The sequence below is a fragment of the Taudactylus pleione genome, unplaced genomic scaffold (genome assembly GCF_031769625.1).
Source record: "Taudactylus pleione unplaced genomic scaffold, aTauple2 ptg000454l, whole genome shotgun sequence".
In the NCBI taxonomy this organism is placed as follows: Eukaryota; Metazoa; Chordata; class Amphibia; order Anura; family Myobatrachidae; genus Taudactylus; species Taudactylus pleione.
Genome location: NW_028284856.1, coordinates 1,729,241 through 1,873,419, shown reverse-complemented (window position 1 = coordinate 1,873,419; position 144,179 = coordinate 1,729,241). Strand labels below are relative to the sequence as shown.

At 44.3% G+C, this 144,179-nt stretch overlaps 2 protein-coding genes and 2 pseudogenes across 2 annotated transcripts; all 4 read right to left on the bottom strand.

Annotated features, from left to right (window-relative positions):
• Nucleotides 1-4,624: 4,624 nt before the first annotated feature.
• Nucleotides 4,625-5,631, bottom strand: LOC148504801 (sperm acrosome membrane-associated protein 6-like; annotated as a pseudogene).
• A 14,807-nt stretch (nt 5,632-20,438) lies between these two features.
• Nucleotides 20,439-26,814, bottom strand: LOC148504800 (sperm acrosome membrane-associated protein 6-like; annotated as a pseudogene).
• Nucleotides 26,815-39,741: 12,927 nt separating this feature from the next.
• LOC148504799 (sperm acrosome membrane-associated protein 6-like) lies at nt 39,742-41,367 on the bottom strand. The gene is given in 3 exon segments (XM_088448226.1): nt 39,742-40,030; nt 40,032-40,516; nt 41,314-41,367. Coding segments are annotated over 2 exon segments (774 nt in total). The 5' UTR covers nt 41,314-41,367.
• Nucleotides 41,368-64,371: 23,004 nt separating this feature from the next.
• Nucleotides 64,372-141,978, bottom strand: LOC148504798 (uncharacterized). Its single transcript, XM_088448225.1, has 7 exons — nt 141,841-141,978; nt 105,099-105,183; nt 93,938-94,029; nt 93,407-93,521; nt 82,772-83,391; nt 68,744-68,882; nt 64,372-64,754 (listed from the first exon to the last, which is right to left on the bottom strand). Exons 1-7 carry the CDS (start codon nt 141,955-141,957, stop codon nt 64,372-64,374), a joined length of 1,551 nt encoding a protein of 516 aa, XP_088304351.1. The 5' UTR covers nt 141,958-141,978.
• Between the last annotated feature and the right edge of the window lie 2,201 nt (nt 141,979-144,179).

The following is a 144,179-nucleotide window of genomic DNA, read 5'->3' as shown; positions in this document are numbered from 1 at the left end:
CCTCTCTGGGATGATGAACAACTCCCAGCAGCAGCAACAGCACTAGGAGGAAGTGGTTCTTGATCTTTCCCTATTTTATTTTTATCGGAGAAAGTTTGGTCCTCCATTTATGTTATATTGATATATACGTGCGGCTAAGGCGCACACAAACACAGAAAATATTTTTTTTATTTTTGCTGGAGAGTAGTGCACTTTGTGGGTTACACCACCCTTTAAGAAATGAGCCAGCTGGCTCTTTACTTATGGGACACAGGCGCACGCTTGGCGCTGCTCCTTTGTTGATGCACGTGTAGCCACAGTGCACACAATTCACAAACACAGAAAATATTTTTTTATTTGGTTTGGAGTGTACTTTGGGGGTTACAGCACCCTTTAACGGTCAAGCCAGCCGGCCCTTTACTTATGACACAGGCGCACGCTTGGCACTACTTTGTTGATGCACGTGCGGCTACTGCGCACACAATTCACAAACACAGAAAATAATTTTTTATTTGGTTTGGAGTGTACTTTGGGGGTTACAGCACCCTTTAACAGTCAAGCCAGCCGGCCCTTTACTTATGACACAGGCGCACGCTTGGCACTACTTTGTTGATGCACGTGCGGCTACTGCGCACACAATTCACAAACACTGCACAGGACTTTGGAGTGGACACAGCCCCTATGGACAACTAACTGCACAACACAGTCCAGCCAGCCCCTATGGACTTTGAAGTAGTGGACACAGCCCCTATTAACAACAGCAGCACAGCGCAGCACAGCACAACACTACTCTGCACTACACTACACTACACAGCCCAGCCAGCCCTAACTCCCACCCTCCCTCTTCACTGTCCACAGCCGAGTGAGAAAATGGCGCCGACGCGGGTACCTTATATATAATCCAAAACCCGCGAGACCCAGAAGGCGGGATGATGACGTTTTGCCTCGATTTCAGATCCGAGTCAGGCGGGAAAAGTCGAGCCTGACACGGATCGGCCTCGGATCGGGGGGGTTCGGATTTCAGAAATCCGAACCCGCTCACCCCTAGTTTTAACAAGGTAAAGGAAAGATACATTCTTCAAAGAAAGAGAAGTATTAGAACAAGAGAACATGTTCTGAAACTGGAGGGTGGTAGATTCAGGGGAAATTTGAGGAAAAATTACTTCGCAGAAAGAGTATTGGACATGTGGAATAGCCTCCCATCAGAGGTGGAAGAGGCTAAGACAGTAGAGCAATTTAAACATGCATGGGATCGGATCAATAAGAGTTGAGGTAACAATATGTTTAAAAATGGGGCAGACTAGATGGGCCAAGTGGCTCTTATCTGCAGTCAAATTCTATGTTTCTATGCTACTTATGGAGAAGAGAAACTTTTCTCTTCTACAAACTGTTCTCCAAAAGCTGACACCATTTTTACATGGTGCTAAGGTTAGATAAAACAGATAAACACACAATTACTTATGCAGGTACATAAAAAAATTCCACTTAAGAAAAAAAAAAATATATATATAATATTTATATATATATGTACCCGGCACTCCTTCAAATGATGTGAATGCTCCGGTGCCCTCCAAGGGAAAAAAACCCATCCACATGATACCAATAATGGCCGCACTCTGGAGTCTGTATTACGATACTAATAAAAGTCCTTTATTATGCCGACATATCGGGAGTCACCCCGTCATCAGGGACAAAATACAAACAATGAAGCAACAGAATATATATATATATATATATATATATATACCAACACAAATCAACTACATTGATGCATAATATCACTGACCTGGAGAACGCCGCCCTCCGGAGCTCGCTGGGAACATGCAACGCATCCGTGTGACGTCACCACTCAGCGCCTGCAGTCTGAGTGATCATGTAACAGCTGTTTATGGTTGCCTAGCAACCCGCCGTATCATACAGTAGTGTGTTACAAACAATTAAAATAAACCACAAATAACAAGCATAAAATTAAAACATAAGCATAAAAATCACTGCAAATGGCACATAATAGGGACATAATAGGCACCTAATTACATATTATTCTATATTATATAAAGAAAATGTATCAAGAGGACCATAATAAGTCCAAATTACTATCTCATTAGAAACAATGACAATGATAGAATCATATGTCAATCCCAGGGAACTATGCTCTCACAGCAGCGTTCTCCAGGTGAGTGATATTAGGTACCAATGTAGTTGATTTGTGTTGGTATACATGTATGTCTGTTACTTCATTGTTTGTGTTTTGTCCCTGATGACGGGGTGGCTCCCGAAACGTTGGCATAATAAAGGACTTTTATTAGTATCATAATACAGACTCCAGAGTGCCGCCAATATTGGTATCATTTATATATATATATATATATATATATATATGTAACCCTGGTTAGGGTTACGGAGGTATATTACATATAAATATAATTCATATATATAATTGAAACAGGTATATATTTTCATTCATCTATTTACAGCAAAATGCCATTTATGAGGTAAATGTTAAATATACTGTAGGGATAGATGTGATGTGATGTAGATATAAGTAAATATGTGGAAATGTATGTACCCTGTGCATGTTAGATATCTATGTCGTCAGTGGACTTTAGTGCTTCATGCTGCAAAAATACATTCCACAGACAGTGGTGATAGTTGCAGAAGGGGGCGGAGTAATATAGATGGGAGTGAATTGGTTCCTGTCAGGAAAAAAGGATCCGGTGAGAGGGAGGATATATAAGAGCTGTTAGCAGCAGTTGATAGTCTCCTGATCCCTCCCTCCAGTGCCTGCCCTCCTGTAACCTGGGCAGCCAGTGAGCACCTATATGCTGCCGTGCACAGGGGGGCAGAAAGAAAGCATAAATTCCTGTTGAAGGGAAAGGAAGACTAGGGCACAGAGAATAAGGGTGTACACCCAAGTTACAGCAGTCACTTGCCTCATCTGGGGTCATATTTATCCTTTGGAAGGCATTAGTTTGACTGTCATCTGTATAAACTAAACTTGGATGATATAATGCAAATGTGAATTCAGGAGGTAACTATGTGGTATCTAGTGTTATGCTTTCTTCTCACTGGAAACCATATTCTAAGTAACCACTTATTGCTACTACTGCTAGTCACTAACTGACTTTAAAAGAAAGACAATAATAGTTGGCTGCAGTGGACACAGACTTCTAATTTGTGCATACCAAAGAGGGTAAAAGACAAGCCTAGTGTTCTCGCAGAGAGAACTGCTTACCAGCCAATTTAAATATATATATATATATATATATATATACACACCAACTGAGGGTTAAATAAATATTATTTATGTATAACAAATCTTATAAGCTGTAGAAAATATATGTGAAGCTCGGTGGCTCACACCGGTAGTTATATTGTTGTTCATGAGAAGGAATCACACATTATAGTTTTAAGTGCAAAAGGAGAAAAAGAGGTTGATGTAATCCAAATGAATAGTATGTTATTGGTGCAAACTCATTCGAATGTATTCATTGTAAATTATAGCAATGTAAAGGTTATAACTTAAATACTGATCTTAAAATCATTAAGAATAAGAAATGTGTTTACAAATGAATAAATTGGAGTGTTTATTTGCATGAGAACATTTCCAGTTTCAACTATCATCACATTACAATATATTTTGGTGGGTTTTCGCAAGTAGACCCACATAGACCATAATTACTTGGTGGAGGCACTGAAAATGGAAGTTACACCACTTAGAGAGGTTATGGGTGGGTACATTAGGAGTAACAAAGGAGTTAGTAACCTGGTGACCCTTTAGTGATAAAATGGGGGTTACATATATATATATATACACACTCTGTGGCATGTGGCAAACCTTGCTGAACGAGGAAGAGTAGGCCTGTATTTGTACTTAATTCAACAATATTAATAACGTAGGGGGTTCCACCAGTGCTCGCTGTAAATGGTGGCTGCAGATCTAGATGAGGAGGTCCCATGTGCTCCCTTTGGTAAAAACAATTATAAAAAACCTGATGACCTGCACCTGTCAACTTAGTTGTACATGCTGCAATTAATATGTGCCCCTTAATATTCAATTCCAAGGTACTGTGTGACTATTTGACCAATAAATATATGCTATTAAAGATAATGTAACGAAATAAACAATAACAGAAAATGGTATAAAGAAAATCCCTTTTATTACAGTCACAGTGCTTTAAGGATGATGGGGAGTAGCCTGGAAAGGGGTACCATATGAATATACCAGGCTTAGAGGTGGGTGTCCCTCACCTCCAGTAAATGTGGGTTGTAGTCGATGGTGCTGACTATACAGCCACTTACTCAACTTCCGTAGTGCCCTCCAGGGTGAAAACTGCCTCCAGTGCAGAAGGCGGGAGCGTGTCTCTTGTGGGCTCGACTCTGCCAATTGCAGAGGAGACTAGATGGGCAGCCCATGCTATATGAGCCGCTAGTAGAAAACGTGGCTCCTCGCCAGGTGGTCGCAGTGTCTTCCGGGATTGATGCAACTCCTGGTGCTGCGGTCTAGCGAGATAATGTGGCCTGGACTGAGTCAGGTCCCGGGATCTTGTACTGAGAAAATCTATGCCAGGATGTTAAAAGCAAACAGTCTTTGTGGGATAAACCTTGTAATAACAGGTGTTGCTGAATGAACTCCTACGCATGTCGCTCAAACAAAGCCTTCGTCAGGTTCTTTTTCAACATTAGTTGCATAGCGAAATGCAAATATTACCATTACAGTCAGCATAAAGGAGATCAGTGCGATCACTGCAGTGATGGCGATGCAGGTTGGGATTCTCGTTGATATTTTATTTTTAATCAGATCTTCTATGCTGACATGTTCCCGTGTCAGCTGCTCTGGTTCAGCACTGATGTCTGAGCGCAGGACGTCATCGGAGATATTCTCTAGCTCTGCATTTTCCATTCCTACTCTCCAGGTCACTTTTAGGTAATAAAAGAACTCCGCTATTACATCGTTATCCTCATCCTTTATTTCACAAGCATATGTCCCCTGTTGGAATGATCGCGTAGGCTCAGTTAGAATGTGCAGGTCTGGTCCTGTATAAATACTGGTGAAGTAGCTCATATCAGTCACCCGGATGTTTCTAGCAAACCTCCATGTTACGGTTATGTACTCAGGAAGGGGAAAGGGCACGCTGCAATAAATGTTTGCCTTTGTCAGCTCTAATACGTCAATGTCTTCAAGTGGACACTCCACAGGTATCTGGCAGTCCTCCACTGTGCATTCATCACACTTAAAGACACGTGCCGCTTTTGAAGACAGCAGGTGGATATACAGTTTGCAGCTGGATTCTGCGAGATAATTTGTTTCACACCGTTTATCATAGATCTTATCTTGTGTTCAAAAGCCGCTGTCCAATCTTTTGAAGAATGTGATGGCTGGATCTCCTGGACAGTTTCATTAAAGCTTAACCGATACTCTCTAACTCTGCTGATCTGTAAATACGGTAGAAGAAGCTCATCCATAGGTTGAAATCCTTTTCTTATTATATTCAGGCATTCAACTGCCTCCATCTTATCCAGATTATTGGCATATTGGCAAATTCTTGCCTTATCCTCGGGTGTCATAAGACAGTTATAGCAACAATCATATATATCTGGTCCACAGAAAATATATAAGACACAAAGAAGCAGGCAATGCTTCTGTACTCCCATGATTTCCAGCAGCAGCGTTGTGGCTTCCTGTCCGCCAACAATCATAGAAATTGTCACGCTATAAAATGAAGAATAGCCTTAAGTATGCATCTCCTTCGGTTATAAATACCTTTAGGTTATGCCTACCAATAGGTTATGAGTCTCTGTAGACTATGTATCACCTTAAGTAGGAGAGCATGAGTGCAACAATAGGCCTTTGTGAGGTAACAGTACTGGTTTGTCACATGTCATGTGGTTACCAGCAGACTGTTATATGTGATGTATGACAATCAGATATCTTACATCTTATTTGAAGATAATTTCAATTAGTGTTATGTTTATTTTATTCTATCTTGTCTTGTAGAACATCCCCATTAACATGGTTGTATAGTTACAAACTGTCTGTAATCACTATTCTTATTTTCATGTCTTTATAAGTGAATATATATTGCACAGGAAAATATTAAAAGGTCAGCAAAAATGTCTTGATGGGGGATTCAGGTTAAATACGGGTGAAAAATGGTCAGAATTTGCGCATTAGAATCCTACTGTGTATTTGTCATATATGTAAATGACCATGAAATCCTGTGTTACCTTGCCACTGCAGACAGTCCATACTTATTTCTCCTGCTTTTTCATCAATATATACAGTGACGGGCTTTCTTTTGTTCTTTTTATATGCACCTGTCGACCTACGCTCTGTAGTTAAAACAATGAATAAGGAATAATACAACTGTATATGTGTTCATTAGAAAATGTTCTTACAGGATTGGAAAAGCTGCATTTTAAAAAATAAAATTGGATTTCTACACCTGTAAGAAGCAGAAAATAACAGATATGATATATATATATATATATATATATATTAGGGGTGTGCACCGGCCACTTTTCGTGTTTTGTGTTTTGGTTTTGGATCTGGATCTTTCTTCGTGTTTTGGATCTGGATTGGTTTTGCCAAAACCACCCTTGCGTGTTTTGGGTTCTGGGTTTTGTGTTTTGGATCTGTATTTTTTTTTAAAAAAAGCATAAAAACAGCTAAAATCACAGAATTTGTAGGTTTTTCTGCTCCTATGCTATTATTAACCTCAATAACCTTAATTTCCACTCATTTCCAGTCTATTCTGAATACCTCACACCTCACAATAGTGTTTTTATGTCCAAAAGGTTGCACCGAGGTAGCTGGATGACTATGCTAAGCGACACAAGTGGGCGGCACAAACACGTGACCCATCTAGGCGTGAAACTGCAGTGGCAGACAGGATGGCATTGAAAAACTAGGCCCCAAACTGTACATAATGCAAAGAAAAAAAAGAGGTGCAAGATGGAATTGTCCTTGGGCCCTCCCACCCACCCTTATGTTGTATAAACAGGACATGCACACTTTAACAAACCAATCATTTCAGCGCCAGGGTCTGCCACACAACTGTGGCTGAAATGATTGGTTCGTTTGGGCCCCCACAAAACAAGCTGGCAATTTATCTGTCCCTGCACAAACTGGCTCTACGGAGGCAAGATGTCATCCTCATCCTCCTCATCCACCGATTCCTCACCCTCTTCAGTGTGTACATCCTCATCCTCACAGAGTATTAATTCGTCCCTGCTGGAACCACAGGTCCCTCTGTACGTTCTGGAGGCTGGTCTCCCTGGAAGAGTTGATAATTCATTTTATGAACATCATCTTCTCCACATTTTGTGGAAGCAACCTCCTACGCCTTTCGCTGACAAGGTTCCCGGCTGCACTAAACACTCTTTCGGAGTACACACTGGAGGGGGGGCAACTCAGGTAAAATAGAGCCAGTTTGTACAGGGACCTCCAAATTGCTTCTTTTTCCTGCCAGTACAGGTACGGACTGTCTGACATGCCTACTTGGATGCTGTCACCGATGTAATCCTTTAACAGACAGACGCACGCTTGTCGCTGCTGCTTTGAGGATTCAAGTGCGGCTACAGCCCACACAATTCACAAAGACAGAAAAAAAAAAGAATATTTTTATTGTTTGTGGAGCACACTTTGAGGGTTACACCACCCTTTAACAGACAGACGCACGCTTGTCGCTGCTGCTTTGAGGATGCAAGTGCGGCTACAGCCCACACAATTCACAAAGACAGAAAAAAGAAGAAGAATATTTTAATTGTTTGTGTAGAACACTTTGAGGTGTCACCACCCTTTAACAGACAGACGCACGCTTGTCGCTGCTGCTTTAAGGATGCAGGTGCGGCTACAGCCCACACAATTCACATAGACAGAAAAAAGAAGAATATTTTAATTGTTTGTGTAGCACACTTTGAGGGTGTCACCACCCTTTAACAGACAGACGCACGCTTGTCGCTGCTGCTTTAAGGATGCAGGTGCGGCTACATCGCACACAAGTCACAAACACATTAAAAAAATAGTTTTTTATTTTTTGGAGCACTTTGAGAGTTACACCACCCTTTAACAGACAGACGCACGCTTGTCGCTGCTGCTTTAAGGATGCAGGTGCGGCTACAGCCCACACAATTCACAAAGACAGAAAAAAAAAGAACAATATTTTAATTGTTTGTGTAGCACACTTTGAGGGTGTCACCACCCTTTAACAGACAGACGCACGCTTGTCGCTGCTGCTTTAAGGATGCAGGTGCGGCTACAGCCCACACATTTCACAAAGACCAAAAAAAAAAGAACAATATTTTAATTGTTTGTGTAGCACACTTTGAGGGTGTCACCACCCTTTAACAGACAGACGCACGCTTGTCGCTGCTGCTTTAAGGATGCAGGTGCGGCTACAGCCCACACAATTCACAAAGACAGAAAAAAAAAGAACAATATTTTAATTGTTTGTGTAGCACACTTTGAGGGTGTCACCACCCTTTAACAGACAGACGCACGCTTGTCGCTGCTGCTTTAAGGATGCAGGTGCGGCTACAGCCCACACAATTCACAAAGACAGAAAAAAAAAGAACAATATTTTAATTGTTTGTGTAGCACACTTTGAGGGTGTCACCACCCTTTAACAGACAGACGCACGCTTGTCGCTGCTGCTTTGAGGATGCAGGTGGAATCTAGACGGGATTTGGAACCGAGGACACACTACCTCCATCAATTGTCTAAATCCCACTGCACTAATGTCGGATACCGGACGCACGTCTAACACCAACATAGCAGTCAAGGCCTCAGTTATACGTTTTGCTTCAGGATGACTGCTGTCGTACTTCATCCTCATCGCTAGGGACTGTTGGAGGGTCAATTGTTTAGTAAAAGTAGTGATGTTCCTACTTCCTCTCTGGGATGATGAACAACTCCCAGCAGCAGCAACAGCACTAGGAGGAAGTGGTTCTTGATCTTTCCCTATTTTATTTTTATCGGAGAAAGTTTGGTCCTCCATTTATGTTATATTGATATATATACGTGCGGCTAAAGCGCACACAAACACAGAAAATATTATTTTATTTTTGCTGGAGAGTAGTGCACTTTGTGGGTTACACCACCCTTTAAGAAATGAGCCAGCCGGCTCTTTACTTATGGGACACAGGCGCACGCTTGGCGCTGCTCCTTTGTTGATGCACGTGCAGCCACAGTGCACACAATTCACAAACACAGAAAATAATTTTTTTTTTGGTTTGGACTGGAGTGTACTTTCGGGGGTTACAGCACCCTTAACGGTCAAGCCAGCCGGCCCTTTACTTATGACACAGGCGCACGCTTGGCACTACTTTGTTGATGCACGTGCGGCTACTGCGCACACAATTCACAAACACAGAAAATAATTTTTTTTTTGGTTTGGACTGGAGTGTACTTTCGGGGGTTACAGCACCCTTAACGGTCAAGCCAGCCGGCCCTTTACTTATGACACAGGCGCACGCTTGGCACTACTTTGTTGATGCACGTGCGGCTACTGCGCACACAATTCACAAACACAGAAAATAATTTTTTTTTTGGTTTGGACTGGAGTGTACTTTCGGGGGTTACAGCACCCTTAACGGTCAAGCCAGCCGGCCCTTTACTTATGACACAGGCGCACGCTTGGCACTACTTTGTTGATGCACGTGCGGCTACTGCGCACACAATTCACAAACACAGAAAATAATTTTTTTTTTGGTTTGGACTGGAGTGTACTTTCGGGGGTTACAGCACCCTTAACGGTCAAGCCAGCCGGCCCTTTACTTATGACACAGGCGCACGCTTGGCACTACTTTGTTGATGCACGTGCGGCTACTGCGCACACAATTCACAAACACAGAAAATAATTTTTTTTTTGGTTTGGACTGGAGTGTACTTTCGGGGGTTACAGCACCCTTAACGGTCAAGCCAGCCGGCCCTTTACTTATGACACAGGCGCACGCTTGGCACTACTTTGTTGATGCACGTGCGGCTACTGCGCACACAATTCACAAACACAGAAAATAATTTTTTTTTTGGTTTGGACTGGAGTGTACTTTCGGGGGTTACAGCACCCTTAACGGTCAAGCCAGCCGGCCCTTTACTTATGACACAGGCGCACGCTTGGCACTACTTTGTTGATGCACGTGCGGCTACTGCGCACACAATTCACAAACACAGAAAATAATTTTTTTTTTGGTTTGGACTGGAGTGTACTTTCGGGGGTTACAGCACCCTTAACGGTCAAGCCAGCCGGCCCTTTACTTATGACACAGGCGCACGCTTGGCACTACTTTGTTGATGCACGTGCGGCTACTGCGCACACAATTCACAAACACAGAAAATAATTTTTTTTTTGGTTTGGACTGGAGTGTACTTTCGGGGGTTACAGCACCCTTAACGGTCAAGCCAGCCGGCCCTTTACTTATGACACAGGCGCACGCTTGGCACTACTTTGTTGATGCACGTGCGGCTACTGCGCACACAATTCACAAACACAGAAAATAATTTTTTTTTTGGTTTGGACTGGAGTGTACTTTCGGGGGTTACAGCACCCTTAACGGTCAAGCCAGCCGGCCCTTTACTTATGACACAGGCGCACGCTTGGCACTACTTTGTTGATGCACGTGCGGCTACTGCGCACACAATTCACAAACACAGAAAATAATTTTTTTTTTGGTTTGGACTGGAGTGTACTTTCGGGGGTTACAGCACCCTTAACGGTCAAGCCAGCCGGCCCTTTACTTATGACACAGGCGCACGCTTGGCACTACTTTGTTGATGCACGTGCGGCTACTGCGCACACAATTCACAAACACAGAAAATAATTTTTTTTTTGGTTTGGACTGGAGTGTACTTTCGGGGGTTACAGCACCCTTAACGGTCAAGCCAGCCGGCCCTTTACTTATGACACAGGCGCACGCTTGGCACTACTTTGTTGATGCACGTGCGGCTACTGCGCACACAATTCACAAACACAGAAAATAATTTTTTTTTTGGTTTGGACTGGAGTGTACTTTCGGGGGTTACAGCACCCTTAACGGTCAAGCCAGCCGGCCCTTTACTTATGACACAGGCGCACGCTTGGCACTACTTTGTTGATGCACGTGCGGCTACTGCGCACACAATTCACAAACACAGAAAATAATTTTTTTTTTGGTTTGGACTGGAGTGTACTTTCGGGGGTTACAGCACCCTTAACGGTCAAGCCAGCCGGCCCTTTACTTATGACACAGGCGCACGCTTGGCACTACTTTGTTGATGCACGTGCGGCTACTGCGCACACAATTCACAAACACAGAAAATAATTTTTTTTTTGGTTTGGACTGGAGTGTACTTTCGGGGGTTACAGCACCCTTAACGGTCAAGCCAGCCGGCCCTTTACTTATGACACAGGCGCACGCTTGGCACTACTTTGTTGATGCACGTGCGGCTACTGCGCACACAATTCACAAACACAGAAAATAATTTTTTTTTTGGTTTGGACTGGAGTGTACTTTCGGGGGTTACAGCACCCTTAACGGTCAAGCCAGCCGGCCCTTTACTTATGACACAGGCGCACGCTTGGCACTACTTTGTTGATGCACGTGCGGCTACTGCGCACACAATTCACAAACACAGAAAATAATTTTTTTTTTGGTTTGGACTGGAGTGTACTTTCGGGGGTTACAGCACCCTTAACGGTCAAGCCAGCCGGCCCTTTACTTATGACACAGGCGCACGCTTGGCACTACTTTGTTGATGCACGTGCGGCTACTGCGCACACAATTCACAAACACAGAAAATAATTTTTTTTTTGGTTTGGACTGGAGTGTACTTTCGGGGGTTACAGCACCCTTAACGGTCAAGCCAGCCGGCCCTTTACTTATGACACAGGCGCACGCTTGGCACTACTTTGTTGATGCACGTGCGGCTACTGCGCACACAATTCACAAACACAGAAAATAATTTTTTTTTTGGTTTGGACTGGAGTGTACTTTCGGGGGTTACAGCACCCTTAACGGTCAAGCCAGCCGGCCCTTTACTTATGACACAGGCGCACGCTTGGCACTACTTTGTTGATGCACGTGCGGCTACTGCGCACACAATTCACAAACACAGAAAATAATTTTTTTTTTGGTTTGGACTGGAGTGTACTTTCGGGGGTTACAGCACCCTTAACGGTCAAGCCAGCCGGCCCTTTACTTATGACACAGGCGCACGCTTGGCACTACTTTGTTGATGCACGTGCGGCTACTGCGCACACAATTCACAAACACAGAAAATAATTTTTTTTTTGGTTTGGACTGGAGTGTACTTTCGGGGGTTACAGCACCCTTAACGGTCAAGCCAGCCGGCCCTTTACTTATGACACAGGCGCACGCTTGGCACTACTTTGTTGATGCACGTGCGGCTACTGCGCACACAATTCACAAACACAGAAAATAATTTTTTTTTTGGTTTGGACTGGAGTGTACTTTCGGGGGTTACAGCACCCTTAACGGTCAAGCCAGCCGGCCCTTTACTTATGACACAGGCGCACGCTTGGCACTACTTTGTTGATGCACGTGCGGCTACTGCGCACACAATTCACAAACACAGAAAATATATTATTTTTTTAGCACTTGGGGGGAGCACCCCTGATGGACAGAGCACCCCCTGGACAACACTACAGCACCTCTTTAGGACTGGGACACTGCACAGGACTTTGGAGTGGACACAGCCCCTATGGAGAACTGACTGCACAACACAGTCCAGCCAGCCCCTATGGACTTTGAAGTAGTGGACACAGCCCCTATTAACAACAGCAGCACAGCACAACACAGCCAGCCCCTATGGACTTTGAAGTAGTGGACAACAGCAGCACTACACTACACTACACTACACAGCCCTAACTCCCACCCTCCCTCTTCACTGTCCACAGCCGAGTGAGAAAATGGCGCCGACGTGGGTACCTTATATAGGATCCAAAACCCGCGAGACTCGGAAGGCGGGATGATGACGTTTTGCCTCGATTTCAGATCCGAGTCAGGCGGGAAAAGTCGAGCCTGATTCGGATCGGACTCGGATCGGGGGGGCTCGGGGGGGTTCGGATTTCAAAAATCCGAACCCGCTCACCCCTAATATATATATATATATATATATATATATAAAGCACTCATCCATTCCTAGATTTGGTGTGCAACATGGTATGTGACCACATTGTTTAAATAGAAATCCCCTGTCACGTTTAAAAGCAAAGTTGCTGTGAGCTTTAAACCTTGATAGCATACCCTAAGTTTAACACTAATGGCTATGATGGCTATGTCCGTGTTATAATTCTGAGCAATAGAGTAGAGACTTGCAGTAAAGTGGGGTCCCGTGTCCCGTGACACGGACTGCAAGTTTAAATGCATTGATCAATTCATGAACCAAAACCCCACTGTTTATTTTGTCTATTATTATTTCAGTTAGTTATTAGCCCCTGTGATTTCTCTCTCTCTCTCTCTCTATATATATTAATATACACACGGTTGGGTATGGGATCCCTGCTATCAGAATACCGACACTAAAAGGCAAGTTCCCTATCGCTAACCCTTACCCCTTTCCCCGGGACCTAACCCTAACCTCCCCGCACACTAAACCTAACTCTCCCCCCTTACTGCCTAATCCTAACCCTCCCACTAGTGCTTAACCATAATCCCTAACCTAGCCCCCGATACTTACCTTTGGGGTGCCGGTGGTCAGTATACTGGAGCTACGATCCTGACTGCTGTCCAATGCAGGTAATTAGACCGTCAGCTTCCCGTATGCCAGGATGCTGACTACATCCTCATACATACACTTTTTATAAATACAGATGTGCCCTGATAAATCTAGCCTCCTAAACAGCCCTTCTAGTCGCGCAATGCCGAGGTGTGACTTGGTAGCACCGAGCATTTTTTTGTGCGATGCGTCTTATTCGCACAGTGATGTGAATAGTTAGCATAAGCAGCTTCTGCTGATTTAAATTATATGCAGCATGCCTATGTTCTGTGAGCGACTGAGGGTGAAATAAAGTTGGAGGAATTCTTTATACGCACAACTGTCTGTACGTGTGTCCCTGCAGGTTCATCTGATCTGGGATGCGAGGTAAGATCCCATTCAGATGGAGGAGGGGGGAGCCAACATATCGTGTGGTCAGCGGGGACCGCACGATTGCCGGCGGTGACGGCACGATCCGTCTACCGACGGATCGGCAGTCACCCTACAAGGTGCATTACACTGTGTATGGGCACCTTTACTCTTCTAACGTGCTTAGCAAACACAATGTATCATTAGAACACTGGAGTGATGGTTGCTGGAAATGAGCCTCTATACACCTATGTAGCTTCTCATAGGGTGTATAGACATTATTGGCCCTGTAATTGCAAAAATAGTTCAATGCTCTTTGCAATCAGCCATTTTTCCAGAACCACTAAAGGAAGCAATGGTTAGACCACTTCTTAAAAAAACTAATTTAGACACCGACTGCATGACCAACTATAGACCAGTATCAAACCTTCCTTTTCTAGGAAAGGTCATTGAGAAAGTGGTGGCAATGCAACTGGAAACCCACCTGTCTACCCATGATATTTATGATCCATTCCAGTCAGGATTCAGGAGAAGACATAGCACTGAAACAGCCCTGGTATGTGTGCTTAATGATCTTCTGATGGCAAGAGACAGAGGTGATTGTTCAATCTTAATCCTTATGGATCTCTCAGCAGCATTTGATACTGTGGACCATGGGATTCTGATTGAGCGCCTGAAAAATTTCTGTGGACTGGATGGCACAGTCCTTAGATGGTTCAAATCATTTCTCACTGGCAGGTCACAGAGAGTTTCTTCTGGAGTAAACTCTTCATTACCAGTATCACTTCCATGCGGTGTCCCACAGGGTTCTATACTATCTCCCATGCTTTTTGCAGTATACATGCTGCCACTGGGTGAAATAATCAGACGTCATGGCCTGGTTTACCACTGCTATGCAGATGATACACAACTGTACCTGTCCTTTGCTCCAGGTACAAATGACCCAATAACAACCCTAAATGGCTGCCTAGCTGAGCTTCAGGAGTGGATGAGTGTCAGTTGGCTGCGACTGAACCCTGATAAAACAGAGGTTCTTATGATAGGTCACAGGACAGGGCTACAGCATAGAAAACCAACAGGACTTACGCTTGGGGGTTCAGAATTACAAAACACTAAACATGTGCGGAATCTTGGTGTTGTCCTGGATAGTGGCTTGACACTTAAACATCAGGTATCAGCCACAATCAAATCCTCATTCTTTCATCTGAGGAACATAGCCAGAATCAAGCACTTAATTCCCTCAGAAGATCTGCCTAAAGTCATACATGCATTTATATCATCACGCCTAGACTACTGCAATGCCCTCTACCTCGGTCTCCCAGCAAAAGAATTACACCGCTTGCAGATGGTACAAAACGCAGCTGCCAGGCTATTAACCAACCAGCCCCGTTCCAGCCACATAACACCCATTCTCTACTCCCTTCACTGGCTGCCTGTCAGATGGTGAATTGCTTTCAAGATTGGATTAATAACTTACAAAGCCCTTCATGACCATGCCCCAGGGTACCTGAAGCAGCTTCTGATTCCCTACTGGCCCACTCGATTACTGCGATCCGTTGATGAAGGACTATTAACAGTACCTAGAATCTCACGGAATTCGTCTGGGGGTCGAGCTTTCAGTTTTGTGGCTCCAACCTTATGGAACTCACTTCCCCACACAGTTCGAGAGGCCTCCACTCTAGAATCCTTCAAATAAAGACTCAAGACTCACCTATTCACCCAAGCATTTCACTAATGTCCCTTGTAAAAGCTTGTTTTATATTTTATACTGTAAATGTAAAGCACTTTGAGTCCTTTAGGAGAAAAGCGCTATATAAATAAAATTATTATTATTTATTATTATGTAAATATTCCTTTCAAAAACAGACGTTTGCAGCTGGTATAGTCATTTACCATATTAAAAATGTATTGAGTGTATTTCTGATTCATTTAATGTTATCTTCTTAGAAAAAAACAGTGCTTTTCTTTAAAAAATAAGGAACATTTATAAGTGACCCCAAACTTTAGAACCGTAGTGTATATACCATATATTCGTATAAGACCTTTAGTGTGCGGCCTATAAGCCAGCCATTCTGTATGCCAGCCTCCATGAATGAGGGGAGTGTAATTAATTTAAACTGCATTTCATTACGGTGGTACAAGTTATGTTAGTGTACAACTTACATAAACCAGAAGACCCATGATTTGGGCTGCAAGCTTAAAGGCTCTATTTAGTACACATAAAAACCTTCTCTTAGTGATATAGCCCCAATAGGTTTCAACGGGGAGTGATCAGTTATGCTATGATAGAAATGTTCAAATATATAAAGGGTTTTAACAAGGTAAAGGAAAGATACATTCTTCAAAGAAAGAGAAGTATTAGAACAAGAGAACATGTTCTGAAACTGGAGGGTGGTAGGTTCAGGGGAAATTTGAGGAAAAATTACTTCGCAGAAAGGGTATTGGACATGTGGAATAGCCTCCCATCAGAGGTGGAAGAGGCTAAGACAGTAGAGCAATGTAAACATGCATGGGATCGGATCAATAAGAGTTGAGGTAACAATATGTTTAAAAATGGGGCAGACTAGATGGGCCAAGTGGCTCTTATCTGCCGTCAAATTCTATGTTTCTATGCTACTTATGGAGAAGAGAAACTTTTCTCTTCCACAAACTGTTCTCCAAAAGCTGACACCATTTTTACATGGTGCTAAGGTTAGATAAAACAGATAAACACACAATTACTTATGCAGGTACATAAAAATATTCCACTTAAGAAAAAATATATATATAATATCTATATATATATGTACCAAGCACTCCTTCAAATGATGTGAATGCTCCGGTGCCCTCCAAGGGAAAAAAAACCCATCCACATGATACCAATAATGGCCGCACTCTGGAGTCTGTATTACGATACTAATAAAAGTCCTTTATTATGCCGATGTATCGGGAGTCACCCCGTCATCAGGGACAAAATACAAACAATGAAGCAACAGATTATATATATATATATATATATATATATATATATATATATACACACAGGTTGAGTCTCCCATATCCAAAATGCTTGGGACCAGGGGTATTTTGGATATCGGAATATTCCGTATTTTGGAATATTTGCATACTATAATGAAATATCTTGGGTATGGGACCCAAATCTAAACACAGAATGTATTTATGTTCTATATACACACAGACTGCAGGTCTTTTTATACAATATTTTTAATAATTTTGAGCATCAAAAAAAGTTTGTGTACATACATGAAACTTATTTATGTTTCATATACACCTTATACATACAGCCTAAAGGTTATTGTATACTGTATTTTAATGATTATGTGCTTTAAAAAAAGTTTGTGTACAATGAACCATCAAAAAGCGAAGCTTTCACTTTCTCAGTCATACTAAAAATATTCCGTAATTCGGAATATTCCGTATTTCGGAATATTTGGATATGGGAGACTCAACCTGTATATATATATATACCAACACAAATCAACTACATTGATGCATAATATCACTGACCTGGAGAACGCCGGTGCCTGCCGCCCTCCGGAGCTCGCTGGGAACATGCAATGCATCCGTGTGACGTCACCACTCAGCGCCTGCAGTCTGAGTGATCATGTAACAGCTGTTTATGGTTGCCTAGCAACCCGCCGTATCATACAGTAGTGTGTTACAAACAATTAAAATACAAGAAACCACAAATAACAAGCATAAAATTAAAACATAAGCATAAAAATCACTGCAAATGTCACATAATAGGCACCTAATTACATATTATTCTATATTATATAAAGAAAATGTATCAAGAGGACCATAATAAGTCCAAATTACTATCTCATTAGAAACAATGACAATGATAGAATCATATGTCAATCCCAGGGAACTATGCTCTCACAGCAGCGTTCTCCAGGTGAGTGATATTAGGTACCAATGTAGTTGATTTGTGTTGGTATTCATGTATGTCTGTTACTTCATTGTTTGTGTTTTGTCCCTGATGACGGGGTGGCTCCCGAAACGTTGGCATAATAAAGGACTTTTATTAGTATCATAATACAGACTCCAGAGTGCCGCCAATATTGGTATGATTTATATATATATATATATATATATATATATATATATATATATGTAACCCTGGTTAGGGTTACGGAGGTATATTACATATAAATATAATTCATATATATAATTGAAACAGGTATATATTTTCATTCATCTATTTACAGCAAAATGCCATTTATGAGGTAAATGTTAAATATACTGTAGGGATAGATGTGATGTGATGTAGATATAAGTAAATATGTGGAAATGTATGTACCCTGTGCATGTTAGATATCTATGTCGTCAGTGGACTTTAGTGCTTCATGCTGCAAAAATACATTCCACAGACAGTGGTGATAGTTGCAGAAGGGGGCGGAGTAATATAGATGGGAGTGAATTGGTTCCTGTCAGGAAAAAAGGATCCGGTGAGAGGGAGGATATATAAGAGCTGTTAGCAGCAGTTGATAGTTAGTCTCCTGATCCCTCCCTCCAGTGCCTGCCCTCCTGTAACCTGGGCAGCCAGTGAGCACCTATATGCTGCCGTGCACAGGGGGGCAGAAAGAAAGCATAAATTCCTGTTGAAGGGAAAGGAAGACAAGGGCAAAGAGAATAAGGGTGTACACCCAAGTTACAGCAGTCACTTGCCTCATCTGGGGTCATATTTATCCTTTGGAAGGCATTAGTTTGACTGTCATCTGTATAAACTAAACTTGGATGATATAATGCAAATGTGAATTCAGGAGGTGACTATGTGGTATCTAATGTTATGCTTTCTTCTCACTGGAAACCATATTCTAAGTAACCACTTATTGCTACTACTGCTAGTCACTAACTGACTTTAAAAGAAAGACAATAATAGTTGGCTGCAGTGGACACAGACTTCTAATTTGTGCATACCAAAGAGGGTAAAAGACAAGCCTAGTGTTCTCGCAGAGAGAACTGCTTACCAGCCAATTTAAATATATATATATATATATATATATATATATATACACACCAACTGAGGGTTAAATATATATTATTTATGTATAACAAATCTTATAAGCTGTAGAAAATATATGTGAAGCTCGGTGGCTCACACCGGTAGTTATATTGTTGTTCATGAGAAGGAATCACACATTATAGTTTTAAGTGCAAAAGGAGAAAAAGAGGTTGATGTAATCCAAATGAATAGTATGTTATTGGTGCAAACTCATTCGAATGTATTCATTGTAAATTATAGCAATGTAAAGGTTATAACTTAAATACTGATCTTAAAATAATTAAGAATAAGAAATGTGTTTACAAATGAATAAATTGGAGTGTTTATTTGCATGAGAACATTTCCGGTTTCAACTATCATCACATTACAATATATTTTGGTGGGTTTTCGCAAGTAGACCCACATAGACCATAATTACTTGGTGGAGGCACTGAAAATGGAAGTTACACCACTTAGAGAGGTTATGGGTGGGTACATTAGGAGTAACAAAGGAGTTAGTAACCTGGTGACCCTTTAGTGATAAAATGGGGGTTACACATATATATATATATATATACACACTCTGTGGCATGTGGCAAACCTTGCTGAACGAGGAAGAGTAGGCCTGTATTTGTACTTAATTCAACAATATTAATAACGTAGGGGGTTCCACCAGCGCTCACTGTAAATGGTGGCTGCAGATCTAGATGGGGAGGTCCCATGTGCTCCCTTTGGTAAAAACAATTATAAAAAACCTGATGACCTGCACCTGTCAACTTAGTTGTAAATGCTGCAATTAATATGTGCCCCTTAATATTCAATTCCAAGGTACTGTGTGACTATTTGACCAATAAATATATGCTATTAAAGATAATGTAATGAAATAAACAATAACAGAAAATGGTATAAAGAAAATCCCTTTTATTAGAGTCACAGTGCTTTAAGGATGATGGGGAGTAGCCTGGAAAGGGGTACCATATGAATATACCAGGCTTAGAGGTGGGTGTCCCTCACCTCCAGTAAATGTGGGTTGCAGTCGATGGTGCTGACTATACAGCCACTTACTCAACTTCCGTAGTGCCCTCCAGGGTGAATACTGCCTCCAGTGCAGAAGGCAGGAGCGTGTCTCTTGTGGGCTCGACTCTGCCAATTGCAGAGGAGACTAGATGGGCAGCCCATGCTATATGAGCCGCTAGTAGAAAACGTGGCTCCTCACCAGGTGGTCACAGTGTCTTCCAGGATTGATGCAACTCCTGGTGCTGAGGTCTAGCGAGACAATGTGGCCTGGACTGAGTCAGGTCCCGGGATCTTGTACTGAGAAAATCTATGCCAGGATGTTAAAAACAACTGTCTTTGTAGGATAAACCTTGTAATAACAGGTGTTGCTTAATGAACTCCTACGCATGTCGCTCAAACAAAGCCTTCGTCAGGTTCTTTTTCAACATTAGTTGCATAGCGAAATACAAATATTACCATTACAGTCAGCATAAAGGAGATCAGTGCGATCACTGCTGTGATGGCGATGCAGGTTGGGATACTCGTTGATATTTTATTTTTAATCAGATCTTCTATGCTGACATGTTCCCGTGTCAGCTGCTCTGGTTCAGCACTGATGTCTGTGTGCAGGACGTCATCGGAGATATTCTATAGCTCTGCATTTTCCGTTCCTACTCTCCAGGTCACTTTTAGGTAATAAAAGGACTCCGCTATTACATCGTTATCCTCATCCTTTATTTCACAAGCATATGTCCCCTGGTGGAATGATCGCGTAGGCTCAGTTAGAATGTGCAGGTCTGGTCCTGTATAAATTTTTTTTTTTTTTTTAAATTCAGTAATTTTTATTTGCTTTCAAGAAAAAAACATAATCACAAACAATTGTACAAACAATAAAGAAAATAAAATATAAGTGGTCACATCACGTCTTTTACATAGAATGCATCCAATACTATAGGTCCAGAAGGGTATACTGCAACGAAATTACACATTTACATTTAGATCACATAACTCGGGCACATTTTGTATAACAAAATTGAGGCAAACGCACAGCTTCTGTACAAAGATATACATCACAGATCATGTACATGTCATAATTCTTGCGACTAAGTTGGTACGGGGAAATTAAGTAATACACACAATTATATCACATGGGTTAGCTACATCTGATCAAGTCTAGTCTCCACGAGTCTCCGTGCATATGTCGAGTCCAGCCATCTGCCCCAAACAAGCCGGAATTTCTTCTCAGCCTTCCTAGCTAAATACACAAATTTCTCATGCGCCAAGGTCTCATTTACCAGTGCTATCCACTGTCCTATCGTTGGGCCTTCAGAAGCCAACCATGTTCTGGCTATACAAACCTTAGCTAATGTACACAGGTTAATAACATATTGTGCAGAGTATTTATCTAATGTGTCTTTTTCAATACTAGCTAGAGTGCACACCATTGGGGTTAGCACATCCCGGGGAACACCAGTGGACACCAGTAAAGCATTGACCTCCTCCCAAAAGGAACTAACAGCAGAACATGACCATAATAAGTGCCAGAAGTTGCCACCGGCGGAATCACACTTTGGACATTTAGAATCAGATCTACCTCCGAATACAAACAAACGATCTGGTGTTAAATATATTCTATGCAGAAGGAACAATTGAATTTGTTGAAAGCGAATTGTTGTAGTATCCATCTTTGGACTACCCAGGGCCCCTTTCCACACGTCATCCGACAATATTCCAAGGTCAACTTCCCAATTTTGTCTAATAGATGGTAAATCTGTAACATGATGTTCACGCATTAAATCTGCATACATAACGGACACCAAATGCCTTGGTCCAGCAGCTTGTAATAGAATTTTGACCGGGGAATCTCGGAACATTGGAGGAGCATCCACAAACTGTGCGTCTATGGCGTGTCGAAGCTGAAGATATCTATAAAAGTAATGTTTTGGGATATTAAACTCACGCTGCAGCTGTTCGAATGATTTAAACACCCCAGACATATATAATTGTCCTAACGCATTCACCCCCCATTTACCCCAGGCCTTATTAATTTGCAGTAAAGCCAATTCATCAAGCCCCCTAGTATTATGCAGGGGAGTATCAGGATCCCATCCCTGGCCCTGAAAAATCCATGTGACCTGCCACCAAATCAAAACCGCTTGTCTAACCAATGGAGCTCTAACAGCCCTCAAGTTACTGCTGAGTAGTATTTGAAGTGTAGTATGTCCCGGGGATTCCTGTCTCACCAGAAAAGTAGATAATTCATCTACCTCCAAAACCTGTGTCCATATCTTCAACTGCGCCAATTGTGATGCATAATAATAAAATTTAAAATGAGGTAACGCCAATCCCCCAGCCTCCCTTGACCTAGTAAGTGTATTCAGCTGAATGCGGGCTCTACGTTTAACCCAGATCAAAGAGGATAATAATCCATCTATTTGTCTGAACACACTCTGAGGAAGATAAATTGGAGAGTGTTGCAACACATAAAGAAGTTTGGGTTGCAAAACCATTTTTACAAGGTTTACTCTGCCAGTAAGCGTTAAGGGCAATTTCCCCCAAGTGTCCACCCGGGATCTTAAATATTCTATTTGCGGCTTAATATTTAAGGACACATAATCACGAGGGTCATTAGATATCCATACACCTAAGTATTTGAAGGAGTCTACCCATTTTAGTGGGAGTGGTATAAGCGGAAGAACTGGACAAGCTCCTCTAATGGGAAGTATACATGATTTGTCCCAGTTTATTTTCAGACCCGAATATTTCCCAAAATAATTAATAATTGCCAGGGCATTTGGCATGTAAGTATCATATTCTGAGACAAAGAGCAGGATATCGTCAGCATATAGTACTATTTTATCCGATCTAGTTCCCGTGGAAAATCCCTGAACATCAGGGTTAGCCCTAATCAAGCAAGCCAATGGCTCAATGGCCATGGCAAATAGGTGACAAGGGGCAGCCCTGTCGCGTACCCCGTGAGAGAGGGAAGGAGGATGAGGTAAATCCATTAATTGATACCCTAGCCATAGGCGCCGAGTACAATTTAATCCATTTAATGAACCCAGAGCCTATCCCAAAGCCACTCATTGTTTCCCATAAAAATGGCCACTCTACGGAGTCGAACGCCTTAGCGGCATCCAGTGACACAATTATTTTAGAAGAGGGGTCATTGTGTGAGATCTGCAATTGGGTAAAAAGGCGTCGAAGATTAAGCGAAGTTGATTTTCCTGGCATAAATCCAGTCTGATCCGGATGTATCAGCTGGGCAATCACTTGGTTTAACCTGATGGCTAAGACTTTAGCCAGGATTTTGATGTCTGTGGGGAGGAGAGAAATAGGGCGATATGACTCAGTCTGCTTAGGGTCTTTTCCCGGCTTTGGTAACACTACTATAAGGGCTTCCGACATGGATTGAGGGAGAGAATTACACTCATACAATTTATTGAATAGATCAAGCAAGCGAGGCACATAAAACTGGCTATGTTTTTTATACAATTCCAAGGGAATTCCGTCTAACCCTGGGGCCTTTCCATCTGGGAAGGATCTTATAGCAACGCCAATTTCCTCTATAGTCAAAGGGGAATCTAGGAAATCCTTGGCCTCAGAGGACAACTCAGAAGAGCTATATTCCTAAGATAGTGATGCAATTCTACAATGTTATATGACATACCAGAACTATATAGTTGCTGGTAGTATCTAACGAACTCCTGTGTGATATCCGGTGTTTGATTATAAATTATACCACCTGAACCAACAATCTCTACTATAGTTGTTTGAGGGCATTCCAATCTTGCCAAATTGGCCAAGTAACTACCAGGTCTATCACCTGTTGCATATCTAGAGTGCGAGTTGAATAAAAGTTTATAACGAGCCTTATCTGTCAAACTGTCGTTCCATGCCCTCTGCGCAGACAGCCAAGCAACCCTGGATGACTAATCCATTAGTGAGGTAGGTGAGCTCTAGTGATTGGCAAGAGACCTCCAACTCTAATTCCTTTTTCTTGTAGAAAGACCTTAAACCAGCAACTCGTTTCATCAAAGTCCCCCTAAGAAAAGATTTAAATGAGTCCCATAGTATCTGAACTGGAGCCGTATCATAATTAAGTTAAAAATATTCCTTCCACAATTCTTCCAGATCAGAACCCGCCCCCATACGAGTCAACCAGAATGAATTAAGTTTCCAAAATGATTGACCTCTTTGACATTCCAGATCTAAGCTAAGTGTCAGTAGGGAATGGTCCGAGATTCCTCTGGTCTCGTAACGCACAGACTTAATTCTTGGCAGCATATCCCGTGTGAGCAGCGAAAGGTCAATCCGGGAGAACGTGAGATGAGAATACGAAAAACAGGAAAACTGCCTTGTAGTAGGGTTTTTCGTCCTCCACGCATCGACCAAGCCCAACCCAGACACATAATCCGAAAACCTGTTGCCGTGTGGTGAAGGACCTTTAGAAACAGTACCCCTCCTATCCAGATCCTGATCTAGAACATTATTGAAATCCCCAACACAGACTGTAGACGTTCCCGGGGACAAGGCCATAAACTCTGCTACTTTCTTTAAAACTACTGAGGGATAAGGAGGCGGTATATATAGTGCTAACAGTAAAAGTGATATATTATTAATCCTACATTTCAAAAAAACATAACGACCCCCTGAGTCGATCTGCACCGATTCCAGTATAAAAGGGTCCGATTTGCGAATCAGAATGGAGACCCCCCTAGAAGCGGACGTATGTGATGGATGGTAGGCCCAGCCCACCCACGGTTGCCTTATGGAGGTGTGTCTCCATAAGGCAAACTATATCCGCTCCATCATTTTTAAGTTGTCTCAGCACTAAGGAACGTTTTATTTTGTCATTAAGACCTCGTACATTCCAAGTGAGAACGTTGATATTAGCTTGCATCATAATATTCCAGTTAGTATGGCATCTCTACCCAAAATGTGCATCCAAGGAGCAATCCCGTATAGACCCACAGTATACGCATATCTTGGACCGTATATACAACAGTACAGTATATAATAATTTGAGACCACGTAAAAAAAAATTAAAGAGAAAAAAAAGAGGAAAAATAGTAAAACAATAAAACTGCAACCCCCATCCCTTCTTCCCCCCTCCCTGTATACCCAACCCCAAATGTGGCATACCTATTCCCACTCCCTTCCCTCAACCAGTAAACAACAGAAAATTAAGTTCACCAAGTGAGCATATAAGGGAAAAAAAATATTTTATCCCGTATGCAGGAGGCAAAGTATATAATGACCCCTAAACACAGGGAACCCTCCAGTATTTCACACCCCGGGAATAAAAAATGAGAACAGGATACTGTCCTAACCTAAAATAAAATATTGTCAGGCTAAGGAGCTTGGATACTGAGCAAATATGTAAGGAAATGATCATTATATCAATCAAGCTATACCATCGCACAGCAATTAAAACAACAATATGCATAAACGCAAAGGAAAAACATTAGATTATGATGGCAGTCACTTATATGACATAGTTACGTGTTATGCAAAATAAGAGCATCAAACCATGTTCAGTTATTTACTAGCGGCCTCCTGGCCGGGGCGCGACGATCCAACCACAAGGCAGCCCTCTCTCGGGGTGAAGAAGAATTTTGTTTCGCCATCTGCAACCACTCGTAATTTAGAAGGGAACAGCATGGCGTATGGAAGATTGAGATCTCGCAGACGACGTTTAACTGAAGAAAACTGTGCCCTTTCTCTTTGAACCTCAACTGAGAAATCAGGGAACACCGAAATCCGTGAGCCATTACGTTCCATAGGACCTTTAGTGCAAGCCAATCTTATCACAGCGTCCCGATCCTGATAGTGTAGGAATTTGGCAATAAAAGTACGCGGGGGTGCTCCAGGAGGAAGCGCTCTGGTCGGCACACGGTGAGCCCGCTCAACTGCAAAGTGTGAGGTAAAGGCCTCCTGGCCATATGTTTCCAGCAGCCATTTCTCCAAAAATTCCTCCGGATTCGAGCCCTCCTCTTTTGCCCGTAGCCACACAAATCTGACGTTATTACGCCAAAGGCGCCCCTCCATATCCGACATCTTCTTATGCACCGTAGCCATCTGAGAATCCAGAGCAGCCACCTTTTCTTTTAGTAGAGATACCGTATCCTCAAGCATAGAAGTACGTGTTTCCACCTCTCCCACTCTCTCACGAACTCTCTGTAAATCATGGTGGATTATAGATAGGTCAGACTGCACCTCTCCAATTTTGTCAGCAAGCCTCTTCTCACTTGCCGCTACCGCATCCAGTACTCTCTGCAAAGTAGCCGAAGAGGAGTCCTCTGGTATGGTCCTGTATAAATACTGGTGAAGTAGCTCATATCAGTCACCCGGATGTTTATAGCAAACTTCCATGTTACGGTTATGTACTCAGGAAGGGGAAAGGGCACGCTGCAATAAATGTTTGCCTTTGTCAGCTCTAATAAGTCAATGTCTTCAAGTGGACACTCCACAGGTATCTGGCAGTCCTCCACTGTGCATTCATCACACTTAAAGACACGTGCCGCTTTTGAAGACAGCAGGTGGATATACAGTTTGCAGCTGGATTCTGCGAGATAATTTGTTTCACACCGTTTATCATAGATCTTATCTTGTGTTCAAAAGCCGCTGTCCAATCTTTTGACGAAAGTGATGGCTGGATCTCCTGGACAGTTTCATTAAAGCTTAACCGATACTCTCTAACTCTGCTCATCTGTAAATACGGTAGAAGAAGCTCATCCATAGGTTGAAATCCTTTTCTTATTATATTCAGGCATTCAACTGCCTCCATCTTATCCAGATTATTGGCATATTGGCAAATTCTTGCCTTATCCTCGGGTGTCATAAGACAGTTATAGCAACAATCATATATATCTGGTCCACAGAAAATATATAAGACACAAAGAAGCAGGCAACGCTTCTGTACTCCCATGGTTTCCAGCAGCAGCGTTGTGTCTTCCTGTCCGCCAACAATCGTAGAAATTGTCACGCTATAAAATGAAGAATAGCCTTAAGTATGCATCTCCTTCGGTTATAAATACCTTTAGGTTATGCCTACCAATAGGTTATGAGTCTCTGTAGACTGTGTATCACCTTAAGTAGGCGAGCATGAGTGCAACAATAGGCCTTTGTGAGGTAACAGTACTGGTTTGTCACATGTCATGTGGTTACCAGCAGACTGTTATATGTGATGTATGACAATCAGATATCTTACATCTTATTTGAAGATAATTTCAATTAGTGTTATGTTTATTTTATTCTATCTTGTCTTGTAGAACATCCCCATTAATATGGTTGTATAGTTACAAACTGTCTGTAATCACTATTCTTATTTTCATGTCTTTATAAGTGAATATATATTGCACAGGAAAATATTAAAAGGTCAGCAAAAATGTCTTGATGGGGGATTCAGGTTAAATACGGGAGAAAAATGGTCAGAATTTGCGCATTAGAATCCTACTGTGTATTTGTCATATATGTAAATGACCATGAAATCCTGTGTTACCTTGCCACTGCAGACAGTCCATACTTATTTCTCCTGCCTTATCATCAATATATACAGTGACGGGCTTTCTTTTGTTCTTTTTATATGCACCTGTCGACCTACGCTATGTAGTTAAAACAATGAATAAGGAATAATACAACTGTACATGTGTCCATTAGAAAATGTTCTTACAGGATTGGAAGAGCTAAATTATAAAAAATAAAATTGGATTTCTACACCTGTAAGAAGCAAAAAATAACAGATATATATATATATATATATATATATATATAAATCCTATGTCAGGCAGTCAGAGATCGGGGTAGCGTGTATGGTTCCTATGACAACCGCCGGGGAACATGAGGATGACATCATGTAGGCGCGACAGTTTCCCCGGTCGCGTGCACCCGCTCCGGCTGCTGAAGTTTTTTTGTCACTCTCTCGGTGGGGATATAAGGTAAGTTTTTGTTATTATTCTGTATTGTACATCTTCCTGAGGACGAGGCATCAGTGCCTCGAAACGTCGAAGTAAATCACTAACGAGTATACTGCAGTGCCGTCTGTTGTTTTGCCATACCAGGCATTTCAAAGATCTCCTGTACATGATTATCTAAGGGCACGCAGGCTATTATATTTTTCTATTGGAGAGTGCCGAACCTGTTGTCTATATATTGTTGGAATCCCATTTGGGACTATCCTAGGGTTACGGCACCCTGTATATGAGAACATCTTAAACTTTTCTTTTTCCCTCACTGGAGTGAGTATAAGTATTAATCAATGTAACTTCACCATGGATTCTAATACACAAGCGTCTTCATCCAGAATCAACACAGACTTTACCTCTTTAAATTTACCAAAGGGTGAAACTTTGACATTTACAGAAGATCAGGCAAATGAGATCCTGTTTGCAGAGGAACCCGCTTTTGAACAGCAAATTACCAATGACGATCTATATCATTCCTTATTTAAATTACAGAAACGTGAAATCGATTATCTTCTTCATGGCACATCCCTTTCAGATTACTTTAGACAAAAAATCATTCCTAGAGGTTTCAAGGTGCGCAACTCACCTACAATAGGCAGAATGAATTCTGCCGTAGGTGGGTTGCAGTTCTTAATAAATGTAGCCTAGACCTTATGCTATTAGTCATAGAAGAAGCTGGCAGGGAAGGGTCAATTACAAGATCCAAAATTGAAGCAATTAAAACTGAACAGGCAGTCACCTTAAACGATCCCAGCTATGACAAATGGCTCAATAAATTAAAAACACAATGTGATTTGTATAAAAGAGACCTCATGCGCTTTAAAAAAAACAAGTTGCAAGTGGTCCAGCAGGACTACGAGGATAACAGAATGTATCAGTGGCTTTCAGGCACAGAACCAGCACGACGATCCGGACGTTTTTCAAATAGAACAAGTTGGAAAGACAGATCAAAATATCAACATTACTCCTCTCAGAGTGACAGCGATTTTGCTGTAAACGAATCGGATGATACTCTTACCACACAGAGACCCCCTTTAGGAACCGTCACCCGCAGTACGATGGATGGAAAAACAAAAGAACAAGGCGCGGTGGCCAAAACGAAAGGGAATTTAAAAGCCACAGGACAGAAGAAAAATTAATATTTAATTTATCCTCTAGGATATTAAGCAAAAACGAAGAGCGGGTACTGAACAAGGGACTTTCTTTTATACCGACAAATCCACATGATGAATTTCAGTGGCAAATTGACCTTCATAAAATGAATAGAAAACTTAGACTCAAAGAATTTTTTCAACATACACTTCCTACAGCTAACAGTGATCCTTTCTCAGAATTTCATAAAACAAGAATGAAATCAAAATTCGATCCACCATCTACCAATGCCTCTATAAAAACCTTTACCAGGCTTTTTGATGAATCCATGTCCAAATATACAAAAGCTTCCACTAAATGTCATTTCAATTTATCACGTGCGGAACATCAAGCTTTAAAACAATTAAGCAATGATCACAGCATTATTATACGACCTGCGGACAAGGGAGGGGGTATAGTGATTCAGGATCTGCAGGACTACAGCAATGAAATTATGCGACAACTAAGGGATACACATGTGTATGAGAAACTTCAATCTAATCCTATAGGTGAATTCCAGGCTGAGCTGTTTCAAATTCTTAAAGCAGTTTTTGAGAACACTATGCTGGATCAAAAAACATATGATGCCTTACAACAATTACACCAATCCTTTATACGGTGCCTAAAGTCCACAAAAATATGACAAATCCCCCGGGGCGGCCAATAATTTCCGCCCGGGGATCATTATATCAACCAATTTCCATATTCTTGGATGGTCTTATTCAACCATTTGTCACCAGCATGCCCACGTATTTAAAAGACACTACTTCTTTTCTGACACTAATAGGAAATATGACCAACATTACGGATAATACCACACTTTTTGCACTGGACGTTAAGGATCTCTATACCTGTATACCTCATAATTTGGGGCTGCTTGCTATGAGAGATTTTTTGGATCGTCTAGGAGATCAATTTACGTTCAATCAGGATCTCTTCATCCTATTGTTAGAAAAGATTTTAACATGTAACTATTTCTTGTTTGACGGGGCATACTATATCCAGAAATCAGGATGCGCAATGGGATCAGCGGTATCACCCTCCTATGCGAACGTCTTCATGTTTCAGCAGGAAAGACACTTGTTCTTTGAGTCAGACATCATTACCCGAAACATGAAATTATACATCCGATACATAGATGATATATTCATTTTGTGGGAAGTTGAGGCATTTGTATTGGAGAACATTATACAACAAATTAACGACTCAGATTCGGTGGTCAAATTTACCTCCAGGTGGAGCAAAAGCAGTATTGACTTCTTGGATGTTATGGTTAGTATTGAAGAGAAACAGATCTCCACAACTGTTTTCGACAAACCAACAGATCGAAACACACTATTGAAGTCAAACAGCCATCATCCGCCCCCCCTTAAACGCGGTCTACCGTACTCTCAAATGCTTCGTATAGCTCGAATTACCAGTGACTGTAGCCAACTCCCCACAGAATTGGATAAAGTCATTTCTAAATTTAGGGAGAGGGGTTATAAATATAAAGATCTCATGGCTATTAAGGCGAAAGTATTAGCCATGGATAGAACCACCCTACTCAAACCTAAGGGTCAAAACAATTCTGAATCTTCTGTGTTTCTTTGGAGCACTAAGTATGATACCAGCAGTGCAATTATTCCTCAAGCTAGTAGAGCACTATGGCCCATTATTACAAGTGATAAAGATCTGGTAGGTTTAAATAAGAGCAAGCCCATGACTTGTTATAAGCGGGGTCGGAACTTAAGGGATTTGTTAGTACGTACCGACATTACCAATTTGAAGTCACAGAAATCTGATTTAGTGAAAGAGAAACAGCCAGGTTGTTATCGTTGTCCATCTTGTGTAACATGTAGCTATTTACAGACGGGATCTACCTTTCAACACCCGCACACTGGAAGAATTTTTCATATAAAGCACATACTAACATGCAATTCATCTTTTGTTATCTATATGATAACTTGTCCATGTGGTCTTTGTTACATAGGGATGACTTCCCGCAAATTCAAGGAGAGAATGGCTTTACACAGGTCAGCAATAAGAGCAGCTCTCAACAATAAACCCATGGACCAACCTGTCGCGGTCCACTTTAGAAATTATCAACATCAACTGTCCTCACTTATGCTGGCCATACACTCTGCAATTATCGGGATGATCCACCCGATATCGGCGGATCGCCGCGATAATTGCAGCGTGTATGCGGGCGACCGAGGGTTAAATATTGCTCGGTCGGGCATGCTGGATTGTCCAGCATGCCCGTCCGATGCGATATTTACCCGGGAAACTGTCGGCCGCATCGGGCAGTGTATGCCCAGCGCGGCCAACAGACAGACATTTCCTGTGTTCCTTCCTACGGAAGGAACAGGGAAATGTCTCCTCCCCTGGGGGCGGAGCGCAGATGTCGGGCTATACACTGTGAGATTTCTCTCACAGGGTATGCCGGCGACATCTGCGGCTGGCAGGCAGCAAGATAAAATGTCTGTCGTCTGACAGACATTTTAACTGGCAGTGTATGCCCAGCATTAAGTATAAAATAATTGATCACGTCGCTATAAGAATAAGAGGTGGTGACCATCTTAAGGAACTGTTACGATTGGAAGCATCATGGATTTTCAAGTTGGACACTGTGGCTCCTAGGGGGTTAAATGAACGCATTTCTTGGAATTCTTTGGAGTAATCGATCTTTCAGCTTATGATTCATCCTGTGTCTGTGTTTTGATGTTTGTGGACGTTTCATGTGTGTTATATGTTTGGTGTTTTTTTCTTTTAGATATGGTCCTTTTGTCCTGTATATTAAGCAGTTTAAAAATTGTTGGGCATTTATATGCCATATTACATGTTCTGAATCTATTTATATGTTCTGATTTTAAGTACATATCTTTATTGTCATCTCCTTTATTCATTCACTCACTTTTTCTTTCTTTTTTCTGTTTATTGATATTTGCACACTGTCAGGCAGTCAGAAATCGGGGTAGCGTGTATGGTTCCTATGACAACCGCCGGGGATGACGTCATGTAGGTGCGACAGTTTCCCCGGTCGCGTGCACCCGCTCCGGCTGCTGAAGTTTTTTTGTCACTCTCTCGGTGGGGATATAAGGTAAGTTTTTGTTATTATTCTGTATTGTACATCTTCCTGAGGAAGAGGCATCAGTGCCTCGAAACGTCGAAGTAAATCACTAACGAGTATACTGCAGTGCCGTCTGTTGTTTTGCCGTACCAGGCATTTCAAAGATCTATATATATATATATATATATATATATATATATATATATATATAGCACTAATCTATTCCTGGATTTGGGGTGCAACATGGTATATGACCACATTGTTTAAATAGAAATCCCCTGTGATTTCTATTTAAACAATGTGGTCACATACCATGTTGCACCCCAAATCTGGGAATGGTGAGTGCCATGGATTAGTGATTTTTGATTAATGTTTAGAATTAATCATTTTTGCGATTACATTTTCTCATGCACCCCTTTTAACTAGTTTAATCTAACTTGTATCAGCTGTTTGCCTAGGTGCTTTGCAACAGGTGTGCTTGGTAACTGTCGCACGTTTAAAAGCAAAGTTGCTGTGAGCTTTAAACCTTGATAGCATACCCTAAGTTTAACACTAATGTGATGGCTATGTCCATGTTATAATTCTGAGCAATTGAGTAGAGACTTGCAGTAAAGTTGGGACCCGTGACACGGACTGCAAGCTTAAATGCATTGATCAATTCATGAACCAAAACCCCACTGTTTATTTTGTTTATTATTATTTCTGTTAGTTATTATGGTGAGTGCAGAGCCCCTGTGATTTATATATATATATATATATATAATATGATATATATATATTAATATACACACGGTTGGGTATGGGATCCCTGCTATTAGAATACAGACACTAAAAGGCAAGTTCCCTATCGCTAACCCTCCCCCCTTACTGCCTAATCCTAACCCTCCCACTAGTGCTTAACCATAATCCCTAACCTAACCCCCGATACTTACCTTTGGGGTGCCGGTGGTCAGTATACTGGAGCTGCGATCCTGACTGCTGTCCAATGCAGGTAATTAGACCATCAGCTTCCCGTATGCCAGGATGCTGACTACATCCTCATACATACACTATTTATAAATACAGATGTGCCCTGATAAATCTAGCCTCTTTGAGCTCTAAACAGCCCTTCTAGTCGCGCAATGCCGAGGTGTGACTTGGTAGCACCGAGCATCTTTTCGTGCAATGCGTCTTATTCGCACAGTAATGTGAATAGTTAGCATAAGCAGCTTCTGCTGATTCAAATTATATGCAGCATGCCTATGTTCTGTGAGCGACTGTGGGTGAAATAAAGTTGGAGGAATTCTTTATACGCACAACTGTCTGTACGTGTGTTGATTTTCTCACCAGTAGCTACTGTAAGGTACCAGGATTTAAGGGTCCCTATCTGAACTCTGCTGGAGCTCGGAAGAGGTTCCAGATTGAACACTTTCATGCACTCGCATGCCAGTCAAACTTGCACCCTATTACATTCTCAATCCTTCAAAATGAAAATGTTCAAGTTTGTACTTGCGCTAAAACTCACACCCTATTACAGTACATCCCGCCCTATGTATCTATTAAAACTGATTATCAAGCCTACACTACCGTTCAAAAGTTTGGTGTCACCCAGACAATTTTGTGTTTTACATGAAAACAGAATTTAATTTATCAAATGAGTTGCAAAATGAATAGAACATATAGTCAAGACATTGGCAAGGTTAGAGATAGTTTTTTTTTTTTTAAATAATAATTTTGTCCTTCAAACTTTGCTTTTGTCAAAGAATGCTCCTTTTGCAGCAATTACAGCATTGCAGACCTTTGGTATTCTAGCTGTTAATTTGTTGAGGTAATCGGAAGAAGTTTCACCCCACACTTCTTTAAGCACCTCCCACAAGTTGGATTGTCTTGATGGGCACTTCTTGCGTACCATACGGTCAAGGTGCTCCCACAACAGCTCAATGGGGTTGAGATCTGGTGACTGCGCTGGCCACTCCATTACAGACAGAATACCAGCTGCCTGCTTCTTCCCTAAATAGTTCTTGCATAATTTGGAGGTGTGCTTTGGGTCACTGTCCTGTTGGATGAGGAAATTGGCTCCAATCAAGCGCTGTCCACAGGGTATGGCATGGCATTGCAAAATGGAGTAATAGCCTTCCTTATTCAAAAACCCTTTTACCTTGTACAAATCTCCTACTTTACCAGCACCAAAGCAGCCTCAGACCATCACATTACCTTCACCATGCTTGACAGATGGCGTCAGGCACTCTTTTCACTTGTTCTGTGTCTCACAAATGTTCTTCTGTGTGATCCAAACACCTCAAACTTCGATTCGTCTGTCCATAACACTTTTTTCCAATCTTCATCTGTCCAATGTCTGTGTTCTTTTGCCCATATTAATCTTTTCCTTTTATTGGCCAGTCTCAGATATGGCTTTTTCTTTGCCAATCTGCCTAGAAGGCCACCATCCCGGACTCACCTCTTCACTGTAGACGTTGACACTGGCATTTTGCGGGTACCATTTAATGAAGCTGCCAGTTGAGGACTTGTGACGCATCTATTTCTCAAACTAGAGACTCTAATGTCTCGCATGGAATAGCCTTCATTTCTAACAACAAGAATAGACTGTCGAGTTTCACATGAAAGTTCTCTTTTTCTGGCCATTTGGAGAGTATAATCAAACCCACAAATGTGATGCTCCAGATACTCAACTAGCTCAAAGGAAGGCCATTTTATAGCTTCTCTAACAAGCAAACCCGTTTTCAGCTGTGCTAACATAATTGCACAAGGGTTTTCACGATATATCGGATCGGCACAATATAGGTGCTATATCGTGTTGTGTATGGGCAAGATATTGTACTTGATATCGTGCTGCGCGCTCCCGCGGGATCGTATATCGCATCTCAAGATCTCCCTGCAGGTTCATCTGATCTGGGATGCGAGGTAAGATCCCATTCAGATGGAGGAGGGGGGAGCCAACATATCGTGTGGTCAGCGGGGACCGCACGATTGCCGGCGGTGACTGCACGATCCGTCTACCGACGGATCGGCAGTCGTCCTAAAGGTGCATTACACCGTGTATGGGCACCTTTACTCTTCTAACGTGCTTAGCAAACACAATGTATCATTAGAACACTGGAGTGATGATTGCTGGAAATGAGCCTCTATACACCTATGTAAATATTCCTTTAAAAAACAGACATTTGCAGCTGGTATAGTCATTTACCACATTAAAAATGTATTGAGTGTATTTCTGATTCATTTAATGTTATCTTCATTGAAAAAAATTGTGCTTTTCTTTAAAAAATAAGGAATATTTATAAGTGACCCCAAACTTTAGAACCGTAGTGTATATACCATATATTCGTATAAGACCTTTAGTGTGCGGTTTATAAGTCAGCCATTCTGTATGCCAGCCTCCATGAATGAGGGGAGTGTAATTAATTTAAACTGCATTTCATTACGGTGGTACAAGTTATGTTAGTGTACAACTTACATAAACCAGAAGACCCATGATTTGGGCTGCAAGCTTAAAGGCTCTATTTAGTACACATAAAAACCTTCTCTTAGTGATATAGCCCCAATAGGTTTCAATGGGGAGTGATCAGTTATGCTATGATAGAAACGTTCAAATATATAAAGGGTTTTAACAAGGTAAAGGAAAGATACATTCTTCAAAGAAAGAGACGTATTAGAACAAGAGAACATGTTCTGAAACTGGAGGGTGGTGGGGTTCAGGGGAAATTTGAGGAAAAATTACTTCGCAGAAAGAGTATTGGACATGTGGAATAGCCTCCCATCAGAGGTGGAAGAGGCTAAGACAGTAGAGCAATTTAAACATGCATGGGATCGGATCAATAAGAGTTGAGGTAACAATATGTTTAAAAATGGGGCAGACTAGATGGGCCAAGTGGCTCTTATCTGCCGTCAAATTCTATGTTTTTATGCTACTTATGGAGAAGAGAAACTTTTCTCTTCCACAACCTGTTCTCCAAAAGCTGACACCATTTTTACATGGTGCTAAGGTTAGATAAAACAGATAAACACACAATTACTTATGCAGGTACATAAAAAAAATTCCACTTAAAAAAAATATATATATATTATATATATATATATATATAATATATATATATATATATATATATATATATGTACCCGGCACTCCTTCAAATGATGTGAATGCTCCGGTGCCCTCCAAGGGAAAAAAAACCCTGATACCAATATTGGCCGCACTCTGGAGTCGGTATTACGATACTAATAAAAGTCCTTTATTATGCCGACGTATCGGGAGTCACCCCGTCATCAGGGACAAAATACAAACATTGAAGCAACAGATATATATATATATATATATATATATATATATATACCAACACAAATCAACTACATTGGTACATAATATCAAGGACCTGGAGAACGCCGATGCCTGCCGCCCTCCGGAGCTCGCTGGGAACATGCAACGCATCCGTGTGACGTCACCACTCAGCGCCTGCAGTCTGAGTGATCATGTAACAGCTGTTTATGGTTGCCTAGCAACCCGCCGTATCATACAGTAATGTGTTACAAGCATAAAAATCACTGCAAATGGCACATAATAGGCACCTAATTACATATTATTCTATATTATATAAAGAAAATGTATCAAGAGGACCATAATAAGTCCAAATTACTATCTCATTAGAAACAATGACAATGTTAGAATCATATGTCAATCCCAGGGAACTATGCTCTCAAAGCAGCGTTCTCCAGGTGAGTGATATTAGGTACCAATGTAGTTGATTTGTGTTGGTATACATGTATGTCTGTTACTTCATGGTTTGTATTTTGTCCCCGATGACGGGGTTGCTCCCGAAACGTTGGCATAATAAATGACTTTAATTAGTACCATAATACAGACTCCAGAGTGCCGCCAATATTGGTATCATTTATATATATATATATATATATATATATATATATATATGTAACCCTGGTTAGGGTTACGGAGGTATATTACATATAAATATAATTCACATATACAATTGAAACAGGTATATATTTTCATTCATCTATTTACAGCAAAATGCCATTTATGAGGTATATGTTAAATATACTGTAGGGATAGATGTGATGTAGATATAAGTAAATATGTGGAAATGTATGTACCCTGTGCATGTTAGATATCTATGATGTCAGTGGACTTTAGTGCTTCATGCTGCAAAAATACATTTCACAGACATTGGTGATAGTTGCAGAAGGCGGCAGAGTAATATTGATGGGAGTGAATTGGTTCCTGTCAGGAAAAAAGGATCCGGTGAGAGGGAGGATATAAGAGCTGTTAGCAGCAGTTGATAGTTAGTCTCCTGATCCCTCCCTCCAGTGCCTGCCCTCCTGTGACCCGGGCAGCCAGTGAGCAGCTATATGCTGCCGTGCGCAGGGGGGCAGAAAGAAAGCATAAATTCCTGTTGAACAGAACGGAAGACTAGGGCACAGAGAATAAGGGTGTACACCCAAGTTACAGCAGTCACTTGCCTCATCTGGGGTCATATTTATCCTTTGGAAGGCATTAGTTTGACTGTCATCTGTATAAACTAAACTTGGATGATATAATGCAAATGTGAATTCAGGAGGTAACTATGTGGTATCTAGTGTTATGCTTTCTTCTCACTGGAAACCATGGGCCTGATTCAGAGCCGGACGCTATTTGCGAACGGTCGTTCAGAAAAAGGGGCGGCTATTTAAATTGAGCGCTCGCTCTTTGCGGTCTGTTGACGCCTCTATGTCTGAGCGAGCGAACGAAATATGCGCTCGCTATTTTGTAAAGACGCCCCCTGGCCGCTTGCATCCTACGTCATCTCCGCTATGTATTTGATTAATCGAGTACATCGAAAGGCGTCTGAACTGCACACAATTTCTGACTGCAATGACTGGTTCGCGCATGCGTATTACAACCCATACGCATGTGCAGTTGTGCGAGGGCTCTGAATCAGGCCCCATATTCTAAGTAACCACTTATTGCTACTACTGCTAGTCACTGACTGTAAAAGAAAGACAATAATAGTTGGCTGCAGTGGACACAGACTTCTAATTTGTGCATACCAAAGAGGGTAAAAGACAACCCTAGTGCTCTCGCAGAGAGAACTGCCTACCAGCCGATTTATATATATATATATATATATATATATATATAAACACCAACTGAGAGTTAAAATATATTATTTATGTATAACAAATCTTATAAGCTGTAGAAAATATATGTGAAGCTCGGTGGCTCACACCGGTATTTATATTGTTCATGAGAAGGAATCACACATTATAGTTTTAAGTGCAAAAGGAGAAAAAGAGGTTGATGTAATGCAAATGAATAGTATGTTATTGGTGCAAACTCATTTGAATGTATTCATTGTAAATTATAGCAATGTAAAGGTTATAACTTAAATACTGTTCTTAAAATAATTAAGAATAAGAAATGGGTTTACAAATGAATAACTTGGAGTGTTTATTTGCATGAGAACAGTTCCAGTTTCAACTATCATCACATTACAATATATTTTGGTGGGTTTTCCCAAGTAGACCCACATAGACCATAATTACTTGGGTGGAGGCACTGAAAATGGAAGGTACACCACTTAGAGAGGTTATGGGCGGGTACATTAGGAGTAACAAAGGAGTTAGTAACCTGGTGACCCTTTAGTGATAAAAGGGGGGTTACATATATATACACTCTGTGGCATGTGGCAAACCTTGCTGACCGAGGAGTAGGCCTGTATTTGTACTTAATGCAACAATATTAATAACGTAGGGGGTTCCACCAGTGCTCACTGTAAATGATGGCTGCAGATCTAGATGGGGAGGTCCCATGTGCGCCCTCTGGTAAAACAATAATAAAAAACCTGTTGACCTGCACCTGTCAACTTAGTTGTAAATGCTGCAATTAATATGTGCCCCTTAATATTCAATTCCAAGGTACTGTGTGACTATTTGACCAATAAATATATGCTATTAAAGATAATGTAACGAAATAAACAATAACAGAAAATGGTATAAAGAAAATCCCTTTTATTAGAGTCACAGTGCTTCAAGGATGATGGGGAGTAGCCTGGAAAGGGGTACCATATGAATATATCAGGCTAAGAGGTGGGTGTCCTTCACCTCCAGTAAATGTGGGTTATAATGCCCTGGTGAGGCCCCACCTGTGATAAATCTTCAATCTTCTTCTTGCTCCCTTGTTGATTCCTTCTTCAGGCTGCAGTCGATGGTGCTGACTATACAGCCACTTACTCAACTTCCGTAGTGCCCTCCAGGGTGAATACTGCCTCCAGTGCAGAATGCGGGAGCGTGTCTCTTGTGGGCTCGACTCTGCCAATTGCAGAGGAGACTAGATGGGCAGCCCATGCTATATGAGCCGCTAGTAGAAAACGTGGCACCTCGCCAGTTGGTCGCAGTGTCTTCCGGGATTGATGCAACTCCTGGTGCTGCGGTCTAGCGAGATAATGTGGCCTGGACTGAGTCAGGTCCCGAGATCTTGTACTGAGAAAATCTATGCCAGGATGTTAAAAGCAAGCAGTCTTTGTTGGATAAACCTTGTAATAACAGGTGTTGCTGAATGAACTCCTACGCATGTCGCTCAAACAAAGCCTTCATCAGGTTCTTTTTCAACATTAGTTGCATAGCGAAATGCAAATATTACCATTACAGTCAGCATAAAGGAGATCAGTGCGATTACTGCAGTGATGGTGATGCAGGTTGGGATACTCGTTGATATTTTATTTTTAATCAGATCTTCTATGCTGACATGTTCCCGTGTCAGCTGCTCTGGTTCAACACTGATGTCTGAGTGCAGGTCATCATCGAAGATATTCTCTAGCTCTGCATTTTCTGTTCCTACTCTCCGGGTCACTTTCACGTAATAAAAGATCGTTATCCTCATCCATTATTTCACAAGCATATGTCCCCTGGTGGAATGATCGCGTAGGCTCAATTAGAATGTGCAGGTCTGGTCCTGTATAAATACTGGTGAAGTAGCTCATATCAATCACCCGGATATTTCTAGCAAACTTCCATGTTACGGTTATGTACTCAGGAAGGGGAAAGGGCATGCTGCAATAAATGTTTGCCTTTGTCAGCTCTAATACGTCGATGTCTTCAAGTGGACACTCCACAGGTATCTGGCAGTCCTCCACTGTGCATTCATCACACTTAAAGACACATGCCGCTTTTTGAAGACCGCAGGTGGATATACAGTTTGCAGCTAGATTCTGCGAGATAATTTGTTTCACACCGTTTATCATAGATCTTATCTTGCGTTCAAAAGCCGCTGTCCAATCTTTTGCAGAAAGTGATGGCTGGATCTCCTGGACAGTTTTATTAAAGCTTATCAGATACTCTCTAACTCTGCTCATCTGTAAATATGGTACAAGAAGCTCATCAATAGGTTGAAATCCTTTTCTTATTATATTCAGGCATTCAAATGCCTCCATTTTATCCAAGTTATTGGCATATTGGAAAATTCTTGCCTTATCCTCGGGTGTCATAAGACAGTTATAGCAACAATCATATACATCTGGTCCACAGAAAATATATAAGACACAAAGAAGCAGGCAACGCTTCTGTACTCCCATGGTTTCCAGCAGCAGCGTTGTGGCTTCCTGTCCGCCAACAATAGTAGAAATGGTCACGCTATAAAATGAAGAATAGCCTTAAGTATGCATCTCCTTCGGTTATAAATACCTTTAGGTTATGCCTACCAATAGGTTATGAGTCTCTGTAGACTATGTATCCCCTTAAGTAGGAGAGCATGAGTGCAACAATAGGCCTTTGTGAGATAACAGTACTGGTTTGTCACATGTCATGTGGTTACCAGCAGACTGTTATATGTGATGTATGACAATCAGATATCTTACATCTTATTTGAAGATAATTTCAATTAGTGTTATGTTTATTTTATTCTATCTTGTCTTGGAGAACATCCCCATTAACATGGTAGTACAGTTACAAACTGTCTGTAATCACTATTCTTATTTTCATGTCTTTATAACTGAATATATATTGCACAGGAAAATATTAAAAGGTCAGCAAAAATATCTTGATGGGGGATTCAGGTTAAATACGGGAGAAAAATGGTCAGAATTTGCGCATTAGAAGCCTACTGTGTATTTGTCATATACAGTATGTAAATGACCATGAAATCCTGTGTTACCTTGCCACTGCAGACAGTCCATACTTATTTCTCCTGCCTTATCATCAATAATCAGTGACGGGCTTTCTTTTGTTCTTTTTATATGCACCTGTCGACCTACGCTCTGTAGTTAAAACAAAGAATAAGGAATAATACAACTGTACATGTGTCCATTAGAAAATGTTCTTACAGGATTGGAAAAATATATATAAAGCACTAATCCTTTCCTAGATTTGGAGTGAAACATGGTATGTGACCACATTGTTTAAATAGAAATCCCCTGTGATTTCTATTTGAACAATGCGGTCACATACAATGTTGCACCCCAAATCTAGGAATGGTGAGTGTTATGGATTAGTGCTTTTTGTTTATTTTGATTAATGTTTATAATTAATAATTTTTGTGACCACATTTTCTCATGCACCCCTTTTATCTAGTTTAATCTAACTTGTATCAGCTGTTTTCCTAGGTGCTTTGCAACAGGTGTGCTTGGTAACTGTCTCACGTTTAAAAGCAAAGTTGCTGTGAGCTTTAAACCTTGATAGCATACCCCAAGTTTAACACTAATGTGATGGCTATGTCCATGTTATAATTCTGAGCAATAGAGTAGAGACTTGCAGTAAAGTGGGGTCCCGTGACGCGGGCTGCCAGCTTAAATGCGTTGATCAATTCATGAACCAAAACCCCACTGTTTATTATGTTAATTATTATTTATGTTATTATGGTGAGTGCAGAGCCCCTGTGATTTATAAATATATATATATATATATTAGTATATACACGGTTGGGTATGGGATCCCGGCTGTCAGAATACCGACACTAAAAGGCAAGTTCCCTATCGCTAACCCTTACCCCTTCCCCGGGACCTAATCCTAACATCCCCGCACACTAAACCTAACCCTCCCCCCTTACTGCCTAATCCTAACCCTCCCACTAGTGCCTTACCATAATCCCTAACCTAACCCCCGATACTTACCTTTGGGGTACCGGTGGTCAGTATACTGGAGCTGCGATCCTGACTGCTGTCCAATACATGTAATTAGACCGTCAGCTTCCCGTATGCCAGGATGCTGACTACATCTTCATACATACACTATATATAAATACAGATGTGTCCTGATAAATCTAGCTTCCTTGAGCTCTAAACACCCCTTCTAGTCACGCAATGCCGAGGTGTGACTTGATAGCGCCGAGCATCTTTTCGTGTGATGCGTCTTATTCGCACAGTGATGTGAATAGTTAGCATAAGCAGCTTCTGCTGATTAAAATTATATGCAGCATGCCTATGTTCTGTGAGCGACTGTGGGTGAAATAAAGTTGGAGGAATTCTTTATACGCACAACTGTCTGTACGTGTGTTGATTTTCTCACCAGTAGCTACTGTAAGGTATCAGGATTTAAGGGTCCCTATCTGAACTCTGCTGAAGCGCGGATGAGGTTCCAGATTTAACACTTTCATGCACTCGCATGCCAGTCAAACTTGCACCCTATTACATTCTCAATCCTTCAAAATGAAAATGTGCAAGTTTGTACTTGCGCTAAAATTCACAGCCTATTACAGTACATCCCGCCCTATGTATCTATTATAAATTATTATCAAGCCTACACTACCGTTCAAAAGTTTGGGGTCACCTAGACAATTTTGTGTTTTACATGAAAACTGACTTATTTATCAAATGAGTTGCAAAATGAATAGAACATATAGTCAAGACACTGGCAAGGTTAGAGATAATGTTTTTTTTTTTTTAAATAATAATTTTGTCCTTCAAACTTTGCTTTTGTCAAAGAATGCTCCTTTTGCAGCAATTACAGCATTGCAGACCTTTAGTATTCTAGCTGTTAATTTGTTGAGGTAATTGGAAGAAATTTCACCCCACGCTTCCTTAAGCACCTCCCACAAGCTGGATTGGCTTGATGGGCACTTCTTGCGTACCATACGGTCAAGCTGCTCCCACAACAGCTCAAAGATCTGGTGACTGCGCTGGCCACTCCATTACAGACAGAATACCAGCTGCCTGCTTCTTCCCTAAATAGTTCTTGCATAATTTAGAGGTGTGCTTTGGGTCATTGTCCTGTTCGAAGAGGAAATTGGCTCCAATCAAGCGCTGTCCACAGGGTATGGCATGGCATTGCAAAATGGAGTAATAGCCTTTAATAGCCTTCCCCAGACCATCACATTATCTTCACCATGCTTGACAGATGGCGTCAGGCACTCTTTTCACTTGTTCTGTGTCTCACAAATGTTCTTCTGTGTGATCCAAACACCTCAAACTTCGATTCATCTGTCCATAACACTTTTTCCAATCTTCCTCTGTCCAATGTCTGTGTTCTTTTGCCCATATTAATCTTTTCCTTTTATTGGCCAGTCTCAGATATGGCTTTTTCTTTGCCAATCTGCCTAGAAGGCCACCATCCCGGAGTCACCTCTTCACTGTAGACGTTGACACTGGCATTTTGCGGGTACCATTTAATGAAGCTGCCAGTTGAGGACTTGTGAGGCATCTATTTCTCAAACTAGAGACTCTAATGTACTTGTCTTCTTGCACAGTTGTGCACCGGGGGCTCCCACTTCTCTTTCTACTCTGGTTAGAGCCTGTTTGTGCTGTTCTCTGAAGGTAGTAGTACACACCGTTGTAGGAAATGTCCACTTTCTTGGCAACTTCTCGCATGGAATAGCCTTCATTTCTAAGAACAAGAATAGACTGTCGAGTTTCACATGAAAGTTCTCTTTTTCTGGCCATTTGGAGAGTATAATCAAACCCACAAATGTGATGCTCCAGATACCCAACTAGCTCAAAGGAAGGCCATTTTATAGCTTCTCTAACGAGCAAACACGTTTTCAGCTGTGCTAACATAATTGCCCAAGGTTTTTCACGATATATCGGTTCGGCGCGATATATCAGTACGATATATCGGATTGGCACAATATAGGTGCTATATCGTGCTTTGCATGGGCAAGATATCGTACCCGATATCGTGCTGCGCGCTCCCCCGGGATCGTATATCGCATCTCCAGATCTCCCTGCAGGTTCATCTGATCTGGGATGCGATGTAAGATCCCATTCAGATGGAGGAGGGGGGAGCCAGCATATCGTGTGGTCAGCGGGGACAGCACGATTGCCGGTAGTGACGACACGATCCGTCTACCGACGGATCGGCAGTCGCCCTACAAGGTGCATTGCACAGTGTATGGGCACCTTTACTCTTCTAACGTGCTTAGCAAACACAATGTACCATTAGAACACTGGAGTGATGGTTGCTGGAAATGGGCCTCTATACACCTATGTAGATATTCCTTTAAAAAACAGACGTTTGCAGCTGGTATAGTCATTTATCACATTAACAATGTATAGAGTGTATTTCTGATTCATTTAATGTTATCTTCATTGAAAAAAACAGTGCTTTTCTTTAAAAAACAAGGAATATTTATAAGTGACCCCAAACTTTAGACCTTTAGTGGGTTTAAATACACACTGTAGTGCAATGTTTCTGCTAAACTGAACAATCTACAATCTGAAAATGAGGATGTTAAAAGGTCAATCTAATAAGTACTCCACCCTTAAGGGCTGTATTAAAATCTGCAGGATTTTTCCTAGTAGCAAGGTAAATGAGATCATTCAGCATATATATAATTCTTAGAACGCTTCCTACATATTTTTTCAGGCACAGTTTCTAGTTTTGTGTGCCTGGGGCAAAGGAAAGCACAGTGACTCGTCTAGTTCACAAGGAGTCAACACTGATATTTGAACTGAGGTCGCCAACATACCCTCACACATTTACAAGGCTGGATTGACTTCTCAGGAGACGTGAAGTATTAAGTGCTTTAATATCTGACTGCACCACTTTACATTTTTACAGACATAAAAGAGCATGATATAAATTAAAGGATGAGATACCTATAGTTAGACACTTCCATTACAAGTCTTTAATATAAATTTAATATTCAAACCAGTTAAGCCAATTACATAATAAAGAAAAGTCTAGGTAATGACGAGGATAGGCATCTAGCCAAGGAATGTAAAGGTAGGCGTTCAAGAAGGATTAAATGAAGCCGGAAAATAGTGGGCGTGATTAGAGACTTAAATACAAGGAATAATTTGGTAAATTATATAATTATTAAAGCTCATCTATTCTCTCTATAAATGTCTCTGTTTATTTCACCTATGTGAACTGTTGCTCTTTTCCTGTAACCATGGGAGAAGGAGACCCTGCAATTGACAGTGTGATTGGATGGAGATATTGTGACATCTCACTCCTCAGAAGTACCATAGGACAAAACAATAGCTGTAATCTGGTTTGCATTGGGTGTGTGGTTTTATCCCAGCAATACTACAGAGTAGTGATAACAATGCAACACTTAGGGCCTGGCTCTAAGTCAAATGCAGCCGCGTCCGTGTTTGCGCCTTTTGCCGCAGTTGCATGTGCAGCTTTATGCTAGTACTTACAGTTGTAAGTGTAGATGTGTCATTCCCTGTTACTCATGTTACAGTTCATGTTCATTTTTAGAAGTTTAAATTAGGGGTGAGCGGGTTCGGATTTCTGAAGTCCGAACCCCCCGAGCCCCCCGATCCGAGGCCGATCCGAGTCAGGCTCGACTTTTCCCGCCTGACTCGGATCTGAAATCGAGGCAAAACGTCATCATCCCGCCTTCCGAGTCTCGCGGGTTTTAGATCCTATATAAGGTACCCGCGTCGGCGCCATTTTCTCACTCGGCTGTAGACAGTGAAGAGGGAGGGTGGGAGTTAGGGCTGGCTGGGCTGTGTAGTGTAGTGTTGTAGTGTAGTGTTGTGCTGTGCTGTGCTGTGCTGTGCTGCGCTGTGCTGCTGTTGTCCATAGGGGCTGTGTCCACTACTTCAAAGACCATAGGGGCTGGCTAGACTGTGTTGTGCAGTCAGTTGTCCATAGGGGCTGTGTCCACTCCAAAGTCCTGTGCAGTGTCCCAGTCCTAAAGGGGTGCTGTAGTGTTGTCCAGGGGGTGCTCTGTCCATCAGGGGTGCTTCCCCCAAGTGCTAAAAAAATATATTTTTTTTCTGTGTTTGTGAATTGTGTGCACTGTGGCTGCACGTCAGGCTTGCCTACCCTCCCGATTTGGTCAGGAGCCTCCCGAATATCGGGTGCCGCTCCCGACCCCCCGGAAAGGCAGGCAAGCCTCCCGGCTGCCGCCTACCCCCCCAGACTACTAGTAAAAAACCCCGCTGCCGGGGGGTCCGATGACGCAATTCGCGCTGAATCGCGTCATCGAGGCTCCGCCCCCTGCTTTGCAATGCCTTTTTTCCGGCATTGTGAAGAGGGGGCGGGGCCACAATGACGTGATCGGGCGGTCACGCCCCCAGCCCCGCCCCCAAAACGGCATCACAGTCCGGCCACGCCCCCCACAGAATGCAGGCATTCAGCTCCCTCCCGGAAGGAGGGAGCTGAATGTCGGCAAGTATACTGCACGTGCATCAACAAAGGAGCAGCGCCAAGCGTGCGCCTGTGTCCCATAAGTAAAAGGCCGGCTGGCTTGTCCGTTAAATGGTGCTGTAACCCCCAAAGGGCACTCCAAACAAAATTAAAAAATATATTTTTTTGTGTTTGTGAATTGTGTGCGCAGTAGCCGCACGTGCATCAACAAAGTAGTGCCAAGCGTGCGCTAAGCTGGCAAAAGCACAGCGAAGAACTGTGCGTTCTAAGAAGATTTCACAAATCCCCAAGGAGAGTCCAAGTGTGGTGGTGGTTGCGATGCCTGACCTTCCCAGCACTGGACGGGAAGAGGTGGCTCTTTCCACCATTTGCACGCCCCCTGCAAGTGCTGAAAGGAGCACCCACAGTCCACTTGCTGATATGCAAATTGAAGATGTCACTGTTGAAGTACAACAGGATGAGGATACTGGTGTAGCTGGCGCTGAGGAGGAAGTTGGCGAGGAGGATTCTGATGGTGATGTGGTTTGTTTAAATCAGGCTCCGGGGGAGACAGTTGTTGTCCGTGGGATGAAAAAGCCCATCACGGTCATGCCTGGGCAGAAGACCAAACATTCCACCTCTTTGGTCTGGCAATATTTCTATCCAAATCTGGACAACAACTGTCTTGCCATATGTACCATATGTAAAGGTGAAATAAGTAGGGGTAGGGACGTTAACCACCTAGGAACATCCTCCCTTATACGGCACCTGCAGCGCGTTCATAAAAAGTTACTGTCAAGTTCAGAAACTTTGGCTAAGACCGTAAGCAGTCCAGGGACACCTAAATCCCGTTGTCCTGTTGTATCCAAGCGCCTGCAAACCACACCGTCAACTCCCTCCTCGTCAATTTCCTCCTTAGTCAGGATCGGAAGTAGTCCTGCAGGCCATGTCACTGGCATGACTGACTCTCCTATCCGGGATTCCTCCGGAGGATCCTGCATTGCTACGCCTCCTGCTGCCGCTGCTGCTGTTGCTGCTGCTGGGAGTCGTTCATCATCCCAGAGAGGAAGTAGGAACACCACTACTTTTACTAAACAATTGACCCTTCAACAGTCCTTTAAGTACGACAGCAGTCATCCTGAAGCAAAACGTATAACTGAGGCCTTGACTGCTATGTTGGTGTTAGACGTGTGTCCGGTATCCGCCATTAGTGCAGTGGGATTTAGACAATTGATGGAGGTAGTGTGCCCCCGGTTCCAAATCCCATCTTGATTCCACTTCACTAGGCAGGCGATACCGAGACTTTACAGAAACGTCAGAAAAAGTGTCCTCAGTGTCCTGAAAAATGCCGTTGTACCCAATGTCCACTTAACCACGGACATGTGGACAAGTGGAACAGGGCAGACTAAGGACTATATGACTGTGACAGCCCACTGGGTAGATGTATCACCTTATGCAGCAACAGCAGCAGCATCACCAGTAGCAGCATCTCAGAAACGCCAGCTCGTTCCAAGGCAGGCTACGCTGTGTATCACCGGTTTCAGTAAGAGGCACACCGTCGACAACCTTTTAGAGAAACTGAGAAAAAACATCGCCCAGTGGCTTACCCCACTTAGACTCTCCTGGGGATTTGTGATATCTGATAACACCACCAATATTGTGCGGGCATTACATCTGGGCAAATTCCAGCATGTCCCATGTTTTGCTCACACAATAAACTTGGTTGTACAAAATTTTCTAAAAAGCGACAGGGACGTGCAGGAGACGCTCTGGGTGGCCCGAAAAATTTCTGGCCACTTTCGCCATTCAGCGATTGCGTGCCGAAGACTGGAGCGCCAGCAAACACTCTTGAACCTGCCCCGCCATCACCTGAAGCAAGAGGTTGTGACGCGGTGGAACTCAACCCTCTATATGCTTCAGAGGATAGAGGAGCAGCAAAAGGTCATTCAAGCCTATACATCCACCTATGACATAGGCAAAGGAGGGGGTATGCACCTGACTCAAGCACAGTGGAGAATGATTTCCGTATTGTGCAAGGTTCTCCAGCCCTTCGAACTTGCCACACATGAAGTCAGTTCAGACACTGCCAGCTTGAGTCAGGTCATTCCCCTCATCAGGCTTTTGCAGAAGCAGCTGGAGAAAATGAAGGAGGAGCTAGGACAGAGCGATTCCGCTCGGCATGTGGGACTTGTGGATGAAGCCCTTCTTTTGCTTTGCCAGGATTTCAGGGTGGTCAATCTGTTGAAATCAGACCACTACATTTTGGCCACCGTGCTCGATCCTAGGTTTAAAGCCTATGTGGTGTTTCTCTTTCCGGCCGACACAAGCCTGCAGAGGTGCAAAGACCTGCTGGTGAAAACACTGTCAGCTGAAGCGGAACGTGACACGTCAACAGCTCCTTCTTCATTTTCTCCAGCAACTGGGGCTGCCAGGAAAAAACTTAGGTATCCTAAGCAACCCGCTGGCGGTGATGCAGGGCAGGCAGGACCAAGTTTGGACATCTGGTCCGGACTGAAGGACCTGGCAACAATTTCTGACATGTCTACTGTCACTGCATATGATACTGTCACCATTGACAGAATGGTGGAGGATTACATCGGTGACAGCATCCAAGTAGGCATGTCAGACAGTCCATACCTGTACTGGCAGGAAAAAGAGGCAATTTGTAGGCCCCTGTACAAACTGGCTCTATTTTACCTGAGTTTCCCCCCCCTCCAGTGTGTACTCCGAAAGAGTGTTTAGTGCAGCCGGGAACCTTGTCAGCGAAAGGCGTAGGAGGTTGCTTCCACAAAATGTGGAGATGATGTTCATAAAAATTAATTATCAACTCTTCCAGGGAGACCAGCCTCCAGAACGTACAGAGGGACCTGTGGTGGTGGATTCCAGCGGGGACGAGTTAATACTCTGTGAGGATGAGGATGTACACAACACTGAAGAGGGTGAGGAATCGGTGGATGAGGATGAGGACGACATCTTGCCTCCGTAGAGCCAGTTTGTGCAGGGACAGATTAATTGCCAGCTTGTTTTGTGGGGGCCCAAACGAACCAATCATTTCAGGCACAGTCGTGTGGCAGACCTTGGGGCTGAAATGATTGGTTTGTTAAAGTGTGCATGTCCTGTTTATACAACATAAGGGTGGGTGGGACAATTCCATCTTGCACCTCTTTTTTTTCTTTGAATTATGTACTGTTTGGGGCTAGTTTTTCAAACTGCCATCCTGTCTGCCACTACAGTGTCACTCCTAGATGGGCCACGTGTTTGTGCCGCCCACTCGTGTCGCTTAGCATAGTCATCCATCTACCTTGGTGCAACCTTTTGGACATAAAAACACTATTGTGAGGTGTGAGGTGTTCAGAATAGACTGGAAATGAGTGGAAATTAAGGGTTTTGAGGTTAATAATAGCATAGGAGCAGAAAAATCAACACATTCTGTGATTTTAGCTGTTTTTATGCTTTTTTAAAAAAAATACAGATCCAAAACACAAAACCCAGAACCCAAAACACCGAAGGGTGGTTTTGGCAAAACCAATCCAGATCCAAAACACGAAGAAAGATCCAGATCCAAAACCAAAACACAAAACACGAAAAGTGGCCGGTGCACACCCCTAGTTTAAAGGGTTTTAACAAGGTAAAAGAAAGATACATTCTTCAAAGAAAGAGAAGTATTAGAACAAGAGAACATGTTCTGTAACTGGAGGGTGGTAGGTTCAGGGGAAATTTGAGGAAAAATTACTTCACAGAAAGGATAAAACAGAAAAACACACAAATACTTATGCAGGTATATAAAAAAATGACACTTATATATAATATATATATATATATATTTTTATGTACCCGGTACTCCTTCAAGTGATGTGAATGCTCCAGTGCCCTCCAAGGGAAAAAAACCCCATCCACATGATACCAATATTGGCCGCACTCTGGAGTCTGTATTATGATACTAATAAAAGTCCTTTAATTATGCCGACGTATCGGGAGTCACCCCTTCATCGGGGACAATATCCAAACATTGAAGCAACAGATTTTATATATATATATATATATATATATACACACACACATATACACCAACACAAATCAACTACATTGGTACATAATATTACTGACCTGGAAAACGACGGTGCCTGCCGCCCTCCGGAGCTCGCTGGGAACATGCAACGCATCCATGTGACATCACCACTCAGCGCCTGCAGTCTGAGTGATCATGTAACAGCTGTTTATGGTAGCCTAGCAACATGCTGTATCATACAGTAGTGTGTTACAAACAATTAAAATACAAGAAACCACAAATAACAAGCATAAAATTAAAACATAAGCATAAAAATCACTGTAAATGGCACATAATAGGCACCTAATTACATATTATTCTATATTATATAAAGAAAATGTATCAAGAGGACCAGAATAAGTTCAAATTACTATCTCATTAGAAACAATGACAATGTTAGAATCATATGTCAATCCCAGGGAACTATGGTCTCACAGCAGCGTTCTCCAGGTGAGTGATATTAGGTACCAATGTAGTTGATTTGTGTTGGTATACATGTCTGTCTGTTACTCCATTGTTTGTATTTTGTCCCCGATGACGGGGTGACTCCCGAAACGTTGGCATAATTAAGGACTTTTATTAGTATCATAATACAGACTCCAGAGTGTCGCCAATATTGGTATCATTTATATATATATATATATATATATATATATATATAGGTAGGGTTACGGAGATATATTACATATAAATATAATTCATATATACAATTGAAACAGGTATATATTTTCATTCATCTATTTACAGCAAAATGCCATTGATGAGGTAAATGTTAAATATACTGTAGGGAGAAATGTGATGTGATGTAGATATAAGTAAATATGTGGAAATGTATGTACCCTGTGCATGTTAGATATCTATGATGTCAGTGGACTTTAGTGCTTCATGCTGCAAAAATACATTTCACAGACATTGGTGATAGTTGCAGAAGGGGGCGGAGTAATATAGATGGGAGTGAATTGGTTCCTGTCAGGAAAAAAGGATCCGGTGAGAGGGAGGATATATAAGAGCTGTTAGCAGCAGTTGGTAGTTAGTCTCCTGATCCCTCCCTCCAGTGCCTGCCCTCCTGTGAACTGGGCAGCCAGTGAGCAGCGATATGCTGCCGGGCGCAGGGGGGCAGAAAGAAAGCATAAATTCCTGTTGAAGGGAAAGGAAGACTAGGGCACAGAGAATAAGGGTGTACACCAAAGTTACAGCAGTCACTTGCCTCATCTGGGGTCATAGTTTGACTGTCATCTGTATAAACTAAACTTGGATGACATAATGCAAATGTGAATTCAGGAGGTAACTATGTGGTATCTAGTGTTATGCTTTCTTCTCACTGGAAACCATATTCTAATGCTGGGCATACACTACCAGATAAAATGTCTGTCAGACCGACAGACATTTTATCTGGCCGTCTGCCAGCCGCAGAAATTTCTCTCACAGTGTATTCGGCAGACATCCGCGCTCCGCCCCCGGGGTAGGAGACATTTCCCTGTTCCTTCCATAGGAAGGAACACAGGAAATGTCTGTCTGACGGCTGCGCTGGGCATACACTGCCCGATGCGGCCGACAGTTTAACGGGAAATATTTCATCGGACGGGCATGCTGGACAATCCAGCATGCCCGACCGAGCAATATTTAACCCTCGGTCGCCCCCCCACACGCTACAATTATCGCGGCGATCCGCCGATATCGGGCGGATCGTCCCGATAATTGTAGCGTGTATGGCCAGCATTAGTAATGTATTAATTGTAAATTATAGCAATGTAAAGGTTATAACTTAAATACTGTTCTTACAATAATTAAGAATAAGTAATGTGTTTACAAATGAATAACTAGGAGTGTTCCCCCAAACCGTGCCACTCTGTCTCTCCCCCCCCCCCCCCCATGAACCGTGCTACACGCATCTGTGTCATTGACACAGAAGCAGCAACGGGATTAGTGAGACCAGTCTGTGCTGCTGTGGTTCAAACAAAAAAATTGTTCCTTTGTGAAAAAAAAAAAAAGTACAGGGATGACATAGGGGTCCCCTGTATTTAAACACAACCAGCACCAGGCTAGTCAGAACCAGCCCTGGTTGCCAAAAAAGGGGACAAACAACATAGAGCTACAGGTACCAGCAGGCCCGTAATGCTCTGCTTGCTGATACTTGTGGTTCTCCAAGTACCAGCATGCGGGGGAGGCTTGCTGGGAACTGTAGTTCCACATCAAAAGACAATATTTTAATTCTTTCTTTGCACCACACTTTACATATTCAACCCGGCACCCACCGCTATCAGCCTGGGGTGCCCTGGGGAGGGGGGGGATCCCTTTATTGGGGGGTCCCCAACTCCCCAGGGATCCCTGGCCTGGGCTGACTAGGAGTAAGGGGTGATGCTTTGGCTGGGGGGCCTGTTGAATGGGCTCCCCTGGCTGTGGCCTCACCCCCTGCTAGAAAGGGTCCGGTGCTGGTTCTGGTAAATATAGAAGGACCCTACACATTTCTCCCCCTGTATTCCCAGGACCGGCTCAGAGCCCAGTGCTGGTTGCGCTGAATACAGGGGACCCCTACGTCATTTGTCCCCCGAATTTTGGCTACCAGGACTGGTTCTGAAAAGCCTGGTGCTGGTTGTGCTTAACACGGGGGACCCCTATGTATTTTGTCCCCTGTATTTAGCACAACCAGTCAACCAGTACTGGGTCTCCAAAGCCCGGTGCTGGTTGTCCTTTGGGGTGATGGGGCCACGCCATTTTTATTTTTTTTAAACACAGAAGCACAGACGGGCCTCCTTGATCCCAACAGTGCTTCTGTGTTAATTTATACACAGATGCAGGTATCACGGATCTTTCATATCCGAGCCTGCATCTGTCTGCTGCTACTGTCCCCGGGTCCTTCCGCCTGAACAACCGACACCACTAACGCCCCTGGGTCCCGGCCACAGCTAACACCTGCTGCCCCCCCGAGTTCTTACGGCTGCTTCCTTCCCCCAAGCCCACCACCGTTACCGCCGCACTGACCTGCCATCTTGGTGCACCCAAGTGAAGCCACAGTAAGTGCACCTAATGGACGCTCCTACTGAGGCTGTGCATCAAGATGAAACTTTCTATATAATGGCAGATTCGTGAGGTAATAGTTTAAAAACTAACTTCCTCAATTACATAAACCCCAAAAGCACCTACCGTTGAATAGCTACCTAATAAAACAAACCCAAAATCTAAATTTGCCCTCTACCCTGAGTTATGCCTTCCCAAAAATTCCCCATAGAGAACAGTAGAAAAGTGGTCCTAATTGAGTGTCAGAAAAAACTGACAGTTGGAAATTTAGATTACTCCCAAGTCCTTATTTTTGTATGTTTTTGCCCTGAAATTTGGCAGGCAGCACAGAGCGACCGTTCTACCCATCCATGCCAAATTTCATCTCCATACCTTTAATAGCTTTTGAGGTGTAGCCCCTTAAACACCATGCCCCCCACCCCACCCTCGGGATTTCTCTATGGGAAAATTGTGTTTTTTTTCAAGGGGACCCCTGCATCATTTGTCCCCTGTATTTTGGCAACCAGAACTAACTCTGATTAACCTGGTGCTGGTTGTGCCTTATACAGGGAACCCATACGTCGTTTGTCCCGTGTTTAGCACAACCAGCACTGGGGCTACAAAGCCCGATGCTGGTTGTGCTGTGGGGGCACGTCATTATTTTTTTATATTACACATTCATTTTTTTTAGAACAATGCATGGATGGATCTAACCGATACGTCCATGCATCTGTGTCTTATTGATTTGATTTTCTGAGGTGCATGCCCAGCACCAGTGAGGCCCTCTGTCAACCGCTGATGCTTCTGTGCACGGCACTGTTGCTGCCACTGCTCCACACCCCCACTGCCCCACACACCTGCAGCCTGCCCCCACAGCTGTCTTTCCTTCTGCACCCCAAAAACACTTTCTGTGTGCGGTCTGCTCCTCCACCCGTTTTAGTGTACCTATTTGTTTTACATCTGCCCTGCAGGTGGCCCAGTTTGCTCGTCGAAACCCTGATGGTTAACAAATTATAAAAAAGCAATAAAATTCCATAGACAAAAAAACCTTACGGCTTCACATGTCAAATTAAGGCTTTTTAAGCATGATCTGAAATTTCACAAAACCTATTGAATTTCTGACACTCAAACTTCAAAAAGCAATGAAATTACTATCATTAAGGCTGACGCCTTAATGGACGTGTTCCTTGCGTAATACAGATATGGTATGCCATGACACCCTGTGGTTAACTGCAGATCAGCACTCTCACAGAGTGAGATTGCAAGCACTCACAAAATGGTGGCGCTGCTGATTCACAGAATTGTGTGCTCATTGAAGTCTATGCAACTGAGGTCTGAGCAGAACATAGAGCTGCGCAGATGGGATAAGAGTATGGTGGATGGGGGAAGAAGACAGAGCGGTGTGGATGGGGCAGACAGAAAGGCATGCAGAGGGGAAGATTAAGCAGAACAGATAGGGGCGAGCCAAAGTGATGCAGATGGGTTGAAAACAGTGGTGCACATGGGGGGGGAGAGACAGAGTGGCACGGTTTGGGGGTACAGAGTGGCATGAATTCAAAAAGATAGAGCAGCTCAGATGGGTTTGGATGAATAATACAGACTAGCACAATGGGGGAACACACAACAATAGGGATTGGAGAAGACATATTGGTGTGGATGTGTGGGAAGACAGAGTGGTGCGGGTGGGGGGGACAGAGTGGTGTGAGTGGGAGGGGAAAGACAGAGTGGCATGGTTGGGGGGGGGACGGAGTGGTGCCGCTGGAGGAAGAAAGAGTCGTAGAGATGAGGAGAAGACAGAGTGATGTGGCTGGGGGCAAGGCAATGGTGCAGATGTAAGGAAACACAGTGGCACGGATGCAGGAAGACAGGGCGGTGCACATGGGGAAAGGCATATTGGTGTGGATGAGGGCATGCAGACTTGCACAGTTGGGAGAACACACAGCTGTAGGGATTGGGGAAGTTATAGCAGCATGAAGGTGAAGTTAGTGTCCATTAATAGACAGAGTATGATAGTTTTAGAAATTAGGAAGCTGAATGTGTATAATGAATGAGATGGATGTAATGAGTGAGAAGTATGTTGGAACCCAGTAGGATTATTGTGGTGACTGAATGGGAAGATTGTGGGCACTAAATGAGATGTGTGTGCCACATAACTGCTTTCACAGGGCTTTGCAAACTGCCTGAACCTCCAAAATGTTAAACAGGAGTAAAGCTTCTTGAGTCGACCCTGAAAGGTGAGATGGCACGTTAGTGCCACCCAACCTTGATGACTTGCATCGGTGGTGAGCAGGAGCCAGTCCTGGATGCAGTAGGGGGAACACTTGTCCAAGTGAGAAAGATGGAGCCACCACATCAAAGAGTGGAGCACTTCCTGAGACAAGAGAATACATTGAGAGTGAAGATGAAGGTGGGAGCTGGTCCATCGGGAGAGAAGCTCCAACTAGAATGGCCTGGAGTGAAATTGGGCATATCCACCACGTTGAAAGTTGCTAACGACATGCCCAAGATCGATGGATACCCGGCGATGACTAAGTAAGATCCAAATCTGCGAATGCCCTCTGAACCTTCAAATCCAGAATGGCTCCCAAGTGAAGTATCACCTCTAGATGGAAAGAATGTTGACTTTTTAGAGTTGATAGGCTATCAGTAAGACTGAAGGAGAGTTACTGTTAGGTGAAGATGATCCTGAAGGACCTCCCGGTGACTGTGCCAGAATAAGGAGGTCATCCAGGTAAGAAAGGATAGGATCCCTCTTGTGTCAGAGATCCGCTGCCATTACCGCCATGACTTTCTTAAATACACGAGGAGCCTTAGAAAGCCAAAGCAATGATGCTCAAAATTGGTAGTGATCCTCCCACACTGCAAACCTGAGGATCCAGACGTATGGGAATGTGCAAATAGGCATCTTGAATATCTTAAAAAGCCATGTAGCCACCCGGTTCCATAGCGAGAATGATAGATTCCGTCTGGCATCGCAGAACACAGAGATACTTGAACGCTTTCAGGTTGAGGACTGGGCGGAAGGAGCTGTCCGGCTTCTGAACAAAAAACAGATTGGTATAGAAACCTATTCCTTTTTTAAGAGGAGAAACTGGGACATGGGGGACCGAATGGAGTTCCTCAAAGCCACTTCCTTTCTGGGGTACGATAGAAGACCTGTGGAAAAGAACTGCCTTGGAGGGCGATCCCAGAAGGTGAGGTGTAACCCTGGGAAACAACACTTCTTACCCTGGCATCGAAGTAGCCAACAGCCAGATCTCTGCAAAGAGTAGAAGATGGCTCCCCACACTGGAAGGTCCTAGGGCCGTGCTCGTCCCATGAAGCCGCTGACTTGTCGGCAGGCATTGGAGCTGGAAGACAGGTCGACCAGGACTGGTAACCTCTGGACCTGGAAACTTTAGAGGGGCCCTGTAATCTCAAGTAGGACTTTTTCCTGGCTTTGCCTTGTGGACGAAAGGAAAAACCTTTTGACTTAGGTGCCACATATGGAAGGAACGTTGTCTTGGAAGCTGCTACTGTAGCCACAATTTTGTCCAATTAAGGCCCAAACAAGATATTACCTGAGAAATTGAATTTTTGGAATCGGAGTCCACCCTCCAATTACGCAGCCAAATCGCTCATCTAGAAACTACTGCTGAAGCCGAGACCTTGGAGGAAAGGAGGCCACAGTCAATGGGCGCTTCACCCAGGTAAACACTGGCCTTGCGAATGAGGTCCACCTTTGAGAGCAATTAAGGGGTACCACTGCAAAGGCCTTCCTCAAGAGAATCCACCCCCAACGCACTAGAGCTTTGGTCACCCAAGCAGAGGCGAGAGCTGGACAAAGAGCCACACCAGCAATGGAAAAGCTGGATCTTAGAAAATAGTACATTATCCTACCTTTGGAATCCTTAAGAGAAGCTGCATTTGGGATAGACAGGGTAGTGGACTTGGCCAAATGGGCTGTGTGTACATCCACCATAGGTGGGGATTCCCACGTGACCCTATCTGCAGCTGAGAGAAGGTAAAAGTTCAAACTGCATTTAGATGCCTGGAAAAGCTTGTTAGGGTGTGTCCAAGCTTCTGCCAGGAGATACTCTAATTAAGTAGAGAAAGGAAATACTGTTGCCTCATTTTTCTTCCGTTGGTATCAGATTCCTTAACTAATAGAGCAGATTTTACTGCACTGATCAAGATATCTATATCCAAAGGCCTGTGAGTCCTCTGGAACAGATGCTGTTTCCACATCGGATGTCACAGACACAAGACACATCCTCCTCTGGGCACAAGGAGTCCCGTGGCTCTGTCATAGCCTGAAAGAAGAGAAAAAGGAGTCTCGTGTAGACGATTGACGCGTAGACGGGTAATCCAGCCTTTTTTTATGTAGATACCTGCACTCGGTTCTGGACCCATGTAATTTCAGGTAGAGCTGTTATAGGCAAAGGAGGAGCGGGTCGTGAGGCCTGCAGCTGGATGGCCAACTGCAACAGGGTGGATGCCAAAGCTGGTTTCTGAAGGGGACCCACAGCCGAAGTACTCCCCACCCTGCATTCCTGCAAAAAAAGTTTCACACAAACTATCGTGCTACCGGTTCAGAGCTGCAATAGATGCAGAACAGATTTGCCAAGACACTGGGCCTGATTCAGAGCCGGACGCTCTTTCACAGCTCTCTCTCTGAATCAGTGCCCGCCTACTGTATTTTTACAGCAGCCTCCTGGCCGCTCGCATAGCTGTGGGTGACCACCCACAGCTAGTGCGAGCGGCCAGGATGATGGTCGCGATGGCCATCGGACTTGCGTCGAGACCCTTGTGGTAGGGTCTCGTTGACGCAAGTCCCAGTGGACTTCTTGCAGAGCAAGAAGTCCACCCACTGACATCACTTGTGAATGCCTACCGTCTGGGGCCGGCGTTCCCATGGGAACGCCTCCGTCTGGACAGCCACGCCTCCAGCCCGCCCACCAAAGGGGGCGTGCTGTCACTCAACATCGACAGCACGCCCCCTTTGTAGCTAGACCCGGAGCGATGGTTTGCCCGTCGCTATCCAGGTCTCGCGCATGCGCACGACGAAGCCGCCTCCGTCGTGCGAATGCGCACTGGGCCAACATTGACCCGCTTGCGAGCGCTCAGCACTCGCGAGCGGGTCTGAATCAGGCCCACTGTGCGCAAGACAGCAGCGCCCCTCTCTAGGGACTTTTGCTGTCTGACCTCAAAGACATAATAATGTGTACCAGGAAATACCCCTATAAACTTTGGTATAATAATAACAAAGTGGGTGTATTGGGGAAAAGACATTGAATGTTGAAAGGACCACTTAAGAGAATAAGTGGTACCGTTCAGAATATAACCGTTAAGCAGTAAAACACTGAATTTATAGGCATCTTATAAACAAATAAGTTTGTTCCCAAATTTAACTAACCACTAACAGAGTACCAACAGAGGTTAAGTAGAAATTTAACTAACCACTAAAAGAAGTTAAGTAGTGAGAAAACAGTTTAAGAATAGTCACAGGTGTAATAAGAGAAAACACAGTACTATCTAAATACAGGCACAACACTAAAACATTCAATGCTGGATAATGCAATTAATGGGCAATAACTGCTCAACAATCAAACCCTGACAGGGAAAAAAGTAGCCAGGCAGGCAATGTGAAAATTGCCACCTGGCATCTGCAGTGAGGAGGCAGAGCAGCCCTGTGGCGGGTATCCTAGGGCAGGGGACACGCCGAGGAAAGAGGGAGGAGCTAACGGGACAAGTGGCCTCCCTCTGTGTAACCAATCCCAGGGAATGGCTTCACTCAGAAAGAAGGCCTCAGTGGGGGGGTGAAAATGACTGGAACCCCACTGCCAGCGTCACCAGTTGCCTCCCTGACCATTGGCGATCAACTGCTAAAACACAGATCTCTGAACCTTACCTGTCCCCGGCATTCCAGCCGTGGCTGGGCTCCAGTCTGTGTGAGCAGGAGCCAGCCAGTGTCACTGACCCTGTAGCAAGGGGCGGTGGTACGGCAGTGGGGGTGTCAATGACATGACAACTAACTAGGTAGAGGCTGCAGTAGCAGCCCCTAAGGACTACCCATTCCTTAAGCACAAAATTTAAACAGTCTCTCTGGCTGAGGGGGCAGAATATAGGGAAGAGGGAGCCTGTGCTGCTGTGTTAAAAAAAATATTAACTAGTTGGTGCCCAGGCTCCTCTGTTTCACTCTATAACCATGCTTTCCAGAGTGCCCCATGGCTGCAAGAGAAATACAGCTTGTTTCTTGCTGCATATCCCTAAACTATATTCGCTCTATTTAAATGAAATGTGATGCTGGTACAGACCTTGCGCTAAAGTTCCTGTAGATCAGCCACACTTTTTAAAAGTGAGGTTTATCTACAGTAAGCATGCGCCACCTGCTGCAGCGCTGCTTCCTATGTTCCCGGTAGTTTGTCGCTTCAGGATACCTGCCCAGCAGCAGCTTCCCTGCAGAGCCCAACAGCTCCTTATATGAATGTGTCTTTTCTCCATAAATAGCACAACTGATCACACCCCATTGAAACCTATGGGAGATGTATCACTAAAGCTGGGTACACACCGCCGTCCTATTTGACAATTGGTAAGTGGATATACACATACTAATCGTCGGCCCGATGTGTCGAGACTGACGTCACTACTATGCAGGCATTTACGTGTCCAGTTCAGTTGAGCAGTCAGTCACCGGCGGCCTCTGTAACAATTGTACACGTGGTCGGCTGACCGACCGAATAGACAGCATGATGCACCAGTATATATGCAGATATATTTGGCATCAGTAGTGCTGCACAGCTGACGCGACATGTCTGTGAACAAAGTCGTTCAGACATCTCGTCTGTACACACTGGCAGATGCACACACAATATATCGGACGTTCAATTGAACGGCCGATATGTCGGCCAGTGTCTACCCAGCATAAAAGACAAAACTCAGTGAAATCGCCAACTTCACTGCAGTTTTTTCTTCTGTAAATAGGCAAAAAGAGAAAAAAATGAAAAGAGGTTTTTATGTTTATTAAATAGAACCTTAAATGTTTTGATTAAAATATAAACAAAACTTAATTTTGTTAGAAATATACAACTGTCTTTTTGTTTTAGGTGTAATTTAAGGTCAGTGATTTTCAGCACTGCCTTATTAGTAACGGCTCTCATTCGTAAATGTATTTAATTTAAATACAACAATGCCAATTAATAACAGGATGAAACTATACTAAAATAACCTATACAAATGAGCAAATAGTAAAGCCAAAACATTGCAGTATTTATTACAAATAATTACTTTTTAAGCAGCTATAATCATTAGTAGTCACTCATGACGACTCACTAAAATGGGGGTCAGTTCTCATTGTAGTAGGAGTTTTCTGTAATTAGCCACTGAGAGTTGGTGGAGGAGGGGAATTGCGTATTGCCACTGTTACAAAACGCCAGCTCGTATCTGTTCCCGTGCTTACAATCCTCCAGAATATTATGCATTTCTCTGAACGCCAGATATGGCTGCTTGAAGTACAGTGAGACCAGCCGGGAGTGTGTCGTTCAGAGCATTCAAAGAATCGGAGGAGGGATGTGGTAAAGTGATTGTTTTATAGCTATTTTCTTTATCATGGCCTTGATGGACTGTTTTTAAGAGCTACATGCTGCTATAGTCTTCCGAAGCTGCTTCTTCCTATTTTTTCCTAAGAAGTATTATATGTTACTAAAACAAAGTTTTCATTTATCAACAAAAAAGAAGGCAATATTGTCTCACGCATGCTTCAAAACAGCTTAGAAGAACAAGTAACTTTGCATTGCAAAAACAAGGCTTCTTCTAACAAATCTTTTTTCCTTTCTGCTGTTGTAACAAAGACTCCTAACAAATAGCCTCTAACAAAAGACTGTGATACGGAAATAAGTAAGGCTTCTATTAACAGATTTTTGAACAATCTTTGTGCTGCTGCAATAAGGCTTCTACTAACCATCATTAACAGCAAATTATTAACAAAAGAGAGAAAGATATACGATGTCAAATGTGCCTTTTATTGATACTATTAACATGTGGTAACAGCCATTCATGAGTAAGAGGTTTATGCGATTTTGCTCTTTAAAGTGCCGATTAATGAAAATTGGTGAATTGTTGTTAGGAAAATACAGTATATGCACTGGACAAAAAATACCGGTTTTATTCACCGTAAAATCTCTTCCTTGGAGTCCATCTGGAGTAGGGCACTAACTAATTAAGACAGACTCCCACCCCCTATATAACCTCTCCCCTTCCACTAGAACCTCATTCTATGTTTAACAAAGCCGGAGAAGGACCCACGGAAGAACTGAGAAACCAGAAAACCAACAGGTAACTAAATGAACCAAACAAGGGAGGGATCCCGGCATCCCGCAGATGGACTTCATGGAAGAGATTGTACGGTGAGTAAAAATCGTATTTCATTTTTCATCCATATGCGGGATGCCATTACCTCTGGCATCTACCAACGCAAGCCAATTTAAGGGAGGGGGAGCTTCAGAAATGGCCGCTCTAATACATTTTTGCCCAACACTGGCATCCCTCGCTCCAAATGTATGGAAGCGGTAAAATTTTGTAAAAGTGTGTAGCTGCTCTGCACAACTGCTCTACCGAGGCACCATGTCACACAGCCCAAGAAGCCCCGATAGCACGAGTCGAGTGGGCCCAAATTGAAGCCAGAACCGTCACATTTGAAGACAAATATGCCTGCCGAATGGCAGAAGTGACCCATCTAGCGATGGGTCCTTTCAAGGCTAGCCAGCCTCTTTTTGTAGCATCAATCAACACCAACAAAGAATCCATACACCTCAAAGATGCGTTACGCACGTACCACATCCAAAGAAGCTTCACTAGTCACTGAAGCCTGGCAAAAGACTGGAAGGATGATATCCTGGTTAATGTGAAAAGCCTATACCACTTTCGGGAGAAAGGAAGGTTCAGTAAGTAACATCACCCTATCCTCATGAAAAATGAGAAGCAGAGATTTACAAGAAAGAACTGCTAACTTCGATACCCTTTTGGCTGAGGCAATGGTAACTTCCAAGTGAGGTATCGCAATTCTACAGATTCCAATGGCTCAAAAGTTGCCTTTTGAAGTGCCTCCAAAACTAAATTCAAGTCCCAAGGAGGGACACTAAGAAATATATATCTTCCATATCTGGGAAGTGACCTGTTTCCGAGCCTGTATCATGGTTTTCTCAACAGATTCTGAAAATCTTTTAGCCCTTAAGATGTTGGATTCAAGAACCATGCCTTCAAAGCCAAGCAAGGCAAATCGGGGTGACAGCATGGACCCTGAAGTAACAGATCTGGACGCAGGGGCAGAAGATATGGAACGTCTGCCAAAATGTTCCAAAGAACTGCGTACCAATGACGGCACGGCCAGTCTGGAGCCACCCTTGTCCATAATTGTATCCTGCAGCCACCATAGCAGTGACTGATGGGTCCGCAGAGATAATGTGACCATCTGCCTGCTTAATCGAGGGTCTGACTTTACCAATCGATGAAGCAATTGGCTTTGCAGTGGTCAGGCATGGAATCTGGCGAAAGGAACGGCTTCGAATGAAGCCACCATTTTTCCCAGTAACTGCAAAGCCCTGAGGACTGAGATATGAGGCATCTGTAAAATGATCCTTATTTTGGATTGAAGATCCTGAAACTTTGCCTGCGGAAGAAACACACTGTCACCCTGGGTGTCGAAGAGAAGACCCAAAAATACCAACCTCTGAGATGGAATGAAATTCGACTTGGGCAAATTGATGATCCAGCAGAATCTCTGTAGCATGCCTATGGTAATCTGAAGATGTTGTTGTAATAGGGCTATTGAAGGTGCCCTTAGCAACAAATTGTCCAGATAAGCCAACACATCCAAGTTTCCCGGAATCTGAATAAGCAGGCTCCCAACAGAGGTCAGGTCCCAGTCCCGTGACAGTCATGTGGATTCATCTGCTGACTTAGCAGCAGGGCGACGGGTGCTGGGGACACCATGCCCCTTGAAGGCACCTCTACGGAGATCCCAAGGCATACCCCGGAAGGCCTGAAAACTTCCCCTGCCTTGGGTCCGAAAGGAACAAAAAATAGATTTTGGTTTTGATACGGGAAAGTAAGGACTTTTACCTCCCGTGACCTGAGAAATAATTTTAATTAGTTCTGGACCAAACAGAAAACCTACTTTAAAAGGCAGTGCCTCTAAAGTATTCTTGGCCTCTATGTCTGCCTTCCATGTTTTAAGCCATAGAGAACGTCTGGCGGAAATGGCCAAAGCAGAAATATGAGACTGTACGTGAACAGTATTTATTAAAGCATCACCTGTATAGGTCAGAGCCTCCGAAATTTGATCAGCTAAAGAACTAGCTTCAGACAAATCCTCTGATTGAAACCCAGCAATTATATGGGCCATCCTGGAATTGATACCCTTGATCACCTAGGCACTGTACAGAACAGGACAGCGAGACTCCTGACAAAGTGATTATAGACTTGGTACAGTCTCATTCTTCTTATCCACAAGAACTTTAGATGTTACAGATTGTGTTGTGGGGATAACAGACTTCATGACCAACCTAGCAATAGGAGCATCCACCACGGGTGGAATTTCCCAAAACTTGGTATCCTCTTCCAAAAAAGGATAAAGATACTTAAATTTTTTTGGATTATGGAATTTGGAATCAGGTTTTAAATGGCTTCTTTTAATATTTCTTCAAAATGTGAAAATTCTGGAACAGATACATGTTCCGTCTTACGTTTAAAGAAGGGAACTGAACTAGTCACTAGAATAGCGGTTTCCTGTACATGCAAAGTCTCCCTGACCGCATCTACCAGCATAGAAACCCCTGAATAAGAATGGGAGTCATCCTCCCAGTTTGAGGGGTCTTCCCAGTCATAATCCAATTTCCCTTCCTGGGAAAAGGCGGCTGAAGCATCATCTCCAGGAATATCCACTAAGGACTGGCCTAAACCTCTATTAGTGGCTGCGGCCTCTGCTGACATTGCCATTTTCTTTAGGGACATTGCCATCTCAGCGACACATCGTCCCATATCCTGGGCCCATCTGGGCTCTACCAAGGGATCAGACAAACTAGGAGATTGAGCACAGGGTAATATATTTGCGCAAGAGTGACGTAATTCACCTACGGCCTCAACCATAAACCTGGCCCAATCAGGCATCATCGACTATTCAGCCGAACCTCCCGGGATTGAATCTCCCTATGAACAACCAGCACAGAGCGACCCTGGTTCCGTACAACCTTTTGGCAACTTTTTATCACATTTTGTACAAATATAAAAAGTGAATGATCCCTGTTTTTTGGAACCCTTGTCTGGCTTCTCCATATTTGAGAGAGAAAAAGACAATTTGAACCAATACAGATAACTATCTAAATTCTTCTGAAAAAAGTGTAGCACTGTACGAATAGAAAAAAACTAAGTTTTTTTTTTTTTCCAGAATAACATGCACTGCTTCTGAAATGACAGCAAAAGGAGAGGAGGCTTAATAAGACTGTTTAAATGGAAAAAAAAAAAACAGACTCCTGAAGTACACATTCACTTGCAAAAAAACCCAAAGGCAAACAAAGAATCTTCAGTATAAACAATGTATATTACTGCCTAAATTCTTAAGAAATAGAGCAGTAAAGTTGCTTACATATACATAACAATGTTATAAGACCAACATATAACACTAGGTTAATACCCAATGTAATAATCCTAGTTTAACTGCTTTTCTGATACTGTATACAGTAACAATAATTTTGACTGCGCGAACTGTAAAATAATGCAGCCTTCAAGAGGAAAAGAAGACTCTTCACAAATCCTCAAGTTATCAATATACAAAAACAAGGGGATCATTGGTTTTTGTATATTGCTTTTCTGATACGAAACAGCCATCAACCTGTAATTTGCAGCGAGTCTCAGCAAGCAGAACTCCAGCAGCACGCAAACACCTGCCAAAATAGTGTTTGGGACATGTGCTATGAACCCCTGTGAGCCTGCATCCACTCAACTGCCTGGGGGCACGACGGCACGCAGTCGGCGTCCTGCTTCATTCAGGACGCCTGACGTTATCATAGGCATTTCCTAGCTGCTGGCGCTTCCCTCCGTAGATCCACAGGGCTTGCCCGATGTAAAGCGCGTCATAGTGATGACGTCATAGACTGCGTGCCTGCAACGTGCATTGGTGCTGCGTCATGGGAGCGCCGAGTCCAAAAAGCCGGTAGCATGCTCTGCTCTGTAACATCCTACAACTGCTGCCACATGAGTAGTAACATGCCCGGCCGCTCTGCTAAAGCGGTGTGCCAAGAAGCAGTAAATACAGAAAACAAGCTTTTTACATGAAACATGTATCAAGCTTACCATTTTGCCAGGAGCCCCCTCAGATGTGTGTCTGGTGTGGACAGAGGCCCTGATTCAGGGCCGGACACTCTGACAGAGCGCTCGCTCTGAATCTGGGCCGTCCCTGCTCCTTTTTGGAGCGGCCTCCTGGCCGTTCGCATAGCTGTGGGTGACCACCCACAGCTATAGCGAGCGGCCAAAATGATGGTCGCGATGGTCAAGACCATCGCGACCATCGGGCTTGCGACGAGACCCTTGCAGTAGGGTCTCGCTGCCGCAAGCCCTGGAGTGCTTTTGGCTCTATCAGAGCCAAAAGCACTCCCACTGACATCACTAGTGATGTCAGTGGGGCCGGCCCCAGACGGTAGGTGTTCCCTCTGGGGGGAGGGCGTGGCTGCCCTCCGTCTGGGCAGCCACGCCCCTGGCATGCCCACCAAAGGGGGCGTGCTGTCAATCACCATCGACAGCATGCCCCCTTTGGTGCGAGACCCATAACGACGGCTTGGCCGTCGTTATTCGGGTCTCGCGCATGCGCACAACGGAGCAGTCTACGTCGTGCGCATGCACACTTGGGCAACATCGACCCGCTTGCGAGCGCTCAGCGCTCGCAAGCGGGTCTGAATCAGGCCCAGAGTCCCAGGGACTATGTAGTTAGGTTTGACTTTCCCAGAGGCAGTCTTTAGAGTGGGATATAGGGTTCACACAAACCTCTATTTCTATCTAACTCCCACTCTGCTAGTGCTGGTCGCATGTTGTCAGGAACTAAGCACCCAAACCAAAAAAAGAAAAAATAAAGAAATTAAACCTAACTAAACGCTAGGACCTAGATAGTGCCTTACTCCAAGGCACTAAAATCAAGATTGTGGTTCTAGTGGAAGGGGAGGGGTTATATAGAGGGTGGGAGGCAGAGCCACTCTTAATTAGTTAGTGCCCGACACCACAGCTCACTATACATAACCCAGTGGTAATGGCAACCCACAGATGGATGAAAAAGGATAAATATATGATATGTAGCAATAATAATAATAACTATTTTTGCCAGATAATGTAATACTATTATTATTTTAGCAATGGTATAAATTTATATAGAGTGTTAAATAGAATTATATACCGGCCACTGTTCTTTTATAAATGTTTTAAATATCTTTGTAAAAATTGTGTTTAAATAAATATCATGTAACAGTACTGAAAAAACTGCTTGTCAGCGCTTTCTCTGTTTTATTTGTGTTCTTTAAAGAGGTGCTAGGCAATCCTATTTGCAGAGCCATGCAAATCATTTCACTATGATAACAATCTCTTTAGGATTAATGGCCATATACCATTCTATAGTCTTGGTAATTTCAGAAGCACCCAGGGAAGCAGAATATGATGGCAGACATGTATGTGAAAAATACCTATTATTTTTATTCACACACTACTAAAAATGAAATGTCTATTGCTGGATCGATCTTACGACAGATCCTGTGCTAAGAAAAACAGCAAATATGCTGCCAGGACTGCCAAGGAGCTCCGGGGAGTCGGATGGTGAATCGGAACGTATGCTGGTCATGCAGGTGTATGGCCAGCTTATGAATGACTATGAAGCCTTTACTTTATTACTGATTATCCTTATAGGTTCATCAAAACACAGATTTGTAGTTATTTGTATAAATGGGAGCTGACATATTGCATTCTTTGCTGGTGTAATACAATATACTGTACAAGGATGAAAGAAGGTTACGAGTAGTGAAACTGCATAAAAAAATATTCTAAAAGATTTTTAAACAAAAACCCCACAAGAAATGAAAATAGCATTGTTTTAGTCAGCACATTTTCAAAATATGTATAATGACTGCCATTTAAAAACTTCTAGTTTTAAGGGCTAGGCTGTAAAGTCATAAAGCAAATTTTATTACATTTTACTGAAATCCACCTTGTGGAAGTTTGATGGAGGTTCCTTTTCGTTACCCCATGCAATAGTCCTGGCAGGCGCCAGCTTGTCTACCCCACAGATGGAGGAAAGAACCTGCCAGGTGAAATTAAAAAATTGCTCTGAAAACAGGCTCTGATTGGACCAGACGACTGCAAAGTAACGAAAAGATCCCTGGACCTCCGTTCAACTTTTACGTGTGTGTGGTGGGGGACTCTCTAATGGTGGATACTCCACTGTCAGTGCAGTTTGCCCTTGAATTCTATAAAAGTATCATAATAATGCCTAAAGTAGCCTAATAAACTAAATCATTATTTTTAACCAGCAGCAGGCTACTGTTGAAATATTACACTTTATCTCTTTTGTTTCACCAGCAAAGCTTTTTATCGCTTTTGTTTCACCATTCATTATATTTATATCATTATTTACTTGTTTTAGATCAGTCTACCTATTGTATGTTGTATTTTTTTTCATTATTATCCTTATGCATGCTGGTTGGTAGAGATACAACAACACTACTGAAACAATTATACTGATATACAGTACTATATTCACCAGTGACTTTTTAGATATTTTGGATACTGATAAAATAACATTAATAGCAACCTTCCATCGAAATTCAAGCTAACATCTCCAATAAATTAATCACATTGCGGCATAACATAACATAATGTAACACTGTAATTACACTTATATTTTTATAAAATGTGTTTTATAGGAATTGTGTTTTTAAGTATTCGGTACTCGTTATCTGTATCATAAGTATGTTTATTATGACATGTAAAATCCATTCAAGTGAATAACTCCTACCAGCAATTGATGCACTGAAGACTTGCTTATAATGTGCTGGTGACTTGAATACAGCTGGGATATTTATATTTCTTTTAGGAACTGACACAGACAGTACAATCTGTCTACATGGAAATCCCAGCTCACAGGACAGCCTGATCTAAAACAATAATATGAAAAATATGTTCAATAGGCAGACTATATAAAGAAACATGTATAAATACAATGCCGCATTAAAAACACCACAATACAAACAAACTATATACTAGATGTTCACAACTCTGCTGTTTGTAAAGAAACAATATTTACAAGTGTGGTGCAAATGGGACAACAGTGCTGTAACCCTAGGTGCCGGAATTCTGTGCTCCAGCATCCAGACTGCTAGAAGGTCAACTACAACCCCTAGCATAAAGTACTAACCTTTTTCAGTCTTGTTAATTAAACCGGTCGATAAGTGTGGACCCAAAATGGCTGGCCATCTCAATTATAACCTAATTAAGAGCGATAAGTTGTTAACCGTGCCTTTAGCAAAATGGGGTCGCTTAACAGCAGCAATCCTTTCCATAAGTTTAATTAGGTAGCCCGAGCTGACATGTAATGAAAAACCTGGTCAGGATCGGTACATTTTAGCTGCATAAAGTTAAATGTAACTCACATCCGGAGGCACCATGTGTGGACAGCTTTAGACAAAAGTTGACAAGTAAATAATGCTAAATTGCCATTAATTGTATTATTAATTGGAGATGAATGGAAAAAAAATGCAGTGGTTACTTTTAAATATGTTGCAATTCTAATTATTGATCCTGTTGACAGGATGTGTGTATTTCAGAATAACATTTGCTTAACCAACACAACCTTTTGAAACGTAACTTTGCTTTTGTGTTTGGATTTTAAACGGACAAAGAAATTCCAGGAATGAAGCTTTTATATAAATAAATGATGCAGACACCATTCTGAGCACTTCTGTGTGAGTCAGTGTGGATAAAGCATGCGGCCTTGTGATCACCTCCTAGTATTATGGTACTGCCACAGTCACATGCAGTCATGTCCTCATGCCTGCAATCATGTGAGCACAAAAGATGAAATACTCTGTGCTGCTGTTCTGATGAGGACTGCATGTCATTCTGTTCCCTCCAAATTCAAATAAAAAAAAAAAAAAAAAAGTATGCACAATGCACAGATGTACAAGAGATGCAGGATGCAAAGATATAGTGCTCAGATCCTAGTCAACTAAAATAGGCAAAAATAATAAGTTGATAAAGAAATAATTAGAGTTATGGTATAACATACCTTTGTTAACTCTTTTTCTTCAAGGTCCATAGGGTCCACAGGAATTACCTTGGGGTATGTGGTTGGAATGATCCAGGCACCAAACAGTTACAAGCTTTAGCTCCCAGGATGCACTTGGTTCTCCTCAATATATACGCCGCCCCTGGGTACAGGTGCTCAGTTTGCAACCAAGCCCAAAGCTGCATACACACACACGATTTTATTACCAACAATTTTATGAACGATTATCTGTCAGATTATCTGTTCAGTTGGTCAGTCAGAATTAACTACAAACGGGAACTCGCATGAACAGTAATCGTTCATCGTTATAACTCAGAAACTGAACGACTTTTTGAGAAAAAAAGCCGCCCAAGGGGGCTCCTTTTCAAGGGGCCCGGCCCCTGATGGCACTTTATACATAACTCTTCCTGAGTTAAATCCTCCGTACTCACACCTGCAGCACATGGCTTGCAGGATAGCAAAAATGGGTGCAGTATCGTGCTCCATTTCCTGGTCAGATATATCTGACTAACAATCATTGTGGAAATATCAAGCAGTGTTATACTGGTCCTGACTGGCGCTAAGATTAACAGCAGGGACCCACTATCAGCATATGCAACACAGTTCCACCTAAAATATGGCACCGTGCAGCATGCAACAGTATGTGACAAACCTCACAAAAATGTACAAAAATATACAGTATATGTGAGGTCACAGAACCACCCTAAGTACACCTGTATTAGGGCAGATTGTAAAGAAAATGGATAGATATACACTGACAGGTGAGAGAATAAAGCACATACAGTCAGCGCTAGCATAAGTCACATACCATGAAATATATATACATAAACATTACATATAATATACTGCAAGTGGCACTACATTCAACTGCCCAGATTCAGTGTCTGGGAAGGCTATAGCGCTGTGTACACTGACCCAAATGGCGAGGCATGCAGGGGGACTGGACCAACTGCCAAACCTAGGAGTTAAAATGGCCGCCCGGAGCCCTCAGAGGAAGCAGCTCAGACCTTAGACTGGAAAGGAGCACTGAGCTGAGGGGAGGAGCTGCTATAACAGGGAAGGCTGCCTCCCATGGCTGGTTATTAACCCCCGGGACGCCGGCTTCCTGCTGCCGAACTTTAAGTCCCCGGTGGGATGGCGTAATAGGCACATGCAGATACGCATCCCGAATGTCCAGGGACACAATAAAATCCCCAGGTTCCATTGCCACAACAATTGACCGAAGAGTTTCCATATGGAACTTGGGCACACGGATAAATCTTTTGAGGTCCTTCAGAGTCAGAATAGGCTGGTGGGACACATTGGGCTTCTGGATCAAAAACAGATTGGAATAACAACCCCTTCCTTGTTGACCCAAAGGAACTGGGATTATCACCCCCACACCCAGCAGGGAACGAATGGCCTGCTGGATGGCTATGGCCCTAGTAGACTCTGATGGGGGGGCTGTACAAAAATAACTTTGAGGGTGGACACTTCCGGAAAGTCAGGGCGTACCCTTGAGAGACCAATTCTCGGACCCAGGTGTCTGTTGTTGTCTGATGCCAGGCATCCAAAAACTGAAGAAGTCGGCCTCCCACCCTGGGATTACCCAGGAGGATGCCAGCCCCATCAGGCCGAGGGGTTTGTCGTCCATCTTGGAAGCCAGCGTCTGATCGCCTAAGATCTCTTAGTTTACGGCCTGGTGATCCTGCGAGAACGGAATTGTCTAAAGAGAGACTGTCCTTTTGCTTTTCCCTGCGGGCGAAAGGACCGAAAAGATGACTGTCTAGGCTTAGAGGCAGTCGTTGAAGGCAGACTGGCCGCTTCAGAGGCTGCCAGAGTAGCCACAATCCTATACAATTCTGGTCCTGATTCAGAGCCGCTCGTAAGCGGTCGCTCGTTCGCTCTGAACGATGTTCGCACAACTGCGCATGCGTATGGTTCGCAATGCGCATGCGCAAACCAGTCATTGCAGTCGGAAATCGTGCGCTCGTAAAACAACGAGGGGCTGCTAATTTGATTGACAGAATGTACCGTTTGTGGGTGGTAACAGGGGAAGGTGCTTGAAAACGGGAGAGTGGAGATCCGAACGCAGGCGTGCCTAACGGTCAAAACGGTGTTTAATGGGAGTGCATAATTAGTAAAGGAGCGTCATCGACCACGTCACTTGGTTGTCTTTTAGCCTGAACTGCTCGCAGTGATAGCGGGAAGTAAATCCTGCGAGCAGTTCAGATGCCTTTCGATGTTCCCGATTAATCTAATAAATAACGGAGATGACGTGTGATTTGAACGGCAAAGAGGCGTCTTTACAAAATAGCGAGTGCATTTTTCAGACGATCGCTCAGACATAGAGGCATCAACACACCGCAAAGAGCGAGCTCTCAATTTAAATATCTGGCCCCTTTTTAAGAACGAGCGTCCGCAAATAGCGTCCGGGTCTGAATCAGGCCCTCTGTTCCAAACAGTATACCTCCAGCAAATGCCAGGGATTCCAGAGCACTCTTGGATCCCGCATCTGCTTTCCAGGCCCTTAACCAAAGGGCTCTGCGAGCACCAACTGTAGTAGCTGATGCCTTAGAAGCCAGAATACCGGCGTCTAATGCCGTTTCAGCCAAATAGGAGGCCGCTTCTCGGATATAGGAGTTAATGGTCAGTTGCTCTCTGGTAGCATCTGGAAGAGTATTTTCCAGTGCCCCTGTCCATTCTTCAATGGCCTTGACAAATTTTTCTAAAACCTAGGAGCCAGGATAAAAGTGTAGGAGCCAGACCCCCTCTTCCCCTGGAGCAGCATTATTGAGCACCTATGCCCCAGGCAACCAACCCCCATGGCCACACCACTAACGGGGTACCCCAGGTAAACCACCCTCCCACAGCCACATTATTGGGCAGCTAACCCGCCTCTCCAGGCAACCAACCCCCAAAAAGACCACCCCTCCGCAGCCAAAAAACCCCGGGCAAGCAAAGCCACCACCAGCAGTGGCCAAAGTAGAGAATGGTGGGCCCAGATGCAAGAATATGCTTTGGGCATGCCTATGCAGTTCCCCCAGTAGTGGTACCCCTTTGCAGTTCCCCCAGTAGTAGTCCCCCCTATGCAGTTCCCCCAGTAGTAGTCCCCCCTCTGCAGTTCCCCCAGTAGTAGTCCCACCTCTGCAGTGCCCCCAGTAGTAGTCCCCACTATGCATTGCTCTTAATAGCACCCCTCCTATAAAGTGCCCTTGTAACACCCCTCCTTATACAGTGTCCCAGTAGCGGCCACACAACCCCGTACAGTGCCCCAAGTAGCGGCCACTCCCCCTATGCAGTGCCCCTAAAAAATAAAGAAAACGCAACTTACCTGATCCACGCTCCTGCTGACGACCGCTTGCTGTCCCTCCACCTGGCCGCTCTGCACTATGGGAGAGACGTCCCAACCTGCTGCGGGGTGAGCCGGAAGGCGGAGCTCATAAGTGAGCTCCAGCCAGCTCACTTTGTGGAAGATGCAGCAGCCAATGAGAGTCTGACAGACTCGCATCGGCTGCTATAACAAACATACAGCCGCTGCTGGAGGCTGCGTGTTTGTTACTCTTTAGTGTGGACCGGTCTCGCAGTCTGCACTACAGGGCCCGAGGGTTGCTGAAAATCTGGTCGCCAGGCATCCAAATCCGACCTGGCCCCGGGTTTTGTCGAGCCCTGCCGTAGCCATGACTGGGCGGATAACCATTCCCAACAATGAAAATACAGATTTGAGACAGGCCTCGAGTCTTCTACCTGTGGGATCCTTAAGGGAGAATGCAGATGGTATAGGCAACGTGGCGCTCCTCACCAAATGTGCCTCATGAGCATCCACAGTAGGTGGAACTTCCCACTTAGCACATTCGCCAGGTGGGAGGGGGTATAAAGCTGTTATCTTCTTTGTAACATGGAACCATTTATCAGGAGTACTCCATTCTTCCCCCATAAGTTCTGAGAGCTGCTCAGTTTTAGGAAACTCAGCCTTAACCACCTTCTGGCGTTTGAACACTGGTGCCTTCCTAGGTGCTCGCTCTTCATTATCTATGTTTAAAATAGTTTTGACCGCCCTAATCAAGGAAGAGACATCCACTGCTGCCGGATGGTCCTCTTCTCCTCAGACAGACTCCTGTGCATCTTCAAGCTCTTCTGAAGATGCGTCAGAATCTACAGGCTGGGTGGACTGATAGGAGGAAATCGACCGCGTCCTGGCTTTAGTAACTACCGGTATGCTTCCTTGCAGCATTTGCTGAAATGCAGCAGATGACGGAGCCATACTCTGTCTTGAGTGGGCATAAACATCTATCCAGGAAGGATACATAGGGGGCATAAACATAGCAGGTTGTAGCTGCTGTGAGTGTCCAATAGTGGAAGTCGGTGTGGGTGTAGACAAACAGTCCACGACCTGCGCCATAACCTGAGACAAGAAAGACACCCAGGGTGGTCCTTGCACAGGGCCTGTTAGGCTGGAGTGATGTGGTAGTTCCGTAGGCAACTATAACACACTAGCATAAATAACAGAACTAGCATAAATCACATACAATGCATTTAAGCAATATACTTGTAATGGGCTCTTCATCAACTATGCAAAAGCACAATGCTTAGTAGGATATTGAGCTCTGTATAACCTGGCCACCAAAGGAGATGTATACAGGGAGGGGTGTGGATCATTAGGTCTACATTGTCTAGATAGATGATGTTGAGGTAGACAATGGAAGATAGACAGGCAATAGATAGACAGGAACTCAAGGTCGACAGGGTCTGAAGGTCGACACACTAAAGGTCGACAGGTACTGAATGTCTACAGGCAATAAGTCAACGGGATCTGAAGGGCGACAGGGTCTGAAGGTAAACACTCATTGTCGATATGCAAATGGTTGACACTTTTTCTTTTTTTCGTTAGGGTTAGTGTCAGGGCTAGGCACTTACCCCGACGATTAGGAATAGGCACTTACCGAAGGGGTAGGCACTTACCCCGACAGTTAGGCACTTACTCCGACAGTTATGGTAAAGATTAGAGCTAAAAAATATAAAATGTGTCGACCATTTGCATGTCGACCATACGAGTGTCAACCTAATGACCATGTAGATCTGGTTACTAGTCGACCTTTAGTGTGTCGACCTTCAGACCCTGTCGACCTATTGCTTGATTGCTTGTTGACCTTCATACCCGTCGGCCTTCAGCCCCTATCAACCTTCAGTGTGTCGACCTTCAGAACCCGTCAACCTACTGCCTGTCTATCTTCCATTGTCTACCTAAACATTGTCTATCTAGACAATGTAGACCTAATGACCGGATACCACAGGGAGACGGACCAAACCTCCTCAGATTCGCAGCTACAATATGGGTGTCTCATATACAGAGAAGGCAAAGAGGAGCAACCCAGACACTCGAAAACCTTGCGCTGGACCGGTGTCTGGGCGAGGTGCCACCTGGGAGAGACTACCTCCCCTAGGCTGTATTAAACCTCCAGGTGCATGGCCACCGTCACTGTCCCCAGATCAAGAGTTATATGCCCCGGTGGTCTAGTGGGGAAGGGGGTCGGCCCCGGTTTCCCACCACAGCAACCACCGGAGGCATGGACTGCCACGTTGTTTCCTGCGGGCGGGGAACCACCTTACCTATGTCCCAGTGTGTTCCGGCTGCAGTCCCGGGCTCAGCGTCATCGCTAGTCAAACTCCGCTGGCGCCCACCAAAATCACCAGTTACCTCACTGGTGTTGCGGCGCCAGTGGGGGTAGATGGAGCACCATCAAAGGCGTAAATTAGGAAGCCTAGCAGTGCTTGCTCTGGAGAAGAAAAAAAAAACAAAAAACAAAGCTTGGGACTGCCTGAGCAGTCCCCTGTCTAACAAGGTGCACTGAATACTGCACACCAAACACAAAAAGGGAGTACCTGTAGCCAGGGACGGGGTATATATGGAGGAGGACCCAGTGCATCCTGGGAGCTAAAGCTTGTAACTGTTTGGTGCCTGGATAACTCCAACCACATACCCCAAGGTAATTCCTGTGGACACTATGGAACCGAAGAAGAAAATATAATGAAGTCTCTGGATAAGCCACAAATAATAAGAGTTATGGTATGACATACCTTTGTTAACTCTTTTTCTTCGAGGTCCATGGGGTCCACAGCCAATACGTTGGGGTATGAATCCCGATCACCAAACAGTTAATACAAACGAGCTCTCTGCTCCCAGGATGCACCAGTTCCCTCCTCATATACCCCACCCCCTGCCTCAGGTAGTCAATTCGTTACCAAGCTCAAGCAGGCAGAGACAAAGGGTAAGAAAGAATAAACCCACATTCATGAGTCCAGACTCTCAAGAGAAGACATTTTCCGGACCCCCCCCCCGAACTACAGGTGCGTCTGGGTGGGTGTCCTGTGGACTCCATGGACCTCGAAGAAAAAGAGTTAACAAATGTATGTCATACCATAACTCTTATTTTCTTCTTTGGGGTCCATGGGGTCCACAGCCAATACGTAGGGGATATCCCATAGCACTAACCCTACGGGTGGGGACGCTCCTGACTCTCGGAAGAGAGGAGAATCCTACGCCCGAAGGAGGCATCCTGAGAGGCAAAAGTGTCAAAGAAATAAAATTTGACAAAGGTATGGATGGAAGACCATGTGGCTGCCCTGCATAATTGCTCAGCAGAAGCACCCCGACGGGCCACCCACGACGGACCTACCGCCCTAGTAGAATGTGCAGTTGCTGAATCAGGCACCCGTATGCCAGCCTGTGTATAAGCCAATGAAATTGCAATGCGAATCCACCTGGCTAGTGTCTGTTTATTGGCTGGCCAGCCACGCTTATGACAACCATAAAGCACAAAGAGTGAATCAGACTTCCTCCATTTGCTAGTGCGTTTCACATAAATTCTCAATGCACGGACCACATCCAGGGAAGCCTCTCCTGTCGAGAGACTAGTGCCCTGAAACGCTGGAACTACTATTTCTTCATTAATATGAAATCTAGACACTACTTTCGGAAGGTAACCCTCCCTAGTACATAGTACTGCTCTATCTTGATGAAACCCCAAGAACGGCTCACGGAAGGAAAGTGCAGCTAAATCCGACACTCTACGTGCAGATGCTATAGCAAGAACAAATACTGTCTTTGCTGTTAACCACTTGATGTCTATTGAATTTAAAGGCTCGAACGGCGGAGCCTGTAAAATTCTCAGAACTAGAGTCAAATCCCACGGAACAACTGGGGGAACGCAGGGAGGCTGAATCCTCAACACCCCCTGAAAAAAGGGCTTTATATCTGGTCTCAGAGCAATTTTTTGTTGGAACCAGACTGAAAGAGCAGACACCTGTACTCTCAAAGAGGCCAGGCAGAGCCCTTTTTCCAGACCGCTTTGAAGAAAATCAAGCACTCTGGACATCAGAAATTTCTCTGGGTCGTACCTTTTCAGTTCACACCACTGAAAGAACATATGCCAAATTCTATAGTATATACGAGCTGAGGATGGCTTCCGTGCCTTCAGCATCGTCCATATAACAGACTCGGAAAAGCCCTTCTTCCTCAAGACGGAGGCCTCAAGAGCCATGCCGTCAAAGATAGCCGATGAAGATCCGGGTGCCAGCAGGGACCCTGTAGCAACAGATCCGGTCTCAATGGCAAAGGCCATGGAGTGCCTATGGAGAGAGACTGTAGATCTGTGAACCAGTGCCGTCTCTGCCATGCCGGAGCTATTACTATCACGGTACTGCCCTCTTGTTTGATCTTTCTGACGACTCTGGGAAGAAGAGCAAACGGGGGGAACAGATATACCAGCTTGTAATGCCACTTTACTGTCAGTGCGTCTACAAACTCAGCTCTCGGATTTCTGGTCCAGGATTCCTACCTGGGAACCTTGTTGTTCCTTCTTGACGCCATAAGATCTATTTCTGGTAGACCCCACCTGTCCACGAGGTTCCGAAAACCTGTGGATGTAGGGCCCACTCTCCTGCATTTATCTCCTGCTGACTGAGAAAGCTGGCCTCCTAATTCAGGACCCCCGTAATGAACACGGCAGATATCGTGGGAAGATGACTCTGCCCACACCAGGATTTTTTATACCTCTGCCAAGGCAGCCCGACTCCTTGTGCCCCCTTGATGATTTTGGTAGGCAACTGCGGTGCGATTGTCTGACTGTATCTGCACCGGCCTGCCCTTTATGATTTCCTGAGCCTGCACTAAAGCTTTGAATATAGCTATTAGTTCTAGGATGTTTATCAGTAGCCGGCTTTCCGCCACTGACCACTTTCCTTGGAAAGCGTGTGACCCCGTCATCGCCCCCCAACTTTGAAGACCTGGCGTCGGTTTTGAGCAACGTCCAATCCGACACCCAAAAGGGGCGACCCTGCCTGAGATGCTTTGTCTGCAACCACCAGGACAGGGACAAACGCACCTCTTGAAAAAGACGCAGCAACTGAGACCTGAACGTGCGGTGATCCTTGTCCCAGCGAGATAGAATTAATTGCTGCAGTGGTCTGGAGTGGAATTGAGCGTATTCCACCACCCTGAAGGTGGCCAGCATCGACCCCAGGACCTGCATGGCCACTAGAAAGGATATCTGCCTGTTGCGGCGCAATCTGCGTATTCGCGATTGTAAGGCAAGGATCTTCTCCGGCAGATAAATTTTCTGCATCATGGAGTCCAATCTTGCTCCCAAGTGACACATCTGTTGTACCGGACAGGGTGACGACTTTTTCCAGTTTATGATCCAGCCGTGACTGTACAGACATGATACTGTCAGCCCCAAATGATCCTGTAACTTCTGCGGCGACTGCCCTAGCAACAGGAGTTCGTCCAAGTAAGGCAAGATCCTGACGCCTTGGCGTCTGAGGCATGCCATCATCACCGCCATCACCTTGGTGAATACCCGAGGGGCTGTGGACAGGCCAAAAGGTAGGGCCTGGAACTGAAAATGTTCCCCCCCTACCGCAAAACGAAGACATTTTTGATGAGCCTGTGTGATTGGTATGTGGAGGTAGGCATCCTGTATATCTAAGGATACCATATAGTCCCCCTGCTCCATTACCAACACAATCGATTGCAATGTTTCCATCCTGAACCCAGGGGCTCGAACAAATTTGTTGAGCTCTCTCAGATTCAGAATGGGCCGGTACGACCAGTTCGGTTTTTGAACCAGGAACAGATTGGAGTAAAACCCCTCTCGGAACTGATTCTCTGGCACCGAAACCACTACCTCCGATGCTAGTAACGCAAGAATTGCTTTCTGAAGGGCCAAAGCTCTTTCTGAACCCTTCTGTGGGTTTATACAAAAAAATCTTTGAGGAGGAGTCCTCCAAAACGTCAAGGCGTACCCTCGGGAGACAACTCCTCGAACCTCCGTCGTGAGGTGCCAGGGCTCCTCGAACCGAAGTAGTCGGCCCCCCACCCTGGGATCCCCCAGAGGGAGGCCCGTCCCATCAGGCCACTGGTTTATCCTGGACCCTAGATCCTGGATGTTTGTTCTGCCAGGGCCTCCTGGGTCCTGCCTATTTTGGTGGAAATCTTGCTGAGGGCTGACCCTTGGCCTTGCCCTGCAGCCGAAACCCCCGAAAGGACGCCCATCTAAGTTTAGACGAGGGTGCTGATGGCAGACCTGCCGTCTTTGAGGCTGCCATTGAGGCTACAATTTTATCCAACCCTGGACCAAAGAGAATGGAAGGGATTCTACGGCCTTTTTGGACCCGGCATCCGCCTTCCAATCCAGAGAATCCTACGTGCCACCACGGACTCCGCTGAAACCCTGGAGGAAAGGATCCCTGCATCCAAGGCGGCATCTCCCAGATAAGACGCCCCTTCTCTAATAAAGGAGATCATGTCCAGTTGCTCCTTAGAGGCATCTGGTAGAGACTCTGCTAGAGTTTTAGCCCACTCCTCAATAGCTCTTGCTACCCAAGCAGTAGCCATAGCTGGACGGGTGGCCGTTCCCGCCAGTGAGAAGATTGATTTGAGGCAACTCTCCAGTCTCCTATCCGTGGCTTCCTTCAGCGAAGCCGCTGGGATTAGCAGAGTGGTACGCTTAATCAGCTGCGCCACAAGTGCATCAACTGACGGTGGATTCTCCCACCTAGCACAGTCCTCTGCTGGAAAAGGATATAGAAGCGCCATTCTTTTAAAAGGATGGCTTTTCTTATCCGGGCAGACCCACGCTTCCTCCATAAGTTCTGATAAATGCTCAGACTTTGGGAATTCTGCCTTGACCACTTTATGGCGCTTGAACAGGGGTGCCTTCCTAAGCGGAGGATCCCTTCCTCAATATTTAATACCGATTTCACAGCCCTAATCAGAAAGGGGACATTGGCTACTGGGAAATTATCATCACCCTCCTTGGAGCTAGACTCCTGAGAAGAGTCCTGTGCCTGTTCCTCCTCGGAAGAGGCACTGGAGTACTCACCCATGTGAGAAGGTAAATGGAGCCTAGATTTAGGCTGCTTTGGTTTGACAGCCTGAGAAGGCTGAAAAACCCCAGAGGATGATGCCATAACATTACCAGCATCAGGGTCCATCCAAGGCGGCCACATCATGGGCATAGGATGCATCTGCTGAGGCAAACCCCAAACTGGTGGTACCGGGGCAGCCAGCCGCTCCGGCACCTGAGCCATAACCTAAGAAAATTATGCCCAAGGAGGCTCAGGCCCTGTAACAGGCAAACTTAATTGGTATGGTGGCTGTCTAAAACAGTTCCCACAAAGCCCATTTTGTAGAAAGTCCTGTGGGGACAAGCCTGCCTTGCAGGCTATACAGGATATCAGCAACGGGTCTCCCGCCACCTGACCCTCAGACTCCTTAGACATGTCAACTATGCCACTGGTTCTGAGTGTATATGTGCTGCTTTCTACTCTCAACTCACACACCTGCAGTAAGGGAAGGGGAGAGACAGTGACAGTTTACAGGAATTACAGTTCTTTTACAGAAGAAACAGTATACACACACAACAATCACGTCATGCATAAACACTTCTATGAGTCATACGCATATAAGCTCTCACTACCATAATCAGCGCTAGGCTTAGTAGGATAGAGCCCTGTAAAACCTGAACCAGCAGTAGGAAAGGTATACAGGGAGACTGCCCAGCGTCCTGAAGGAGCAGCGATCAGAAAGCAACTGACATACACGCTGGCTGCCTTATATGGAGGCTGGGAGGAGCAACCCACCCGCTGCGCCAGAAGACTGGACTAGCATGTGGATTTGGGGAGGGGCCGCCGGGGAAGCGGACCTCCCCTATGCTGCTTGGACCTGCCCAGTAAACTGACATGGCCTCCGCCACAAGCCCCGGCTTGTCAGGAACATCACATCCCGGCGGTCTAGTGTAGGCGACAGGCTGTTCTGCCCCTGACTGCAGCTGGCCTCCGGCCAGTCTCACCGGCATCAGCGGCAGCCGCGACCACCCGCTTACCTGCCATCCCCTTGATGCGGTCCACTGCATGAGAGCCCCTGCCGAAGCCCTAGCCATGGACCTGCCTAGGCTAGCGGTGCGGCTCCGGAGGAGGTAGTTGCAGCGGATGGCCGGTGCGTCTCCAATCAGATGCGAGGCTGCTTCTAGGACAGCTCAGACCACCCGCCTGGATGGAGAGTAAAACTCTCTCTTTTTTTTTTTTTGTTACTCGTCTGCAGGACTGCTCCTGCAGTCCCACTGTCTATGTGGTGTACACACCAAACAGGAAGAACTGACTACCTGAGGCAGGGGGTGGGGTATATGAGGAGGGACCCGATGCATCCTGGGAGCAGAGAGCTCGTTTGTGTTAACTGTTTGGTGACCGGGATTCATACCCCAACGTATTGGCTGTGGACCCCCATGGACCCCAAAGAAGAAAAAAGGTTTTTATTTAAGTTTTCCAAGAGTACAAGCAGTTGTGATACAATACCATTCTCGCACACCATTCTTCTGATCAAAGACATTCACACAACAACAATAGGGACATCTTTACTGTGCTTCATAATGAGGTACTGCTCAGCATGGAAGCATAGGCATCTTATGGTGGTGGTGTTTACATGCTAAGGTATCAGCTGGGATGCTTCATCACATGGTATGGAACTCCCCACTTTAGTAATTTCTCCTGGTTATGAGTGCTAACAACTTCCAGCTAGTAAAATGTCCACTTACACAGTGCGGTATATTTTGTCGACACGAGAATGTCTATAATGTTGTAATGTCGACACCGACCACGTGAATATTCATCACGTCGCCACTGATAAAATGTCCTATTAATCATATTGTCGACAAACCAGCCCTGGTGGTACAGTGGTAACTTATTTGGTACAATGGTGAAGGGGAAGTTCCAATGAAACAAACACAGGCGAGTGAATAGATGCCATGCGTTCACACTGCAGAGAGTTCTTGGGGCAGCCCATCATCTCTGTGCTGGGCACGCTGTCTACAGTAATGAAAAGTGACCATGCCCCCCGCAGCCTTACCTTCCCATTCGTGCCTCCCCCAAACCCTCATCTCCAGGAGCATAACCCTAACCCCTCCACTGCTGCAGCCTAACCCTCCGGTCTCTGCAGAATGTTGACATTCTACTCATGCCAACATATTCCATGTCGATTTCAGAAATGTTGACAATGGGGTGTCAGCATTGCAAATGTCAGCATTGTAACTTCTTCATCTGTACAATGCAGGCAAATAAAACATTATTCATTTCTAGAGAATAACCTTTATAATAAAGAAGCAATTCAATAGAGAATGGGGAACCTGGTTAAGGGGCCTACATGAGTCACATCTCAGTAATCCAAGAGGTTTGGTCTTTATTGTTTATATTCAACACATGCAGTTTGTACGATTTTTTACAAACCTGCTCATTTGCGGTGTCACAAGAGTGCATGTACTTTCTTCTCACAGGAGGCAGAGATCCATCAGTTGGAGCAAGGAATTTGGTGAGTAGCTGCCCCCGTGATCCAGAATTTTCACCATGCTGGTATCCAAGTCTGTCCCTTAGGAGATCAATGTGCGATGACACTGTTATTTCCATATCATTATTCTGATTCTTCTCTATTCCATCTAAACTTCTGAAAACACTTTGTGCACAAAAGTCATTATCCTCTTTCCTGTCTATATTTTGTGAGCCTCTGAGAGAAACATTCTGATACTTTGCCCATCTGCTTGGCTGTATATCTGCTGACACAACACAATTTTCTTGCGGTTTCTGTATTATAGGTACCCTTTCTCTGCCCTGCAAAAAAAACGCATCACTACTTTCATTCATATCAGACATCACGGTAGAGCATGTACCAAATGTTTTACAAGAACCATCCTCTAATGAGAGGTTTCTGTGTTTCAGAGATTCAAATGGTCTGAATTCATCATCCACAGGTCTTAAGCTGGAATACACATCAATCTCTGGTGTATGGACTGCTGGCACTTGCATCTGAAGCCTGGATCGTACTTTGGATACCTTATTGGTGTTCATAATAGCTATGGTACAAATAAGAAAATAGTACTTATGTAAAACAATGATGTATTCAAATTGTGGCTTTTGAGAGTATGCATATACTTTTGGAATCATCATTTAAAGCATCTCATAACATTTGTCAGTAAACAAACAGGTCACTGACGCTTCAGTATGCTTGTAGTAAAATGCTGAGACTGCGGGCCAGGATCAATTACCCACGAGATGCTGACAGAATGGTTTCTGGCAGCTTTGTGGGATATTTCTCACTAGCTGATTTCTGCTTGCAGCCTATGGAGGGACGAGCAGAAACCTGGTTATCATAATTGCACTTATGAAGACTGTGCAACCATCTAATTGAATGTCTCCTGTCTGTTCCCTGCCCTTCAGCTAAACAGCAAAGTGCAACTGTCCGCACGCCTGCCAGGCCATTTAATGGTGTCACCAGGGTGGTTAACAAAAAAAATAAAGAAGAGAGAAAATGGCTTTTGCACGTTTTCCATTTTAATTATAACACCATTTAAACATAAATTGTGCAAAAATAACACCAGCTGATCTATGGGGCATATAAAAAAAGTGTAAAAGAGTTATGGTAGACTTACCTTTGTTAACTCTTTTTCTTCGAGGTCCATAGGGATACCATGGGGAAATGTGGTTGGAGTGATCCAGCCACCAAACGGTTAAGCTTTCAGCTCCCAGGATACCTCAGGTCCTCCTCCACATATACCAAGCCCCTGGCCACAGGCAGTTTTGTAAACAAGGCCAAGGAAGGAGAAGCAAAGAGGAGAAGAACAATGTACACCAGAAACACGCTCACACAAGATGACGGAATCAGTGACCGAAAGAAAAAATTACCCAATGCAGCTAGGTGCGTCAGGGTGGGTGCCCTGTGGACCTTGAAGAAAAAGAGTTAACAAAGGTAAGTCTACCATAACTCTTATTTTCTCCTTCAGGGTCCATAGAGATCCACAGAGATACCATGGGGATGTCCTAAAGCAGTTCCCCTAAGGGTGGGGATGCTCCTTAGCAGAAAGGAGAACTAGCCGCCCAAAGGAAGCATCCTGAGAGGCAAAAGTATCAAAGACGTAGAACCTAAGAAAAGTGTGGACCATGTGGCTGCCTTGCATAATTGTTCAGTAGAGGCACCACGACGAAACACCCATGAGATCAGCCTGCGTGTAAGCCTGAGAGATAGTCATATGCAACCATCAAGCCAGAGTTTGTTAGCTGGCCAGCCTCGTTTGTGAAAACCATATAGCACAAAAAGAGTGTCTGATTATCTAACAGAGTTTGTATGATCCACATAGATACAGAGAGCTCAAACCACATCCAAGGAGACTTCAACTGCTGAAAGGTCTGAAGGCTGAAAAACTGGAGCTACAATCTTATCATTAACATGAAAACAGGACACACTACCTTAGGAAGGTAACCCGCCCTTGTACGGAGGACAGCTGTATCATGGTTAAAAATCAAAAAGGGGTAGCGACAAGAGAACGGTGCCAAATCAGAGACTCTGCTAGCAGAAGAGCTAGCGAGGAGAAAAAGTGTCTTCACTGTCAACCACTTCAAATCTGAGTCCAGAGGTTCAAATGGGGGAACATGTAGAACCAAAGACAAATCCCACCGTGCCACCGGTGGGACAAAGGGTGGCTGAACTCTGAGATCACCCTGAAAAAAAATTCTAACATCCAGCAGAGAAGCAATCCTTCGCTGGAACCAAACTGACAGCGCAGAAACCTGCACTCTCAGGGTGGCCAGGCAGATACCAAGGTCTAACCCAGCCTGGAGAAAAGAAAGTATCTGGGAAACCCTAAAACCTTAGGTTTATACTTTCTGTGGGAATACCATTAACAAAAAGAATGCCAAACTCTACAAAAGATGCGGGCAGAGGAAGGTTTTCATGCCCTAAGCATCATTTGAATCACAGAGCTGGAGAAACCTTTGGCTCTTAAGATGGAAGACTCAAGAGCCACGCCGTCAAAGACAAACGAAGTAAGTCCGGATGCAGGCAGAGACCCTGCGCTAACAGATCCGGCCATAGAGGAAGAGAAAATGGAATGTCTATGGATAGATTCCTTAGGTCGGTAAACCAATGACGCCTTGGCCACGCCAGAGCTACTAGTATTACTGTTCCTCCTTCCTGCTTGAATTTCCAGAGGACCCTTGCAAGGAGAGAAATTGGACGAAAGAGATACGCCAGCTTGAAGTCCCATTTTACTGCCAAACGCATCCACGAAGGCAGCTGGGGGGTTTCTGGTCCTGGACCCGTACCTTGGGACCTTGTAGTTGTGAAGTGAGGCCATGAGGTCTACGTCTGGTAGGCCCCATTTGTTCACCAGGAGTTGAAAAATCCCCGTGGAGAGCCCATCCTCCGGCGTGTATGTCCTGATGACTTAGGAAGTCCGCTTCCCAGTTGAGGACTCCCGGGATAAATATTGCAGAGATAGCCGAAAGATAACGTTCTGCCCAGATCAGAATGTTTATCACTTCCCTCATGGCTGCATGACTTTGCATGCCTTCCTGATGATTGAGATAGGCTTGTGTGGTCGTGTTGTGAGACTGGATCTGGACCGGCCTGCCTTGGAGTAGGTTCTGTGCCATGATGAGCACTTTGCATACTGCGCGAAGCTCCAGAATGTTTATGGGTGGGTGACTTTCCTGATTTGTCCATCTTCCCTGAAAGGTGTGATGACCTGTCACCGCCCTCCATCCACGAAGACTGGCGTCTGTGGTGAGGAGCACCCAATTTGGAATGCAAAATGAGCGACCCTTGTCCAGATGAGCCTTTTGTATCCACCATGAGGGAGATCTGCACCTCTGGAGTGAGAAGGATCCTCTGGGACCGTATTAGATGATACGGTCTATTTCATCATTGGTAGAGAATCAATTGTTGCAGAGGCCTGGAGTGGAACTGAGCATATTCCACCATGTCGAAGGTGGATACCATTGATCCCAGGACTTGCATCGCTGATAGAATGGATACCCTTCGTTTGCGGATAATATAATAGGGCTGAAATCTTGTCCTCTGGCAGAAACATCCTTTGTGCCTGAGAATCCAGAAGTGCCCCCAGATGTACCATCCGCTGTATTGGAGTAAGAGAAGATTTTTTTCCAATTGATAATCCAGCCGTGCGTTTGTAGGCAGGCAATGGTCAGTTGGAGATGGTATTGTAGAACAGCTGGAGACTGTGCCAATATCAGAAGAGCATACAGGTATAGCAGTATTCGGATTCCCTGATGCAAACCGTCATAACCGCCATTATTTTGGTGAAGACCCGAGGGGCCGTTGATAGACCAAAGGGCAGTGCCTGAAATTGGTAATGTTGTTGCAGGACAGCAAACCTTAGAAATTGTTGGTGTATGGCGTAATAGGCACATACAGAAACGCATCCTGAATGTCCAGGGAAGCCATACCATCCCCAGGTTCCATCGCCAAAATAAATTGACCAAAGAGCCTCCATACGGAAAGATGTCCGGATGAAGAGCCCATTCTCTGGTGTGTATATCCTGGCGACTTAGGAAGTCAGTTGTCAGTTGAGAACACCTGAGATGAATATTGCCGATATTGCTGGAAGATGGCATTCTGCCCACAGCAGAATTTCTGCCACTTCCTTCATGGCAGCCAGACTCCATGTGCTGCCTTGATGATTGATGTAGGCCACTGCTGTCGCGTTGTCGGACTGAACCTGGACAGGCCTGCCTTGTAGGAGGTCCCGTACCATTATGAGCGCTCTGTGTACTGCACGAAGCTCCAATATATTTATTGGTAGGTGACTTTCCTGCACTGTCCCTGGAAGGTGTGAACTTGCATCTGTGGTGAGAAGTACCCATTCCGGTACCCATAATGGACGACCCTTGTTTAAATGAGTCGTCTCCAGCCACCAGACGAGGGAGAGCCGAACCTATGGCGAGATGCAGAACATCTGAGACTTTATCCGATGATACTGACCATCCCAATGAGCCAGAATCCAATTCTGCAGGGCCGTGGAGTGGAACTGGGCATAAGCCACCATGTCGAATGTGGATACCATGAAGCCCAGTACCTGCATTGCCAAGTGTACCAACACTTTCTGGTTGCAGAGAAGACTGCACACCCAAGACTGTAGTGCCACAATCCTGTCCTCTGGTAGACGAAGCCTCTGTCCCAGAGAATCCAGCAGCGCCCCCAAGTGCACCATCTGCTGTGTTGGAGAAAGAGTCGACTTCTTAAAAATTTCTTATCCAGCCGTGCTCTTGTAGGCAGACAATGGTCATCTGGAGATGACATTGTAACATCTCCTGAGATTGTGCCAATATCAGGAGGTCATCCAAATATGGCAGTATCCTGAGTCCTTGTTGTCTGAGGTGAGCCATCATGACTGCCATTATCTTGTATAAACTAAAGTAAATCATAAAAGAAAAAAGCCTGGGACTGCCTAGGCAGTCCAGCTGTTATAATAGGTGCGTCTGGAGACTTGCCGCGCACCAAAAAAAAACGTGAATGCCTGTGGCTGGGGGCGGGGTATATAGGGAGGAGAACCGGGATTGGTATGAAACTCCGCCAGACGCAAATCGCGGTTCAAATCCTGACGCAGGAAGACCGGCAACAGAAGATCCCGACAGGTAAGTTTTTTCACTATTACTAACCCTCTCCCCCCCCTAACCCTCCGTTAGGGGTGCCTAACCTCCCACCCAAGTGCCTAACCCTAAGCCCCCCTTCCCCGCAGCCTAAACCTAACCCACCCGGTGGGGTGCCTGACCCTAAGTCCCCCCAGGAGCCCCTAACCTAACTCTCCCCCTCACGGCTTAGCGTTGTTCGGTATGCCAGGCATAGGGCTCCCGGCGTAGGGATAATGATAGGCATCGGGATTTTGACGCCTATCATTAGTCCCGTCGGGATTGCACAGTCGGGAAACCGGCAGTCGGCATTTCGACCGTCTGCTTCCTGAATGCATCCCGGAGGACTGATGCATGCTGGGAGTTACAAAGCTAGAAGCTGTTTGGTGAAATGGATCATTCCAACTTCTTACCGCCATGGTAGATTCTGTGGACCCTGAAGAAAAGTATGTTTCCATAAAAAGGTAAGGATTCTAGAGCCTTCTTGGACACCGTATCTGCTTTCCAGGATCTTAACCAAAGGGCTCTATGAGCAACAACCGAGTCTGCCGATGCTTTAGAAGCTAGGAGCCCAGCATCTATTGCAGCTTCTCCCAAACAGGAGGCTGATTCCCGTACGTGGGAGACCTAGATCAGCGCTTGTCTGGTAGCATTTGGTAGAGTATTTTCCAATGCCCCGCCCATTCTTCAACAGCCTTGGATACCCAGGCCGCAGCCATAGCCGGCCGAGTAGCAGCTCCAGATAATGAAAACACTGATTTAAGACATGTTTCAAGTTTTCTATTTGTAGGATCTTTAAGGGAAGATGCGGACGTTATAGACAACTTATTGCTTCTGACTAAATGTGTCACATAGCATCCACAGTAGGAGGGACTTGCTACTTAGTACATTCAGTAGGTGGGAAAGGATACAAAGATGCTAATCTGATTTGTAACATGGAACAGTTTATCCGGGTTACTACGTACTTCTCCCATAAGTTCAGTGAGCTGCTCAGACTGAGGAAACTCCGCTTTTAGCACCCTCTGTTGTATAAATACTGGAGCCTTTGGTCTAGGAGCTGACTCATCATCCTCTATATTTAGGATTGATTTGACCGCCCTCACCAAAGAAGGGATACTGTAGAACGATGGACCTCCTCTTCTGACATAGACCCTGGAGAAGAACGCGGCGCATCATCTAACTCTTCCAATGATGCATCTGAATCTACATGCTGAGCAGACTGACCAAATTATATCGTCTGCTTAGGTGCTTTAATGGCTACTGGTCTGTTCGCTTGCAACATTTGTTGAAAAGCAGCAGCTGACTGAGCCGTACCCTGACTCGAGTGGGCATAAACATCCATCCAGGAAGGATGTACAGGAAGAACAACATAGCAGGCTGGTACTCCTGTGAGTATCCCATTATGAGAGGCAGCATGAGAGCAGCCAAACGATCCACTAGTTGCGTCATAACCTGAGACAAGGAGGATAACCAAGCTGGCTCCTGTACAGGTGCTGGTATACTGGACTGGTGAGGTTGTTCTTTATAACAAATAGTACACAAACCATCCTGTATAAAATCCTGAGTGGACAAACCCGCCAAACAGTTTTTACATGAAACCAGCACCGATGCCTCAGCTTCCGGTTTACCTTTATTTTTAGACATAAGTGCAAATGTGACCGCTTTCACAACCAAGAAAAAAAACAGTAGTGATAATAGCAGTGATAGTTATACCTGACAGTACAGATAATAAAGGCAGCATCACACAGCAGAAACACATACATGCATATACAAAATACTTGCAATGAGCCCTGAATCAACTACTCAAAACACAAGGTTTGGTAGGACCTTGAGTGCTGTATAACCTGGCTTCTGGGGAGAGGTACAGTCAGATCCATAAATATTGGGACATTGACAGAATTTTCATATTTTGGCCTCTATTCACCACCACAATGGCTTTGAAATGAAACAAACAAGATGTGATTTAACTGCAGACTTTCAGATTTAATTTGGCGGTAATTACATCCAAATCAGGTGAACGGTGTAGGAATTACAACGGTTTCTATATGTGCCTCCCACTATTTAAGGGGCCAAAAGTAATGGGACTATCAACTCAAAAGCTATTTCATGGACAGCTGTGGACTATTCCCTCGTTATTTCATTATCAAATAAGCAGGTAAAAGGTCTGGAGTTGATTCTAGGTATAACATTTGCATTTGGAATCAGTTGCTGTCGACTCTCAATATGAGATCCAAAGAGCTGTCACTATCAGTGAAGCAAGCCATCATTAGGCTGAAAAATCAAAACAAACCCATCAGAGAGATAGCAAAAAACATTAGGTGTGGCCAAATCAACTGTTTGGAATATTCTTAAAAAGAAAGAACGCACCGGAGAGCTCAGCAAAAAAAAAAGACCCAGAAGACCACGGAAAACAACTGTGGTGGATGACAGAAGAATTATTTCCCTGGTGAAGAAAAACCCCTTCACAACAGTTGGCCAAATCAAGAACACTCTCCAGGAGGTAGGTGCATATGTGTCAAAGTCAACAATCAAGAGAAGACTTCACAAGAGTGAATATAGAGGGTTCACCACAAGATGTAAACAATTGGTGAGCCACAAAAACAGGAAGACCAGATTAGAGTTTGACAAACAACATCTAAAAAAGCCATTACAGTTCTGGAACAACATCCTATGGAAAGATGAGACAAAGATCAACTTCTACCAAAGTGTTTGGAAGAGAAGAGTATGGAGAAGGATCCAAAACATACCACCTCATCAGTGTAGCATGGTGGTGGTAGTGTCATGGCGTGGGCATGTATGGCTGCCAATGGAACTGGTTCCCTTGTATTTATTGATGATGTGACTGCTGACAAAAGCAGCAGAATGAATTCTGAAGTGTTTCAGGCAATATGATATGCTCATATTCAGTCAAATGCTTCAGAACTCATTGGACGGCGCTTCACAGTGCAGATGGACAATGACCCGTAGCATACTGCAAAAGCAACCAAAGAGTTTTTTAAGGCTAAAAAGTGGAATGTTATGCAATGGCCAAGTCAATCCCCTGACCTGAATCCGATTGAGCATGCACTTCACTTGATGAAGACAAAACTGAAGGGAAAATGCCCCAAGAACAAGCAGGAACTGAAGACATTTGCAGTAGAGGCCTGGCAGAGCATCACCAGGGATGAAACCCAGCGTCTGGTGATGTCTATGCGTTCCAGACTTCAGGCTGTAATTGCCTGCAAGGGATTTGCAACAAAGTATTAAAAAGTGAAAGTTAGATTTAGGATTGTTTAGTTTGTCCCATTACTTTTGGCCCCTTAAAAAGTGGGAGGCACATATAGAAACCGTTGTAATTCCTACACCGTTCACCTGATTTGGAAGTAATTACCCTCAAATTAAATCTGAAAGTCTGCAGTTAAAGCACATCTTGTTTGTTTCATTTCAAAGACATTGTGGTGGTGAATAGAGACCAAAATATGAAAATTCTGTCAATGTCCCAATATTTATGGACCTGACTGTATACAGGGAGACTAGACCCAAAACCTCCTGAGACCAGCAGCTTCAGCAGAGCACTGATAGTGGTCTCTGGGAGTCTCGTATACAGATGGTAGGAGGAGCAACGCAGACGCGAAAAAACCTCAACTGGATCGGCGTCTGGGCTGGGAGAGGGACTGCCAGGGAGAGCCTACCTCCCCTATGCTGTATTAACCCCCCGGGTGCGCTGGCCTTATAACATAGCTGCCGCTACTGTCCATGGCGCAAGACTGACTTGCCCCAGTGGTCTAGTGGGGGAGCGGATGCAGCAGTCACTCCATTACAGCAACCTTCGGCAGGTCTCCAACCGCTGGAGATACAGACTACCACGTGGTTCCCAGAGAGTGGGGAACCACCTTACCTGCGTCCCCGTGCTTCCGGATGCAGTCCCGGGTCCCAGCATCGCCGCTAGCCAAACTCCGCTGGTGCCTGCTGAAATCACTAGTCCGGTTACTGGTGTAGCAGCGCCAGTGGGGGTAGGTGGAGCAGCAGCAAAGACATCCTTTAGGACGCCTAGTGCTGCTTGCTCTAAAGTAAAAATAAATAAAATAAACATAAAACAAACACCTTGGGACTGCCTGAGCAGTCCCCTCTTATAAAGATGCTTCTGAATCCTGCCGCACCAAATGAAAAACTGAATGCCTGTGGCCAGGGGCGGAGTATATGTTGGGGAGGACCTGAGGCATCCTGGGAGCTGAAAGCTTAACTGTTTGGTGCCTGGATCACTCCAACCACATTTCCCCATGGTATCCCTGTGGACCTTGAAGAAGAAACATATTTTATTTCTAACCAGTTTAACACTTGTAGAATTCATGTACATTGTCCAGCAGTTTTCTTCTTCTAAAGAAAAGTGTTTGAACTGAGTAACATGAAATGCTATTTTTCGCTATCCCATTCAAACCTGGTGACAAGTTTCAGTGCTACCAAACACCGCGTCCCAATTTATACTACAGGTTGAGTCTCCCATAGCCAAAATGCTTGGGACCAGGGGTATATTGGATAACGGAATATTCCGTAGTTTGGAATAATTGCATACCATAATGATATAGCTTGGGAATGGGACCCAAATATACACACAGAGTGCATTTGTGTGTTATATACAACTTATACACACAGCCTGCAGGTAATTTTACACAATATTTTCAATAATTTTGTGGCTCAAGCAAAGTTTGTGTACAGCAATGAATTTAATTTATGTTTCATAAACACCTTATACACACAGCCTGAAGGTAATTGTATACAATATCTTTAATAATTTGTGCCTTAGACAAAGTTTGTGAACACTGAACCATGAAAAATCAAAGGTTTCATTACCTCAGTCATGCCAAAATAATTCCGTATTTCGGAATATTTGGATATGGGAGACTCAACCTATGTAGTAAAGATACATCTCACCAGATGTAAGAGGTAGTGAGTTGGAAACACGCTAATCAATAGACGTCTATCTCGCTATGCTCCATCTGTTTTAATGATGTTCCAAATAAATAATTTAAAATAGGAAAGAATATGCACTGTACATGGCAAAAAAAACAAGAGACAATGCTACTTGTCCCCTTCGGGACCAGATGGTACTGAGAAGTCACTCTCGGACACTCTCTATAGGAATAAATAGGGTAGCACTGATTAGTCAGAGAGTGGGAACGTGGATATCTCATTTATCTCAAATCAGGTGCAGAGCAGAAATCTTTTTCGGGCCCATATGCACTGCAATTTGCACCCAATAATATCTCAAAAGGCTGCCATTTAAACTGCAGTTTGTATGGGCATTTATAAAGGGCACTTAACAAATCCTATCTGTATGCCTTGAGCTGTCATTCAAGAGCGAACAACAACAACCAATAATCACTTTTAAATTAATACATATGGTATAAACATATTATTTGTATGCGGACACAGCATATTAATAAAGTAATTTCACTATATTCTTACCATGTTGATCTGGAGAAGATGTAAAGTTGCTCATCGGTGCTCCAGTGTCACATCTTGACCGCAGAAAGAACGGACTCTCCAGAAGGGGTAACTTTTGCTGTGTTGGTGATGCCACCTGAATTGGTTTATCGCAAACAAAGATAATATAATATTTGCAACTTGAAACAGCACCAATGCTCTTTTGTACTGATAGAAATCTAATTATAATTCTCTCAAGTTTTAAAATGCCTACAATTACAAAAAACAGGCAAATGGTTTCTAAATGAACTGATCATTGTGTTTGCTTCTGACCTGTGAGAGCAAGTTAATGCTAGTATACTAAAGAGATATTCTTTTTAACATTTACGTTTTTTTTGTATTATAATAAGAATCATGGACAGCGCCATTTCATTCATTTTCAAACCATTATTTTAAAAAAATTCACAATAATGACAGTCATTTCATAGCTTGATTATTTCTATTGCAATGTAGAATTTGAGATTTTATGGTTAGCACCCAATATACAACTGCTGCAGCACAAAGTACACTAACCTTATCAACTAACCACTGTGACAGCTCCCAATCACTGTCTGATCCTGATGTTCCCGCAATGCAAAAAGGAAGGGAATATTTTATACATGTCACTGTTGAAAAAGAAACATTTATTTGAAAACAAGCCAGCCAAACAATAAATGTTTAGCCAATAATTTATTTATATTTAAACATACAGGAGGACCACGCACATATGGCGGGTTAGGTTCCGGGCCCCCGCCATAAAGTAAAAATTGCTAAATAGCAGAATACTGCTTTTATGAATTGTAAATACAGTCATAGTCATACCTTGATTACTAAATGTAATAATTTCTAACTGGTATTTAAAATAAGAGGCTTATCCATTGTAACTGTATTATTGTGTAAATGGCGCTCTTCTCCAATGTTCAGTTGAGTGCAGCAGGCCACAAAAAAAAAAAAAAAAACAGAAAAAAAACTGGAAGTGTCACCAAAAATATTGAACACATAATTGCGAATAGTGAAATTGATAAAAAGCACCAAGGGGATGATATCCTGACTGGATGAAACGTGTTGGAGGCTCCTATCTCTTGCCATATGAACTATTTATTCTTCATACTCAGATAAGCATATAACCTTTGTTTAAAGAGTATTTATTCCTGTATATTCTATGTGATTGTGTGTGACACTTTTTGTGAGTGGACACTTTTTTATTTCTTTTATGAATTGTCATTCAATAAATTGCTAAATTTTATTCACAAACCATCACATATTTTATATATATATATATATATATATATATATATATATATTTTGTGACACAGTTAGGTTAGGGGGTCCCTCTCCTGGGTAGAGGACTCCTTCCTTACACACACACAGAGCAGCAGGGAAGCAGCACACCAGTCTGGATGCAAGTACAAGCTGGTCGGCGCCAGTCTTTATTGTACAATGTCAGAAATAACACAAAGAAAACATAAACGTAAATCCTAGCTCTGTCGGGGCACTAACTTCACAGGTAGTTCCCTCACTACCAGAACCTGGCAGGGCCTAATGCCCTCGCCAGCAACAAAGCACAGCACAGTACTCACAGATAGGTTTCCCAAGTGTCTCTGAGCAAACTCCCTGTCTGCTCTCCCAGGTGAGACAATCAGCCCTCAACACACTAGGCTTATATTGGCCACTCTCAGGTGGGAACCCAATCAAGCCTGTTACCAGGCTGCGAGAACCAAAACCTGGAGTGGCCGTGGGTGGAGCCCTCCCTCTCCTCTCACCCACAACCCCCAGGTCCCAAACCGGCTTTTCAAAAAGCCGAAACTCAAGCCTGCTACACTGCAGACTTTCTCCTGGGGATTTTAAACACATAGGACAGGAATCTGGGATAAATGTCCCTGCCACAGACCACTTTACCAGTGATCCTATCACAATATATATATATATATATATATATATATGTTGGTTTTTTTTAACACGCTGGTCGCTTTTTATCAATTTCACTATTTGCACTTCAAACCTTTATAGCATACCACCAATACTATATCATTATTGATGTGAGCTGACACCCATATTGCAAAGTAATGCTGTTTTTGCAACTGCAATTCACAGACATATGAGATTGTTCATTTTGGGGTATTTATTTTCTGGCGCTGTTCCACACATACACACGTCCCGTCACTCACTTCTTTAATGTAGTTGGCGTGTGTTTGCCTTCCACGGACGTTTCGGGCATATGCCAGTCATCAGGGATATCCCAGATGATTGGCATGTGCCGGAAACGTCGGATTCAAATTTATTAAATCAGTCGTGGAGTGCCTCCATTTATTCCTTACTAAATTTTATATATATCTAGGAAAGAAATGTAGGAGTGCACACTGTAGTAAATTTGTAAATTTTATGTAATAAAAATATAAAAACGTACATTCAGGTACACATTAATCAGCTCACGAAAAAGAGTCCTCTCAAACAGTGCTGGTACATGTCACCGTGCTAGGCAGCCCAAACACGTTCGTCATGGATAAGACTTCATCAGTGGGTGTGTCTAAGCTCCATTTCCACTGTCTATTTATAGTGCTATCAATCATTGTTTGATTTAACAGGCTATGTTTCAAGTCAAGTTAACAATCCCATGTGCAAATAAAGCTGATATAAAATACATACACATTTTACATTTTAAATATGATGAATAGCGGTGAATGGCAGTATCTGGAGTAACGGCAATCCACAAGGCTATCAGGCTTTTTCGTGACCTGATTAATGTTTACCTCAATGTACGTTTTTATGATATTTTTATTACATAAAATTTACAAATTTACTAGTGTGAGCGCTCCTTTATTTCTTTCCTAAAACTAACTACAGGAGATTTTAGTGGTGATATAATCTCAATGGGAAGCTGCACTTTATGAAAATGCCAAAAACATGCAAACTGTCTTACTATAAGGACAATAATAGAATTCGGAATCAATAGCGCAATACTCTTTTTCTCATGTGTGTGTGTGACATGGCTGAAATAACCATCAATAGAAGATTTTAGCATATAGTTTTTTTGTTACATGATAAGTCCATTGTTCTATACAATCCAGTGGCCAGTATATATATTTAGCTATTATTATAATATTATGATTATATGCTACTGAGGGAATATATCCCTTGTAAAAAGATTCTTGTATATTTATAACTTTTCAATTCTCTATGATCCAGCATATGGCCATGGATTGTGTAGAGCATGATAAACTGTAGAGTTGTTTTGCATTTTATAACTTATCTAGTATTATTAAATCATATGACATGCGCAGCTATTATCATTATATATTCAAGTTATGCCTCAATGTGTTTTTCTAATACCTTTTAATGAAAGTGATATTCTATCTGTGTATTTTGCTTTCTGCCACTAGGTGGCAGTATCATGTATCCTTGTATACATCAATGTAAAAATTTCTGCCCGTTTGTTTTTTAGTCACTATGGTGATGGGCACTGCATATAACTTATATATAACTTATACTTATAACATGCTGCCGGCCCGGGTGAGCAGTCCCGCCCCCAGCTTTTGGCGCTCACACACACAGCATGGGTGTAGATATAAGGCAGGAGTTTTATCATGTACTTTAGCCTGAGGACAGTGCCTATGTATAAGTGGCACTGAAACGTTGCTGACTGCAATGTAATTAAATATTTTTTTTGCAAGAACTGAGAGTGCCGCATCCAGATGTTAAAAAATATATATATATATATATATATATATATATATATATATATATATATATATTAGGGATGTGCAGGCTCGGATAGGTTTGAGTTTGCACGCCGAGCTCGGATTTTTCCCTCCAAAAAACAGGACTCAGAAAGAGGCAAAACGTCATCTTGCATGGACAAACATCATCATTCCTGAACTTTTGTCCAGGAATGATGATGTTTGTCCATGCAAGATGACATTTTGCCTCTTTATGAGTCCCGTTTTTTGGAGGGAAAATCCGAACTCGGCGTGCAAACTCGAAGCTATCCGAGCCTGCACATCCCATATATATATATGTGTATATATATATATATATATATATATATATATATGCAGCGGCACTCAGCGGGATCACTCAAATAAAAAACACTTCAAAGACAATCCTTAAGCATGATCGACGTTTCAGGTTTATTTCAACCAGTCTTCAGGATACACCTTGGTTACATTATTCTATCTTATGACTGGCACCGCAGTTATGAACTGCATTTGTATGGGAGTGCCGACATCAGGAATATTATATATATATATATATATATATATATATATTATACATACATACATACATACACACACACACACACACACACACACACACACACACACACACACACACACACACACAGTCAGGTGCATAAGTATTGGGACATTGACAGAATTTTCATATTTTGGCCTCTATTCACCACCACAATGGCTTTGAAATTAAACAAACAAGATGTGCTTTAACTGCAGACTTTCAGATTTAATTTGAGGGTAATTACATCCAAATCAGGTGATCGGTGTAAAAATTACAACGGTTTTTATATGTGCCTCCCACTTTTTAATACTTCGTTGCAAATCCTTTGCAGGCAATTACAGCCTGAAGTCTGGAACGCACAGACATCACCAGACGCTGGCTTTCATCCCTAGTGATACTCTGCCAGGCCTCTACTGCAAATGTCTTCAGTTCCTGCTTGTTCTTGGGGCATTTTCCCTTCAGTTTTGTCTTCATCAAGTGAAATGCATGCTCAATCGGATTCAGGTCAGGGGATTGACTTGGCCATTGCATGACATTTCACTTTTTAGCCTTAAAAACCTCTTTGGTTGCTTTTGCAGTAAGCTTTGGGTCATTGTCCATCTGCACTGTGAAGCACCGTCCAATGAGTTCTGAAGCATTTGACTGAATATGAGCATATAATATTGCCCGAAACACTTCAGAATTCATTCTGCTGCTTTTGTCAGCAGTCACATCATCAATAAATACAAGGGAACCAATTCCATTGGCAGCCATACATGCCCACGCCATGACACTACCACCACTATGCTTCACTGATGAGGTGGTATGTTTTGGATCATGAGCAGTTCCTTTCCTTCTCCATACTCTTCTCTTCCCATCACTCTGGTACAAGTTGATCTTTGTCTTATCTGTCCATAGGATGTTGTTCCAGAACTGTAATGGCTTTTTTAGATGTTGTTTGGCAAACTCTAATCTGGTCTTCCTGTTTTTGTGGCTCACCAATGGTTTACATCTTGTGGTGAACACTCTATATTCACTCTTGTGAAGTCTTCTCTTGATTGTTGACTTTGACACATATACACCTACCTCCTGGAGAGTGTTCTTGATTTGGCCAACTGTTGTGAAGGGGTTTTTCTTCACCAGGGAAATAATTCTTCTGTCATCCACCACAGTTGTTTTCTGTGGTCTTCCGGGTCTTTTGGTGTTGCTGAGCTCTCCGGTGCGTTCTTTCTTTTTAAGAATGTTCCAAACAGTTGATTTGGCCACACCTAATGTTTTTGCTATCTCTCTGATGGGTTTGTTTTGATTTTTCAGCCTAATGATGGCTTGCTTCACTGATAGTAACAGCTCTTTGGATCTCATATTGAGAGTCTACAGCAACTGATTCCAAATACAAATGTCACACCTAGAATCAACTCCAGACCTTTTACCTGCTTAATTGATAATGAAATAACGAGGGAATAGCCCACACCTGTCCATGAAATAGCTTTTGAGTTGATAGTCCCATTACTTTTGGCCCCTTAAAAAGTGGGAGGCACATATAGAAACCGTTGTAATACCTACACCGTTCATCTGATACATTTGGATGTAAGTACCCTCAAATTAAATCTGAAAGTCTGCAGTTAAAGCACATCTTGTTTGTTTCATTTCAAAGCCATTGTGGTGGTAAATAGAGGCCAAAATATGAAAATTCTGTCAATGTCCCAATATTTATGCACCTGACTGTGTGTGTGTATATATATATATATATATATATATATATATATATAAATATATATATATATATATATATATACATATTGTGACACAGTTAGGTTAGGGGGTCCCTCTCCTGGGTAGAGGACTCCTTCCTTACACACACACACACAGCAGCAGGGAAGCAGCACACCAGTCTGGATGCAAGTACAAGCTGGTCGGCGCCAGTCTTTATTGTACAATGTCAGAAATAACAAAGAAAACATAAACAATAATCCTAGCCCTGTCGGGGCACTAACTTCACAGGTAGTTCCCTCACTACCAGAACCTGGCAGGGCCTAATGCCCTCACCAGCAACAAAAGCACAGCACAACACTTACAGTTAGGTTTTCAAGTGTCTCTGAGCAAACTCCCTGTCTGCTCTCCCAGGTGAGACAATCAGCCCTAAACAAACTAGGCTTATATTGGCCACTCTCAGGTGGAAAACTAACAATCCTGTTACCAGGCTGCGAGAACCAAAACCTGGAGTGGCCGTGGGTGGAGCCCTCCCTCTCCTCTCACCCACAACCCCCAGGTCCCAAACCGGCTTTTCAAAAAGCCGAGACTCAAGCCTGCTACACTGCAGACTTTCTCCTGGGGATTTTAAACACATAGGACAGGAATCTGGGATAAATGTCCCTGTCACAGACCACTTTACCAGTGATCCTATCACATATCCCCCCCCTTTGTTTCGACCTATGGGGCGGAACAATTGAGGCCCCCAAACAATGAACGCGTGACAACGCGTCTGCTTTAAACAACAGGCCCCCTGGCCTGTGTTCCACCGAAAATTTAAAAGTTTGTAACGCCCACTTTATGGCCAACGCCTCCTTTTCCACTGTGGCACCGGGTAGGCATCGAATTTTGAACCACTGTTCAACTTTCGGAAGTCATTGCAGAAACGCACACTCCCGTCGGGCTTTGGAATCAACACAATGGGACTTGACCATTCACTATGTGATACTTCAATAACCCCTAACTCTAGCATATTTTTAATTTCTTTCGACACCGATGCTCTTGGTGCTTCTGGTAACCTATAGGGCTTTAGATTAACTTTAACCCCTGGGTCAGTGATGATGTCATGTTTAACGACCGAGGTTTTCCCAGGTACGTCCGAGAACAGCACCCTATTTCTAACCAGAAACTCCTTGACCTCTCGTTGTTGAATTGCCGACAGGGTTTTTGCCACTGTCACTTCGGGAACTAAGGGCCCTGGACTTACAGGAGGGGCTCGGACGGCCGACAGTACCGTTCTATCTTTCCAGGGCTTTAACAGATTTATATGGTATATCTGTTCCGGATTTCTTTTCCCCGGCTGGTAAACTTTGTAATTGACCTGTCCCACTCTTTCTAAGATTTCAAAGGGCCCTTGCCATTTAGCCAAAAGTTTATTTTCCACAGTGGGAACCAACACTAACACTCTGTCCCCAGGAGCAAAGCTGCGTAACCGAGCATTGCGGTTGTATACCCTCTGCTGTGCCTGTTGAGCCTGTTTCAGGTGCTCTCTCACTATCGGCACCTCTATAATAGGCAGATGATCAACTGGCCCAACAACACTTCCCACCTCAATGGGAGGCACATCAGTTGGCGGGCCTCCGTCACGCTCCGCATTCTCTAGTAAACCAATCATAGTAGAAAAAGGGAATAACTCTGACTCAGAAGAAGCTCCCTCCTCCACTATATCGACAACCTTCTCAAGTGGACCGGGGTTGTTCACTTCTGGAACAAAACGGCTTTCCCACAACTTCCAGAAGTGAGCAAAGTCTCTCTCCAATATTGCATCGCACATCAGACCAGGCACCAAACCCACAGAAACTATGGCAGAGCCACATGGTGTCTCGATGTTCACCTCGGCAGTAACATAATATCGAGTATCCCCATGTATGCAGGTCACACCAACAGTTTTCCCCTTACGCCTCAAGGGGTTCACCAGCTCCGCTTTTATAAGTGTCACCAAGCTACCAGAGTCTAACAGTGCCTCTACTCGGTTGCCATCTACAGTGAGTACACACATGTGCTTATCAGTCTCAGCCTGCCGGTCAGCCGTACAGGCTGTCTGTGCAAAGAAAGACCCCCTGCGGTAGACATGAGCAGTATCACATTGCATAGGTTCAGTTGTAAGTGAACAATTAGCGGAAATATGGCCGAAGTCACCACACCGGAAACACTGAATCATATTAATGTCTAGTCGTTTATGGGGCAAGAACCTTCCTGGCCTGGCAGGCCTGTCTCCAGGTTCTACACCCTCAGTCTTAGGTACATCCCACCGCCCAGCACCCTTCTCCCCTGGAACAGTCTTACCAGTGTCTGTGGGAGTTCGCCGGTGCGCCATCGGGGCTTGGTGGGGCATACTCCTCAGCTCCTCAGCCGCCACGTACCTCTCCACCAGCTCGACCAACTGGTCCGCGGACTTAGGGTCTGCATGGCTCACCCACGACCCTTTCCACGATCTGTGGTCCCGTCAGCGTCTTGGGCTGTAGCCATTTTGAGGACAGATGGACGAGGTCATGCATCTGTGAACGTGGAGGCTTGTCCATATGGAACTCACAGCGGTGGACCCGTTGGGCACGAACAAAGGTGGTGACTCCCAAGCGAGTTAGGATCTCCAGTTTTAGTTTTTTATAGTCCTTTGCATCAGCCAGACATAAGTCGAAATAGGCCTTTTGTGGCTCCCCAGACAAAAAAGGTGCCACCAGACTTGCCCTCTGCTCCTGGGGCCAACTCTCCCTTTCGGCCGTTCTTTCAAATGCGGCGAGATAGGCCTCCACATCATCGCCCGAAGTCATCTTTTGGAGGAAGTGACTGGCTCGTACGGAGTGAGTGGTGGTGGGAGGACCAGTAGTAACATCTCTGGGCCGGGCGACCAGGTGCTGTACCACCTCTCTTATGGCCTGGCTGTTTTCCGCTAAGGCCTGGCGGGTTTCCTCGATGGCGACCTGTTGTTGCCTCTGGGCTGTCTCCAAGGCCAACAGTTGCACCCTGGTGGATTCCTGCTGCGTCCTGGTAGATTCCTGCTGAGCTCCGGTAGATTCCTGCTGAGCTGTTGTAGCTTGGAGCAAGGCCTTAATAATGTCCTCCATTTGTCCTGGGGTGTAGGTTGGAAGCTGAACCTTGCCTCTCTGAGCATTGGCTGACGCCTCCTCTATGGGACTCCAAGGACACAGTGTTATTTCCACACTCACAAAGTGGGTGTCTGTCCCTTTAATTTTTAAATGGAAAGTTTTCCTCTTGCTGCAACTTCAGTGTGTGTGGGTGCCCGCATTCTCCACCATATTGTGACACAGTTAGGTTAGGGGGTCCCTCTCCTGGGTAGAGGACTCCTTCCTTACACACACACACAGCAGCAGGGAAGCAGCACACCAGTCTGGATGCAAGCACAAGCTGATCGGCGCGAGTCTTTATTGTACAATGTCAGAAATAACATAAAGAAAACATAAACAATAATCCTAGCCCTGTCGGGGCACTAACTTCACAGGTAGTTCCCTCACTACCAGAACCTGGCAGGGCCTAATGCCCTCACCAGCAACAAAAGCACAGCACAACACTTACAGTTAGGTTTTCAAGTGTCTCTGAGCAAACTCCCTGTCTGCTCTCCCAGGTGAGACAATCAGCCCTAAACAAACTAGGCTTATATTGGCCACTCTCAGGTGGAAAACTAACAATCCTGTTACCAGGCTGCGAGAACCAAAACCTGGAGTGGCCATGGGTGGAGCCCTCCCCCCCTCTCACCCACAACCCCCAGGTCCCAAACCGGCTTTTCAAAAAGCCGAGACTCAAGCCTGCTACACTGCAGACTTTCTCCTGGGGATTTTAAACACATAGGACAGGAATCTGGGATAAATGTCCCTGTCACAGACCACTTTACCAGTGATCCTATCACAATATATATATATATATATATATATATACACACACATATATATATATATATATATATATATATATATTGAAAACAACTGTATTAGCATATATAGCTATGAGAGACTTTAAGCAGCACTTCACAGCTGAAAACTTAGAAACACATTGTTGCTGCAATTGGTGATCGGTCCTTAAGGCGTTTAAGAGCTCATTCAGACCCGCTTGATGCGTACGCTCACTCCCAGTGTATGCAAATTCGACTAAGTGACGGCATGGCAGGCGATCTCATGGCAAGGCATAAGCACGCCCACTATGGCTTGCTTTGCGATTGCTTTGTGTACGTAGACGTCCTCCAGCCTGACTTAAGCCGCCCACTTGCGCACGTCATCTCCAGGAAGTGTATGCAGCCATCGGTACATCGGGTAGCATCGAAAGCGAACGCAGCGCTTGAGGTTGACTATACCCTACCGCAAGCACTGCGAGCACTTCAGTGTAAAATTCAAACAGGTGACGTGTACTATGACTCTCTGTCTTAATTATGCACGCCTATGCAACGGGTGTTAAGCCGCTCAGGCACGCCTGCGTTTGCACATCCACTCTCCCGTTTCTAGTGGCCTGCCCCTGTTACCACCCACAAACGGCTTGCCCTGTCACTCATGCAGCTGGGCTGTCTATGCTTTGCGAGCGAACGCTTCCCAATCTTTCGCACTGGTTCGCGCATGCGCAGAATACAAAAATCGGCCAGCTACAAGCCAACGCTTCTTAGCGACCAGGTCTGAATTGAGCCCTTAGTTCCACAAGTGCCAAAGGGCTGGCACCTGTAGTTCTCCAAATTAAAAAAAACAATAGTATTAATTTATTCTTCCCCCTATTACCGCTGCACCAGGCTATGGGTGCAGGGAATATCCCCGGGCTTCAGCGTAAGCCTGGGGTACTTGGGAGAGAGGAGACCGCTTTATTGGGTACCCCACCTCCCCTGAGAATCTCAGGCTTGTGCTGACTAGCTTGGGGTGTTAATGCATTGGCCGGAGAGATCCGGTGAAAGGGTCCCCTGGCTGTGGCATTACACCCCGACTAGATTTGAGTCCGGTGCTGGTTATTTTTAGAACCAGGACTGACTCAGGAGCCCGGGGGTGGTTAGGCTTTTTGGGGAGGAACCCTACGTCTTTTTTTTTTAAACATCAACTCTTTCATTAGTTTTAATCACAAACAAGCAGCCTGCACGTATCTTACTGATATGTGCAGGCTGTATGTTCGGGTAAGTTTGCCTGCGATCACACTCCGGAAACGTGGGGATAGTCTCGATCACATAAACCATCGAAAAACTCGATTCTGCTAAACACGATTCTTGGTAAATTTATGAGTTTCTTCTGGCAAAAGTCACCCAAGTTTCATGCTGTGAGAGTTTAAACTCAGACCAGACACAAAAATTTACCCCATAATGTCTCATCAAACAGATTTTTGTATTCATTTACTTCATACTTGCCAACTCTCCCTCATTGTCAGGGAGACTCCCTGAAATAGTAGCAATCTCCCTGTCTCCCTGAAGAGTCTACAAATCTCCCTCATTTCATCCTTACTCCCATTACGAATCTGTTATATTAAAAAACAGAGATATATACATTCAAATGGGATCATTAGTGTAATTTCCTTGCATTGGTTATTATAAGGCACAATGATCCCTATGAATTTCTGAAAAGTATTAGTGTTTTCATCAACAAACAGATCTTACTAACTGCTTTTGGGCTGGTTACATTTGGATGTAAGTCAGGTTTAGGACACGCCTCTCAGATTTATCAGTACACGCCCACTGTAACACGCGCTCATAGGTGCTGCTTTCACAATCTCCCTGAAATGCTTTTTCAAAAGTAGGCAAGTATGATTTACTTACAGTCATGAAGTGCTGTACTGCGCTTGGATATAGTCTGGGAGTTATCATTAATGTAGGTTTTCTCCTGGGGAGAGATGAGTGAAGCCTGAAAAAAAAAAGAAGAATTTATTTTATTTATTTAAGCTTTTACACCCAGCATTTTATTATTACCAAGCATAAAGTTTGATGGTTTCTACATAGATTTACTAAAATAATCAACACCCACCACTGTCACGGTTTTCACATGCTCCCAAATCACCTGCCACAACCCCACCCTCTCATACTCTTGCCACTGTCTGTATGTGATCCAAAATAAATGCCACTGCATCCCCAAATACAATTACTTTGCAGGTTACAAATCACAACTACCTGTACCGAGATACTAGCAGCAGTAACACAAGGCTGGCACTGCATGGTAGCTGAGCAATAAGTCACTAAAATACTGTAAATGAGTAGTGTGAATGCTTGTATAAAGAGTTCAGAAAAGTGTCCTCATCATTGTCACACAAAGCTGGGACTACGATGGCCTTTTTAGGACACATCTCATCCACACCAAAGAGTAAAAAGAAAACTATACATTTTACCCTTGTTCATGAGTTGTGTTTGCACACCTTAGCTTCGCTGCTTCATAACTTATTTCCTCTGGTTAATGTATGCAGCCAAATCCTAATAGTCCTCAAAAGAAAACCCAGCCCCGATGATGCACCAGTTATAGAGACCAACACATAGGGACAGCCCTTTTCCCCCCACGTCCTTTATGCACACAATAAAACAAAAAACAGACCATAACACATTCCATAAAATGGTACAAATGTTTAATTTCTTTGTTCAAAAACTATGCATTACTAATTAAAAGGAATAATGATCCCCACTTTGAAATACAAGAATATTAGAATTCCATGACTTGTATACAGGTACTTGGATCTGATTCAGAGTTGTACAATATTGCACAGTAGCTGCATAATATGCTAATACTGCAGGAGGCGTCTTGTATAAAGAAACACCTATCTGCCGGCTTATGTGATCTGCAGGTTACTCAAGATGGCTGGTGGTTTTACACAGCTGAAGCCAGTGAGTACAAGGTCTCAGCCACTGGCTTCAGCACGCCCGGAAAATGGGACCCCATTATCTAAGATGCTGCCTGACGTCGGCCACAAAAGGCCGCAGCCTATCAGGCTGTGGCATTTGGGCACACTAAAGATGTACGCAAACCATTGGGTTTGCGTATAACTCTAAAACAGGCCCTTGGACTGTGATCTCATCAGGGTATAGTCATATAGTCATGAAACTCATCTGTGACCTCTACTAAAATTTTATTTCACAGTAGCACATGCATAAGTCATCATTTTATTAAATACATTCAACCTTTCATCCTGTGCTGTCGCAGTACAGAACAGTAGGTCAGAGAAAAGTGCTACCATTCCCAATGAGAGCAGCAATCCCCGGAAACTTATTGGTGACAGATTGATTTTCAAATAAAATGAAGATGTCTCGGGTTCAATGCTGAAGCATTTTAGATTTTTTTACAGTGTTTTATATAGTGAATTATTGTTTTGCAGTATCATCATTAGTATCTGGACTTGCACCCACCCCATGATAGATGCAAAAGATCTGTCTGAAACAGGTGTACAATTTCCATCCACACTTTACGTACAAGCACGAAAGCCGGCATACACGTCCATGACATATTCATGAGATGCAACAGTTCACATATAGCATGCCCGGCGGATGGATAGATCAATCCATACATGTTAGTGATCTCATCGATGTGCACGCAGACACAGATTTCTTTCTTTGGAGTGTGCACAGTATGCTGAAATTGGTGAGATTCATCCACATTCACACATGCATCTTAAGGTGCGTACACACTGGGCGATAAAGTGAACGAGTGAACGATAACGATATCGTTATCGTTCAGTCGTCCACTTTATCATCCATTTTTAACCCCAAAAAGATGAACGATAACGACGACGCGCGTTCCTGCGGGTCCTTCGTCATTATCGTTCATCGGGCTGACATGCAGGCCAACCTGACGATCTCGTCAGGTTGCTGCATGTTGGGGAATGGGGGAGAGAGCCCGGCGCTGAACGATATCGTTAATGATATCGTTCAGCGGCTGTGCTCAATGTCATGAACGACATTGAGCACAGCCTGCCGTGGACACACTACACGATATCGCTCAGGGAGCATATCGTCTAGTGTGTACCCACCATGACTCAGAATCAGGCCCTTAGTTTGATAGGACTTCAGTGATTTCTAACAAAGTCCCAAGGATAAGACTAGCATTAGAGAAAGGAGAGAACATAGGGCCTGATTCAGAGCCGCTCGTAAGTGGCCGCTCGTTCGCTCCGAGCGATGTTCGCACAACTGCGCATGCGTACGGCTTGTAATACGCATGCGCGAACCAGTCAGTGCGGTCGAAATTCATGTGCTTGCAAAATAGCGAATGCCTGATAATTTGAGTGACAGAATGAGGCATTTGTGGGTGGTAACAGGAGAAGGTGCTTGAAAACGGGGAGTGGTGATCCGAATGCAGGCGTGCCAAAAGGTCAAAACGGGCGTTTTAAGGGTGTGCATAATTAACAAAGCAGCGTCATCGACCACGTCACTTGGTTGTTTCTTAGCCTGAACTGTTCGCATGATTGCGGTAGGAAAATCCAACCACAAGCACTGCGAGCAGTTAATTCGCCTTTCGATGTACTCGATTAATCAAATAAATAGCGGAGATGACGTAGGATGCGAGTGGCCAGGGGGCGTTTTTTACAAAAAAAAGACCGCATGTTTTGTTTGCTTGTTCAGACACAGAGGCATCAACAGACCGCAAAGAGCGAACGGTCAATTTAAATAGCCAGCCCCTTTTTCTGGACGAGCAAGCGCAAATAGCGTCCGGCTCTGAATCAGGCCCATAGCTCTCTAACATTGACAGGAGCACAAACTGATCTCTTTGGATGCAAATACGTTCAATGTAAAGGTGTGCACAGAAGACCAGATGGCATTGCTACTTAGCTGTAGCAACTCACAGATAGATAGGGGATGCTAGCCCGTACTTTGGGATTGGCAAGACCCAGTACTGAGACGCAGAGGCTAACGTGTCGGTGGTATTTACCAGTGAACCTCGCAAGGAGGTTTGGACTTGGCTGCGTCAGACGTGCAAGTCGTGGCCCTCAGACTTCGTTCCCTAGTACACGTGCTGGTGTACTCTGAATTGCAGTGGTGTCCGATGAAGGCGTACAAACGTAGTCGTCAAGCATGGTCAGAACCAAACGGACAAGACGGTACCAGGAATCAAACAATATCAGGGTCAGGAACGAAGCCAAAGTCAAGCTGGAACACCAAGCGCAGTACCAGGGAGAAGACGGAATCAGGTAATGGATAAGCCAATGCAAAATGTCAGGAACGAGCAGGAAATTACTGGATTGTGGAACGTTGGAGTAAGGTTGGGAAACTATACTCTGGCACCTGTATAGTTCCAGAGACTCCCTCTTATAAGGAGAAGTTCCATTATTCACGTTTGGGTCACCAGGGGAGTCGTGGCTGCCTGCGCTTTGCAGCCGATTCAGGAGACAGAGAGGAGCCGAGAGCAGAGACACGAGCTGCGGGAGTCGGTAACTCCCCGCCCACTGCCAGCTGGGTCCGCAGGGCTGCCAGACACGGTACATAACTTCTGCTGTCTGGCGCATTATGACATTAGCATAGGCACCCTGCACCATAACTCAAAAAGCACCTACTCATGGGTGCTATGGACATACTGTAGATCCTGAAGGCACTGACTACATCCAGAGAGTGAAAGTATTCCTCTTCTTCAGGAGATTTACCTAGTCGTAAAGCTGGGTTCCCAATTACAGATTAAGATGGCACTTGAAGACCACTTTGGATTGAAAGTAATGCTTAGTTCGAACAAAAAATTGCGCAAGAAACACTCAACATACGAAGAGGGAATCAGTGAAAAAAAGTTAAAGAACAGATCTCAACTGAGGCCAGGTGCGTAAGAGTGGGTGCCCTGTGGACCCTATGGACCTCGAAGTAAAAGAATTATCCAAGGTATGTTATACCATAATTCTGTATTTCTTCTTCGGGTTCCATAGGGTCCACAGGAATTAGCTTGGGGACGTCCTAAAGCAGTTTCCTTACGGGTGGAGACACTCCTGCGCAGAGAGGTGAATCCACAGCCCAAAGGAAGCATCCTGGGAGGCAAACATATCAAATGCATAGAATTTGATGAAGGTATTAATGGAAGACCAAGTGGCTGCCTTGGAAAGCTGTTCAGCCGAGGCGCCATGTCTTACCGCCCACGATGGTCCAACAGACCGAGTGGAATGTGTATAGCCTTGATAAATAGTCATACGAAGTCAGCGAGAAAAAGATAGTTTATTTGCTGGTCAACCTCGTTTGTGAAATCCATATAACAAAGAGGGAATCGGATTTCCTGATGGAGCTGGTCCGATCCACGTAGATATGAAGGGCTCGAACCACATCAAGGGAAGCTTTACCTGTAGACAGGTCTGAAGACTTAAAAGGCAAGGACTGCAATTTCCTCATTTATATGAAAACGGGAAACAACCTTTAGGAGGTAGCCCGGAGGACAGCTCTATTTTGATGAAAAATCAAATATGGAGAGTGACATGACAATGCTGCCAAGTCAGAATCTCTGTGAGCTGAAGAGATGGCGAGGAGAAAAAGTGTCTTCGCTGTCAGCCATCTCAAGTCCACCTTATCCAACGGTTCAATGGATGCGACTGCAGTGCCCTAAGAACCAGAGATAAATCCCACCGTGCTACCAGTGGGTGAAATGGAGGTTGCAGCCGCAAAACCCCCTGTAAGAATGTTCTAACATCTGGCAGAGGGGCAATCTTTCTCTGGAGCCAAACTGTCAAAGCAGAAACTGGACTCTCAAGGTAGCCAGGCGAAGACCTAAGTCTAATCCAGCCTGCAGAAACCCAAGTACTCCTGACATCTTGTAAATCTTAGGGTCATATTTTCTATGGGAACACCAAAGAAAAAATAAATGCCAAATTCTGTGATAGATGCGAGCAGAAGCAGGCTTCCTTGCTCTCAGTATTGTCTGAATCACAGAAGAGGAAAAACTCCTGGATTTTAAAGACGGAAGACTCAAGAGCCATGCCGTCAAAGCCAGCTGAGGTAAATCCTGGTAAAGACAGGCACCCTGCATTAACAGATCCTGTTTTAGAGGCAGTCGAAGTGGACTGTCTACGGATAGACGTATCAGATCGGAGAACCAATGCCTCCTGGGCCAGGCAGGGGCTATTAGTATCATCCTGCCGCCCTCCTGCTTGAAATTTGATGACTCTTGAGAGGAGGGAGATTGGAGGAAACAGGTATGCCAACTTGAAGTTCCATCTCAATGCCAGAGCATCCACAAAGGCGGCTGAGGGGTCCCGTGTTCTGGACCCATACTTGGGGAATTGTGGTTGTGACATGACGCCATGAGGTCTACGTCTGGTAACCCCCACTTGTCTAAACACCTCCGGATGAAGAGCCCATTCTCCTGCGTGAATGTCCTGGCGACTTAGGAAGTCCGCTTCCCAGTTGAGAACACCTGGGATGAATATTGCAGAGATTGCTGGAAGATGGCCTACTGCCCACAGCAGAATCTCTGCTACTTCCTTCATAGTAGCCAGACTTCGTGTGCCACCTTGATGATTGATATAGGCCACTGCTGTCGCATTGTCGGACTGAACCTGGACACGCCTGCCCAGAAGGTCCTGTGCCAGTATGAGTGCTTTGTGCACTGCTCGAAGCTCCAATATATTTATTGGTAGGTGACTTTGCAGGACCGTCCACTTTCACTGAAAGGTGTGGTGACCAGTCACTGCTCCCCATCCTCGCAGACTTGCATCCGTGGTGAAGAGTACCCCTTCCAGGATCCATAACGGACAACCCTTATTTAAATGAGTTGTCTCCAGCCACCAAGCGAGGGAAAGCCGAACCTCTGGTGAGGTTCGAATCAACTGATACTTTATCCGATGGTACTGACACTCCCACTGGGCCGGGATCCACAGCTGTAGGGACCTGGAGTGGAACTGGGCATAAGCCACCATGCCGAATGTGGCTACCATGGAGCCCAGCATCTGCATAGCTAAGTGAACTGACACTGTTTGCTTGCAAAGTAGATTGTGCACACGAGACTGTAGTGCTGCAATCTTGTCCTCTGGTAGAAGAATCCTCTGTCCCAGAGAGTCCAGCAGCGCCCCCAAGTGCACCACCTGCTGAGTTGGAGCAAGAAAGGACTTTTTCCAATTGATTACCCAGCAGTGCTGTTGTAAACAGACAATGGTCATCCGTAGATTACATTGTAACCTCTCCTGAGATTGTGCCAGTATCAGGAGGTCGTCTAGATATGGCAGCATCCTGACTCCTTGTCTTATGAGATGAACCGTCATAACTGACATTATAAACACCCCTGGGTCTGTGGCTACACCGAAGGGTAGAGCCTGAAATTGGTAATGTTGCTGATCTACCGCCAACCTGAGAAAGACCTGGTGGGATCTTGCAATCGAGACAAGCAGATATGCATCTAGTATGTCCAGTGAGACTTTGAAGTCTCCAGGCTCCATCGCCAGCATAATTGACCGTAGGGTTTCCATACAGAATTTTGGCACCTTGATGAATCTGTTGAGCGATTTCAGATTCAGGACAGGGCGGTGCGACCCATTGGGCTTTAGAATCAAAAATACATTTGAGTAATAACCCTTTCCCTGTTGCGTCACAGGAATGGGCACTATGACTCCTGATTTCAGGAGGGCCCCAATAGACTCCCGGTAGGCCGAAGCTCTGACCGGGTCTGCAAGAAGGTTTGTACTCTCAAACCTCTGAGGGGGATGCCTCAGGAGTGTGATGGCATAACCCTGAGAGACCAGCTCTCGCACCCAGGCATCTGTAGTTGTCTGATGCCAGGCCTGGGTAAACTGTAAAAGTCAGCCTCCAACCCTGACATCCTCCAGGGGACAGTAGGCTTACCGTCTGGCTTGGAAGCCGGGCGCTTGGTTGACAAAGATTTCTTGGACTGTGGTTTCCTGTGGGAATGACTGTCTAGCAGGACTGTTTCTTTAGCTTACCTTGTGGACGAAAGGACCGAGCTGACGGCTGCCTCTTAGAGGTAGACGTAGATGGCAATTCAGCCAACTTCGGTGTTGCCAAAGTCATTAGGTCATCCAACTCTGGTACCTTCCCTGCAAAAGGCAAAAATTTCAGAGCCTTTTTGGACCCTGCATCTGCCTTCCAGGTCTTTAACCAAAGGGATCTTCGTGCTGCAACTAAGTTAGCTGAGACCATAGAAGCCAGGATACCTGCATCAATAACCGCTTCCCCCATATACACAGCTGCTTCTCACATCTGGCTGAGAAGAGTCTGCTGCTCTCTGGTTGGATCAATCATTGTATCCTTCAGAGACTTTGTCCAATCATCCATAGCCTTGGCCACCAAAGCTACCACCTTGGCTGGCCTGGTAATAGCTCCAGATAATGAAAACATTGACTTCAAATAATTGTCAAGTTTTCTATCTGTAACCTTTTTTAATGAGGATGCTGCAGGAATGGGTAACGTAGCGCTCCTAATCAATCTTGTCACACGAGCATCCATTGTTGGGGGAACTTCCCATTTATTACACTCCCCTGGTGCAAATGGGTATCGAGAGGTAATATCCCTTGTAGTATGAAAATGCTTACTAGGAGTACTCCATGCTTCAGTCAGTTGCCCAGACTGAGGGAAATAATCCTTAGTCACCTTCTGACGACTAAAGATTGGCTCCTTAGATGCCAGTGAAACCTCCTCTTCCACCATACTGAGGACAGATCTAACCACTCTTACTAGAGAGGGAGCATCCACAAGGGACTGAAGGTCTTCTTTCTCTGAGACAGATCCAGAACTCTGAGTATCAGAGTCTGATGAGGAGGTTGAGTCAAACTCCTAAGGCAACACCTGACGAGAACCTCTTTTATACCCCTGCTCTATCCACCTGCGGAGAGGCTCAATACGGTAGTATACTCTGGCTAGAGTGAGCAGCAGAATTAACCCAATAGGAATTCATGGGGGGCATACACATAGGATGCACATGCTGTGAACACCCCATATCATTAGGCACCACAGCAGCCGGAGCCCGTACCTTTGTGGCTTTGTCTATTAAATAGGACAAAACCTCAGGAGTAATGGCCATCCAGGATGACTCTAGTGCTGGTGCAGATATACCGGATGAATTAGATAGTTGTTTGCAACAGTTACTACCCAATCCATTCTTGTTAACATCTTGCACAGACAGGCCTGCAGAACAGGACTTACAGGATGTAAGCACTGGAGGGCTTTCATTCTCACCTTTACCTTCAGACATGACAAATGTATAAATGGTGTAAGGTATACAGTATAAATGCAATGTGACATCTTATCAATGAAACACCCCATACACCTTCAGATGGATGAGGAGAAACACAGTGATAGATATATCTGACAGTTTGAAAAAACAGAGAGTGTAGATACAGCAGCTAGCATAACAGTCACATACAATGCATAAGTACGCACATTTACTAAAGCAATATGGACTCCAAATCAACTGACCAGCCCCGAAGGGATAATGGTAGGATATAGAGTGCGCTTTATGCCAAACTCAAGGGAGAGGTATATAGAGAGACAGACCAAACCTCTGAGACCAACAGCTTCAGCAGTACACGAGACAACGCTAACTGCGAGCGACTCACACACAAGGTGGTCAATTATAGCAAGCCAGACGCGGGAATCCGTACCTGGAAGTTTGCGTCTGGGGGGAGGAGCGCCTATCTACGATTTTGACGGCCGGGTACGCTGACCTCAAGGTAACAAGATGTTGACTAGTGCGCTCTAGTGCGTCTTAACACCCATCCCCGGTGACAGACGTTATGGCCCCGGCTGCCTTAGTGATGCGTCTCTACACCAAAGGCAAGGACTGCTTCGCACACGATTCCCTGAGAGGAATCGCTTATTTGACATCTCCGTAACCCACAAAAACACACAAAATGTATGGGAGCTAGTCTACCTAACACAGGTCCTCACTTGATCAAGCTGCTGCTCCCTCTAGGAGGATTGCCAACCTCCAATTTAAGAAGACACAACACAATTTAGAAGGAAATAAATCCTTCAACCAAGGCAGCGCTGCTCAATCGATATTTTTTAGTCAAACAAGAAGGGACACATATATACAATTTAAAACATTTCCATATCAGTATTATTGTGGATCCACAGTATCAAAAATTAAAAATTAGTACTATATATTCAGGAATGTCCAGCAGTTGTTAGTTACTGTAATGTTAGTACTATATAGCAAGCTGCATGCTGAAAACTCTGAATAAAGGTACCGGTACCTGTAGAAGCGAGTCTGCCACGTCTAGGAATATGTTTCTTATAGCAGCATTTAACTAACAAACAGCTGCTTATTATGAATGTAAAGCGGATCTGAAGGGGGATGCTTTGATAAACGAGCCTAAAATATGATGCAATTGATCATATACTAATCAAGCCTATTGGATGAAGTCCTATTACTGGCGGACTTTTGAATTTTTACTGATCATAATTCTCTCTGGATTTAACTGGTTTTGCACAACATCAAGAGTCAATGGATCATGTTTTAATGTAAAAGAATAACTGTTACTGGACCTTGCTATATAGTACTAACATTACAGTAACTAACAACTGCTGCATATGAATATATAGTACTAATATATGCTGGACCTATGGACTATGCTTTATAACACTAAAATATGCTAGACCGTAGTTTATTAATATATATATATATATATATATATATATATATATATATAGTTTTTACAGAGACTGTTCTTTTTTAGTTTCCTAAAGGGATTAAAATAGTTAATTTTATATTTTAGATACTGTGGATCTACAGTACTACTGATATATAAATGTTTTAAATTGTAAATATGTGTCCCTTCTTGTTTGATTAAAAATTATCGATTGAGCAGCACTACCTCGGTGAACGGATTTATTTCCTTCTAAACTGTGTTGTGATCTCCGTAACCCGACTGCAGTCCTGGACCTCAGCAAAAGCCGCTAGCCAAGCCACGCTGAGGCCTGCCAAAAACCTCAGGGCATATAGCGGTACTGGTGTTTCGGCGTCGGTAGAAGGAGTCGCGGTGCATGCGTCTTCTTACAGCACCTGGTACCGGTAACCTCTGAAGTTTCAAGAAACTAAGGTAAATCATAAAAATAACAAGTTTAGGACTGCCTAGGCAGTCCTGCTGCATAACAGGTGCGTCTTGCCGCGCACCAAACAAAAAAACTGAATGCCTGTGGCGGGGGGCGGGGTATATAGGGAGGAGGACCAGTGCATGCTTGGCGCTCTAAAGCTTTGCTGTTTGGTGCATTGGATGCAATTCAACTACATACCCCAAGGTAATTCCTGTGGACCCTATGGAACCTGAAGAAGAAAGTAGCAGGTTTCTCTGAAAGAACACGGATAGGGTAAAGACCTTCAAGGAGCAAGTCTCAAGAGCCCATCCAGACCTCATGGAATAAGAGAACAAGATGACCAAACAAAAAGAAAAAGGAAGGAACCCTCTTACTTTCACACTAAGAGATGTAGTTCTTCCAGCATTTGGCCTTGTAGTGCAGCTCCTTGATAACCGTGGTGCGCCACTGCGGAGGCATTGTCTACTAATGGGACCTTTACAGCCTCTCTTTGCAAGAATGGGAACGCAATACACAGGGCACTGAAACCAGCTCTGAGCTCCATCACACATGGCATAGGAGGGTGATAGTCCCCCTAGGCCTGAAGCCTGCAATAAATAGTTGCTGTCTTCCAAGTGACTTGCATTAAAGCTTCTACTCCCTATTGCATACTTGTCTGGGCAAAAGGAAACCTTTGGGTCTGAGGTTTCAGAAGTTCACTGAACGAGAGCTCTATGGTATGAATATTTGGTACACGTGAGCCAGGTAGAGGCAGGAACATTCCTGCTCTGCTCCGTAGAACACATAGGACCTCATTCAGACCCGCTCGCAAGCGGGTCGATGGTGAGGTCCTGAGCACGAGCAGCGGCCGCAGTGTGCGTGCGCTAGCTCCGGAGCGAATGACAAATTCACTCGCTCCGGGGCTCGCTACAAAAGGGGCGGCTGTCGATGTTGATCGACAGCTAGCCCCGTTTTGTAGGCGGGGAGGGGGGGTGGCTGGACAAACGGAGGCGTTCCTGAAGGAACGCCTGCCGTTTGTAGGCGGCCCTACTGACATCAGCAGTGATGTCAGTAGGTAGCTTCCTGCTCTGTTTGAGCAGGAAACTACCTGGGGCTTGCGGGAGAAGAGACCCGACCCCAAGGGTCTCGTCGCAAGCCCCGATGGTCTCGACCATCGTAACCATCACCTGGTCACTCGCTAAAGATGTGGGTGGTCACCCACAGCTTAGCGAGCGGCCAGGAGGCTGGATTTTGAAAATGAAGCGGCCGCCCTCATTCAGAGCGAGCACTCTCATTTTGCGAGCGGCTCTGAATGAGGTCCATAATGTGCAATTTAAGCACTGCAATAGACTGGGGGATATCTTTGTCTAAGTTGGACTCACATGCCGTGAATAGGGCACCCCCTGGCTTCTTGTGTCTAGTGTGGGGCTGTTATGACAGGCATCTGTACCCGACACCCCTGTTGGAATTGAAGACACTACACCCACACTTCTCACAATATGTACCTGTAAGCTGCTCCTATTGTGCATTGTTCAGTGCCCGATTATGCTGGTTGGCATGGGGAGCTGGTCACTATCCACCACCACCCCTCTCCACCCAAGGCAAGTCCCTCATTGGGAGAGGATAGTAGATTGGAGGAGGTACGGTCCTGGATACCTCTACTGCCTGTTTAAACAAAACCATCTGCCAATAGCAACCTTGAAACAGCTCCAAATTCAGTCAGGCACTTAAAAAAAAAAACCTCAAGAGTCAGTACCCTATTAAAATTAAACTGACTGGAGAGTCAACTACAAGCATTTCATCTGAAAAATAAATATTTTCAGCAACCCTAATGATTCAACAGACTGATTTAATTTTTTAGCAAATGGATAAGTTAGGTTTAGGGCTCCCGGGGGAGATTTATGGTTAGGCTAGGGGAAGGGAGGTTTAGGGTTAGGCACCCCTGGGGGGGACTTAGGGTTAGGCACCCCCCCGGGGGACTTGGGTGTAGGCGGCGGGAAAGGGGGGGTTAGGTTTAGGCACTTAGAATGGGGATTAGGGTTAGGCACTGGGGGGAAGGTTAGGGTTAGGCACCCCTAAGGAGGGTTAGGGGGGGAGGTTAGGATAGTAAATACTTACCTGGGGCCAATCGGGATTGTCACCCATGTCGGGCAGCCGCTGTCAGGATTCTAACCACCGGACGCGCGTCTGGCGGTAATTCATTCCGATTCCGGAGAGAGAATCTGATCTGAACCATAAAAATTGGACTGACCCTGACTGAAGTGTAAAGCTGCATATACAGGTAAAGATTTTCTACAGTAGTTGGTTGGAACGAAAATCTGGTAAGGTATGAAAGCAAAGGACAATCAGCAATTTGCTCCCAAACGCTGGACAAGGACAAAAACTATTGTTTGAACAAATTGTTTAGATCAAACATTTAACAAACTTGTCTGAACGACCATTTTCATCTGTTTTCTGACATTTAGGAGCAAATTGCTGATCAGTTACTCCTATGCAGGGCCGGATTAACAATGGGGCGGGTGGAGCTACAGCTCCAGGCCTCCCATTGAAAATAGGCCCACGCAGATTGCATTGCAGTGCAGGCAAGAAAAAATATTTTTTTTTCTTTCCTGACACTACCAACTAACAGCCCAGGCCACTCACCTAACAGCCGCCAGAACAGCTTAGCTTAGCCCATTCTGACCCCCTCCTCTTGGACGATCCAGCCGGCCAGGCTGAAGCCCCGCCCACCCGCGGCAGCCGAAGCCCCGCCCACACTCGGCAGATGAAGCCCCGCCCACCTTTGGTCCGCCGAAGCCCCGCCCCCTGTTCCTTCCTGCTCTCAACCAATCGCCTAGCTGAAGAGGGAAGGAAGCTCAGCCCAGCTTGTCCGTTTATACAGGTCAGTGTGAACATATTATACATGTATATGTTTCATATACATGTGTATCCTGTATATGTACATATACATATGTGTGTATATATATATATATATATATATATATATATACATATATACATATGAATCCAAAGTACAGGGAGAAAGTGCAGCATTCACTGAGTGAAGTATAGTACAAACGCAGGGGAGCCCTGACAAAGTAATCCTTGCACCACCTACAAGGTTACTTGTATATCAGCCCAGCTTGTCCGTTTATACAGGTCAGTGTGAATATATACATGTGTGTACTGTATATGTACATATACATATGTGTGTATATATATATGCATATTATATATAAAAAAATCATTAATAATTGTTTTCCATTAATAATTATTAGTTTTATTAATGTCGTTATTTTCTCTTTTGGGGTTTTATTTGAGTGCGCCATATTATATGTTCACATTTATTTAATATGGTGATTGGGCCATCTGTGTATCTTGGCGCTTAATATCTTTGTCTTATATGTTAGTCTGTTTGCCAAGTTTTTGGTGCCTGTCAGACACTCACACTGTTAAGGTGCGTACACACTACACGATATGCTCCCTGAGCGATATCGTCTAGTGTGTCCCCGGCAGGGTGTGCTCAATGTCGTTCATGACATTGAGCACAGCCGCTGAACGATATCATTAACGATATCGTTCAGCGCCAGGCTCTCTCCCCCATTCCCCAACATGCAGCAACCTGACGACATCGTCAGATTGTGCTGCATGTTCAGGCGATGGACAATGTTGGAAACGACCAGCGGGAGTGCGCATCGCGGGTCGTTTCCGACATAAAAGTGCACGATTTGTGCACGATTACTGAGCGATTGCACGATTACGATGTTGTAATCGTGCAGTCGCTCAGTAATATCGCCCAGTGTGTACCCACCATTAGATCTTGTCTATGTTTACCTATGTTGATTTCTATGGCAACACCTATAACATTTATGTCAACGCCTATAACATTGATGTTCCATTGACTGAAACAAACGTGATGAATGTGAGTCACGTGCTTCTAGCTATTGGTCCTTGTTTGATGGCCGTGATCACATTGCATCGTGTCCGGCCCCCAGGAGACACACTGGCATTGGCCCCTTTGCAGCGTGTTTCTCCCTCTGAGCGGACCTATTATGCCTGACCATGTGTCCGGCTGGTTAGATGGAACTCTCTGTGACATTGATTCCGGGACGCGGCTGCCAGCATGTAGTCTGGCCCCCGGGTGACAGGTGAGATCTATGTATGTTTGTTTGATTTGGCGCCACACTCCCTATTTAACACCATGCTTTGACACTTAAGGGGCCTATCCATTAGGTGACTTAAAAACTGAACGACTAGCGTTCAGTCTTTCAGGTCGCCTAGGTGCGGTGCCCGCACTGAACGGCGTTCACTGAACGTCATTCAGTGCAGGAGACCGACCTCCTATCTGAGAACATTCCGAACCTGACGATCATCGTCAGGTTGACGGGCATGTTCCACAGATAGTCGGCAGGGACCCAGCTTGCACACGCATCGCTGGTCCTTGCCGGCTATCCATTAGATGATTTTCTGAGCGAAGCGACCAAAACCTCCTGGTTTTGGTCGGATTATTCAAAAAGTCTTCTGATGGATAGGCCCATTTACTCTGTGCTCATGATGAAGGTGGTTTGCCACTGAAACGCCTGTCGGGCTCTTGATTGAATATATACATATGGTCACCAGGCACTGATAAGTATAACAGGAATCTACTGCATAGCAGATGTGACGTGCATTTGTGTATAACCCGATTAAGCATGGCTGTGTTTTAATACATTCCATTTTACATGCATTAAGTTAAAGGTGTGCTGGTCTCGTTTTTTGATCCCTTGGGATTGAATATGATATATGCTACAATATGTAACCTCAGCATCTGCTAATTCTATTAAGTGTGTGCGGTTCTTCTTTGTGGATTTTTACACAAATGTGTGTGTGTGTGTATGTGTATAATATATCTCTCTCTCCCTCTCCCTATATATATATATATATATATATATATATATATATATATACACATATCTATATATATATATATACACACATTAAATTAGGTGTGTGTGTATATTTATACAGTATATATATATATATATTTTTATATATAGTGCGTGTATATATTCATATGTGTGTGTATGTGTATATATATATATATATATATGTGTGTATATATATATATATATATATATATATATATATATCATACACACACTGGTAAATAGGGAGGGTACAGGAGCTTGAGGCACAGTTAAGTGGACTGAAGCGGGTGTGGTGTGATATGTCAACATTCATCATGTTGATAGGAGATTGTCAACATGGTCATAGTGTTGAAGTTATTCATGTCAGTGATAGAATGTCGACATATCATCCCTGTTGGCCCAGTGCTGTCTAACCTGCTCCTGACGGCTGCAGTGACTCTAGTGCGGCTTCTGGGTCCCAGCGGTCATGACCTCTGCTGCTCTAGCCTTCCTGTGCGAATTCCCCCCTAACCCTAATGCCTACCCCTACCTTATAGGTCTTTACCTTAACCTCCTCCCCCCGCAGTCTAAAGGCGTGTATCCTCTAGACGATATGCTCCATGAGCAATATCGTGTAGTGTTTCCCCAACAGTGATATGCTCAATGTCATTAATGACATTGAGCACCCACACTGAACGATATATTGTTCAGTGACGTCACCCTCTCTCAACCCCGTACTTGCAGAACCTGACGATATCGTCAGGTTGCCCTGTAAGTACGGGCAATGATAGATGTCGTCAGCGAACATGGGGTGCCTAACCACCCCATGTAGCCTAATCCTAACCTCCTCCATCCGTAGCCTAACCCTAACCTTCCCCTAGTGCCTAACCCCTGATGTCGACATTTTCATGTTAACATAATGAATGTTGACATTATGACTGTCAACATATCTCACCACACCTGCTTCGGCCCCCTTAAGTGTGCCTCAAATTCCAGTACCCTCCCAATTTACGTGTATATGTGTGGGTATGGGTATGGGTATGTGTAAATCTGTTTAAGTTTTCAACGCTTCAGAACTTGTATTTATTCTTACATCAGGATTACTGAGAGGACGAATACAAGTTCTGAATTGTTGATAACTTAAATGGATTTTTAGTGTGTTTTATACAATTCGTCCAGAGTGCCTGCCGCCCATTCGACTGCTACATGGTTCCCTCCCTTCACAGGCAGAGGTAATTAGGAGGGCACCAGACGCCATAGCACTATACTTTGCACAGGAGTGCCGGCCTACACATACACATCGGCGTACCAGGACCGGCTCCGGAGCGCCCTGTGACGGCCCTGTGCCTCTTAAGTGCATGACATCATGCTGTTGCGCAAAAGTACTGAGGCCGCCGGCACCTGGAAATGCAGCACTGCATTGAGCGTCCTAAGAGAACGCTGCACAGGCTACACCCCTATGTAAACCCCAACCACACTGCACTGGGCATGACCCCACATTACCAGTCACACTGCTACGGCACTTGCCACACCCCTTGCAGCGGCACACAATAGGCCCATCATAAATTTCAGCTCCAGGCCCATGTGTACATTAATCTGGCACTGCTCCTATGTGTTACCAGATTTTCATTCCAACCAATTAACTAGTTCTGTGGTTCTCAAACTCGGTCCTCAGGACCCCACACAGTTCACTTTTTGCAGGTCACCCAGCAGGTGCACAGGTGTATTCATTACTCACTGACACATTTTAAAAGATCTACAGGTGCAGCTAACTATTTCACTAGTAATTATGTGAGGAGACCTGCAAAACATGCACTGTTTGGGGTCCTGAGGACCGAGGGCCTGATTCAGAGCCGCTCGTAAGCGGCGCTCGTTTGCTCTGAGCGATGTTCGCAAAACTGCGCATGCGTATGGTTCGCAATGCGCATGCGCAAACCAGTCATTGTGGTCGGAAATCGTGCGCTCGTAAAACAACGAGGGGCTGCTAATTTGATTGACAGAATGTACCGTTTGTGGGTGTTAACAGGGGAAGGTGCTTGAAAACGGGGGAGTGGAGATCCGAACGCAGGCGTGCCTAACGGTCAAAACGGCGTTTAATGGGAGTGCATAATTAGTAAAGGATCGGCATCGACTACGTCACTTGGTTGTCTTAAAGCCTGAACTGCTCGCAGTGATAGCGGAAAGTAAATCCTACCACAAGCACTGCGAGCAGTTCAGATGCCTTTCGATGTTCCCGATTAATCTAATAAATAATGGAGATGACATGTGATGCGAACGGCAAAGGGGCGTCTTTACAAAATAGCGAGCGCATTTTTCGGACGCTCGCTCAGACATAGAGGCGTCAACACACCGCAAAGAGCGAGCGCTCAATTTAAATATCCGGCCCCTTTTTAAGAAGGAGTGTCCGCAAATAGCGTCCGTGTCTGAATCAGGCCCCGAGTTTGAGAACCTGTGAACTAGTTGGATGGTTGGACAGAAAATCTTTACGTGTGTAACCAGATGATTAAAAGTCAAACAAGTCTTACAGCTTTCCTAAATTGTACCAATATATATGCTGTGTAAAATCTCTACAGTATATTATATTTAATTTATCAGATCAGATTGTAACGCGTGCTCCTTAATTGTATTTTGATGTGAATGTTCAGGAACACAATATCTTGGATATGTATAAAAATAATAAAACTGTAAAATACAACTTTAGACGTTTATTAAATATGCCTTGATAGGCTGTATTCAATTATTATAGCATGCCTGATCTCCCGTCTAAAGTGACAGGAGATTGCAGGACGCTATTTAATTGTATCAGATTTTCAAGCTGATCGCGTTAAACGGCTACCCCTGACCAATGTGCTGGGCACGATAGCGAAAAGTGCCGCTTGGTTGCCCAAATAGGTCACTTTTCGCCCATTTCAGCTCACACCCCCTCGGGCTGGTGAGCTGAAATGGTGCGCCAGCAGCTGATCGCGCCCGAAATGAGCAAATATTGAATAGCTCCTGAGGGGCGTGTAGAGGATCTTACAATTGAATACCACCCATAATATGGCCACAAGGTGGCACAGTTCCATTAGTGTCTGAATATTTAATTTACTTACAATCAAAAAATCAAGGCAGTTACAGTACTAATACATATACATATGTGCAGTAACTATTAATATATATATTTATTTAGTGCTAACCTCTTCCATAGTGCTATACAATTTTAAACAAAGTAACAAAACAAAGAAGAGGGTCTGATCGTATGCTTAGAATTTATAGGACAACAGGAGTTGATACATTAGGTTAAATGCCACATATTGAATATTGGTAGAGCGAGAATGTACAGGGCGAAGTGCTTGTGAGACTTTGTGATCTAATGTATAAATCCATCATCTAAATAGTATCTTCTTGGGTTTATTCAAATCATAGGATTTACTGTATAACCCTCTTTCTTAAAACCCAAAATAAACAAATGTGGGAATTGTGTAATGCATTCTGCTAGATAGCATAGGTCAGTGGTCGTCAACCTTAATTGGGATGTGAGCTAATGGAGAAAGATGAAACCTCCTGAAGAGCCACTAACATTTTTGAAAAAAATAAATCTTTTAGCTAATAACCGAAAACTAAAGACCATTTAATGAGAATGAAAAAAAATGTTTCATAGAAAACAATAGACACAAAAGATTGTTGGATTGCGCTTTTAAGTGAAGCTTAATGAAAATTACTACAATATAATAACAACTTGACTTTGAAACAAAATATTTAAGGCCCCCAAACACGGGGCGCTTTGTATAAGATCTTATTTCACATATGATTTTCCTTGAAAACTCTACCCTTGACATTCTGTACGATTGGTGTTTAGAAAAGGTACAATTGTACAAACGACCATACGATCAGATGTGTCGTAGGTAAGATATATCGTATGCAGCAAATAAACACACGATGCATTTGCTGGAATGTCAACAGGGGAGGGCTTATCTAGGGGATATAAAAGGCAGCATCCATTTTAGATCTGTGCACACTCTGCTCAGTGACTAGTGAGACTTACCCTGCTGAACGCTGTACATTGCTATTGTGCTTTGCTTTGTTTTAAGGCTTGCCTTTACAAAGTGTGATTGTTCAGCTTTCTATTGTCTGCTGATGGATAACCATCATTATAAGCTTCTGCTAGCCTATGACTATCTGAAGCTGAAAGGTGAAGGAGCCGAGGAGGAGGGAGACTCGCTCCCATATGCCCCTGCTGATGGAGATTAGGGAGAACAACCCGGATGATTATCGCAACTAACTGCGTATGGATGACGCCACCTTCCAGGAGTTTTTGAGTCTGGTGACCCCCTATATCGAGAGGCACGACACCAGGGCCATTCCGGTTGAGGAGAGGCTCATCGCAATGCTGAGGTACCTGGCTACAGGGAGGTCGTTTGAAAACCTGAAGTTTGGGACCCTCATTTAACCCCAGGCTTTGGGGCGCATTATCCCGGAGACCTGTGATGCCATTGTCAATGTCCTGAGTTCCACTACTTCAAAGTAAGTGAAAACATTACACATTTTTTTTCTTGTGAAAGAAAAACTTGTTTTTATTTTTTTTTAACACACTGTGGGTTAGAAAAACAACCAACATGGCTGTATATATCTATAAAGGTTTTCTTACATAAATGCAAAACCAACATGGCTGATTTTCAATGTTTTAAAAAACCAACATGGTATATTAACTATATAAAAAGTGCTATATCCAGAAGTTTTAGGTCTCCCAATAGCTATTCAGCTACATAGTATACGGCGTGTCAGAGAACGGATTGAACAGGCCAAGTCCAGATTGAGGCCACGGCAAAAACAATCTGTCCTTGTGCCATGCGCTTAGTGACCCCGTCCAATCCGCATCATCCACACTGTATACCTTGCAGCGCCTATTGGGAGACATAAAACTTGGTAGTTGTAAATAATTTGAAATAAAAAAATTGAGGGGGATCCTCATCCTCCGCAAACATGGCACTGTACACAACTTCAGAGGATGTGAAGGGGTTGGTGACTTGAGGAGTCGGATAACTGGGATGAGGTTGGACCCATTATTGGTGTGGCCTGGAAGGTTGGTGGAGGGTAACTACGGGATGCAGATGGGCCATAGTTAAATGGCTGCACTGTTGTCAGGGAGACAGGGTCATCGGTGAGCCTTGTAGTGGTTGCCAGTTTCCTCATTCTCCCCCAGATGACTATCATCCATAAGTCGTTGGGCATGGATTTGATGGCTTTCTTCCATTTTCCTCAGACTACTAGCTATGTGTGTGCCAAGGTAGTCGAACATGTCCGGGGGGTTTATTTAATGCCTGCTTGACTTTGTGTAATAAATCATCCTGCTGAATCTGGTTCTTACGCTGGTATCTCCGGTGTTTTAGGGCAGGTTGTAGAACTTCTGCCTCCTTATCACTTCGGCAGGCAATTTGCGGGCTGACCAGTAGGTCCAGGTTATTGGAGGAGAGAGATAATTGATTAATGTCAATAACACATTATATATATACATGTAAAGAGAAAAGGGAATCAGTTATAGTACGGGTGCACTCAAACCCTCCTTAAAGAATAAGATTTAATATCAATTTTATTAGATATATTTTAAAAATTGTTGATCGGGCTTCTCAAAATATAATACACAATGTTATTTATTAATAATTTAATTGGTACATCGCTATATTTAGTCCGTGCTATTCATTGCTCAATGCTATTCAATATTTATACATTATTACAATTGTGCCCCTACATTAGGGCTTCATAAAGCGAAATATTAAAAATGTATATTTTTATTTTTAAATATATAGGGGCACAATTGTAATAATGTATAAATATTGAATAAATATAAAAGTAGTAGCGGTAGCAGGCGGCACTCAAACAGTTAATCAAAATAAATGACACGGAGACTCCGTCAGTCAAGTCAACATTTCAATTCCTATCACAGAATTTTCATCAGGTTGTTCTGTTTGAGTGCTGCCTGCTACTACTTTTATATTCTAAATTGAGGAATGCACCTTCAACTGCTGAGTCAATTGTGATAGGTGTTCGTGCCGAGTATCTGGACAAATATTATATATATATATTTATATATATGTTCACCGTTTTGAATCTATGGGTAGCACCTAGTAATATTAAGCATATATAGCCTAATAATATATTGGAAACTATATGAATAGCTATCGAATTATCCCTCATTTGATCTACTATTACATGTAACCTGGTGCGGGTTTTTCCTGACATTCTGTAATAATTAATGTCAATAACATGTTTTACAAATGTTTTCTTTTATTCTTTCTTTATTCTAGTTCCCAACAACGGCGGAGGATTGGCAGACCATTGCTGAGGAGTATGAACGGAGATGGAACTTTACGAACTGCAGTGGAGCAATAGACTATAAAGGATTTTTCAGCATAGTGCTCATGGCGGTGGTGAACACCAATTAGGAGTTCATTTTTGTTGATGTGGGCAAAAATGGGCGTGCTTCAGATGGGGGGTCATTTAAGCAAACACTCTTCTATGAGAGGCTTCGCTCCAAACGCCTGAATTTGCCAACAAGAACGGCCTAAACTATGTTTTTGTGGCCGATGAGGCGTTTGCTCTCCATGAGCATTTGCTCTAGCCGTATGTGCAACGGGGCCTTACAAAAGAAAAGCGCATCTTCAATTACCGTCTATCCAGGGCACGGAGAATAGTTGAGAACACATTTGGCATTCTATGCAACAGCTTCTGGATTTTCCATAAATAAATAAATCTACGTGTGGACAAAATTGATTCTGTTGTCTTGGCCTGCTTTGTCCTCCACAATTTCCATAGGAAAAAAAGGACTATGCAACGGAGGACATCAGACACAACTGTGCCTGAGGACCCAGAACATCCTGAGGAAACAGTGCCAATGCTCTCTGTGGCCTCATCTTCAGTGTTAGTAACAACAGGGACTGTGCGTGCTAAAGAGGACAGGGAGCAATATATAGCCTACTTCAACGGAGTGGGGGCAGTACCACGGCAGGAGGACAGTATCCGCTAATAGACTATAGTGGAACTATGAACTTTAAAAAACATTTCATATAGGGCTGAATTCAATTATTTTCAGCCCCCTTCGCGCCCGACGGAGTTATTCAATTGTTGCTTCTGTCGGGCACGATCAGCTGCCAGCGCTCAATTTCAGCTCGCAGCCCCAGGGGGGTGCGAGCTGAAATGGGCGAAAAATTACATGTTTGCGCACCCAAACATCACATTTCGCGACCAGCGTGAAGAGCTGCAACAATTGAATAGCGCCCCCGCGATCTCCCGTCACTTTAGACGGGAGAACGGGAGCGCTATAACCATTGAATACCACCCATAGTGTGTAATTAATATGTTTTATACATACTACTTCACAAGAGGACGCTTGATCCATGTCTGGGTTGCCCACTACAGGGTCCTCTGGCAGACTCTCCACCATTAAGACCTGTGATGTTCGCTGCGGCTCCTGCAGGAATTTCAGGAGGTCAAAGTACCACAGCGTACTCGTATATATGTCATCTGCCCCCGCTTTGGATGCCCGGGACTCTTGTTGCTTCTTATTCTCCTTGACATATACAGTCCTTGGATTTTCCCCTTCACCCAAACCGGAGATGCCTCATCATGAAAGGGCTTGCTAAACTGGACAAGCGCCTGGATTGCAGCAGCTCTCTTAATTTTATTCCGGTAGTTTGGACTTTTAACTCGCCACAAATACTCATGAGCGTGGAAGAGCTCAATAAACTCAGACACAAACTGCCTTTCTCTTGCACTTGTCATTCCTGTTGGGAAAACAGATTGTAAGAATATTATTTTACAATGTAAAAGTTTGAATGTTTATTAGTGTTTAAAAAATGTAAATTAGATTATATGATTGAAATGTGTAAACATGTTTAACAAGTTCTAATGTTTGACCGTTTGAATAAATAAATGAAGTGTACTTATTTTATTGTAACATTTTCAAAAACGGGGATAACAAGCTTTGTTTTACACTTTCAGAACTTGCTTGGGCAGGGGGTACAATGCGGGTGTTGTAGATTTTAGACATTGATGGGCTTGTACTTTGGTGGTATAAGGTTCATTGGTGGTACAGGGGTTAATACACATTGGTGGTCCAGTGGTATGCATGGTGGTGCAGGGGTTAATACACATTGGTGGTCCAGTGGTGTGCATTGGTGGTGCAGGGGTTAATACACATTGGTGGTCCAGGGGTATGCATTGGTGGTGCAGGGGAATGCATTGGTGGTACAGGGGTTAATACACATTGGTGGTACAGTGGTATGCATTGGTGGTGCAGTGGTATGAATTGGTGGTGCAGGGGTATGCATTGGTGGTGCAGGGGTATGCATTGGTGGTGCAGGGGTGTATATACTCACTTCCCAATATCACAACAACTCCAGACATACGATGCTACTTCTTCGCTCTTCTCCAACGTCGTGTCACAAAATGGAGGAGAGGAATGTCCAGGGACATCATACATCGCATCGTACTTCAGCAAAAGTGCGAACGATGTGTCACACATCATACACGATCGGTTGAAATCTTTCTACAAAACCATTTGATCTACGATGCCGATACACGACGCCAGAGACGCAGTGGCGCAAGTTCATCAAAGATGCCCGGAGGCAAGTTATAATTTGGTGCCCCCCGTCTCAGCCGCTGACATTGTAATGTAGCAATTCGCATGCAGACAGGTTATAGATAAAGGCAGCAGCTGATGGTCTGACATGTATTGGGCGGCCGTGACGGTACACTCCGGGTACATAGTTACAGCCCTAAGTGGGGTGAATATGTTGTGGACAATGGAGGAGGTGCCCTTTTAGAGCTGGAGCCCGGCGGCAGACGCCTTCATTGTCTCCCATAGTTCTGCCCCTGCAGAGACGCGCATCGTAATCGTGTATGAAAACACCACTTTCTACACGAATGGTCGTTACGATCCGTCGAAAACGCCCATATTGTGTAAAAAAATCGCCCCGTGTATGGGCACCTTTAGACAAGGCTTCTCTTATTAAAATATAACAAATGTAGTATACATAATCAAAATTAGCAATTCTGACACACGAGATAGAACAAATCTACCACATAGTAAAACATACATGTATAAAATAGTGTCCCTTGGACTTAAATCGGTCCTTGTATAAAACTATGTGAAATATGAAACAATGTAACTTTTGAGTATAAATCCTAATGAATTACAACTAGTCATAGTCTCCTATATAGTTTAATTGCGTACATATAGTGTGCAATGCTCACCGCTAAGTTGAAAAGTACAAACTCATCAGCTAGGATGGCAGTCACCAGGGGCGCCATTCGGCGGTGCTATCCACGACCAGGGGGTAGGATCAGTACGGAACTGCCAGGACTGGCAGATGTCCAGGGCCAGGTAGCCGCTTGCCGGCGACTGCCTGGTAGACAGAATGAATGAATAAAGTTGTTGTTTTTTTTCGACACAAGGTGAGCGTGATGTTGCGCGTGCCGCATCGCTTCACTGAGAAGGAGCCGGCCACAGCCACAATATATGGTAATTATGTAGGGGCTGCACAGAAGGGCTATGGCTGGACAGACAAAAGGAGGGGCTACCTGATGAAACAGAAAGAGGTGCTGGCTGATGAAACATGGGGGCTGGTTGGGGAGAAGTTATAAGTACAGAGTGTAATTATTTAGAAATTATGGGGGGCACCAGTCCATTACTTTGCCAGGGGCGCTCGAACCCCAAGATACACCCCTGGCTGTTTTGTATTTGATAAGTCTCATTGTACAAGGTTTTAAATAAAATATTAAAGAAGTATCCTGGCTGCCAATTTACAAATAGATATATTCAGTAAGTGACTTCAGGTAAAAAATCTCTACAGAATATAGATAAATAGCATTAACAGAGGAATGGGTTCGATTCCCGTCAGCGGCAGCCCGACAAAAGCAGAGTTCCGAGCAGCGGAAGCCCGACAGCGCTGGAAATCCCGATCGTGGATAGGTAAGTATATACTAACCTAACCCCCCTAACCCTAACCCTCCTTAGGGGTGCCTAACCCTAACTCCCCCCCCCAAGTGCCTAACCCTAACCACCCCCTTCCCCGCTGCCTGAACCTAAGTCCCCCAGGGGGGTGTCTAACCCTAAGTCCCCCAGGGGGGTGTCTAACCCTAAGTCCCCCAGGGGGGTGTCTAACCCTAAGTCCCCCAGGGGGGTGTCTAACCCTAAGTCCCCCAGGGGGGTGTCTAACCCTAAGTCCCCCCCGGGGGTGCCTAACCCTAACCCCCCTCCCCCTAGCCTAACCCTAACCCTCCCAAGGGGGTGCCTAACCCTAAGTCCCCCCCGGGAGCCCTAAACCTAACCCTCCCCCCCGCGGCTCTCCGCTCGCGGCGCCCGGCATCACTACGATCATGATGCCGGGCACCGGTCTCCCGGCGTCAGGGAAATGCAGGTGTCTACATCTAGACGCCCGGCATTTCAACCTTGCCGGGGGAAGCCGGCTGCCGGTATTTAGGCAGTCGGCTTCCCGATTGCTTCCCTTAACAGAGATTATAGCTGGGTGACTGTAACATGAGGGAATGCAGTAAATTACTCAGGATTACACAAACTACATAGATATTACATAAATAAAACAAACAAAAAAAAGTACTAAAGGACCAACAAGCTCCTCACCCAAAAGGAATCAAAGAATACTTATGAGGCCAATACCAAATCAAGCTGACAAATACCAGTATCATGGCACAATAAACGAGAATTACAATGACCATATAGCAGAGATTCTTAGCATAAAATAAGAAATTAAAATCCAAGCACTAGTGTCCCCTACTCTGTATACTATACCCCAACCACGGCATCCCAAACAACCTACATCCAACTTCAATATATACCCAAATAACCTCCACCCCATATACCAACACAACCAATGTTATTCCTTAATAACCTACTATCCACCCACTTCTTAATATAAATTCAAAAACATAAATTATACAGTGTTCTCCCCAGGCTGTTTTCTGCCCCGCAAGAATCCCTTACGCCCGGCACTCACCAGGCATTGCATCCCAGGAGTCCCGAACATTGTGTTTGGGATGCCCTAGTGTCCTGGTTTCTGAAAGGCATTGCAGGGGACCTGGATCCTTAAAGATCCAGTCCCAGTCAGCCATTATTGCAGCAGCCATAGGGTGTCGGTGGTGAGCTTTCACAATTGCCCTAGTACGGACACAATAGTGGCATATGTGGCCCATTTCAAAAACAGCACCGCTGAGCCACGAACCGTAAATGGAAAATTCAAAGTGACAGTGGTGAGCCACATACAGCACATCACATTATCGCCACGCGAGGCAGAGGCAGGCAGTCCGACGGAAGAGGAGGAGCAGAGAAGACTTCCTGAAGAAAGAAGATGCCGAAGCCATGCAAAAAAGCTTACAGGCCGTCAATAATCAGGTGAAGATAGAAGATATATAATCAAAAAAAACATCTGGTGTCTGTATTCTGTATTTATTTTATTATTTTCTTTACTTTTAGGTCACCTGTAAAAAACAATATTAACTATTATTAATTAATTTTCATGCCATTAACCCTACACCCACCACCATCAGGCGTGGTTGTTGCTTGGGAGGGTGAAGCTCTTTCCGAGAAATTCCACCCCTGGGCTGAAAAGTTTGGGGCTGGGTAATGTGCTGGCAGGGGGACCCCACGTAGTTTTTTCCCATTTTCCACTTTTTTGAGACGGCGTGGTTATTTATTTATTTTATTTAAGTATAGCAACCCTACCCAGCACTGTCCCGTCCAATATGTCCTTCTTGCCAGAAGGAAAGTCAGCTATGAACACTGCACAGTGTGTATGGACGCCGGATGGAGGGGGATGAAAAATTACGCTTTGACGTCTGTGCAGGGCGACTTTCGGCCTCATCACAGGTCAAAAGTCGATGGGCAGCGTCAGGCTGGAGGGCAGAGATCCCTCCTCCTGAATAAAACCAAGGGCGCACTGTCTGGCAGGAACAGTTGCCTGTACACATTGTGGTCTTCTGCGGACTCCGCTCTCTCATGTGTTTGTTACTGTGGGCAATTTTGTATAGTCAGCAATTGGAGGCAGTATCTGGGCTGGCTATCAGTGCAAGCCAGCAAGTGAGGGCAGTATCCTTGTTGGCATACAGGAACCGGTATTATCACCCCTGTCTTTAGCAGGGAGCAAATGGTCTCCTGGAGGGCAAAGGCCTTGATTGAACCTGATGGGGGAGTTCTGCAAAAACAATTCTGGGGAGGATGCCTCTGGTGAGGGCATACCCCTGAGAGACCATTTCTTGGACTCAGGCGACTGTTGTTGTTTGATGCCAGTGGTCCGCAAACTGAAGAAGTCAGCCTCCCACCCTGGGATCCCCCATGAGGAGGCCCGGCCAATTAGGCAGAGTGTTTGTTGTCAGGCTTAAAGTCTGACCGGCCGGGACCTCTTAGCTTGCTGCTTGGTGGTCCTGCGAGAACTAGATGGTCTGGAGGAAGACTGTCCTTTTGCTCTTCCCTGAGGGCTAAAGGACCAAAAAGATGATTGCCTAGACTTTGATGTAGCTGTTGATGGCAGACCAGAGTAGCCACTACCTGTATCTTATCCAATTCTTCTCCAAAAAGTATGTTTTCATAAAAAGGTAAGGATTCCAGAGCCTTCTTGGATCCCGTATCTGCTTTCCAGGACCTTAGCCAAAGGGACCTATGAGCAACAACCAAAGCTGCCAATGCTTTAGAAGCCAGGAGCCCAGCATCTATTGCAGCTTCTCCCAAATAGGAGGCTGCTTCCTGTATTTGGGAGATATAACACAGCTGTTCTCTGGTAGCATTTGGTAGAGTATCCTCCAATGACCCCGTCCATTCTTCAACAGTCTTGGATACCCAAGCCGTAGCCATAGCTGGTCGAGTAACAGCTTTAAGGGAGATGCTGACGGTATAGGCAACGTAGCACTCCTGACTAAAGGTGTCACATGAGCATCCACAGTAGGAGGGACTTTCCACTTGGTACATTCAGTAGGTGGAAAAGGATACAAAGATGCTAATCTTTTTATAACATGGAACTGTTTAACCGGGTTACTCCATGTTTCTTCCATAAGTTCAGTGAGCTGCTCAGAAATTCAGCTTTTACCACCTTCTGGTGTTTAAACACTGGAACCCTAGGTTTAGGAGCTGGCTCATCATCATGTATATTTAGGATTGATTTGACTGACCTCACCAAAGAACAGACATTCACTGTAAAAGGATAGTCCTCCCCTCCTAAGATAGACCCTGGAGAAGAACCTGGGGCATCATCTGATTCCTCCGATGATGCGTCTGAATCTACATGCTGAGCAGACTGATAAAATTAAATTGTCCGCTGAGGTAGGTGCTTTAGTGGCTACCAGTCTGTTCACTTGCAACATTTGTTGAAATGCAACAGCTGACTGAGCCGTACTCTGACTCGAGTGGGCATAAACATCCATCCAGGAAGGATGTACAGGGGGTACACAAATATAGCAGGCTGGAACTGCTGTGGCTATCCCATTAAAGGAGGCAGCATGGGAGTAGCCAAATGGTCCACTAGCTGCATCATAACCTGAGACAAGGAAAACACCCAAGATGGCTCCTGTACAGGGGCTGGTACACTGGACTGGTGAGGTGGTTCTTTATAACAAACTGCACACAAACCATCTTGTATAAAGTCCAGAGAGGACAAGCCCACCAAATATGAAGCCAGCACCGGGGCCTCAGTTTCCTTCTTCTTAGACATAAGAAACTAAGTGCAAATGTGACTGCCTTCACAAATAATAAATGTGAAGTACAATTTGAAAACACAAATATATATATATATATATATATATATATAGATATATATAGATATATCTGCATATCTCTCTCTCTCTATATATATATATATATATATATATATATATATATATATATATATATATATATATATAAAAAAGACACAATCTGCCGGCACTCAAAAGAATAAAAGGGCAACTTGCTCCTGTGCATCCAGTAACAAAAGCGGTATTCAGAAGGAGAAAGAACTGGCACTCGGAGACAGCAACAAGAAAAAACGATGTATATTCTCAATATATTCTCTTGAGAATATACATCGTTTTTTCTTGTTGCTGTTTCCGAGTGCCAGTTCTTTCTCCATATATATATATATATATATATATATATATCTCGATCTATATATCTATATCTATTCCCCACACACCTGTAGCAAAGGGTTGAGGGGAAATAGTAGTGATAGTTATCCTGACAGTACAGAGAAGTAAAGGCAGTAACAACACAGAAGAGCTAGCAGAACGTCACATAGATTGCATATACAATTATACTTGCAATGGGCCCGGAATCAACTACTCAAAAACACAAGCCTTGGTAGGATTTTGAGCACTGTATAACCTGGCCTCTGGGGAGAGGTATACAGGGAAACTAGACCCAAACCAGCAGCTTCAGCATAACTATAGGTTGCTGTGAGTCTCATCTACGGAGGAGGGAAGGAGGAGCAACCCAGACTCGGGAAAACCTCAGCTGGATCGGGCTGGGGGAGCGGCTGCCGGGGAGAACCTACCTCCCCTATGCTGTAACAACCCCCGGGTGCGATGGCCTTTACATGGCTGCCGCTACTGTCCCTGACGCTAGACTGACTTGCCCCGGTGGTCTAGTGGGGGAGCGGATTGAGTAGTCACCCCACTACAGCGCCCCCCAGAAGGTCTCCAACCGCAGGGCGTACGGACTGCCGTGTGAGTCCCCGCAAGCGGGGAACCACCTCACCTGCGTCCCCGTGCTGTTGGCTGCAGTCCCGGATCCCAGCATTGCCGTTAGACCAGCTCCACTGGTGCCCGCCAAAATAACCAGTCCGGTTACTGGTGTTGCGGCGCCGGCAGGGGTAGGTGGAGCAGCAACAGAGGCGTCCTTTAGGATGCCTAGTGGTGCTTGCTCTGCCTGAGCAGTCCCCGCTGTTGTAAGAAGGTGGTGTCTGAATCCTGCCGCACCAAACTCTGTCACTGATTCCCTCATCTTGTGTGAGCGTATTTCTGGTATACATTGTTCTTCTTTCTCCTCTTTCCTTCTCCTGCCTTAGGGCTTGTTTACAAAACGGCCTGTGGCCAGGGGCAAGGTGTATGTGGAGGAGGACCAGAGACATCCAGGGAGCTGAAAGCTTAACTGTTTGGTGCCGGGAACACTCCAGCCACATTTCTCCCATGGTATCCCTTGAGAACCCTATGGACCCTGAAGAAGAAAAATGATTAGCATCCAAGAAGCAATTGGGCAGTATCTGGGCACTTAAAAAAAATGATGTGTGTCCATGTCAAGGCAATTGGGATGACTGGGCCTCTAAGACGAACAGGTGAATTTATATATAAACGGTTTATCTCAAGTTTAAATCAATATAAAGGTCAGGATTTCAAATTTTTATTATTGTGAAGGAGAATACTGCTTAACAGAATAGAGGACATTATGATAACATTATCATTATGATTACAATATAAACAGCAGACCACAAAGTATGATGATAAAAGCAGGACAATATAATGAATGAGACAATGGTTAAACAAGCAAATCACATAGAAGGCAACAGATAACATGAGCCCCAGTGAGTATTAGAACCATGCATATACTAAAGAAGCTCCATACCAGATAAATAGAGAAACAGGGCCTGATTCAGACTTGGGTATAAAGTAAGTTAGAGGAAGTAATTATGTACACGGAAAACCATGTTGCAATGGAAGGGGTACAAAAATATAAAAAAATTTGCATGTGGGGCAAAAGGAGATTTATGTCTTACCTGTTAAGTCTCATTCTTCAACTCCATAGGAAGCACAGAGATGACAATGGGTAATAGCCTGGAGAGGAGAGACTGAGCACCACATGGCTAATTAAATTTACCTACAAGCCCAGGCTCCTCTCCTCTATACCCTGCCCCCAGCCAGAGGCCATCAGATTAGTTTGCAAGCCCACGGCAGGAGCGAGGCAGGGGAAAAGGAAGGCCGGCATACATACAGAACCATCCATGCCATGGAAAGTACAGCCGGACCGGTCATCAAGAAAACACCCCCCGGCAGACAGGTAGGTCAGGGTGGGCGCCCTGTACTCCCTGTGGAGTTGAAGAAAGAGACTTAACAGGTAAGACATAAGTCTCCTTTTCTTCTTCCTCCACTAGGGTGCACAGGGATGACAATGGGACATCCTAAACCTGTCCCCTATGGGCAGGGACGCTCCTGAGCTACAGTGAGCACAGAATGCCCGAAGGCAGAGTCCGAGGACACAAAAGTATCAAAAGCATAAAACCTGACAAAGGTATGAGCAGATGACCATGTGGCAGCCTTACAGAGCTGTTCCGCAGAATCCCCACAGCAGTTTGCCCACAAGTCCTCACTGACAGGGTGGAATGGGCAGTCATCGCGGCAGGGGTAGGAAGGCTTGCGAAGGAGTAAACCTGGCAAATGGTTAAGTGAAGCCAGCAGGCCAAGGTCTGCTTAGTTGCCGGCCACCGCTTATGGACATCATATAAAACAAAGAGCCCGACTTTTAAATCTCTCTGGTCCTCTTGACATAAAGCCGAGGATCCCTCATCACAGCCAACAAAGACTCCAGCTGAGATTAATTTATAGTCTGGAATGCAGGAACTACTATTTCCTGAAAAAAAATGGAAGCGGGATCCCCCTTGGGGAGGTAGCCCAAGTGATTCCTCAGTACAGCCCTGTCGGAATGGAACACAAGAAATGGGGAACAACACGAGAGGGCGCTCAAATCCGACACCCTGCGGGCTGACGTGATGCCTAGTAGAAACACAGTGTTCCACGTGAGCCAACACAAGTCCATCGATTGAAACGGTTCAAATAGATCTGCACTGGAGAGCTTGGAGAACTAAGAAAGATTCCAGTGAGCCACAGGAGAAACGAATGGTGGTTGAACATGAACCCCCTGGAAAAAGGATTGCACTTCCAGAAACAGAGCCATCTGCCTTTGAAAAAGGACCGACAAGGCAGAGACCAGGACCTTCAAGAATGAGAGCCGGAGGCCCAAATCCAGGCCCGACTGCAGAAAGGAAAGGACCCGGAAAAGGCAGAAGATCGGGGGTAAAACCCCTGGTTGAACATCAAGAAATATAGGTACGCAACACCCAGTGAGAAGTGCCAAAGAACGCTTCCTAGCCTGCAATATGATCCGAACAACCCTCCTGAGGAATGTTTTGTCTTTTAGGACGGATGTCTCAAGAGCCACCCCGTCAAAGCTAGACGGGCCAGATCCCGATGGAAGCAGGGGCCCTGAGAAAGAAGATCCGGCCGCAGTGGAAGACGCAGAGGGGAGTCTATGGAGAGGCCCAGGAGATCTGCATACCACACTCGTCAAGCCCAATCCGGAGGCTCCAGGATCAGAGTGCCTCCCTCCAGCTTGAATCTGCAGAGGACCTGAGGAATCAAGATCGGAGGGAAGACATTAACCAGACCAGGTCCAAGGAACCGCTAGTGCATCCACCAGGAGAGCTTCTGGTGTGGGAGTAATATCTCGGAAGCCATCCGGCTTCTGTCCCAGAAAAAGATTGGCGTAAAGCCTAACCCTGACTGGGTCGGGGGGGGACAGAACGCCAAGAGAGTAAAAAGATGCCTTGTGAGCTTCCGGCTCTTCTGGCTGTGTAGGAAGGCCGGTGGGAAAAACCTGGAAGATAGACGCTTCTACGGAAGATGAGAGCGCAGCCTTGAGATATGATGCCTCTGAGCCAAGCGTCTGTTGTGGTCTGCTTCCATACTGCCAGAAAACGAAGAAGCCGGCCTCCCACTGCGAGGTACCTCAGGAGGAGGCATGCCCCATCATGATGCAGGCTTGTCCGCTGGCTTAGCAACCAGGGTTGCTTACCTCTAGGCTTAGAATTCTAGGGGCTGAACCCTGGCTTCTGTTGAAATGACTGACCTCTGGCATTATCTTGTGGACGAATGACAGGAACCCTAGAACTCGATGTGACAACTGATGGTAAAAAAAGCAGATTTAAATTCTGCCAAGCAACTCTTTGCATGCAGGGAGTCGCACTACCTTCTTCATGGTGAACACCAGTTGCAGCTTGCAGCTCCAGGAGTTGAGGAGACCGCGGCCAAAGTCACTGACCAGTCACCAGTGCTGCGGCCACCGGCGCTGGAGCGGCATCCTATAGGATGCCCTACACTGCCCACTCTAAATTAGTAACACTGTATAAAATAAAAGTAAATAAATTAAATACCAGGGGACATCTAACATATCCCCCTTGAAAATGAGGCCCAGCTTCTGTATTGGCACCAAAATCAAAACTGATGGCCTCTGGCTGGGGGCAGGGTACAGAGGAGAGGAGCCTGGGCTTGTGGCTAAATTTCATTAAAGGGGCCTATCCATTTAACGACATGAAAGTCTGAACGTCCCAGCTTTCAGACTTTCATGTCGCTGAGGTGCGGGCCCAACCTCCCTATCTATTAACATGCCAAACCTGACGACCGTCGTCAGGTTGACAAGCATGTTCGATAGATAGTCGGGGTCGGCAAGGACCCAGCGTGCATTGCTGGTCCTTGGCAGCTATCCACTAGCAGACTTTCTGTACGTCCCGGTCACATCGTGCAGAAAGTTGGCAAATGGATAGCCCCTGAACCGTTTGGTGCCCAGTCTCTCCTCTGCAGGCTATACAAATTGTCATCCCTGTGCCCCCTAGTGGAGGAAGAAGAAATACTGGCTGATTTTGCATGTAGCCCAGAAATGCTAGCCAGCTTTATTCTTACACTGCACTTGGACTTCAGTTTGGATGCACCCCTCCCAAATCTAAATCTCTCTGCACATTTTATATCTGCCCCACCTGCAGTGCAACATGGTTTTACAAAGATGCAGTTACTTGCTCTTTCTTACTCTATTCCCAAATCTTAATCATGCCTATAGTCGGTATGCAGTCGGGAAGCCAGCGGACCTAATCCCGACAGCCGGCTTCCCGACTGCTTAATCCCGGGGAGGGTTAAATGACAGGTGTCTAAATCTAGACGCCTGTAATTTTACCGACGCCGGGAGACCAGCGCCCGGCATCCCGATCGAAGGGATGCCGGGCGCGGACAGCTGCGGAATTGGGGAGTGTTAGGTTTAGGGCTCCCGGGGGGGACTTAGGGTTACGCACCCCCCGGGAGGTTAGGGTGAGGGTTAGCGTTAGGCCCCCCCGGGGGACTTAGGTTTAGGCTGCGGGGAAGGCGGGGGTTAGGCACTGGGGGGGAAGGTTAGGGTTAGGCACCCCTAAGGGAGAGTTAGGGGAGGGAATTAGGTTAGTCTATGCTTACTTTAGGGATGATCGGGATTTTCATCCATGTCGGGCAGCCGCTGTCGGGATTCCAACCGCCGGACTTGCGTCCGGCAGTAAAACATACAGATTCCTTGCACTCACATCTAAAATCCTGTACTCACATCTAAAATCCTGTAAGATCCATACTAGGACCTCAGGAGCTTCTGTTACCTCAGTGTCAGTGGCTGTGACACTGTAACGTAGAATTTTGCATGCAGTTAGACCCGCTGCTGCACACAGAATATAGGCATGCTGCATATAATTTGAATCAGCAGAAGCTGCTTGTGCGTCCTATTCACATCATTTTCAAAATAAGAAGCATTTGAAGGTAAGAAGGCACACAAAAGACGCTTAGAGCTACAGAGCCACAGCATGGCGCGACTAGAAAGGTTGCGGTGTAGCGGCAACCGCCGGTGAATGAATGCAGGTTGCATACGCCTGGCATTAATTTACACAAACAGCGGTGCTTGGGGGCAGCCTGGCATGTCCGCAAGTGCCTGGCACGCCCCCAAGAGTGGTGAAAAGGGGATGCCTCTTAAATACACCCCCCCTTTTCCTTGGTCATGCCCCCTTTTCGGGCGCGCACAGATGTGCCCTTTCTCAAGATTCGGTGCCCTGCCTGGCGCCGGACCTAGAGTTAACACTAAGATGTATGTGGACACATCTGTACCTACAAACAAGATATATGATGCAAACAAATGTTCACAACCAAGAAAATTTATATAGATAATGTAGATAATGACAATTCCAACCTGACAACTTACCACTAAATAAATTTATATATAAAAAACATATTAGTGAGTGTACACCCCATAATCAGCATTATTCATGAACTGCAATTATTTTAGTTTTACAAAATAAAATGAAAAAAACTAGGTTGTGTCCCACATGGTGGAAATAAATGGTCAGATGGAAACTCTATTGTACTCTGGGCCTGATTCAGAGCCGCTCGTAAGCGGCCGCTCGTTCGCTCCGAGCGATGTTCGCACATCTGCGCATGCGTATGGGTCGTAATGCGCATGCGCCAACCAGTCAGTGCGGTCGGAAAACGTGTGTTCGCAAAATTGCGAGTGCCTGCTAATTTGAGTGACAGGATGAGGCGTTTGTGGGTGGTAACAGGGGAAGGTGCTTGAAAACGGGGAGTGGAGATCCGAACGCAGGCGTGCCAAACAGTCAAAACGGGCGTTTTAAGGGTGTGCATAAGTAACAAAGTAGCGTCATCGACCACGTCACTTGGTTGTCTCTTAGCCTGAACTGTTCGCATGATTGCGGGAGGAAAATCCAACCACAAGCACTGCGAGCAGTTCAGACGCCTTTCGATGTACTCGATTAATCTAATAAATAGCGGAGATGACGTAGGATGCGAGTGGCCAGGGAGCATCTTTACAAAATAGCGAGCGCATGTTTCGTTCGCTCGTTCAGACATAGAGGCATCAACAGACCGCAAAGAGCGAGCGCTCAATTTAAATAGCCGGCCCCTTTTTCTGACGAGCGAGCGCAAATAGCGTCCGGCTCTGAATCAGGCCCTCATTTTTTTTTATTAAACATGGGTAAAAATTTAGCCGCATCAGAAATGTGACGCAAGTGAGCAGAGTGTGAACATCTGTTATGTGACGGATGAATATTAGTCCTTCTATTTTGTGGCTTCAGGAAATGGTAATTTCAGTGTCCCTTTGCTGCTTATTGCATAAACAATGATATTTACAAGGCAGAAAATGTATAGGTCAGGGCAACTCTTGAAAAGATTGGTGTCTATAAACAGAACGCACAGTGTTATATTAGATGAAGAATAAACCGTATGTGGAATGTCATTTAACAAAGTCCACATATAATGGTGGATAGGCTCCTATCGTGTCCCAAATCCAATTTTCCAATTATAATTATCTATTATTTATATATGTAGTGCTACAATAACAAACAATGTAGTTCCTGATATTTGCTCTGCCCAAATCCTTACAAAGTGGCTTGTAATGGTGCCCACACACATACCGACTTGCTCCCAATCAGCCGATGTACACGATTTCCCCTGAACTCTCCCCAGGCAGTCGTGGTCACGATTTGGAGTTAAAAATGTCCAATCTAACTAAAGATCTATTTTGCAGCCAATGCATTGTATCCCAGATTGGCTAATCTGCCCTACAGCATGGCAGATCTGAAGATGCGAGGTACGACGAGCGGGGATGAGCATCGGCATCGTGATCAAGAGTAGAAACTTACGATTTGGCCATTTTTTACATGATCTGTCGTCACGATTCTTCGAAATCGGCCAAATTGGATGAAAAGTCGGTATGTGTGTGGGCACCTTAAGAGTAAATTAATATTTCAACACCAAAAGCTACAAAACTTATGACTCCCAAGTGAGGATTTTTCAAGTGCACATAACAAGCTTTAGTTAACAAAAGTAATTAATTTGGGCTATCAGAATGTATTTAATGAAGAAGGAATATAAAGAAAAATGTATTTACAAATATTTTAGATTTTCAATCAATGCTCAATAGTAGTTACCAGTTGTGGAGAGCCAGGCGGAGAACTGCATGATGCCGGCATGTCATCGGTATGGAGCCCTGGTGGAAAGATGGGCTCTGTAGTAAAGAAAGGTGCTCCCTGGTAATTGTCTGGCATCTGTGTTTCCCTGTGGCTGGGCCTGTGAAGAGCTTAAGGTTTGCAGTGGATTCTGTTTTACTTTAAAGAGAATTAAAATATTTAAAAACACCAGTTTCTTTAATCTGTTTAAACTACATGCTAGAAAGCCATATGCACTTGTTCACTTATACATCTAACACATCTAAACAGAGTTTCTGAAGTAATAAAATATTACAATCAAGTCAATATATTTAATTGTTCAACAGATTGTGAGGGCATACATGTCATGTTATAGTACATGTTCACTTAAAAGTGCAACTAAACCAGATAATAAAAATAGTTATTATAAATCACCTGTTAATAGGATCCTATTAAAACATATGAATTCGTATAAAATATATATATGATTTTGTATCAGTTCTACATGCACAGCTTTTGATGACTAGAATAAGCCATGTGGATCAATAAAAATGTTACCAACTGTCAGATGATAGTAACGGCAGTGAGCGCACTATTCAGCAGATGAGAGATCACCGGCCCGACAGAATCCTCATTCACCGGGAAGCAACGTGCAGCCGGCTAAAATATGCAAACGTGCTGGGAGTTCAGCATCTACAATGGTCATAGGCAGGAGAGTCTTTAGCCCAGTAGAGCATGGATTGGTCACAGTAGTAATAAAATGAGAGTTATGGCAAACTTACAATTGATCACTTTTTCTACGTAGTGTCCACAGGTATACCATGGGGATAATGCGGTTCAAGTGATCCAGTCACCAGTTAAAGCTTACATCTCCCAAGATGCCTCTGGTCCTCCTCCACATATACCCCTCCCCTAGCCACAGGCATCCAGTTTCATAAACAAGCCCAAGGCAGGAGAAGGAAGAACAAACATACACCATAAATAATCTCATACAAGATGAGGGAATCCGTGACCGAAAGAAAAATTACCCAATGAGGCCAGGTGCATAAGGGAGGGTGCCCTGTGGACCTCGAAGAAAAAGTTATCAATGGTAAGTCTCCCATAACTCTTATTTTCTTCTACAGGTTCCATAGGGATACCATAGGAATGCCCTAAAGCAGTTCCCCTAAGGGTGGGGACGCTCCTGAGCAGAAAGGAGAACTCGTCGCCCAAGGGAAGCATCCTGAGAGGCAAAAGTATCAAAAGCATAGAACCTAAGAAAAGTGTGGACAGAAGACCACGTGGCTGCCTTGCACAATTGCTCAACAGAGGCACCACGACTAAACGCCCACGATGGCCCTACAGACCGAGTAGAATGTGCAGTCACCTTGTTTGGAACAGGGAGATCAGCCTGTGTGTATACCTCAGAGATAGTCATACATAACAATCTAGTCTGTTTATTAGCTGGCCATCCTCGTTTGTGAAAACCATATAACACAAAAAGAGCATCTGATTTCTAACAGAGCTTGTACGCCCAACATAGATACGGAGAGCACAATCTACATCCAGGGAGGCTTTATCTACAGAAAGATCTAAATCCTGGAAAGCAGGATCCACAATTTCTTCATATGTAAACAGGTCACTACTTTATGAAGGAAACTCTCCCCTGTACAAAGAAAAGCTCTATCCTGGGGAAAAATAAAAAATGGTGAGTGACAGGAAAGCGCTGCCAAGTCAGAGACTCTGCGTGCAGATCAAATAGCTAGAAGAAAGAAAGTCTTCGCTGTCAACCATTTCAAGTATACAGAGTCCATAGGTTGAAATGGGGGAGCTTGTAGCCCCTTGAGAACCAAAAGACAAATCCCACAGTCCTACCAGTGGGACAAAAGGAGGCTGAACTTGGAGAACTCCCTGAAAAAAAAAATCTAACATCTGGTAAAGAAGCAATCTTTCTCTGGAACCAAATTGACAGTGCAGAGACTCCCTGCACTCTTAAAGTGGCCAGGCGGAGTCAAAGGTCTAATCCAGCCTGGAGAAAAGCCAGTACTCGGGAAACCCTAAACACCTTAAGGTCATATTTTCTGTGGGAACACCATTCACCAAAAGAATGCCACACTCTGTAATAGATGCGTGCAGAGGAAGGCTTTCATTCCCTAAGCATCGTTTGGGTCAGAGAACTCGAAAAACTCTTGGCTCTTAAAATGGAAGACTCAAGAGCTACACTGTCAAAGACAGGCGAGGTAAGTCTGGATGCCGGCAGGGACTCTGCACCAACAGATCCGGCCATAGAGGAAGAGGATATGGACTGTCTATGGATAGATTCCTTATGTCTGTGAACCAATGACATCTGGGCCAAGCAGAAG

What these genes read in the sequence shown, in the direction of transcription:
- LOC148504798 (XM_088448225.1), bottom strand. Translation starts at nt 141,957, where the DNA reads ATGCCAGACAATTACCAGGGAGCACCTTTCTTTACTACAGAGCCCATC. An exon ending in CGCCTGGCTCTCCACAACTG is followed by an intron (nt 105,184 to 141,840) that starts GTAACTACTATT and finishes TTTTTTTTTCAG; the next exon opens with GCTTCACTCATCTCTCCCCA. An exon ending in CAGTACAGCACTTCATGACT is followed by an intron (nt 94,030 to 105,098) that starts GTAAGTAAATCA and finishes CTTTTTCAACAG; the next exon opens with TGACATGTATAAAATATTCC.